This window comes from Ornithorhynchus anatinus, chromosome 1, assembly GCF_004115215.2.
Source record: "Ornithorhynchus anatinus isolate Pmale09 chromosome 1, mOrnAna1.pri.v4, whole genome shotgun sequence".
Classification (NCBI taxonomy): domain Eukaryota; kingdom Metazoa; phylum Chordata; class Mammalia; order Monotremata; family Ornithorhynchidae; genus Ornithorhynchus; species Ornithorhynchus anatinus.
The window spans coordinates 166,155,412-166,299,590 of NC_041728.1; the positions used below are offsets into that span (position 1 = coordinate 166,155,412).

Genomic DNA, 144,179 nt, shown 5'->3' on the forward strand with positions numbered 1-144,179 from the left:
GAGGCACAGAGAAGTTAAGCGACCTGCCCAAAGTCACACAGCTGGCAAGCGACGGAGCCGGGATTAGAACCCGTGACCTCTGACTCCCAAGCCCAGGTCCTTTCCACTGAGCCACGCTGCTTCTTAATCCAGTGCCTGTACATAAGAAGTGCTTATCATGCCACAAGTATTATTAATGTTATTATCATTTTTGAAAATAGAACCTAGGTCCTCTGATTCCAAGGCCTGTGCTCTTTGTACTAGGCACACTGCTTCTCTACCACCTCGATTAATTCCTCTGAGCTGTTCCTCAATCTCCAAATCTCAGGACTGGGGCGCATTTGGCGTTCCCCAGGGGAGACTCCATCCGTCTACAGGAGGGTCCCGGCTAGGCGGGTAAAAGAAAAAAAATAGATGTAATCTCACTCAGCTTGAAAATAACATTCTCAGCATTCTCAGCCAACTCTGGTGTATTCTCCCAAGCACTTAGTTCAGTGCTCTGCACACAGTAAGGGCTCAGTAAACACCACCGATTGATTCTTATCAAAAGTCTAGGGAAGCGTGGTCTCGATCGTGTTACTATTAGGAGTTCATTCAATAGTATTTATTGAGCGCTTACTATGTGCAGAGCACTGTACTAAGCGCTTGGAATGAACAAGTCGGCAACAGATAGAGACGGTCCCTGCCGTTTGACGGGCTTACGGTCCGATCGGGGGAGACGGACAGACGATAACGATGGCGATAAATAGAGTCGAGGGGAAGGACATCTCGTAAAAACCGATGGCGACTAAATAGAATCGAGGAGATGTACAATTCATTAACGAAATAAATAGGGTGACGGAAATATATACAGTCGAGCGGACGAGTACAGTGCCGAGGGGATGGGAAGGGAGAGGGGGACGAGCAGAGGGAAAGGGGGAAAAGAGGGTTTAGCTGCGGAGAGGTGAAGGGGGGGTGGTAGAGGGCGTAGAGGGAGAAGAGGAGCTCAGTCTGGGAAGGCCTCTCGGAGGAGGTGAGTTTTAAGTAGGGTTTCGAAGAGGGAAAGAGAATCAGTTTGGCGGAGGGGAGGAGGGAGGGCGTTCCGGGACCGCGGGAGGACGTGACCCAGGGGTCGACGGCGGGATAGGCGAGACCGAGGGACGGTGATGAGGTGGGCGGCGGAGGAGCGGAGCGTGCGGGGTGGGCGGTGAAAAGAGAGAAGGGAGGAGAGGTAGGAAGGGGCAAGGTGACGGAGAGCCTCGAAGCCTAGAGTGAGGAGTTTCTGTTTGGAGCGGAGGTCGATAGGCAACCACCGGAGTTGTTTAAGAAGGGGAGTGACATGCCCAGATCGTTTCTGCGGGAAGATGAGCCGGGCGGCGGAGTGAAGAATAGACCGGAGCGGGGCGAGAGAGGAGGAAGGGAGGTCAGAGAGAAGGCTGACACGGTAGTCTAGCCGGGATATAACGAGAGCCCGTAGCAGTAAGGTAGCCGTCTGGGTGGAGAGGAAAGGGCGGATCTTGGCGATATCGTAGAGGTGAGACCGGCAGGTCTCGGTAACGGATAGGATGCGTGGGGTGAACGAGAGAGACGAGTCGAGGATGACACCGAGATCGCGGGCCCGAGAGACGGGAAGGACGGTCGTGCCATCCACGGTGATAGAGAAGTCTGGGAGAGGACCGGGCTCGGGAGGGAAGATGAGGAGCTCAGTCTTGCTCATGTAGAGTTTCAGGTGGCGGGCCGACATCCAGGCGGAGAAGTCCCGGAGTCGGCAGGAGACGCGAGCCCGAAGGGAGGGGGAGAGGACAGGGGCGGAGATGTAGATCCGCATGTCATCTGCGTTGAGATGGTAGTCGAAGCCGTGAGAGCGAATGAGTTCACCGAGGGAGTGAGTGTAGATGGAGAACAGAAGAGGGCCGAGAACTGACCCTTGAGGAACTCCGACAGTTAAAGGATGGGAGGGGGAGGAGGCGCCGGCGAAGGAGACCGAGAATGACCGGCCAGAGAGGTGAGAGGAGACCCGGGAGAGGACGGAGTCCGTGAAGCCGAGGTGAGATGAGGTGTGGAGGAGGAGGGGACGGTCGACGGTGTCAAAGGCAGCAGAGAAGTCAAGGAGGATCAGAATGGAGTAGGAGCCATCGGATTTGGCAAGAAGGAGGTCACGGGTGACCTCAGAGAGAGCAGTCTCGGTAGAGCGGAGGGGACGGAAGCCAGATCGGAGGGGGTCCGGGAGAGAATGGGAGTTAAGGAATTCTAAGCATCGATCGTAGACGACTCGTTCTAGGATTTTGGAAAGGAAGGGTAGTAGGGAGATAGGGCGATAACCGGAGGGGGAGGTGGGGTCGAGAGTGGGCTTTTTTGGGATGGGGGAGACGTGGGCGTGTTTGAAGGCAGAGGGGAAGGAGCCCTTGGAGATTAAGTGGTTAAAAATAGAAGTTAAGGAAGGGAGGAGGGCAGGGGCGACGGTTTTAATAAGGTGAGAGGGAATGGGGTCCGAGGCGCAGGTGGAGGGGGTGGCACTCGCGAGGAGGGAGGAGATCGCCTCTGAGGATACTGCAGGGAAGGATGGGAAAGTAGGGGAGGGGGTCGGTGGGGGGGAGGGGAGAGGCGGAGGGGTGACTTTGGGGAGCTCAGACCTGATCGTGTTGATTTTTGTGAGGAAATAGGTGGCCAGATCATTGGGGGTGAGAGATGGGGGAGGGGGAGGAACAGGGGGCCTAAGGAGAGAGTTAAAGGTCCGGAACAGTCGGCGGGGGTGACGGGCGTGGGTGTCGATGAGGGAGGAGAAGAAGTTTTGCCTGGCGGAGGAGAGGGAGGAGTTAAGGGCGGAGTTAAGGCAGGAAAGGATAAATTTGAAGTGTGTGAGGTCGGCTCGGTGCTTGGACTTTCGCCAGCAGCGCTCGGCAGCTCGAGCGTAGGTGCGTAGGAGGCGGACGGAGGAGGTGATCCGGGGCCGTGGGTTAGTGGAGCGAGAGCGGCGGAGGGAAAGGGGGGCGAGAGAGTCGAGATGAGTAGAGAGGGTGGAGTTGAGAGCGGAGACCTGATCGTCGAGAGTGGGAAGTGAGGACAGGGAAGTGAGGAGTGGGTCGGTGCTTCTTTGGGAAGGATGCCAGACTGAGTTCCCCCCTTTTTTTCCCTCTGCTCCCTCTACCCCCCTTTACCTCTCTGCAGCTAAACCCTCTTCTCCCCCCTTTCCCTCTCCCGTCCCACCCCCTCAGCACTGTACTTGTCCGGCTCGACTGTATATATCTTTATCACCCTATTTATTTGTTTATTTTGTTTAATTTGTTTATTTTGTTTAATCATCACCCTGATTCTATTTATTTGCCACTGTTTTTACGAGATGTTCTTCCCCTTGACTCTATTTATTGCCCCTGTTCTTGTCTGTCCGTCTCCCCCGATTAGACCGTAAGCCCGTCCAACGGCAGGGACTGTCTCTATCTGTTGCCGACTTGTACATTCCAAGCGCTTAGTACAGTGCTCTGCACATAGTAAGCGCTTCATAAATACTATTGAATGAATGAATGAATGAGAGGAGCAGTGCGGCCTCGTGGAAAGAGCATCGGCTCGATAGTCAGAGGCTGGCTTTAATTTTGGTTCTGCCACTTCCCTGCTGGGTCATTTGGGAAAGTCATTTAACTTCTCTGGGCCTAGTTTGTTGTGGGCAGGAAGCATATCTACCCAATAGTAAGCACTTAATAAATACTATTGAATGAATCTACCAGTTCTGTTATATTTCACTCCCCCAAGCCCTTAGAACAGTGCTCTGCACCCAGTTGGTGCTCAGTAAATATGAATGATTGATTTCCTCTTCTGTAAAATGGGGACAATACCTGTTTTGCCTCTTTCATAATCGGTGAGCCAATGTGAGATTCATACATTCAATCATATTTATTGAGCGCTGGCTGTGTGCACACCACTGTACTAAGCGTGCCTTAGTTGAAAGAGCACGGGCTTGGGAGTCAGAGGATGTGGATTCTAATCCCGGCTCCGCCACTTGTACGCTTTGGGACTTTGGGCAAGCCACTTTAGAACTGTGCTTGGCATACAGTAAGCACTTAACAAATACTGTAATTATTACTTGCCTGTGTGACCTTACACAAGTCACTTAACTTCTCTGTGCCTCAGTTACGTCATCTGTAAAAATGGGGATTAAAAAATGTGAGCTCCACATGGGACAATCTGATTACCCTGTATCTACCCCAGCGCTTAGAACAGTGCTCTGCACATAGTAAGCGCTTAACAAATACCATAATTATTAATTATTATTATTATTGTTATTACTTAACATCTCTGTGCCTCAGTTACCTCATCTGTAAAATGGGGATTAAGACTGTGAGCCCCACGTGGGACAACCTCGAAATTAGCCCGAGGCTTAGAACAATGCTTGGCACATAGTAAGTGCTTAACGAATACCGTAATTATTATTTTTATTATTATAATACAACAGACACATTCCCTGCCCACAACTACCTCACAATCTAGTGAGAAAGGGAATGTGTTCAACCTGATTAACCTCTAGCTACCCTAGCACTTAGTACATGGCTCAGTGGAAAGAGCCCAAGCTTGGGAGTCCGAGGTCATGGGTTCGAATCCCGGATCCGCCACTTGTCAGCTGTGTGACTGTGGGCAAGTCACTTCTCTTCTCTGGGCCTAAATTCCCTCATCTGTAAAATGGGGATTAACTGTGAGCCTCATGTGGAACAACTTGATTACCCTGTATCTACCTCAGCGCTTAGAACAGTGCTCTGCACACCGTAAGCGCTTAACAAATACCAGCATTATTATTATTATTACACTGCTTGGCACATAGTAAGCATTTAACAAATACTATAAATTTTAATTATAACTGGTTTGGTGTCGGCCTGGGGGCTCTTTTACAAAGTACCTCCTAGGGATTGGTTTAAAACTGGTTTTTTCTCATATCTTTTTTGGTGACTGACATAATGAAAGAGTATTTCAATCCATAAACCAAACAATAGTCTGCCTAATATCAAGAGAATGCCCACTGAATGCAGAGGAATGTACCGGGCGATTACAGCAGAATTGGAAGACACGATTCCTGCCTTTAAGAGAGCTTAAAACCTGGATTGTAAACTCGCCGTCGGCAGGGAATGGGTCCGCTAACTCTTGTATTGTGCTCTTCCAAGTGCTTAGTACAGTGCTGTGCACATAATGCTTAATAAATGCCATTGATTGATTGACTATAATCTAGCAGGGGAGACAGGAACTAAAATAAATTACAGCTAGGGGGAAGCAGAAGAGCATAAAGATAAAGACATGAGTGCTATCGGAGGGAAGTGCTTAGGTGAAGTAAAGTGCTGAAGTCGATCGTATTGAGCATTTATTACGTACAGAGCACTGTACTAAGCGCTTGGGAGGGTACAGTGCAGTAGAATTAGCAGACACGTTCCCTGCTCATGATAAGTTTAGGGTCTAGAGGGGGAGGTAAGGATGAATACGAATAATTTGTAATATGTAATTTAAAGATATGTAAGTAAGCGCTGAGGGGTTGTGGGTGGGAAGAATATCAAATATCCAAAGGGCACAGACTGAAGTGCGCAGATGAAGCTGAAGGGTGAGTGAGCCAGGGGAAAGGGGGTTTAATCAGGGAAGGCCTCTTGGAGGAGAGGCATTTAGGAGTGGAAATAGGTAATGGGAGATGAGATCGATCAGGTCAGGTTTCCTAGAGGAGTTGGGATGGCAGAGGAAACTAATCTTGAGTCACCCAATATTTCTCAATATTTCTAATGGGGAAAGATTGGCTAGGAATCAATACAGTTGAAATACTTGGGGCAATAGATGATCAGGAAACACATCACTAAGTTAATCATATTTATTGAGCGCTTAATGTGTGCAGAGTCCTTGGGAAAGTACAATATGACAATAAACAGACACATACTCTGCCCACAGAGAGCTTACAGGAGGAGACACACATTAATATAAATAAATAAAATTATGGATATATATGTAGAGAAGTAGTATGGCTTAGTGGAAAAAGCACGGGCTTGGGAGTCAAAAGACATGGGTTCTAATTCCGGCTCTGCCACTTCTCTGCTGTGTGACCTAGGGCAAGTAATTAATAATAATAATAATGTTGGTATTTGTTAAGCGCTTACTATGTGCAGAGCACTGTTCTAAGCGCTGGGGTAGACACAGGGGAATCAGGTTGTCCCACATGGGGCTCACAGTCTTAGTCCCCATTTTACAGATGAGGTAACTGAGGCACAGGCTTCTCTGTGGGGATTAAAGTGGGGATTAAAGTGTGCGGCCCAAACAGGACAACCTGATTACCCTGAATCTATCCCAGTGCTTAGAACAGTGCTTGGCACATAGTAAGCGCTTAACAAATACCACAATAATAATAATAGTGCCGTGGAGCTGGGAGGGGAGATGAATAGAGGGAGCAAGTCAGGGCAGTGCAGGAGGGAGTTGAAGAAAAGGAAAAGAGGGCTTAGTCAGGGAAGGCCTCTGGGAGGAAATGGGCCTTCAATAAGGCTTTGAAGCGGGGGAGAGTCATTGTCTGTCGGATATGAGGAGGGAGGGTGTTTCAGGCCAGGGGCAGGATGTGGGTCAGAGGTAAGAAGTGAGACAGACAAGATGGAGGCAGACTGAGAAGGTTTGGCACTAGAGAAGTGAAATGTTGTGGGCTGGGCTCTAGTAGGAGAGTAGCGAGGTGAGGTGGGAGGGGGCAAGACGATTGAGTGCTTTAAAGTCGATGGTGAGGAGTTCCTGTATGATGCAGAGGTGGATGGGCAACCACTGGAGTTTCTTGAAAAGTGGGAAAACGTGGCCTGAATATTTTTGTCGAAAAATGATCTGGGCAGCTGGGTGAAGTGTGGACTGGAGTGGGGAGAGACAGGAGGCTGGATGATCAGTAAGGAGGCTGATAAAGGAGGGATAGGATGTGCACCAGTTCTGTTGTACTGTACTCTCCCAAGTGCTTACTACAGTGGTTTGCACACAGTAAGGGCTCAATAAATACAATCGTTTGACCTTAAAATGAATTCATTCATTCAATTCATTCAGTAGTATTTATTGAGTGCTTACTATGTGCAGAGCACTGTGCTGAGCGCTTGGAATGTACAAATCGGCAACAGATAGAGTCCCTGCCCAGCAACGTGCTGCTCTTAATAAAGAAGCCAACATGGCACTGTAGTCTATTTACTGGAATAAGACCTGCAAGCAGCGTGGCTTAATGAACGGAGCATGGGCCTGGGAGTCAGGAGGATCTGGGTCTTAATTCCGGCTCCGCCACTTGTCTGCTGTGTGACCTTGGGCGAGTCACTTCACTTTTCTGTGCCTCAATTACCTTATCTTTCAAATGGGGATAAGTCTGTGAGCCCCATGTGGGCCAGGGATTGGGTCCAATCTGATTAGCTTGGGTCTACCCCAGCACTTAGAACAGTGCCTGGCACAGAGTAAGCCCTTAACAAGTACCATAATAATAATAATGGTCATTATTAAGCAGCGTGGCCTAGTGGAAAGAGCATGGGTCTAGGCGTCAGAGGACCTGGGTTCTAATCCTGGGTCTGCCATTTGTCTGTTGTGTGACCGTGGGCAAGTCACTTGATTTCTTTAGGCCTCATTTTCCTCATCTGTAAATTCTCCTTCCTACCTAAACTGTGCGCCCCATGTGGGAGAGGGACTGTCCCCAAACTGATAACCCACTACTCAGAATGGTGGTTGGACTGTAGTAACTATTTAACAAATGCCATAATTATTATTTGTTTAAGGGGAGTTAATATAGTGTTGGGGAAAGCATATAGATCCCCAGTTTTAGTCCCAGCTCTGTCCCCGGCCTCCTGTATCACCAGAGCGAGTCGTTTAACTTTTCAGGGCCTCGATTTCATCGTCTGTCAAATGGGAATGATAACACCCGCTTCGGCCTGACGGGGTGGTGAGATCATTAAGGTGAAGGCCTTTGGAAAAATCAAAGCACTTGACAAATACAGATTCTTAAAATCAAGTTGTTAATGGGATAATGGATCAGACAAATGGTATTTACTGAGCACTTACTATTTACAGAGCACTGTACTGTTTGGGTGGGTATAATACAACAGAATTAGCGGACATGTTCCCTGCCCGTAATGAGCTTACGGTCTCGAGGGGGGCTAGGAGGGAATCTACCAACTCTGTTACATTATACTTTCCCGAGCTCTTAGCACTTGCACACGGTAAGTGCTCGATAAATACCTTTGATTATTAAATCCATTATGGATTATTATAAATGGATTATTAAATCCATTCTCCCTTTATGAATCGGTCACATCCTCGTGGATGACTTGGACATAGTTCTGTCCATCACACATTAGGAAGGATGAGGAGAAAATGGGAAGGCTTTAAGGAAAACAGACAAAAAAGATGGAAAATACGTTATGTGAGTAAAGATGAAAGGAACTGGGTTGTTTTGTTTGGGGAAGAGAAGATCAAAGTGTGATTTAATAACCGACTTTAAGTATACAAAGGGCTTTTACAAGGAGGATGCGGACAGCTGTTCTCTATGTCAACAAAGACAAGGGGAAATAAGCCGAAGCGTTCGGTTGGACATAAGAAAGAACTTGAACATCAGGGTCGTAAAAGCCCAGAAATAGGCTCCCTAGGGAGGGAAGTTGTGGTTACTCCAGCCCGCGTAATGTTTCCGAAGAGGATAAACATATGCCCTGGGTGCTGGAATGACATTACTTTCAGTCGTCCTCCAGAGACGAAGAAGATGTCGTTGGTGGCAGAGTTCATCCATAAGCGCGTGTCTGACAGAAAAGGCCAGCGAGAGACCCAGTTCCGTCCACACCGGCGACATAAAAAGGTGGCCCCTTGTTATTCATTACCTACATTCAGTATTCACCTGACGGGAGGAGAGAGAACTTCTCAGGGACTTTCCAAATCTATAATTCTCTAATCTAATCCTACCCCCCGGGGGGGGGGTTTCTTTTCTATAATACACTCTCGGACGTCCAGTGCGATTTCAAATTGTTCAGACTGATGTAACGTTATCTTTTATTTATGAACTGTAAGTGAGTTTTCCATCTTTATTCTTAACCAAGGCAATTCAAACAAATTATGCAAATGCAATTTCGTGAGATTCTCTTATCAAACGCTTCACTAAAATCCAATTATATAATATCTACTGGATTCCATCCTTTCCCTTTTGATTTCCAGAGAAGTACTCATCAGGTCTGTCTGGAACAATTTGTTCTTAATAAGTTCATGCTGTTTATTGCTTAGGTTTCATTATCCTTTATATATGATTTTTCATTCTTAATGTGTTCCAAAAGTTTCCAAAGTATTGCTATCAGGTTTAGTGGAAAATAACCTTCAAAATGACTTCTCTTTGGAGGGAGGGTTGTAGCACTCTCCCTTTCTTGCAACATGCCTGATTACCTTGTATCTACCCTAACTCTTATAACGGTGCTTGGCACATAGTAAGCGCTCAACAAATGCCGTCATTATTTATTATGATTTCTAAAGCCTGCAGCCTCGGTATTATTGATCTATCACTGAGAGAAGCAGCAAGGCTTAGTGGAAAGGGCATGGGCTTGGGAGTCAGAGGTCGTGGTTTCTAATCCCGACTCTGCCACTTGTCAGCTGGGGGACTTTGGGCAAGTCACTTCACTTCTCTGGGCCTCAGTTCCCTCATCTGTAAAATGGGGATTAAGAGTGTGAGCCCCAAGTGGGACAACCTGATAACCTTGTATCTATCCAAGTGCTTAGAACCGTGCTTGGCACACAGTAAGTGCTTAACAAAGACCATCATTATTATTATCTGTCTCTCCTCTGACATATTCATTCTGTTGTCAAATGCTGTCAGTTTTCCTCTCCATTTCCATGATTGGCTCCTATCTCTCTATCCAGGCCAGAGCTTTCTCCGCTAGACCACGCTACTCCCATCGATGGACCTTGGGGAATGTCAGGCAAGATGATTAAGCTCTTTATCATAGTAGAAGCAGCGTGGCTCAGTGAAAAGAGCATGGGCTTGGGAGTCAGAGGTCATAGGTTCGAATCCCCGCTCTGCCACTTGTCAGCTGGGTGACTGTGGGCAAGTCACTTCTCTGTGCCTCAGTTCCCTCATCTGTAAAATGGGGATTAAGACTGTGAGCCTCACGTGGGACAACCTGATGACCCTGTATCTACCCCAGCGCTTAGAACAGTGCTCTGCACATAGTAAGCGCTTAACAAATACCAACATTATTATTATTACGTCTTGAAACTGTTTTCCCGCTTCCCAACACCCTCTTTACTGTTTCTCCCAAAGGACAGGTATCGCCTCCCACGTGACAGTTGGGAATCGGCTTTTTCCACTTCTCCAAGCATCCCCAGCTGGGTCACGGTGCTTCTTTCCCTGCTGTGTTTCGGTAGAACTTCCCCTACTAGTGAACGGTCGCCTTCGGGATGGGCCACCGAGGCCTGTTCATCCATTCAATCGTATTTATTGAGCGCTATGTGCAGAGCACTGTACTAAGCGCTAGGGAGAGCACACGAATCTCTGGGCCCTGGGACAACTCCTGCCCCAGCCGCTCTTATTGTGGGACTTGGGGCTGCGCTAACCCCCAAATTTAGGACAGCGAGGTGTACCCCAAACCGCTCAGCACCCCCGTCCGCCAATTCCCATTTCATTGCCTCTCACATGAGCAGCGGCCCGCGGGTAGACAGGTGTGTCAGGTAATGTGTTCCGGAGGAGAAATCATCAGGCTGAAAGGCAGTTGTGAACCGGAGACGGTGGCCGGCCCGGCCTGAGTGGAGAGGACAGCGCAATTACCTGGATGATTGGCTCTGTTCCACGTAAGAGTCCAAACGGATCATTCGGTCCCCAAAAGACTCTGTTTTTGACCTCCCCGATCCGGCTGGGTGGTTATCTGGAACAAATCGGCTGGATAATTGCTCAATTCTCCACTTTGCTTAGGCTGTGCAAAACCCAGCGCACCTCACTGTAATTGTCCTAAATATGTATGTTCCTGAGCAGTCAAGGAAGTTTTCCCCGGTTGTTCCTTCCCTTGCTGACGGGTAGGACCTATTTTTCGGACATGGCTCAGTTCGCAGGGCTCCAAGGCTCGCTTCAGAACAATTCGGAATAGCCTGCCGATCTGACGAGTTAGGCCCAGCAGCCTGAGAGTCAAGGAATCGAGCTTTATTCAGCTGGATTGTCCGTCGGCCACTGAGGGAGACGACAGCGGCTCGTCTACCTCACTGCCGGCCTCTCGCCCACGTCCTGTCTCTGGCCTGGAATGCCCTCCCTCATGTCGGATAGGCAATGACTCTCCCCCCGACTTGCAAGTCTTATTGAAAGCACATCTCCTCCAAGAAACCTTTCCTGACTAAAGCCGTCCTCTCCTCTTCTCCCACTCCCTTCTGCCTTGCCCCTGACTTGCTCCCTTTATTCATCTCCCCTCCCAGCCCCACAACCCTCATATATCTGTCACTTATTTATTTATATTAATGTCTGCCTCCCCCTCTAGACTGAATAATAATGTTGGTATTTGTTAAGCGCTTACCATGTGCAGAGCACTGTTCTAAGCGCTGGGGTAGACACAGGGGAATCAGGTTGTCCCACGGGGGGCTCACAGTCTTAATCCCCATTTTCCAGATGAGGTAACTGAGGCCCAGAGAAGTGAAGCGACTTGCCCAAGGTCACACAGCAGACAAGTGGCAGAGCTGGGATTCGAACTCATGACCTCTGACTCCAAAGCCCGTGCTCTTTCCACTGAGCCACGCTGCTTCTCTAATGCTCATTGTGGGCAGAGAATGTGTCTGTTTATTGTTGTACTGTACTCTCCCGAGCGCTGGGGACAGCGTTCTGCACACAGCACTCAATAAAGATTGACACGGGTAAGTTTTTCGGTCACTGATTTACAGCTATTCATTTTTTAACAATGAGAATTGTTACCCAGGCATGGACCCCACACTTACACGACTGTACGGGAAACGAGAATGTAAGCTGTTTTATTCACTTCACACTTTTCTGTAAGGGATGCCTACCTTATATGGTAATCTACCTGAACGCTGGGCTGCCGAAACTCCACAAAAAGAATACTGTGACATTCACGTATCGTTGATAGATATCACGGTTAAGACATGCCTGCAAATGAATAAACTAGTCTTGTATAACAGCTTAGAATGAGTCCCAGTTTGGGGACTAGAGTCCCAAAAGGACAGCAGTGAAATAGTATACAGATTAAAGGTTCCATGCATCGAAAAGAAAAACAAATAAGAAAAATTTTGAAAAATACAAATTGACCAAAACATTAAGCATTCCAGAAAAATGTCAAGGTGTTGTCTCTTGTATTCTTCCCTCTAGACTGTATTACGGGCAGGGAACGTGTCTGCTAATTTAGTTGCACTGTACTCTCCCAAGAGTTTAGCACAATGCTCTGCACGCAGTAAGTGCTCAAATACCATTGTTTGACATCTGTCAGCAGGATCAGTGACAAAGTTATACACAGTGTTTAGCAAATCACGTCCAGCATCCAGATATGAAGGACTTTTTTATCAAGCAAATCACCTAAAAAAAAAATTGTCTTTATTGAGCACGTTCTGTATGCAGAGCACTGTAGTAGGCGATTAGAAAGTGTACAACGTAACAGTACGATAAACTAGAAAATGTGCACAAGCCACGTCACGAGAATGGAGTTTCAGGTATAAGAAACCGAATACATGGGAAGTAAAAATGTGAAGAAAATGGCATTATCTCCTTATAATAAACACTGTCCTGCCATGGAAATACAGCTGTTAAGGGATGAGAAGGTCTGAAATGATAACGGCTTAAAGACCAGATTTTATAAGAAAGATTTTCCACAAAAATCAGGCTCCTCGGAGATCAGCAGCCCCTTAGTTTCCGATTGTGGGCACATTCTCATGGAGGTACTGTAAGGCTAAGTCGGTCCACTTCATTTCTTGTTCTTTCACCGACTCCGTCGTGCCGCCGTTGTCTTGTTCCGGCTCGGGAAGCTCATTCTGAAACAAGTGAAATGAGAACCCGAAAGGTCACCGAGCCTGATTCTACCCCAAATTCGAGGAGAGGATAAGCGGTACTACTGATAATGATACTACTACTAATAACTGTAGTATTTGTTAAATGCTTACTACGTGCCAGGCACTGTACTTAGCACTGGGGTGGAGACAAGCAAATTAGTCCCTGTCCCAAGTGGGCTCACAGTCTTCCTCCCCATTTTACAGATGAGGGAAATAAGGCACAGAGTTTAGTGACCTGCCCAAGGTTACACAGCAGACAAGTTGGGGGAGACGGCATTAGAACCCAGGTCCTCTGACTCCCAGGCCTGTATTCTTTCCACTAGGTCACGCTGTTTACTACGAACCGGCAACATGGCGCAGGGGATAGAGAGCGGGCCGGGAGTCAGAAGGTCATGGGTTCTAATCCTGGTTGTGCTTGTCTGCTGTTTGGCCTTGGGCAAGTCACTTCACTTCTCTGGGCCTCAGTTGCCTCATCTGTACAATGGGGATTAAGACTGTGAGCCCCACGTGGGACAGGGACTGTTGTCCAACCCAATTTGCTTGTCTCCACCTCAGTGCTTAGTACGGTGCCCGGCATGTAATAAGCATTTAACAAATACTACAATTATTATTATTATTATTAATCAAGAACTGTGCAAGTGGGGGAATAGGGACAAGATAGGTTGGACCCAGTCCCCGTCCCACATCTCCACACAGTAAAAGCGCTCACTAAATGCGACCGATCGATGGGACTCACGGGATAAGGGGGAGGGAGCGGGTACTGAATCCCCATTTGACAGAAGGGGAAACGGAGGCACAGAGAAGTTAAGTAACTGGCTCGAGGTCACACGGCAGGCAAGTGGCAGAGCTGGGATTAGAACCCAGGTCCTCTAACTCCTAGGACTCAGCTTGTTCCACCAGGACATGCTGCTTCTTGAGTGGTAAGAAAATTCAGCCTGTGTCAGTGCGCCCTCCCTGATGTGCTTGTGGGGAAGAAAGAACTTGCTCTCCCAAAGCCCACACGCAGGGCCCGGGATAATGATAATTATGGTGTTTGTTAAACACCCGCTATGTGCCGAGCACTGTTCTAAGCGCTGGGGTAGACACAAGGTAATCAGGTTGTCCCACGTGGGGCTCACGGTTTTAATCCCCATTTTACAAAAGAGGTAACTGAGGCAAAGAGAAGTTAAGCGGCTTGCCCGAGGTCACACAAGTGGCGGAGCAGGGATTAGAACCCGCGACCCCTGACTCCCAAGCCCATGGGGTCTTTCCACTAAGCCCCGCTGCTTACTGTGTGTTGTCTCTGGCCAGACACCCTAAAAGTGGCACGGAGTGCGATTGCCCTGGCTGGTGGCACGCCAGTGCTCCTGGCCCTTTGGTTGTTAATAATAAGAATAATAATAATAATAATGTTGGCACTTGTTAAGCGCTTACTATGTGCAAAGCACGTTCTAAGCGCTGGGGGAATACAAGGTGATCAGGTTGTCCCATGTGGGGCTCACAGTTTTAACCCCTATTTGACAGATGAGGTAACTGAGGCACCGAGAAGGGAAGCGACTTGCCCAAAGTCACACAGCTGACAAGTGGCGGAGCTGGAATTCGAACCCATGACCTCTGACTCCCAAGCCCGGGCTTTTTCCACTGAGCCACGCTGCTTCTCGCAGGGATGAATAAAGGGTGCAAATCTACGTGCAAGGGAAAGGGGGAATCAGCATCTGAAGCCGGTGTGCGCTTCCTGGAGAGAAAAAGGTGGGTGAGAAGGGGATGAGAGGGAATTGGGGAGTTGGAGTGCGGGAGCTTTGGGGAAAAGATGCTGTTTTCCTATCCAAGCTGCAGTATATCACATGAGAAGCAGCGTGGCTCAGTGGAACGCGGCCGGGTTTGGGAGTCAAAGGTCATGGGTTCTAATCCCGGCTGCGCCGCCTGTCAGCTGGGTGACTTTGGGCAAGTCACTTCACTGGGCCTCAGTTCCCTCATCTGCAAAATGGGAATTAATAATAATAATAATGTTGGTATTTAAGCGCTTACTAGGTGCAGAGCACTGTTCTAAGCGCTGGGGGAGATACAGGGGAATGAGGTTGTCCCACGTGAGGCTCACGGTCTTCATCCCCATTTTACAGATGAGGGAACTGAGGCACAGAGAAGTGAAGTGACTTGCCCACAGTCACACAGCTGACAAATGGCAGAGTCGGGATCTGAACCCATGACCTCGTACTCCCAAGCCCGGGCTCTTTCCACTTAGCCTGTGAGCCCCACTTGGGACAACTTGATCTCCTTGTAGCACCCCCCCCCAAGTGCTCAGAACAGTGCTTTGCTCCTAATGGGTGCTTAACGAATGCCATCATTATTAATCTAGGAGCACCAGGGGTGTCGACAAGGCTCGATATGCTCTCCACATGCGAGGCCGTTCCAAGTGGAGAAACGTGAATGGGTTAGAACAGTGCCGGCGCTTAGAACGGGGCTTGGCACGTAGTAAGCGTTTAACAAATACCATCTCTATCCTTATTAAGATCGGAAGGCATAATTACGAACGATAGAAATGCACTGATGGGTTAGAAATATTTCAAATCTAGCTGCGAAGAGTCAGTTTCGAGAAGAGGAGACGGAACAGTAGCAGGCACGATGGGCAGAGTCGCTACGGGGCATCCATTTGCTGGGCTTTTGCTCAGATTTACGGGAACTAATATTGAATGGTTTTGTTTTTTTAAGGCCAGGAGACTCATTCATTCATTCGATGGCATTTATTGAGCGCTTACTGTGTGCAGAGCACTGTACTAAGCCCTTGGAAAGTACAATTCAGCAACAGAGACGATCCCTAACCAACAACGGGCTCACAGTCTAGAAGGGGGAGACAGACAACAAAACAAAACAACCGGGCAGGCATCAATACCATCAAAATAGATAAGTAGCATTATAGATATATACACATCATTAATAAAAAAGAGTAACAAATATGTACACGATATATATACAAGTGCTGTGGGGAGGGGAAGAGCAGAGGGAGGGAGTCGGGGCGATGGGGAGGAAGAGCAGAGGAAAAGGGGGGATCAGTCTGGGAAGGCCTCCTGGAGGAGGGCTTTGAAGAGGGGAAGAGAGTGAGTTTGGCGGAGGTGAGGAGGGAGGGCGTTCCGGGACCGCGGGAGGACGTGGGCCAGGGGTCGACGGCGGGATGGGCGAGACCGAGGGACGGCGAGGAGGTGGGCGGCGGAGGGGCGGAGCGTGCGGGGTGGGCGGTGGAAAGAGACAAGGGAGGAGGGGTAGGAGGGGGCGAGGGGATGGAGAACTTTAGAGCCAAGAGTGAGGAGTTTTTGTTTCATGCGAAGGTTGATAGGCGACCACTGGAGGTTTTTGAGAAGGGGAGTGACATGCCCAGAGCGTTTGTTTAGGAAGATGATCCGGGCAGCGGAATGAAGAATAGACTGGAGTGGACAGAGACAGGAGGTTGGGAGATCAGAAAAGATACTGATGCAGTAATCCAGTGGGGAGATGTTGAGAGATTTGGCCAGCAAGAGACCATCTGGATGGAGAGGAAAGGGCAGATCTTGGCGATGTTGTGAAGGTGAGACCGGCAGGTTTTGGTGACGGATTGGATGTGTGGGGTGAATGAGAGAGTGGAGTCAAGGATGACACCGAGGTTGCTAAGTGTTTACTATGGGTCAAGCACTGTATTAAGCACTGGGGTAGATACACAGCAGTCAGACTGGAAACATTTAATAGTAATGATAATTATGGTACGTTTTTAGGCACTTACTATGTGCCAAGCACTGTTCTAAGCCCTGGGGTAGATATAAGATAACTGGATTGTCCCAAGTGGGGCTCACAGTCTTAATCTCCATTTTACAGATGAGGTAACTGAGGCACAGAGAAGTGAAGTGACTTGCTCAAGGTCACAGAGCAGACAAATGGCGGAGCCAGGATTAGAAACCTTCGTCCTCTGACTCCCAAGACCGGGCTCTTGCCACTAGGCCATGCTGCTTCTCTTGTCCCACAAGAAGCTCACAGCCTAAGCGGGAGGGAGAACGGCTATATAATCCCCATTTTACGATGAGGAACCTAAAGCGCTGATAAATGAGGTGACGTCCCCAAGGTCACAGATCAGGCAAGGGGCAGAGCCAGGATTAAAACACAGGTCACCTGAAAACCAAGCAAGTAGTCGGGAATCGATACCACCAAAATAGATAAACAGAATCATAGATATAGACACATCATTAATAAAATAGGGTAATAAATAATATATACAAATATACACAAGGGCTGTGGGGAGGGGAAGGGGGTAGAGAAGAGGGAGGGAGTAGGGGGGATCGATTAGACTGTGAACCCGTCATTGGGCAGGGATTGTCTCTGTTGCCAAATTGTCCATTCCGAGCACTTAGTAGAGTGCTCTGCACACAGTAAGCGCTCAATAAATACTACTGAATGAACGAATGGGGAAGGAAAGGCAGAGGGAGAGGGAAACCCTTCGGAAACTCAAGCCGGGCCTCATGCCTTAGGAGATCCAAGATCTCTTCCAACCCACCTTGCTGCCCACCTTGCGGGATTAAAGTCCCATCCCTCCGCAGAGGAGGAGCAGAGACCACGAGCCAGGCCACGAAATCTGAAGCCCTGACACACCAGCATCACCGATGACATTTACTGAGCACTTACTATGTGCAGAATACTGTACTAAGCGCTTGGGAGAGTTCCTCCCTTCTCTCTTTCTCCCGCCCACCCCGCATGCTCCGCTCCTCCGCCGCCCACCTCCTCACCTTCCCCCTTTCTCGCCCATCCCGCCGTCGACCCCCGGGCCACGTCCTCCCCAGGTCCCGGAACGCCCTCCCTCCTCACCTCCGCCAAACTAACTCTCTTCCCCTCTTCAAAGCCCTCCTGAGAGCTCACCTCCTCCAAGAGGCCTTCCCACACTGAGCTCCCCTTCTCCCTCTGCTCTCTCTACCCCCCCCTTACCTCTCTGCAGCTAAACCCTCTTCTCCCCCCTTTCCCTCTGCTCCTCCCCCTCTCCCTTCCCCTCCCCTCAGCACTGTACTCGTTCGCTCAATTGTATATATTTTCATTACCCTATTTATTTTGATAATGACATGTACATCACCCTGATTCTATTTATTGCTATTGTTTTAATGAGATGTTCACCCCCTCGATCCTATTTATTGCTATTGTTCTTGTCTGTCCATCTCCCCCAATTAGACTGTATAATGGGCAGGGACTGTCTCTATCCGTTACCGATTTGTCCATTCCAAGCGCTTAGTACAGTGCTCTGCACATAGTAAGCGCTCAATAAATACTATTGAATGAATGAATACATTCCAACAGAGTTGGCAGACCCGTTCCCTGCCCAGCACACTGCCACGACCCAGCGGTCAGGTTTCTTACACCAGGCACCGTACTAGGCGCTGGGGTAGACGGAAACGAATCGGGTTGGACGCAATCCCCGTCCCACGTGGGGCTCACGGTCTCAATCCCCATTTTGCAGATGAGGGGACGGAGGCCCAGAGAAGTAAAGTGACTTGCTCAACGTCACCCCGCAGACAGGTGGTGGAGCCGGGATTAGAACCCATGACCCTCTGACTACCAGGGCACTGCTCTAGCCACTCCGCCAGGCTGCTTCTACCCTACTCTCCCAAGTGCTTTGCGCCCAGCGGGTCTTCACTCATGATACTAGTTCTTTTCTACCCCCAGCCCTTCCATCTCCACCCAAAATCCACCCCAAATCCACAACCCTTAATAATAATAATAGTATTAATAATGTTGGTATTTGTTAAGCGCTTACTATGTGCAGAGCACTGTTCTAAACGCTGGGGGAGATACAGGGTCATCAGGTTGTCCCACGTGAGGCTCACAGTTAATCCCCATTTTACAGAGGAGGGAACTGAGGCCCAGAGAAGTGAAGTGACTTGCCCACAGTCACACAGCTGCCGAGTGGCAGAGCAGGGATTCGAACTGGTGACCCCTGACTCTTTCCACTGAGCCAGGCTGCTTCTCCCCCCAAAATCCATTACTTACCAACGGTATTGCCACATCCTCATAGGGTAACTTATCTTCCCTCCACGCATCATCAATCAAATCCAGTATTCTTCCATCTCTCTGTACCTCACTGTCCATTTCTGTTCCGTTTCGGTCTCGCGAATTCTACGGCACATAAACCGCTTCCATTATTTGGTGACCGGCCAGAACGGACAGGCCAATGTGGTGGTTGCAAATCGACTCGCCGGATTGCCGCTTTGAGAATACGGGAACCTGGCCCGGGTCCGGGTTGACTCTGGCCTGGCAGGGGCCGGGATTTTAGCCCTCAGAGATTGGAAAAAAATATGCACCCCCCCCCCGCCCCCCCCCGCTCATCTCTCTGGAAATGGAAGACAGAGCAATAAAAGAAAGATTACTCCGGGAGATAAAATACATCCGGCAACCCATACCGGAAAAATTTAAAAAGCTTTCTGGCATCTGACGTTAGGTTTGGGAACAGGCCCTTGCCCAGAATAGCAGAGTGCTGATTTTCATTTCTTTTGCTGCCAGTGTAACTCAGAGGAGGTAAGGGGGCTGTCAAATTTGGCCTAAAAGGTCTTTTTTCCCCGTGTAAAAACCGGTAAATACCAGAATGGGACAGCTTCAAGCTCGTTAAGAGTTTATTCATAATGTTGGTATTTGTTAACTGCTTATTATGTGCAGAGCACTGTTCTAAGCGCTGGGGGAGATACAGGGTCATCAGGTTGTCCAACGTGAGGCTCACAGTTAATCCCCATTTGACAGATGAGGTAACTGAGGCCCAGAGAAGTGAAGTGACTTGCTCACAGTCACACAGCTGACAAGTGGCAGAGCCAGGAGTCGAACCCATGCCCTCTGACTCCGAAGCCCAGGCTCTTTCCACTGAGCCACGCTGCTTCCCCGCTTTACTATTCCCCGCTTTATTATTCCCTGCTGCTTTATTATTTTTTTTACCTGGAGAAATTGAAATCCAGTTAATTTACTCATTTTGGAAGGACAGGGCTAGGATAGGGGTGGGGAATTGTGAAGGGAGAGAAAAATGAACTAGCTGCTAGACCCAGCGGCTAGAGCTCAGGCCTAGCAGTTGGAAGAACCCGGGTTCTAATTCCGGCTACCCCATTTGGCTGCTGTGTGACTTTGGGCGAGTCACTTCTCTGAGCCTCAGTTACCTCATCTGTAAAATGGGGATTAAAATTGTGAGCCCCATGTGGGACAGGGCCAGTGTCCAACCTGATTTCCTTGATCTACCCCAGGGTTCAGGACAGTGACCGGCACAGGGTAGGCACTTAACAAATACCATCATCATTATTATTTTCAGGGCCTCAGTTCCCTCATCTGTCAAGTGGGGATGAAGACTGGGACTGAGAGAAGCAGCGTGGCTCAGTGGAAAGAGCCCGGGCTTGGGAGTCAGAGGTCATGGGTTCGAATCCCAGCTCCGCCACTTGTCAGCTGTGTGACTGTGGGCAAGTCACTTCCCTTCTCGGTGCCTCAGTGACCTCATCTGTAAAATGACGATTAACTGTGAGCCTCACAAAAGGGGCAACCTGATTACCCTGTATACCCCAGCGCTTAGAACAGTGCTCTGCACATAGTAAGCGCTTAACAAATACCAACATTATTATTATTAACAAATACTATTAAAAAAAAAGGGCTAGGAGAAGGGAGTGTGGATGGGAGCAGTTTCGATGGAGCACTATCCAATAATAGAAGTCATAATTGTGATATTTGTTAAAAATGCACCAAATAATAATAATGTTGGTATTTGTTAGGCGCTTACTATGTGCCGAGCACTGTTCTAAACGCTGGGGTAGACACAGGGGAATCAGGTTGTCCCACGTGGGGCTCACAGTCTTAATCCCCATTTTACAGATGAGGTAACTGAGGCACTGAGAAGTTAAGTGAGTTGCCCAAAGTCACACAGCTGACAAGTGGCTGAGCCGGAATTCGAACCCATGACCTCTGACTCCAAAGCCTGTGCTCTTTCACTGAGCCACGCTGCTTCTCTAATGGGTAGATAGAATCCACTCAGATTGGACAGTCATTATCCTACACTGGCCTCCCTTTCTCACAGGGAGGGAGAACGGGAATTTAGCCCCATTTTACTCCTAATAATGAATAATAAGCAGCGTGGCTCAGTGGAAAGAGCCCGGGCTTGGGAGTCAGAGGTCACGGGTTCTAATCCCGGCTCCGCCGCTTGTCAGCTGTGTGACTTTGGACAAGTCACTTCACTTCTCTGTGCTTCATCTGTAAAATAGGGATTAAGACTGTGAGCCCCAGGTGGGACAACCTGATGACCCTGTATCTACCCCAGCGCTTAGAACAGTGCTCGGCACATAGTAAGGCCTTAACAAATACCATCATCATTATTATTGTCAGGGCCTCAGTCCCCTCATCCGTCAAATGGGGATGGAGACTGTGAGCCCCTCATTGGACAGGGATGGTCTCTATCTGTTGCCAAACTGTCCATTCCAAGCGCTTAGTACAGTGCTCTGCACAGAGTAAATGCTCAATAATAAATACGATTCAATGAATGAATGGACAGGGACTGTGTCCAACCTTTCATTCATTCAATAGTATTTATTGAGCGCTTACTCTGTGCAGAGCACTGTACTAAGCGCTTGGAATGGACAAATGGGTAACAGATAGAGACAGTCCCTGCCCACTGATGGGCTTATAGTCTAATCGGGGGGAGACGGGCGGACAAGAACAATAGCAATAAATAGAATCAAGGGGATGCACATCTCATTAAAATAATAGCAATAAATAGAATCAAGGGGATGAAGACGGTGAGCCTCATGTGGGACAACCTGATGACCCTGGATCTCCCCCAGCGCTTAGAACAGTGCTCTGCACATAGTAAGCGCTTAACAAATTCGATTAGAATGCAAGCCCGTCAAAGGGCAGGGACTGTCTCTATCTGCTACCCATTTGTACATTCCAAGCGCTTAGTACAATGCTCTGCACATAGTAAGCGCTCAATAAATACCACTGAATGAATGAACATCTTATTAAAATAATAGCAATAAATAGAATGAAGGGGATGAACATCTCATTAAAATAACAGCAATAAATAGAATCAAGGGGATGAACATCTCATTAAACCAATAGCAAATAAAGAGAATCAAAGTGATGAACATCTCATTAAAACAATAGCAAATAAATAGAATCAAGGGGATGAACATCTCATTAAAACAATAGCAAATAAACAGAATGAAGGGGAAGAACATCTCATTAAAATCATAGCAAATAAATAGAATCAAGGGGATGAACATCTCATTAAAACAATAGCAAATAAATAGAATCAAGGGGATGAACATCTCATTAAAACAACAGCAAGTAAACAGAATGAAGGGGAAGAACATCTCATTAAAATAATAGCAATAAATAGAATCAAGAGGATGCACATCTCATTAAACCAATAGCAAATAAATAGAATCAAGGGGATGTAGGGCTCATTAACAAAATAAATTTCATAAAACCTGATTTGCTTGCATCCACCCCAGCGCTCAGCACAGTGCCTGGCACCTAGTAAGCGCTTCCTCCATCCCATCATTATCATTAGGATGATGCTGACCCCTCTTACCAGGGCCAGCAGGCCAGGGGCTTCAGCGCGCATGCGCCGCGCGCCCCCTCCTCCTCCCCGGCCCCCCTCCCTTCGCCGGCCGCGGCCCACCGGAAACACGTGACCCTCCCCCCCCACATCCGGGTCCTCTCTAGGCCCGCCCTGACCAGCGAGTGCCGGCAGCCGGACCGGTCCATTCTGCCCCCAGGGGGAGCAGGGTGAAGATAACGGAGAGGGAGGAGTTCGCTCCTCTCTGGGGCCGGGAAGGTGAGGGCGGCTCCGCGCTCCGGGTCGGAAAGTGAAGGGGAGAATGGCGGCGGGGGTGAGGAGCGGGTGGGAGGGAGGGGAAGGGGGAAGGGGGGGGAGGAGAAGTGGATCGCGCCGGGGAGGCGCGCATGCGCGCGGCGGGGCGCTAACGGCCGACAGGGGCGCGAGGACGCCGGAAGTCAGTCCTGGGGGGGGGCAGTTGGCCTAATAATAATAATAATAATAGTGGTATTTGTTAAAAGCTTTGCCAGCCACTGTCCTAAGGGCTGGGGTAGATGCAGCACACATAATAAGCACTTAACAAATACCATCATTGTTATCATTATTATTATTATTTCAAGTTTATTAGGCTGGACCCAGTCCCTGTCCCACGTGGGGCTCACAGTCTCCATCCCCATTGGACAGATGAGGGAACTGAGGCCCAGAAAATCAGAAAATAATAATAATAATAATGATAGCATTTGTTAAGCGCTTACTATGTGCAAAGCATTGTTCTAAGCTCTGGGGGATACAAGGTGATCAGGTTATCCCTTGTGGGGCTCACAGTCTTCATCCCTGTTTGACACATGAGGGAACTGAGGCCCAGAAAATAATAATAATAGTAATAAAAATGGTATTTGTTAACTGCTTACTAGGTGCAAAGCACTATTCTAAACGCTGGTGGGGATACAGGGTGATGAGGTCCCTTGTGGGGTTCATAGTCTTCATCCCTATTTGACAGATGAGGGAACTGAGGCCCTGAAAAAAAAAATAATGGTATTTGTTAAGCACTTACTATGTGCAAAGCACTATTCTAAATGCTGGGGGGGATACAAGGTGATCAGGTTTCCTCACGTGGGGCTCACAGTCTCCATCCCCATTGAACAGGTGAGGGAACTGAGGCCCAGAAAATCAGAAAATAATAATAACAATGATAGTATTTGTTAAGCACTTAATATGTGCAAAGCACTATTCTAAACGCTGGGGGGGATACAAGGTGATCAGGTTGTCCCTTGTGGGGTTCATAGTCTTCATCCCTTTTTGAACCACATGAGGGAACTGAGGCCCAGAAAATAATAATAATAATAATAAAAATGGTATTTAACTGCTTACTATGTGCAAAGCACTATTCTAAACGCTGGGGGAGATACAAGGTGATCAGGTTGTCCCTTGTGGGGTTCATAGTCTTCATCCCTTATTTGACAGATGAGGGAACTGAGGCCCAGAAAATAATAATAATGATGGTATTTGTTAAGAGATTACTATGTGCAAAGCACTATTCTAAGCACTGGGCCGGGGGGGGGGGTGGATACAAGATGATCAGGTTGTCCCATGTGGGGCTCACAGTCTTAATGCACATTTGACATATGAGGGAACTGAGGCACAGAGAAGTGAAGTGACTTGCCCAAGGTCACACAGCAGACAGGTGGCAGAGCAGGGATTAGAACCCATGACCTCTGACTCTCAAGCCCGGGCTCATTCCACTGAGCCTCGCTGCTTCTATAATAATAATAATTATGGTATTTGTTAAACGCTTATTCTATGCCAGACTGTCCTAAGGGCTGGGGTAGATACAGCACACGTAGTAAGCACTTAATAAACACCATTATTATTAATAATGTTGGTATTTGTTAAGTGCTTACTACGTGCAGAGCACTTTTCAAGCGCTGGGGTAGATACAGGGTGATCAGGTTGTCCCACGTGAGGCTCACAGGTTTAATCCCCATTTTACAGATGAGGTAACTGAGGCGCAGAGAAGTGAAGTGACTTTCCCACAGTCACACAGCTGACAAGTGACAGAGCCGGGAGTCGAACCCATGACCTCTGACTCCGAAGCCCAGGCTCTTTCCACTGAGCCAGGCTGCTTCCCTAAAGAAAAAAAAAATTAAGCGCTTACTATGTGCAGAGCACTGTTCTAAGCGCTGGGGTAGTAGACACAGGGGAATCAGGTTGTCCCACGTGGGGCTCACAGTCTTCATCCCATTTTCCAGATGAGGTAACTGAGGCACAGAGAAGTGAAGTGACTTGCCCACAGTCACACAGCTAACAAGTGGCAGAGCTGGGATTCGAACCCGTGACCTCTGACTCCAAAGCCCATGCTCTTCCCACTGAGTCACACTGCTTTATTATTATTATTATTGTTATTATTACAAGTTTATTAGGTTGGTCCCGGTCCCTGTCCCACGTGGGTCTCACAGTCTCCATCCCCACTGGACAGATGAGGGAACTGAGGCCCTGAAAATAATAATAATATTGGTATTTGTTAAGCACTTACTATGTGCAAAGCAGTATTCTAAGCGCTTGGGGGGGGATACAAGGTGATCAGGTTGCCTCACGTGAGGCTCACAGTCTCCATCCCCATTGGACAGATGAAGGAACTGAGGCCCAGAAAATCAGAAAATAATAGTAATAATGATAGTATTTGTTAAGCGCAGCGTGGCTCAGTGGAAAGAGCACGGGCTTGGGAGTCAGAGATCATGGGTTCGAATCCCTGCTCTGCCACTTGTCAGCTGTGTGACTGTGGGCAAGTCACTTAACTTCTCTGGGCCTCAGTTACCTCATCTGTAAAATGGGGATTAAGACTGTGAGCCCCACGTGGAACAGCCTGATTCCCTTGTGTCTACCCCAGCGACCCCAGAGGCTCAGAGAAGTGACCTGACTTGCCCAAAGTCACACAGCTTATTATTAATGCAGGTTTATCAGGTTGGACACAACCCCGTCCCACATGGGCCTCACAGTCTCCATCCCCATTGGACAGATGAGGGAACTGAGGCGTAGAGGTGTGAAATGACTTGCCCAAGGCCGCAGAGCAGACAGGTGGCGGAGTCGGAATTACATCCCATGACCTTCTGACTCCCAAATCCGTGCTCTATCCACTAGGCCATGGTACTTTTCAACTCCTCTGGGACTCCCAGGCCTGAGCTCCATCCACTGTGCCACGAGGCCCTCCGATGGGCCTCAATTTATCGTATTTATTGAGCGCTTACCGTGTGCAGAGCTCTGTAATAAGCGCTTGGAAGGTCCAATTTGGCAACAGATAGAGGCAATGCCTTCCCAACAACGGGCTCGCAGTCTAGGAGGTTGGCCCAGGCAGCCCCTTCCCCTGTTAATAATTTTTGAGGAGGATAATAATGGCATTTGTAAGGCCCTTACAATGTGCCAAGTGATAATAATAATGATGATATTTGTTAAGCACTTATTAGGTGCCAGGCACTGTACTGAGCGCTGAGATGGATACAAGCAAATGAGATTGGACGCAGTCCTTGTCCCATGTGGGGCTCACGGTCTCAATCCCCGTTTTACAGATGAGATACTGTGAGCCCGTTGTTGGGCAGGGATTATCTCTATCTGTTGCCGAACTGTACCTTCCAAGCGCTTAGTACAGTGTCCTGCACACAGTCAGCGCTCAATAAATATAACAGTGAATGAAAGAGCGGGGAAGTGATTTGCTCAGTATTGAATACTGATATTCATCTGTATTGAGTACGGATGAGGAAACTGAGGCCTCGAGAAGTTGACACACAAGGTCACAAAACTGGCAAGTGGCAGAGCCAGGATTAGAATCTAGGTTCATTCCTTCAATCGTATTTATTGAGCGCTTACTGTGTGCAAAGCACCGGACTGAGCCTTTGGGGGAGTACAATACAACGGAGCATTTTTGTCCACAACAAGTTCACGGTCTAGAGGGGAAGACAGACATTAGGATACGTAAGTAAATAAATTGCAGATATGTGGATATGTGCTGGGGGGATGGGAGGGAGGATGAATGAAGGGAACAAGTCGAAGCGACACAAGAGAGAGTGGGAGATGAGGAAAGGTGGCGCTTAGTCTAGGAAGGCTTCTTGGAGGAGATTTGAAGGCTTTGAAGGTGGGGAGAGTCATTGTTGGATATAATGTTGGTAGTTTTTAAGCACTTACTATGTGCAGAGCACCGTTCTAAGCGCTGGGGGAGATACAGGTTCATTAGGTCGTCCCATGTGAGGCTCACAGTTAATCCCCATTTTACAGATGAGGTGACTGAGGCACAGAGAAGTTAAGCGACTCGCCCACAGTCACACAGCTGACAAGTGGCAGAGCCGGGAGTCGAACCCATGACCTCTTTCCACCGAGCCACGCAGTGAGGACATGAGGAGGGAGGGAGTTCCAGGCCAGAGGCGGGACATGGGCCAGGGGTCAGCGGCGAGACAGGTGAGATGGAGGCTCAGTGAGAAGGTGAGCACTAGAAGAGCGAAGTGTGCGGGCCGGGTTGAAGTAGGAGAGTAGCGAGGTGATGTAGGAGGGGGCAAGGTGATGGAGAGCTTTAAAGCCAGTGGCGAAGATTTTTTTTGTTTTGACGCGGAGGTGGATGGGCAGCGACTGGAGTCTCCTGAGTGCGGGGTGACGTGCCCTGCGTGCTTTCGAAGGAAAATGATCCAGGCAGCGGAGTGGAATATGGACTGTAATAGGGAGAGGCAGGAGGAAGGGAGGTCGGCTATGAGGCTGATACGATAATCAAGGCGGGAAAAGATACGTGCTTGCATCGTGATAGCAGTGTGGATGGAGAGGAAGGGGTGGATTCTATTCATTCATTCATTCAATAGTATTTATTGAGCTTTTACTAGGTGCAGAGCACTGTACTAAGCGCTTGGAATGGACAAATCGGCAACAGATAGAGACAGTCCCTGCCCTTCGACGGGCTCACGGTCTAATCAGGGGAGACGGACAGACAAGAACAATGGCAATAAATAGAGTCGAGGGGAAGAGCATCTCATGAAAACAATGGCAAATAGAATCGGGGTGATGTACATCTCATTAAACAAAATAAATAGGGTGATGAAGATATATACGGTCGAGCGGAGGAGTACAGTGCTGAGGGGGTGGGACGGGAAAGAGGGAGGAGCAGAGGGAAAGGGGGGAGAAGAGGGTTTAGCTGCGGAGAGGTGAAGGGGGGGTAGAGGGAGCAGAGATGTTGGGGTGGATTTAGCCCTCTGACTCCCAGGCCTGTGCTTGTTCTACTAGGTCACATTGCTTCTCAGTATGGCTTTTGTTCTGTCCCCCTAATGGTATATGTGTTAAACATTGAAGTCAGTAATTAATAATAATGTTGCTGTTTGTTAAGCGCTTACTATGTTCAGAGCACCGTTCTAAGCGCTGGGGTAGAAACAGGGTAATCGGGTCGTCCCACGTGAGGCTCACAGTTAATCCCCATTTTACAGATGAGGTCACTGAGGCCCAGAGAAGTGAAGTGACTTGCCCACAGTCACACAGCTGACAAGTGGCGGAGCCGGGATTCGAACCCATGACCTCTGACTCCCAAGCCCGGGCTCTTTCCACTGAGCCACGCTGCATTTCCTGAGTAAACCAACTGCTCTGTAGAACTAAACAAAAGCTCCTCCCTATTGGCTTTAAAGCTGTCCATCCCCTGGCCCCCTCCTACCTCACCTCCCTTCTTTCCTTCTCCATCCCAGCCCGTGCACTCCGCTCCTGTGCCGCCGCTCACCTCCTCGCCACGCCTCGATCTCGCCTGTCCCGCCGTCGACCCCTGGCCCACGTCCTACCACTGACCTGGAATACCCTCCCTCCTCATATTCACCGAAAAATCCCTCTTGCCCCGTTCAAAGGCCTACTGGAGGCTCACCTCCTCCAAGAGGCCTTCCCAGACTAAGCCCCCTTTTCCTCAGCTCCCCCCGCTTCCGCGTCACCTCAGTTCGCTCCCTTTGCTCTTCCTCCGTCTTCCCGCCCTGCGGCACTTTCATTCATTCATTCGATCGTATTTATTGAGCGCTTACTGTGTGCAGAGCACTGTACTGAGCTGTTGGAAAGTACAGTTCAGCAATAGAGACGATCCCTGCCCACGGCAGGGCTTACAGTCTAGAAAGGGGGAGACAGACATCGAAACAAGTAAACAGGCATCAATATAAATAGAATTATAGATATATGCACATCAAAAAAGTAAGCAGGCATCAATATAAATAGAATCATAGATCTATACACATCAAAACAAGTAAACAGGCATTAATATAAATAAATAGAATTATAGATATGTACATATATACACAAGTTCTGTGTATAGAGCAAAGGGCAGGGAGATGGGGAGGGGAGAGGGAGCGTTCATGTATATACGTATATATATTTGATGCCTGTTTACTTGTTTTGATGTCTGTCTCCCCTCTTCTAGACCGAAAACCCCTTGTGGACAGGGATCGTCTCTCTTTATTGCTATATTGTACTTTCCAAGCGCTTGGTACAGTGCTCTGCACACAGTAAGTGCTCAATAAATATGACTGAAAGAATTAAATAAAATTAAGAAGGTAGATAAAAAATGTGGTGTTAGATCACCAATTTCTAATAAACTCTATTAATGAAGGGTCAGTGAAGAACAACTTGCCAACATACTGGCATTTGGATTTTCTTTTTTGCGGTTAGGAATGAAAATCCACTCATGCGTCGCTCTTAGTACAATGCTCTGCACATAGTGCGCAATTAATACCACCGATTGATTGAGAGGCATCGGTAGACCTGTCTTATTTGGGGAGGTATCAGAGCAATACTTTCTATTTGATATAGAAAGATAAAGGGGAAAGGAACAAGGGTACCTATCTGCCCGATTCTGCTCTTAACCAGTAGTTTAGTATTCGGCCTAGAAAATTAATTTGTTCAAGCGTTTAGAACAAACTAATTCATAGCAAAATAGCAGGAAGCATTAGAAACATACATCAGCAAGTTAAGTGCTTTTGTGAAATGACTGCATTCTGGAAGATCACTTTGGAAAATCTATTAGCCGGTACAGCATGCAGTCAATTCACAGGTTGATTTTACAGTTGAATGTATTTCCACCCTTGCTTACCGCCACCTCCCTCCTGCATTTTGGCCACTTTTTGCTGCTTCACAGCACCTCCATTAGGGGACAAAGGGAGCTGTGAAAAGCAAATGTCAGAACTTGTTTTTTATTGGCGACGTCTGTCAAAATTGAATGGGAAAGGACATGGAAATTAATGGACAAAATGTAATTTTTGGAACACTCTGACTTTCACTTATCTTTGAATCCTTTTCTCTCCAGACACATGGGTTGGTTGGCTAAACGAGATCAATATCTAATAATTTTCCTACCCCTTCTCATGCCTCTCATAAAATAGTGGTAAAACTTTGAATGCATTCACAGCCTTAAATGTTACACTTTTAAAATAATAATACCGATGATATTTGGTAAGCACTTAGTATGTGTCAAGCAGTGTTTCAAGCTCTGGGGTAGATACAGACTAATCAGGTTGGGCACAGTTCATGTCCCATATGGGGCTCATGGTCTTAATCTGCATTGTACAGATTAGGTAACTGAGGCACAGAGAAACTAAGTGACTTGCCCAAGGTTACACAGCAGAGGGGGATGGAGATGGGATTAGAACCCAGGTCCTTCTGACTCCCAGGCCTGTGCTCTATCCACTAGGCCATGATGCTTCTCATAATCATTCAGTCAATAGTATTTATTGAGCGCTTACTATGTGCAGAGCACTGTACTAAGCACTTGGAATGTACAATTCGGCAACAGATAGAGACAATCCCTGCCCAAATTCAGTCTTTCTCTGTCTTCTTTTTTGGCCTTTCTAGTGTTCTGTAGCGCCTGCCTGGGCCAGTTTTCAGGGCTAATATACTTCATACCACCAAATTTCATTTTCAGTAATTTCCCCTGTGCTTCAATATTTTATTTTTCTTCAAAGTATGAGTTGCTAAAACCTTTACACTTTTAACGCTTCCTTGTTGACGATTGTAAGAACTGAATTGTGGTGTTCAGGGTTATGTGCCTTTAATTTATTGGGTAAATGGCTGATTTTGGGACCTGGTAAGGGGAAGACCCAGTTTTATTGAAAATCCCAGATTGAAGCCACTCCAACAGACAATTAGATTTGAGGGCCTGGAGATTATTATTTAAGCCTCACAACACCATCCAAAAACTACCGCAGGATTCACTAAGAATAGGGGCTTAGGTGTAGTGCCTGAATACCATTTAGCCATTTTAATATTATAGGTGTTTGCCTGGAGTGTCAATTTATCAATCAGTAATATTCACTGAGCCTCTGCTGGGAGCAGAATAGCAGTTTTGTATGAAACTGTTTATTGTGTTCCTTAATTTTTTTTTTTTTTATTTTGATTTATGTTTCTTGCAAACAGCCCAAGGCAGTGAATAAAGAATGTCCAACTTTACATTAATAACCACCTATTACTCATCACAGCAAAGAAAATAGCAGCGGAGGGTGGGGACGGATGGGTAGAAAGTGGATGAATAGCGGAGGAAAAAGAGCAGGGAAAGCAAGAAATGGAAAACTAGCTGAGGGGAGGGAAGCGGAATGATCCGTGTCTCTACTCTGGCCTGGACTTGAAAACAATGTTCTGCGTTTGGTGGAGGAAATAATCAATTAAGCAATGGTATTTATGGAGCGCTTACTGTATGCTAGGCACTCGGGAGAGTACATTAATGGAGAGTTGGCAGACACGTAGTTGGCAGACACGTTCCCTGCCCACGACGGGCTGATGTATCAAAAATGTCATTCATTCATTCATTCAATAGTATTTATTCATTCATTCAATAGTATTTATTGAGTGCTTACTATGTGCAGAGCACTGTACTAAGCACTTGGAATGTACAGATCGGTAACAGAGACAGTCCCTGCCCTTTGACGGGCTTACAGTCTAATCGGGGGAGAGAGACAGACAAGAACGATAGCAATAAACAGAATCGAGGGGATCAACATCTCATTAAAACAATAGCCGTAGTTACCGAGGTCAGAGGTTCGGTTTCCAGTTGGCCCGACCCCTGTCCGGTTCTGATATAAATGGTGGTATTTGTTAAGCACTTACTAGGTACAAAGCACTGTTCTAAGCGCCGGGGGATACAAGGTGATCAGGTTGTCCCACGTGGGCTCACAGTTTTAATCCTCATTTTACAGATGAAGTAACTGAGGCATGGAGAAGTTAAGTGACTTGCCCACAGTCACATCCAGTTTTTAATTCTCGGCACGGAGCATCGATCAATCAATCGTATTTATTGAGCACTTATGTGCAGAGCACTGTATTAAGTGCTCTGGAGAGTACAATACGACAGAATAAGCAGCCGCATTCCCTGCCCATATTGAGCTTACCATCTTGAAGGGGAGACAGACATTAATATGAATGAATAAGTACTGAATCATCTTGCCAACTATGGCTCGGATGCTTCGGTACATTGCTCACTGACTCGGGCGGGGATGAAATGGATTTAGAGAAGCAGCGTGGCTCAGTGGAAAGAGCCCGGGCTTGGGAGTCAGAGGTCATGGGTTTGAATTCCGGCTCTGCCACTTGTCAGCTGTGTGACTCTGGGCAAGTCACTTTACTTCTCTGTGCCTCGGTGACCTCATCTGTAAAATGGGGATTAAGACTGTGAGCCTCACGTGGGACAACCTGATTCCCCTCTATCTACCCCAGCGCTTAGAACTGTGCTCTGCACATAGTAAGCGCTTAACAAATAGCAACATTATTATTTAGCAATTGAAGGGCTCAGGGGGTTCCCTTGAAAAACTGTCTTAATTGCATAAAATCTGCCCTTTTCTGTAAAATAGTACTTGTGACATCATCCTGTCCTTCCCCATCTGTCACTTATTATTAGTAGGAGTAATGATAATAATAATTATGGTATTTATTGAGCACTTACTATGTGCCAGGCACCGTACTGGATTGGATTGGTTGGACACAGACCTTGTCCCATGTGGGGCTCACAGTCTCAATCCCCATTTTACAGATGAGGTAACCGAGGCCCGGAGAGGCGAAGTGTGTTGCCCATGGTCACACCGCAGATTAGTGGCAGGGCTGGGATTAGATCCCTTGAGCTTCCGACCCCCAGGCCCGCGCTCTAGCCACTACACCATGCTGCTTCTAATTTAAATTTTAATTCTGTCTCCTCATCTGGACTGCAGCTCCTTGTAGTAGAGCGTTCTCTACTTCATAATGATCTGCCCACAGTAAGCTGATTGTGCCCCATGCCCGGTGAAATACCTGGGACGCCAGGTGAGTCTTGCCGTGCGGTGTATGGGAGGTCCACCGATAGCCACCCTAGCCATCAAAGCAGCGTGGCTCAGTGGAAAGAGGCCGGGCTTGTGAGTCAGAGGTCATGGGTTCTAATCCCCGCTCCGCCGCTCGTCAGCTGTGTGACTTGGGGCAAGTCACTGTAAGCCAGTCAGTGGGCAGGGACTGAATCTATCTGTTACCGATTTGTATGTTCCAAGCGCTCAGTACAGTGCCCTGCACATAGTAAGCGCTCAATGAATACTATCGAATGAATGAGGGAATGAATAATGCTGTGAGTCTCATGTGGGGCCGGAACTCTATCCAACCTGATTATCTTGTATCTGCCGCCAGGGCTTAGAACAGTGCGCGGCAAATAGTAAGCGCTAACCAAGTACCATTATTATTATCATTATCAGAGCGGTGGTCAGTCAGATATGAGGGAGGAGAGAGGAGTTCCAGGCAAGGGGAAAGACGTGAGCAAAGAGAAGTCAGCGGCAGAGAGGCACAGTGAATAGGTTCGCTTGAATGAGTTCAAGCTGGGGTGCGGTGGGAGTAGGAGAGGCTAAGTAATAATAATAATGTTGGTATTTGTTAAGCGCTTACTACGTGCAGAGCACTGTTCTAAGCGCTGGGGGAGATACAGGGGAATCAGGTTGTCCCACGTGAGGCTCAGAGTCTTCACCCCCAGTTTACAGATGAGGGAACTGAGGCACAGAGAAGTGAAGTGACTTGCCCACAGTCACACAGCTGACAAGTGGCAGAGCCGGGTGTCGAACCCATGACCTCTGACTCCGAAGCCCAGGCTCTTTCCACTGAGCCACGCTGCTTTCCCGATAGAGCACGGATAGAGCACGGATAGGGCACGGGCCCGGAAGTCAGAAGGTCACGGGTTTTATTTCCTCATCCAACACCTGTCTTCTGTGTGGCCTTGGGCAAGCTACTTCACTTCTCGATGCCTCAGCTGCCTCATCTGTAAAATGGGGATTGAGACAGTGACCCCTGTGCGGGACAGGGACCGTGTCCAACCCTACTTGCTTACATCCACCCCAGCGCTTAGTACAGTGCCTGGACATAGTAAGGGTTTAATATATAACATTATTATTATTATTTTTGAATACCAAGTTTTTCACTCACTTCTGCTATAAAGAAGTGTATTTTCTCTGAATTTTGGCTAGAATGCGGTTGGGAAATTAGGGACTGCTCTTCTGACTACGTGGGGCTGTATGAATCCAGTGCAAGGCAGTGTGAGGAGAAGCAGTCATGCCCAAGCATGTGGCTTGGGTGGGGGGTGAATACTCTCATGTGACTTTTCCTCAATATAGGATATGCAAGAATGAAATTATTATCCATTATCCCCCTGGGAAGCAGCAGGACCTAGTGGATAAAACACAGGCCTGGGATCTGCGTTCTAATTCAGATGCTGCCACTTGTCTGCTGCGTGACCATGGGCAAGTCACTTAACTTCTCTGTGCCTCAGTTACCTCTTCTGTAAAGTGGGGGTTAAAACAGTGACCCTAATGTAGGACGGGGACTGTGTCGAACCTGATTAGCTTGAATTTACCCCAGCGCTCAGTACAGTGCCCGGAACATAATAAGTGCTTAAAAAATACCATAAAAAAAAGTCCGTGTCACAGGAACTGGGTACAAATTCTAGAGTGACTTCTGGAATTTTTATCTAGCTTCGTCTGGAATAGCTCCTTTAGTTGCCTCTCTTCTTTCCCCTGTTTTTTACCCATAAACACCTTCAAATTGTATTTATTGATAAAAATAATAATTGTGGAATTTGTTAAGCACTTACTATGTGCCAGGCGCTGTACTAAGCACTGGGGTAGATGCAAGGAAATCGGGTTGGACACAGTCCCTGTCCCATGTGGGGCTCACAGTCTCAATTCCCATTTTATAGATGAGGTAACTGAGGCCCAGAGAAGTGAAGTGATTTCCCCAGGGTCACACAGCAGGCAAGTGGCAGGATTAGAACCCATGGCCTTCTGATCTCCAGACCCGTGCTCAATCCACTATGTTACACTGCCTCCCTTGTAGTCAGGAGCAACTGTTGTACATTATCCCTCCACTTTCCCATCGTTTTCCCCTGTGTTATTTCCTAGATACTGCTGCCCCTCTGACCCAAAATATTTTATTTACTGAATCTTGTATCTACCCCAGTGCTTGTACAGTGCTTGGCCTGTAGCAAGCGTTTAACAAATGTCCCTATTTTTTATTTATATTTTAATAGTGTTTGATAAGTGGTTACTATGTTCCAGGCACTATGCTAAGCACCGGGGAAGATACAAGATAATCAGGTTGAACACGGTCCATGTCCCACTTGGGGTTCATCTTATAGATGAGGTGACTGAGGCCCAGGGAAATTAAGTGAGTGGTCACACAGCAGACAAGTGGCAAAGCCAGGATTAGAACCCAGGTCCTCTAACTCCCAATTATTACCGCAGTTATTGTGTTTTGCAACCTCCTGAGATAAAGAAAGCTGATAATCGTATTAGTATTAAAAAGCAAGCAAAACCTAACATCAGTGGAATAATTGCACAGCTTGGAAAAGCAGTGTGGCTCATTGGAAAGAGCCCGGGCTTGGGAGTCAGTGATCATGGGTTTGAATCCCGGCTGTGCCACTTGTCAGCTGTGTGACCGTGGGCAAGTCACTTCACTTCTCTGTGCCTGTGACCTCATCTGTAAAATGGACATTAGCTGTGAGCCTCACGTGGGACAACCTGATGACCCTGTATCTACCCCAGCGCTTAGAACGGTGCTCTGCACATAGTAAGCGCTTAACAAATACCAACATTATTATTTCCCCCTTTCAGTTCCCTTTTCACCAGAGACTGTTGCTTAGAGTTTTGAACCCTTCCCTTTGCTCCTTATCGAAACACTTGTCCCCTCTCTTCTTCCCTCCTTAACCTCTATCTTCAACTGCTTGCTCTCCAATGGCTTTTTCCTCACCGCTTTCAAACATCCCATGTTTCTCCTATCTCAAAAAGAAACCCTCCCTTGACCCCATGGCTCCCTCCAGTTATTGCCCCATCTCTCTCCTAACCTTTCCTCTCCAGACTCTTTGAGCGAGTTGTCTACATACACTGTCCCAAGTTCCTCTCCTCCAATTCTCTCCTTGACCTCCTCCCGTCTGGCTTCTGCCCCTTCACTCCACAGAAATCGCCTCTCAGAGGTCACAGATGATCTCCAATCACCACATCCAATGGCCTCTACTTCATCTTAATCCTCAGCCGCTCAGCTGCCTTCGACACTGTCGCACCCTTTCTCGTGGAAACATCATCCAACCTCGGCTTCACTGACACTGTCCTCTCCTGGTTCTCCTCCTATCCCTCTGACCGCTCATTCCCTGTCTCTTTTGCGGTCCTCTCCTCGGCCTCCCACCCCCTAACTGTGGGAGCCCCTCAAGGTTCAGTTCTGGGGCCTCTTCTATTCTCCACTTACGCCCATTCCCTTGGAAAACTCATTCACTTCCATGGCTTCATTCATTCATTCAGTAGTATTTATTGAGTGCTTACTACATGCAGAGCACTGTACTAAGCGCTTGGAATGTACATTTTGGTGACAGATAGAGACCATCCCTGCCCAGTGACGGGCTCACAGTCTAATCGGGGGAGACAGACAAAATAGCGATAAATAGAATCAAGGGGATGTACATCTCATTAACAAAATAAATAGGGTAATAAAAATATATATAAATGAGCAGATGAGCACAGTGCTGAGGGGAGGGGAAGGGAGAGGGGGAGGAGCAGGGGGAAAGGGGGCTTAGCTGAGGGGAGGTGAAGGGGGCCAGAGAGGGAGCAGAGAGAAAAGGGGAAGCTCAGTCTGGGAAGGCCTCTTGGAGGAGGTGAGCTCTCCGTAGGGCAACCACCTTTATGCGAATGATTCCCAAATCTACATCTCCAGCCCTGACAATAATAATAATAATGATGGTATTTGTTAAGTGCTTACTATTTGCCAAGCACTGTTCTGAGCACTGGGGTAGATACAAGGTAATCAGATTGGCTCACAGTCTTAATGCCCATTTTACAGATGAAGGAACTGAGGCCCAGAGAAGTAAAGTGACTTGCCCATGGTCACACAGCAGACCAAGTGGCGGAGTTGGGATTAGAACCCACGTCCTCTGACTCCCAAGCCCATGCTCTTTCCACTAAGCCATGCTGATTTCTATCCCTCACAGCAGTTTTGCATTTCCTCCTGCCTTCAAGACATCTCTTCTTGGCGTCCTGCAGTCACCTCAAACTTAACATTTCCAAAACAGAGCTCCTCATCTTTCCCCCCCAAACCTGTCCTTCCCCTGACTTTCCCATCATCGTAGACAGCACCACCATCCTTCCTGTCTCACAAGCCCGTAACCTTGGTGTTATCCTTGACTCCTCTCTCTCATTCAACCCACATATTCGATTAAATCCTTTCACCAAATCCTGTCAGTTCAACCTTCAAACCCTTGCTAAAATTCATCCTTTCCTCTCCATCCATACTACTCTATGTTAATCCAAGCACTTGTCCTATCCCACCTTGATTACTCTATCAGTCTCCTTGCTGACCTCCCTGTCTCCTGTCTTTCCCTACTTCAGTCCATATTTCACTCTGTTGCTCGGATCATTTCTCTACAAAAATGTTCGGTCCAAGTTTCCCCTCTCAAGAAACTCAACTGGTTGTCCATCCAACTCCGCATCAAACAGAAACTCCGTACCACTGGCTTTAAAGCAATCACCTTGTCCCCTCCTACCTTACCTCATTGCTTTCCTACTGTAACCCAGTCTATACACTCTGCTCCCCTAATGCCAACGTACTCACTGTACCTCCATCTCGTCTATCTCAATGTCAACCTCTCGCCCATGTCTTGCCTCTGGCCTGGAACACCCTCCCTCTCCATATCTGACAGACAATTACTCTCACCCTCCTTCAAAGCCTTACTGAAGGCACATCTCTTCCTTGACTGAGTCCTCATTTCCTTTTCTTCCACTCCCTTCTGCATTGCCCTGACTTGCTCTCTTTATTCACCCCCTCCCACCCACACAGCACTTCTATACATACCCATAATTTATTTATATTAATGCATGTCTCTCCCTCTAGACCGAAAGCTCACTGTGGACGGGGAATGTGTCTTTCATATTGTACAGTGCTCTACACGCAGTAAGCACTCAATAAATATGACTGATTATTGACAGGGAATGTGAACTGTTGAGGAGAAACAAAAAATTCTTCTCCACAGAAATTATTTTTATGGTATTTGTTAAGTGCTTACTATATGCCAGGCCCTGGGGTAGGTTCAAGCTTATAATGTTGGTATTTGTTAAGCACTTACTATGCGCAGAGCACTCTTCTAAGCACTGGGGTAGGTACAGGGTAATCGGGTTGTCCCACGTGAGGCTCACAGTTAATCCCCATTTTACAGATGAGGTCACTGAGGCCCAGAGAAGTTAAATGACTTGCCCACAGTCACACAGCTGCCAAGTGGCAGAGCTGGGATTCAAACCCATGACCTCTGACTCCCAAGCTCCGGCTCTTTCCACTGAGCCACGCTGCTTCTCCGTCCAAGTTTATCAGTTTGGACACAGTCCCTGTCCCACGTGCGGCTCACGGTCTTATTCCTCATTTTACAGATGAGGTAACAGGCACAGAGGAAGTGAAGTGACTTACCCAAGGTCACTCAGCAGGTACGTGGCAGAGCCTGAATTAGAATCCAGGTCTTTCTGACTCCCAGGCCTGTGCTCCAGCCACTAGGCCAAGCTGCTTCTTGTGTGTCTGCCTGCATGTCTGCCAACCTTCTACCTCGGATCTAATCCCCACCACCAGAAGTGGAAGGGGCAGGAGGAAGTAAACATTCATTCAGTCATATTTATTGAGCGCTTACTATGTGCAGAGCACTGTACTCAGCGCTTGGAATATACAGTTCGGCAACAGATAGAGACAATCCCTGTCCAACAACGGTCATTAATGACCAGTGAACAACTTATTCCTGACTGGGATGCTCCTTTCATTGTTTATTTAATTGGCAGATAAGAGTGAGAAAGAGAGATATTGAGAAAAGGCAAGAAATCAACTAATCCAGTTCAACCAACCAACAGACAGACCTTTAAGGCAAACCACTTCTGATTAGTCGTAATTTGGTTTGACCAAATTTGACCAAGTTGTTGATTTAGCTAGCTGTGTGTCCTGGAGGAATAATGTGGCTCCACAGGAGTGCGGGAATGAGGAAGGACGGAGGTGTTCCAGAATTTGAAGCACATTCATGATTCCAGCAGGCCAGTAGTGACAAGGGGTAACCTCCTCTTGGCTAGAGGAAACCATTGTGTGGATTATCTGCTGTGCTGGATTAAATGACATTTTCATTCATTCATTCAATAGTATTTATTGAGCGCTTACTATGTGCAGAGCACTGTACTAAGCGCTTGGAAGGTACAAATCGGTAACAGATAGAGACAGTCCCTGCCCTTCGACAGGCTTACAGTCTAATCGGGGGAGACGGACAGACAAGAACAGTGGCAATAAATAGAATCGGGGGGATGAACATCTCATTAAAACAATAGCAAATAAATAGAGTGAAGGTGATGTACATCTCATTAACAAAATAAATAGGGTAATGAAGATATATACAGTTGAGCGGACGAGTACAGTGCTGAGGGGAGGGGAAGGGAGAGGGGGAGGACCAGAGGGAAAGGGGGAAAAAGAGGGTTTAGCTGCGGAGAGGTGAAGGGGGGGCGTAGAGGGAGCAGAGGGAAAAGGGGAGCTCAGTCTGGGAAGGCCTCTTGGAGGAGGTGAGCTCTAAGTAGGGTATTGAAGAGGGGAAGAGAATTAGTTTGGCGGAGGTGAGCAGGGAGGGCGTTCCGGGACCGAGGACGTGGCCCAGGGGTCGACGGCGGGAGAGGCGAGAACGGGGGATGGTGAGGAGGTGGGCGGCAGAGGAGCGGAGCGTGGGGGGTGGGCAGTGGAAAGAGATAAGGGAGTAGAGGTAGGAGGGGGCAAGGTGATGGAGAGCCTTGAAGCCTAGAGTGAGAAGTTTAGCCTAGAGTGAGAAGTCATCACTTAGAAATCAACCAACAACTAGTTGGGACAATTCTCAATCCACAAAATGCTGAAATAAATGGCGAACGCTCCTCGGTTGGGTGTTGACATTTCCTCCGCTTGCCAGCTTTATCGGTATCTTACCAAAGTGACCTGGACCCTGGCAGTTTTCAGCCATTTAGTCAGGCAACTTGGTTCTGACTGTTCGAATGAGAAATCTCTCTAGATTGGTAAAACCAAGTAGCATCCATTCATCACAGCAACTTAATCCCGAAAGTGAAATATAGAGCTCAGTGAGTTATCGGTTTGATGGCTTTCCCGGCTCTGAATGGAGGGAGATCCCCCTAATCCTTTGCAAAAGCAGAGTCGGAGGGAGAAGAGAAATAATTTAAAAAAAATCCAGTGAATTGCTTTGTGTAAAATGAACTTTGCTTATGCAACTGGTCTCTGGAGTTACATTGATCGTATCTGTTTCTCACTTGTTCTGATCGTATCAGTCAATCACCAATATTTATAGAGCGTCTGTGGTGTGCGGGGCACCGTACTGAACTCTTGGGAGAGTTCACCAGTGACAGAAGGCCTTGTATTTCCAAAGTGTTACTTTTCTGCTCCCCAGAGAGTCGCACTCAGCACAGAATTTGACGTGTAATAAGCACTTAATAAATGCCACGCAAAGCCGACTAGTGGGTTGAATGTTTTGGGGAATTAAATATAAGGAATGCCACGTACGCATAGAGTTCCCTACGTATGGCGGTTTCCGTGCCATATGGCGTGTGCACTTTGAACCAAGATTCGATTCCCGTCAACTATCAGATGATTGGTGAGCTATAATTCAAATCATTTTTAAATGACTCCTCTTCTCAGATGTAACCTTCCAACATTTGGCCCCCAAATGCCTTGAAACGAGAGCTCCTGCCGGCCTCCGCGTTCTTCCGAAGAAGTCTCCGTTTCCACATTCCTCTTCTATCGTCTGGATGTTTTCACACACATTCTTTAGCCGTGGCCTCTGACAGCCTAGACTTTCTGATGAATTGTGGTTTTATGACCTGTGATTTCTTTACCTTTCCAGCTGCCAGAAGAGGGGTGATTTGGTGATGGAGGCGCTGTTGGAAGGAATGCAGAGAAGAGGGCAAGGAGGGTAAGTTGACTTGGGTTGATAGCCGGCTCCAACTCCTGTCGGCATTAAGCCCGACTGTCTTCCCTCCGTCTGACTCGGGGGAGGTACGTGTGTGAGGCATTCCTGTGACCGTCTCTCTCTGTACCTCTGAAGGCTGAATGAGGCCTTGAGAGTTCCCGGAGAAAGAAACAACTGGGGGAAAAAAAAAGAGCGTTGTCGATTCAGATAGTGATATCTGTGGATGGGTTTTACCAATCTAGGGAGATTCCTCATTTGAACACTCAGAACCAAGTTGCGTCCATTCGTCACGGCTACGTCTCCCTGCCATGTGGGTGAACGCTATTAGATGCCAAATCACTCCACATTTTTCATTATGTGGTGAAAAGGCACTGTTGATTCCTTTTACCTACTTATGCAAGCGCTGTTGGGCTAGTTTAATCTCGCTTTCTGGGCTATCTGTCACAAGGCTTCAGTTTTCTTGGCTTACTCGTCGGGATCTTCCAGCCAACTCTCAATTAATTGGAGGTTTATTATTTGATTTGTGGATTATTCAGGGCCCTTTGTTGCAACCTACCCATCAGTCATTTATTAACAATAATTGTGCTATTTGCTAAGCGCTTACCGTGTGCCAGGTACTGTACGGAGCCCTGGGGTGGATACAAGCAAATCAAGCTGGACACAGACCTTGTCCCACGTGGGGCTCACAGTCTCAATCCCCATTTTACAGATGAGGTAACTGAGGCACAGAAAAGTGAAGTGACTTTCCCAAGGTCACACGGCCTTCACCGCATCGCCAAGATCCGCCCTTTCCTCTCCGTCCAAACCGCTACCACGGTAGTAGTAAGCGCTTAACTAATGCCATCATCATTATTATTATTACTATAATCACTCACCATATCTCGACTGGATTACTGCATCAGTATCCTTTCCGATCTCCCAACCTCCTGTCTCTCCCCACTTCAGTCTATACTTCACTCTGCTGCCCGGATGATCTTTCTCCAGAAACGCTCTGGGGACGTCACCCCGCTCCTCGAAAATCTCCAGGGGTTGCCCGTCAACCTTTGTATCAGGCAAAATCTCCTCACCATTGACTTCAAAGCTCTCTATCCCCTTGCCCCCTCCTACCTCACCTCCCTTCTCTCCTTCTCCAGCCCAGCCCACACGCTCCGCTCCTCTGGTGCCGCTAACCTTCTCCCTGTACCTCATTCTCGCCTGTCCCGCTGTCGACTCCTGGCCCACGTCCTACCTCTGACCCGGATGCCCTCCCTCCTCACGTCCGCCAAATTAGCACACTTCCCCCCTTCAAAGCCCTACTGAGAGCTCACCTCCTCCAGGAGGCCTTCCCAGACTGAGCCCTCCCTTTTCCTCTACTCCTTCTCCCCTCCCCATCTCCCCGACTCCCTCCCTCTTCTCTACCCCCTTCCCCGCCCCACAGCACTTCTGTATTTGTATATATGTACATATTATTCTATTTATTTTATTAAGGATGCGTATATATCTACCATTCTATTTATATTGATGCTATCGATGCCTGTCTACTTGTTTTGTTTTGTTGTCTGTCTTCCCCCTTCTAGGACCATTGTTGAGTAGGGAGTGTCTTTATCTAATAATGTTGGTATTCGTTAAGCGCTTACTATGTGCCGAGCACTGTTCTAAGCGCTGGGGTAGACATAGGGGAATCAGGTTGTCCCACGTGGGGCTCACAGTCTTAATCCCCGTTTTACAGATGAGGGAACTGAGGCCCAGAGAAGTGAAGTGACTTGCCCACAGTCACACAGCCGACAAATGGCAGAGCTGGGATTCGAACTCATGAGCCCTGACTCCAAAGCCCGTGCTCTTTCCACTGAGCCACGCTGCTTCTCCATCTGTTATCTGTTACCGAATTGTACTTTCCAAGTGCTTAGTACAGTGCTCTGCACACAGTAAGCGCTCATTAAATATGATTGAATGAAGGAATGACAAGTGGCAGAGCCAGGATTAAAACCCATGACCGTCTGACTTCCAGGCCTGTGCTCTATCCAGTACGCTACGTTGCATCTCACTACACCATGAGGGCTTACTCTCTGCAGAGTACTATACTGAGTGCTTGGAAGAATACAACAGCGAAATAGATGGGATCCCTTCTCTCAAGGAGAATCTAGCAGGGGAGACAGACATTAAAATCAAATTATAAGGAGGGGAAGCAACCTAGAATAATGATGCACACTTAAGTGCTGTATGGGTGGGCTATTAAGGATGGGAGGAGAGTACCTAAGTGCTTAGTGAATACGGACTCTAACACATAAGGGACGCAGTAGGGAGAGGAAATATGGTGGGGAGATAAAAGATTAATCAGGGAAGGCTTCTTGGAGAAGATGTGATTTTAGTCAGGCTTTGAGGAGGGGAAGGGAGTGGTCACCAGACCCCCAGTGGGGAGAATGTTTCAGTCAGAGGGAGGACGTGAACATGAGGTCAACGAGGAGAGAGACAAGAACGAGGCCTAGTGAGTAGGTTGGTATTCGAGGAGCAAAGTGTGAGGGCTGAGTTGTAGTTGGAGAGGAGCGAGGATAGTTAGGCGGCAGAATTCATTTAGGCGGCGGTCATGGGTTCGAATTCCGGCTCTGCCACTTGTCAGCTGTGTGACTGTGGGCAAGTCACTTCACTTCTCTGTGCCTCAGTTACCTCATCTGGAAAATGGAGATGAAGACTGTGAGCCTCACGTGGGACAAGCCGAATACCCTGTATCTACCTCAGCGCTTAGAACAGTGCTGTGCACGTAGTAAGCTCTTAACAAATACCAATATTAATTCTGCCGCTTCCTCCCTTGGGCCGAACAGATTCTCCTCAGCCATTCGGCCTCCCACGAGAGTCTGCTACGGTTCTCGGTGACTATCCCGGCTATCCGCAGCTGCCCTTTCTTCTCCCTTCTACACTTTCTGCCCCCTGGAATGCCAGGGCCTGCTCGGGGAGAACTTCCTCATGCCATTGGGTCTTCCATTAAACCCCTGCTTCAGCCCGGGACAGACTCAGATGTGAACAGCATGGCGCCTCCTCGGCTTTTAGAGTGGCAAGAAGCCTTTGGCGGTGGTTTGTGGCTTGAGCCTCGAGGAGCCTGAATCCCTTCTCCTCTGACCACGGTGCCTCACGGCTCTCATCGTATTGCTCATCAATCTTGTCTTTTGTTTTTATGTTTTCATCATTTTTTGTGTGTCTGTTGCCGGCTGCCTCACTCTGAGATCATGCACCCCCTCTAGACTGTAAGCTCTTTGTGGGCAAGGAACGTATCTACCGATTCTGTTATATTGTACTCTCCCTAGCACTTAGTACAGTGCTCCGCACACAGTAAGCGCTCAACAGATACCATCGACTGATCGATTGATGAACTCCTTGGCAGCTAAGGACCATGTCTATAGCTCATCAGTAAACTTTTCCTATAGTACTTAGTACCGGGCTTTTCAAGTTCTACTAGGAGAGTTTACACCTGCGGAGTGTAGAGCCAGGTACAAGATCCGGCATTTGGTGGGACTTGAAATGGGATCCAGGTCTTGCACACTTCCACTGATTAAGAAGAATTTATGTTGCTGTCTTGTAAGATCACAGTCAGTCCACAGATGACTCAAGGATGGATTTCATGACGGAGCATTGTAAATTTCTCCTTCACTCTCCCGTTAGCCAGCCAACTTGGTCCTTATGACTTTTGGCCAGACGGAGTGTCTGGAGGGCCTAGATTATCAAATCTAACAGAAACATTTTGGATCCTTTTCAAAGATAGAACTGAAACCCCTCTGTATTACTCAGCAATCTTTGATCGGTGTAACATTCATTCTGTTGAAACCTTGCTCCACGAACAAACGGTCTGAGAAATGCCTACCCCAGGGTTTGTGTTTGATTAACTAGGTGAGCAGTTGGCAAGGATTTGCTTTGCGATATTTACAGAGGAAAGTGTGGGGAGCATTCTTCCTTCCTCTCAGCCATCAACAGTATTTATTGAGAAGCAACACGGCCTAGTGGTTAGAGCATGGACCTGGGAGTCAACAGGATCTGGGTTCTAATTTTGACTCCGCCACTTGTCCGCTGTGTGACCTTGAGCATGTCACTTAACTTTTCTGTCCCTCAGTGGCCTCATCTGTAAAATGGGGTTTAAGACCGTGAGCCCCATGTGGACAGGGACTGTGTCCAACCTGATAAGCTTGTATCTACCCCCGCGCTTAGAAGAGTGCTTGCCTCACAGTAAGTGCTTAACAGATACCGTCATCATTTATTATTATTGTTGAGTGCTTATTGAATGCTTACACATATCATCCGCCTTTACCATCCATTCCAGGTACTAGTTGTGGTCATCTGTCACCCCCAGGCCCTTCCTGCAACTTTTGAAACCTTTCTAATATTCTTTTCTTTCTCCATCCCTATATTAATTCTTGGGGAGTTCATTGTCCATGTGGATGTCCCCAACAACCGTTCCACTTCCTTTCACTCCTCAACTCCAGTGACCTCCTGCTCCACCTCACCAACACTTCAACTTGGGCGCCCACTTGATCTCAACATCTCTTGTCACTATGCAATCTCTACCGTCACCAACTCTGAACTTCCACTCTCTGACCACATCCTCCTTACCTGCCTTCTCTCCCACACGGCCCCTCCCTTCAAATCCATCCTTTCCCCCCCACAGAGACCGCCGATCTTTTGGCCCCCTTGTCCAATATTCTAAAGTCATCATCCCCCCGTTGTTCTATGTACCCAAACTACCTTCTCTCGATGCACAAATTTACACTCTCAACACTGCCCTCTCCTCTGTACTCAACTCCCTCACTTCCCTGTCCCTCTGCTGACCTCGTACCACTAACCTGCAACCCCGGATCACCATCTCAGTACGCTTCCTCTGCTCCTGCTCTCGTGCTGGTGGCAGAAATCCAGACACCGGGTTGACTCAACATGAGCAAGACTGAGCTCCTCATCTTCCCTCCCAAGCCCGGTCCTCTCCCAGACTTCTCTATCACCGTGGATGGCACGACCATCCTTCCCGTCTCTCGGGCCCGCGATCTCGGTGTCATCTTTGACTCGTCTCTCTCGTTCACCCCACGCATCCTATCCTTTATCGGGACCTGCCGGTTTCACCTTTACAACATCGCCAAGATCCGCCCCCTCCTCTCCACCCAGACGGCTACCTTATTGCTACGGGCTCTCGTTATATCCCGGCTAGACTACTGTGTCAGCCTTCTCTCTGATCTCCCTTCCTCCTCTCTCGCCCCGCTCCGGTCTATCCTTCACTCCGCTGCCCGGCTCATCTTCCCGCAGAAACGATCCGGGCCTGTCACTCCCCTTCTTAAACACCTCCAGTGGTTGCCTATCGACCTCCGCTCCAAACAAAAACTCCTCACTCTAGGCTTCGAGGCTCTCCATCACCTCGCCCCTTCCTACCTCTCCTCCCTTCTCTCTTTCTACCGCCCACCCCGCACGCTCCGCTCCTCTGCCACCCACCTCCTCACCGTCCCTCGGTCTCGCCCATCCCGCCGTCGACCCCCGGGCCACGTCCTCCTGCGGTCCCGGAATGCTCTCCTTCCTCACCTCAGACAATCTAATTCTCTTCCCCTCTTCAAATCCCTACTTAAAACTCACCTCCTCCAAGAGGCCTTCCCAGACTGACCTCCCCCCTTTTTCCCTCTGCTCCCTCTACCCCCGCTTCACCTCTCCGCAGCTAAACCCTCTTCTCCCCCCTTCCCTCTCCTCCTCCCCCTCTCCCATCCCACCCCCTCAGCACTGTACTCCTCCGCTCGACTGTATATATCTTTATCACCCTATTTATTTTGTTTAATGAGATGTACATCACCCTGATTCTATTTAGTTGCCATTATTTTTACGAGCTGTTCTTCCCCTTGACTCTATTTATTGCCATCGTTCTCGTCTGCCCGTCTCCCCCGATTAGACCGTAAGCCCGTCAAACGGCAGGGACTGTCTCTATCTGTTGCCGACTTGTTCATTCCAAGCGCTTAGTACAGTGCTCTGCACATAGTAAGCGCTCAATAAATACTATTGAATGAATGAATGAACCTTATCTATTCAAATTTCATCCTCACCTACTTAAACTCTGCTCCCTTCTCTGCTCAGCAAAATTATTTCTCCATTCTTATTGACTCCCGTGTCCATTGGCTGTGCCAGCTGTGTTAGAGTTTTAACTGCCTCCTCAAAACCCTTTCCCCCGCCCCCTTAATCTGTTCCCCCAATGACCTGTCCACATAAGTTTTTGATTAAACTGAAATCATCAGGTGTGATCTCCCTAGAATCTCCACTGCTCCACTCCAGACCCTCTTTCCTCCTGCCCCCTCTTTGACTCTTCTGCCTTTCCCAGTAGTATCTCCAAAGGAAATCACTTGCCTCCTCTCAAAATATTACCTCCTCCACCTCCACCTCTGACCGATCCCTTCGTACTTTATCAAAACAATGGCTCCCTCCCCTCTTCCCCCCCGACTGTCGTCTTCAACTGTTCACTTTCCAGTGGCTTCTTCCCCACAGCTTTCAAACATACCTAGGTATCCCTAATCTAAAAAAAACTCCATTTGACCCCACGGCTACATCCAGTCATCACCTCTTCCTCCTTCTACAGAGCACGTGCTTGGGAGTCAGAAGGTCATGGACTCTAATCCCGGCTCTGCCACTTCCCTGCTGTGTGACCTTGGGCAAGTCATTGCACTTCTCTGTGCCTCAGTTACCTCATCTGTAAAATGGGGATTGAGACTGTGAGCCCCATGTGAGACAGGTCCTATGTCTTACCCAAATGGCTTGTATCCACCCCAGTGCTTAGTATAGTAGCTGGCTTAATATTAATAGTCTTGACTCTATTTATTGCCATTGTTATTTATTGCCATTGTTCTTGTCTGCCTGTCTCCCCCGATTAGACTGTAGGCCCATCAAGGGGCAGGGACTGTCTCTATCTGTTGCCTATTTGTACATTCTAAGCGCTTAGTACAGTGCTCTGCACATAGTAAGCACTCAATAAATAAATACTATTTTGTTAAGCGCTTACTATCTGCAGAACACTGTTCTAAGTGCTGGGGGAGATACAGGGTAATCGGGTTGTCCCACGTGACGCTCACAGTCTTAATCCCCATTTTACACATGAGGTAACTGAGGCACAGAGAAGTTAAGTGACTTGCCCACAGAAACACAGCTGACAAGTGGCGGAGCAGGGATTCAAACCCATGACCTCGGACTCCCAAGCCCATGCTCTTTCCACTGATCCACGCTGGCTAAAGAAATACCACAATTATTATTATTATTCCTCTCAAAACACTACGAATAAGTTGTCTACACCCGATGCCTCCACTTCTTCTCCTTGAATTTTCTCCTCGACCTCCTCCAGGCTGGTTTCTGCCCCTTCACTCCAGGGAACCTGCCCTCTCTGAGCTCACCGTTGACTATTTCTTGACAAATCCAGCGGCCTCTACGCCATCTTAATCCTCTACAACCTCTCGGCTGCCTTCAGCCCTGTAGACCACTCCCTTCTCACGGAAACGTTATCCAACCGTGGTTTCCCCGCTACTTCCCTCTCCCGGTTCTCCTCCTCTTTTTCTGCTTGCTACATCTCAGTCCATTTTACAGGCTCCTTCTCTGCCTCCCACCCTCCAGTTGTTAAAGTACCTCAGGGCTCGGGGCTGGATCCCCTACTGTTCCCCATCTACACCCACACCCTTGGAGAGCTCATTCTCTCCCATGGCTTCAGCTACTATCTTGAGTTAGATCTACATCAGATCTACATCTCCAGCCCTGATCTCTCTCTGCAGGCCTGCATTTCCTTCTGCCAACAGGATATCTCTACTTGGATGGCCCACTGACACCTCAAACTAAACAAGTCCCAAACAGAACTCCTCCTCTTCTCACCCAAACCCTATCCTCGCCCTGTCTTTCACATCATCGTGGACAACACCACTCTCCTCCCTGTCTCGCAAGCCGAAACTCTGACATTATCCTCAACTCATCTCTCTCATTCAACCCGTATATTTAATCTGTCACCGAATCCTGTCCATTCAACCTCCACAACATCTCTAAAATCCATCCTTTCCTCTCCATCCAAACTGTTGCTGCACTGATCCAATTACTTCTCCTATCCTGCCTCGACTACTGCGTCGTCCTCCTCACTGACCTCCCTACCTCCTGTCTCGCCCCGCCCTAGTTCAAACTTCACTGTGCTGCCTGGATCGTTTTTCTAAAAATGCATTCAGTCCACATCTCCCCTCTCCTCAAAAGCTTCCAAGGTTGTCCATCCACCATCCCGTCAACTTTAAAGCACTCAATCATCTCAAATAGGGATTAAGTACCTCGTCTCTGCCCCACCCCCTGAACCGTGAGGCCCTTGTGGACGGGGAATGTGTCCGACCTGATTATCTTGACTCTACCCCAGCCGTTAATATGGTGCTGGTCGTGTTGAAAATGCTACACAAGTTTACTACTACTACTACTAATAACAATTACAATAATGATAATAGTGATAGTATATTGGTAGACATGATCCCCGCCATCAAGAAGCTTAGGATGCAATGGAAGGATATTAGTTCATTCATTCATTCATTCATTCATTCATTCATTCATTCGTTAGTATTTATTGAGCGCTTAACTATGTGCAGAGCACTGTACTAAGCGCTTGGAATGGACAAATCGGTAACAGATAGAGACAGTCCCTCCCCCTTGACGGGCTCACGGTCTAATCGGGGGAGACGGGCGGACAAGAACAATGGCAATAAATAGAATCGGAGGGAAGAACATCTCATTAAAACAATAGCAAATAAAGTGAATCAGGGTGATGTACATATTAGTGGCCTGTAGGTTTTGAATAGTAATGATAATTGCATTTGTTAAGCACTTTCTATGTAAGAAGCAGCATGGCTCAGTGGAAAGAGCCTGGGCTTGGGAGTCAGAGGTCATGGGTTCTGATCCCGGCGCCGCCACTTGTCAGCTGTGTGACCTTGGGCAAATCACTTAACTACTCTGTGCCTCAGTTACCTCCTCTGTAAAATGGGGGTGAAGACTGTGAGCCCTATGTGGGACAACCTGATTACCTTGTATCTACCCCAGTGCTTAGAACAGCGCTTGGCACATAGTGCTTAGCAAATACCAGCATTATTAGTAATAATAATAATTCCGTATTTGTTAGAGAAGCAGTGTGGCTCAGTGGAAAGAGCTTGGGCTTGGGAGTCAGAGGTCATGGGTTCAAATCCCGGCTCCGCCGCTTGTCAGCTCTGTGACTTTGGGCGAGTCACTTCACTTCTCTCTGCCTCAGTTCCCTCAACTGTCAAATGGGGATTAAGACTGTGAGCTCCACGTGGGATAACCTGATCATCTTGTATCCTCCCCAGCGCTTAGAACAGTGCTTTGCACATAGTAAGTGCTTAACAAATGCCATCATGATTATTATTATTATTATTAGGCACTCACTGTGTGCCAAGCACTGTACCAAGTGCTGAGGTGAAGACAAGCAAATCAGGTTGGACACAGTCCCTGTCCCACATGGGGCTCACAGTCTCAATCCTCATTTTACAGATGAGGTAACTGAGGCACAGAGAAGTGAAGCGACTTGCCCATGATCACCCAGCGGACAGGTAGCAGAGCCGAGATTAGAACCCATGATCTTCTGACTCTCAGCCCCGAGCTCTGTCCACTACTCCAGGCTGCTTCTCTAGAGGCACCGGTTTAAAGGCACCAGCTTTGTCATTTTAATGTGTTCCTTTTTTGTGTCTGCAGGGGTTTCCTGACATCTTGTGAGGCTGAACTTCAGGAACTGATGAAACAGATCGACATAATGGTGGCTCTTAAGAGGTCTGAATGGGAAGGCCAAACCCAGGCTCTGGAAACCTGCTTGCAGCACCGAGAACAGGAGCTAGAGTCTCTCAGGGTACAGTTGGACCAGAAACGCAAAGAGGTACAGCCACGTTTTTTTTAAATAAATAGTATTTATTAAGCTCTTCCTTTGGGCCAAGCGCTCCCCTAAACAACGGGTCGATACATGACAGTTTTTCACACGGCCCCTATCCCACATGATAATAATAATTGTGGTATTTTTTAAACGTTGCCAGGCACTGTACTAAGTGCTTGGATAAATAGAAGACAATTGGGTTGGACACAGTTCGTGTTCCGCATGGGGCTCACAGTCTTAAACCCCATTTTGCAGATGAGGTCACCGAGGTCCAGAGAAGTGAAGTGACTTGCCCAAGGTCACACAGGAGATAAGTGGCAGAGAGGAAATCAGACCGCAGGTCCTTCTGACTCCCAGGCCCACCCTCTTTCCACTAGGCCACGACTGAGAGGGAAGACAAACGGGTAGTTTACCCCCCTTTTATAGATGAAGAAACTGAGGTACAGAGCAGTCACACGAAAGGAATATGGAGCAATGTCTAGAACTTGGCTGGTCCTGATTCCCAGATTCCCCAATTCTCTTTCTGCTGTCCAGCAGTATTCGCTGACCAGTCTTTAATACAGATAGAGAAGCAGCGTGGCTCAGTGGAAAGAGCCCGGGCTTGGGAGTCAGAGGTCATGGGTTCGAATGCCGGCTCGGCCACTTGTCAGCAGTGTGACTGTGGGTGAGTCACTTCACCTCTCTGCGCCTCGGTTACCCCATCTGTAAAATGGGGATTAAGACTGTGAGCCTCACGCGGGACAACCTGATGACCCTGTGTCTCCCCCAGCGCTTAGAACAGTGCTCTGCACATAGTAAGCGCTTAACAAATACCAACATTATTATTATTATTACTTCACTTCTCTGTGCCTCAGTTACCTCATCCGTCCAATGGGGATTAACTGTGAGCCTCACATGGGACAAACTGATGACCCTGTATCTCCCCCAGCGCTTAGAACGGTGCTCTGCACATAGTAAGCGCTTAATAAATGCCAACGTTATTATTATTATTACAAGTATCCCTCATTTGTCTACAGGATATTGATATCCTGTATCTATTCATTAGCTTGAATAGTATTCAATAAATACTACTGAATGAATGATATACAAATGGGCCTCTGATGTGTTCGTAGGATAAATTTCTGCCTTAGAATAATAATAATAATGATGGAATTTGTTAAGCGCTTACTGTGTGTCAAACGCTGTTTAAGGTCTGGGGTAGATACAAGCTAATCAGGTTGGACATAGTCATTCATTCAGTAGTATTTATTGAGCGCTTACTATATGCAGAGCACTGTACTAAGCGCATGGAAGGTACAAATGGGTAACAGATAGAGACAGTCCCAGCCCTTTGACGGGTTTACGGTCTAATCGGCCCTGTCCCACATGGGGCCCGCAGTCTTAATCCCCATTTTACAGGTGGGGGAACCGAGGCACAAAGAAGTTAAGGGACTTGTCCAAAGTCACACGGCAGACAAGTGGCAGAACTGGGGTTAGAACCCAGGTCCTTCTGACTCCCAGGCCCGGGCTCTCTTCACTAGGCCCGGCTGCTTCTCAAAGGTTTATAAATATGCCTTTTTTTGCTAAATATATTGACCCCAAACGAACAATGCAAGGGAATTTTTCAGGCCTCTGTCAGGTCTCCCATCAAGGCTGCAGTGAGAAGCAGCGTGGCTCAGTGGAAAGAGCCCGGGCTCTGGAGTCAGAGGTCATGGGTTCCAGTCCCGGCTCGGCCACTCGTCAGCTGCGTGACTGTGGGCAAGTCACTTCACTTCTCGGTCCCTCGGTTCCCTCATCTGGAAAATGGGGATTAAGACCGCGAGCCCCACGTGGGGCAACCCGATTGCCCTGTGTCTACCCCAGCGCTTAGAACGGTGCTCGGCACATAGCAGGCGCTTAACAAATACCAACATTATTATTATTAGCCGTCCCTTAGACCGGAATGCAATTGCAGGTGACCAGCCGTGGGCAGTTTTAAGCCTTTCCCCAGATAAACCTGGGTCCGGAAGAAACTTTTCAGCTATCTACTCTTCTGTTAGAACTTGGATTATAGTTTAGAAGTCCGTGACCTGAAGGCTGCTCGGACAATAGCCGATCTTGATGGTGTGGTGCTTTGCTGCCGTCTTTTTCTCTTTTTTCTCCCTCAGAACAGAGATTTGATCCCGGGAAATGATAGGCAAGGGTATTGGTGTTGAGAGTTGTTATCTCTGCGGGTTGGTAGCTTTTCTTGTTCCTTTCCGAAAATCTCATTTTGTAGGATAGGAAACTTGCCTTCTCTAAGGAAGGAATTCCTAGTCTTGGCTAATGAGGTACCGCGGGATTTCCTAGGAGTTTTTGCTAGCTATAGGTTGTCGATAGCATTTATTGTGATCTAGGGGCAGCGTGGCTCGGTGGAAAGAGCCCGGGCTTGGCAGTCAGAGTTCATGGGTTCGAATCCCGGCTCTGCCACTTGGCAGCTGGGTGACTGTGGGCAGGTCACTTAACTTCTCTGTGCCTCAGTTACCTCATCTGGAAAATGGGGATTAACCGTGAGCCTCACGTGGGACAACCTGAGGACCCTGCATCTCCCCCAGCGCTTAGAACAGTGCTCTGCACGTGGTAAGCGCTTAACGAATGCCATCGGTATTATTATTATTATTATTAATAAATGCTTCGTATGCGCCAGGCCCTGTGCTTGGTCCCGGGGTAGGTGGAAGATAATCAGATCCCTGTTCCGCATGGGGCTAACAGCCTAAGAGCGACGGAGAGCAGGCATTTTATCCTCAGTTTACAGGTGAGGAAACTGAGGCACAGAGGGAGTAAGTGATTTGCCCATGGTCACACGGTAGTGTGTGAAAACTGGGAAGTGGGTCTGCAACCCAGTCCTTTTGACTCTGCTTTTTGTGGTATTTTCACTATGCCACCCTGCCTTCCCTGAATTATGTCATTTAATAATGATAATAATAATAATAATAATAATCGTAATGACGGCATTTGTTAAGCGCTGATTATGTGTCAAGCACTGTTCTAAGCGCTTGGCTTAGCAGAAAGAGCCCGGGCTTGGGAGTCAGAGGTCGTGGGTTCTAATCCCCGCTCCACCGCTTGGTAGCTGTGTGACTTTGGGCAAGTCACTTCACTTCTCTGTGCCTCCGTTAGTTCTTCTGTAAAATGGGGATTAAGACCGTGAACCCTACATGGGACAACCTGGTTACCTTGTATCTACCCCAGCTCTTAGAACAGTACATGGAACATAGTAAGCGCTTAACAAATACCATTATTATGATTATTATTATGGTCATTATTATTATTACTGTGCCTGGCACACAGTAAGCGCTTAACGAGTACCGTGATCACCATATAATACGTGGGACGGGGATTGTGTCGAATACCCATCATTTTCGGTGCTTAGAACAGTGCTGGGCACATAGTAAGCGCTTAACAAATATTATCATTATTATCATTATAAGGTAATCAGGTTGTCCCACTTGGGGCTCACATTCTTAATCCCCATTTTACAGATGAGGCTCCTGGGGTCCAGAGAAGTGAAGTGACTCGCCCAGAGTCACACAACTGACAAGTGACGGAGCCGGGATTAGAACCCACGACCTCTGACTCCCAAGTCCGGGCTCATTCCATTTAGCCACGCTGCTTCTCATTTACGTGCTCAGTTCTATGAATCACAGTGCTCTCCGTATGTTACGTTTATTCAGCCCTAAATAATCCATTTTCCTTCCTTTGGGCAAAAGCTCTGAACGTTGAGAACAGGGACCAAGGTCTTATAATAATAATAATAATGTTGGTATTTGTTAAGCGCTTACTAGGTGCAGAGCACTGTTCTAAGCGCTGGGGGAGATACAGGGTCATCGGGTCGTCCCACGTGAGGCTCACAGTTAATCCCCACAATGAGCATTAGAGAAGCAGCGCGGCTCAGTGGAAAGAGCGCGGCCTTTGGAGTCAGAGGTCATGGGTTTGAATCCCGGCTCTGCCACTCATTCATTCAATAGTATTTATTGAGCGCTTACTATGTGCAGAGCACTGTACTAAGCGCTTGGGGTGAACAGGTCGGCAACAGATAGAGACAGTCCCTGCCGTTTGACGGGCTCACGGTCTAATCGGGGGAGACGGACGGACGAGAACGATGGCGATAAATAGAGTCGAGGGGAAGAACATCTCGTAAAAACCGATGGCGACTAAATAGAATCGAGGCGATGTACAATTCATTAACAAAATAAATAGGGCACTCGTCAACTGGGTGACTGTGGGCGAGTCACTTCACTTCTCTGGGCCTCAGTCACCTCATCTGTCAAACGGGGATGAAGACTGTGAGCCCCACGTGGGACAACCTGATTCCCCTGTGTCTACCCCAGCGCTTATAACAGGGCTCTGCACATAGTAAGCGCTTAACAAATACCAACATTATTATTATTATTATGATTCTGATTAGCTCGTATCTACCCCAGTGCTCAGTATAATACCTGACACGTAGTAAGAGCTTAAAAAGTACCATTTAAAAAAAAATGCTTAGGAAATACCGCTGAAGACGACCCTCAGAAAAAATCAAAGTGACTGCTCTCTGTGGCCCTATTACTGCTGGTAGAGGTGTCCACTGATTCTACATCCAACCCCATTTGTTTGTATCCACCCCAGTGCTTAGTACAGCGCTTGGCGCATAGTAAGCGCTTAACAGATACCACCATTATTGTCATTCCACGAGACGATAGCTGTTTGCAGTCTCCTTTGCCTCTTCTCGTGGCTCAGTGGAAAGAGCCCGGGCTTGGGAGTCAGAGGTCGTGGGTTCGAATGCCGACTCTGCCACCTGTCAGCTGTACGACTGTGGGCAAGTGACTTCCCTTCTCTGTGCCTCAGTCGCCTCATCTGCAAAACGGGGACGAAGACTGTGAGCCTCACGTGGGACAACCTGATGACCCTGTATCTACCCCGGCGCTTAGAACAGTGCTCCGCACGTAGTAAGCGCTTCACGAATGCCAACGTTATTATTCTGCTAGTTTCTCAGGGTACACTTGGAAAGATTGGATCAGGCGGGCCGATGATATAGAGAGCTGGCGATGATCCGGTAAGCCGGCCACGGTATCGCTACTTTCTTCCTTCCGGGTACCGTGGCTTCCCTGCCGGAGCAAGTACTAGGAAGGATAGACGTGCTCTCAACATCTCAGCCCGAGGCCTGATTCCCAAACGTCTCCCGGATTTGGGTGAAGATGGGAAGAGAAGTAAATCTATTCAGTACGCAGAAGCATCTTCTTCCAAACCCTCCGTTACACTTACTAGCTTTTTTTTTCCCGGGAAGCCAAGAGCAATTAAAACAAAGAATTGGGTTGCTTCTAAATCGCTCTTTTGAACTGCTTCTTCTGCTCTCGGAGCTAAAAGTTGTGGATTTAGTGGCGTTCGTTCACGCTGTACTCCTTAGAACGTTAATATCCACCTGACTCATTGACAACTAGCGCCTGCACAGAACCGTGTTTCCCCCGATTAGACCGTGAGCCCGTCAAAGGGCAGGGACCGTCTCTATCTGTTATCGATTTGTACATTCCAGGCGCCGAGTACAGTGCTCTGCACGTAGTAAGCGCTCGATAAATACTCTGGAATGAATGAAAACAACCCCGTACGGGCTTGATTAGGGGCACTAACCTGAGGCCTTCCCCGACTAGGCCTTTCCTCATCTCCCACTCCCTTCTGCGTCGCCCTGACTTGCTCCCTTTATTCATCCCCCCTCCCAGCACCACAGCACTTATGTCTATATCTGTCATTTATTTATATTATTGTCTATCCCGCCCCCCCCAATAATAATAACGATGTTGGTATTTGTTAAGCGCTTACTATGTGCGGAGCACTGTTTTAAGCACTGGGGGAGATCCAGGGTAATCAGGTTGTCGCACGTGAGGCTCACAGTCTTCACCCCCATTTTGCAGATGAGGGAACTGAGGCACAGAGACGCGAAGTGACTTGCCCACGGTCACGCGGAGCCGGGATTGGAACCCATGACCTGTGACTCCCAAGCCCGGGCTCTTTCCACCGAGCCACGCTGTTTCCATAAGCGCTGCTTATGGAATGCACAAGCATAAGCATTCCATTATGCTTCCATAAGCATAAGCATTCCTGGCTCAGTGGACAGAGCCCGGGCTTGGGAGTCAGAGGTCATGGGTTCGAATCCCCGCTCTGCCACTTGTCAGCTGTGTGCCTGCGGGCAAGTCACTTTACTTCTCTGGGCCTCAGTTACCTCATCTGTAAAATGGGGATGAAGACTGTGAGCCCCACGTGGGACGACCTGATTCCCTTGTGTGTACCCCAGCGCTTAGAACAGTGCTCGGCACATAGGAAGCGCTTAACAAATACCGACATTATCATTCCACTGCTGCTCTAGACCGTATGCTCGTTTTGATCGGGGAATGTTTTTGTTTATTGTTATAGCGTACTCCCCTAAGCACGTAGGACAGTGCTCTGCACACGGTAAGCACTCAATAAGTACAACTGAATGAAAGAGTGAATAGCCAAGAGCAGCATTATTATTATTATTTTTTTTAATGGTATTCGTTAAATGCTCACTATGTGCCAGACACTGTAATAATAACAATGTTGGTATTTGTTAAGCGCTTACTACGTGCAGAACGCCGTTCAAAGCGCTGGGGTAGGCGCAGGGGAATCGGGTTGTCCCACGTGGGGCTCGCAGTCTTAATCCCCATTTTACAGATGAGGGAACCGAGGCCCAGAGAAGTGAAGTGACTCGCCCACAGTCACGCAGCCGACAAGGGGCAGAGCGGGGATTGGAACCCATGACGTCTGACTCCAAAGGCCGTGCTCTTTCCACTGAGCCACGCTGCTTCTCCGACTGTACTAAGGTCGGGGGCAGATGCGTGCTAATCGGGATGGACGCGGTCGATCCCGGCCCGAAAGCAGCACCGGGTGGGTTTGGGCTCTGGGTCCCAATCGCTCCGGTGGCTCTGGAGCTTCGCCCCTTTGTCCACCCTCACCTGGGCAGATGGCTATCTCTCCCTCCTAGGGCTAGGAGAAGCAGCGTGGCCCAGTGGAAAGAGCCCGGGCTTGGGAGTCAGAGGTCATGGGTTCGGATCCCGGCTCTGCCGCTCGCCAGCTGTGTGACTTGGGGCAAGCCACTTCACTTCTCTGGGCCTCAGTTCCCTCATCTGGAAAATGGGGATGAAGACTGTGAGCCCCACGTGGGACAACCTGATCACCTTGTATCCCCCCAGCGCTTAGAACAGCGCTTTGCACATAGTGGGCGCTTAACAAATTGTGGGCAAGTCACTTCACCTCTCTGGGCCTCAGTTCCCTCATCTGGAAAATGGGGATGAAGACTGTGAGCCTCCCGTGGGACGACCTGATTCCCCTGTATCTCCCCCGGCGCTTAGAACAGTGCTCTGCACGTAGTGAGCGCTTAACAAATACCAACATTACAAATACCACCATTATTATTATCAGTAGGAGGCTTCAGGGAAGGGGGTTGGGGTGGAGGGGGTGAAGGAGCTGCTTCAGTCCAGGTTTTCACTCAGGACAAGAAGGGCAACATCCCAGCTTCTTCCTCCTCTTTCTGCTGGCAGAGAGAAGAGGTAATCGATCAGTACGTACTCAGCTTGGTCTGGTGGAAAGAGCTCGGGCCTGGGAGTCAGAGGACCCGGGTTCTAATCCCGGCTCTGCCGCCTGTCTGCTCTGTGACTGTCACTTCACTTCGCTGGGCCTCAGTTCCCTCATCTGTCCAATGGGGATGAAGACTGGGAAGCCCACGTGAGACGTGGACCGCGTCCAACCTGATTGACTTGCGTCTTGCCCGGCACTCAGCGCGGCACGTGGCATATAGTAAGCACTTAACGAATACCATTTAAAAAACAAAAAGGGTTGCGTGTGCAGAATGCTGCACTGAGCAGTTGGCAGAGTACGTTAGAATTGTCAGACATTATCCCTGCCTCCAACGAGCTCAGAATCTAGTCGGGGAGACGAACAATAAATTAATTACAGATAGTCGATTGTATTTATTGAGCGCATACTATGTGTAGAGAGCTCCATACTGAGCGCTTGGGAGACTACCGTATTAATAATAATAATAACGCTGGTATTTGTTAAGCGCTTACTATGTGCAGAGCACTGTTCCAAGCGCTGCAGGGTAATCAGGTTGTCCCACGTGCGGCTCACAGTCTTAATCCCCATTTTCCAGATGAGGGAACTGAGGCACAGAGAAGTGACTTGCCCACAGCCACACAGCTGACGAGCGGCAGAGCTGGGATTCGAACCCATGACCCCTGACTCCCAAGCCCATGCTCTTCCCACTGAGCCACGCTGCTTCTCCAATTTACACTGCCTACAGTATTCCTTGCCCAGGATGAGTTTAGAATTTAGAGGCAACCAAGAATAAAGTTACGCTCATCAGTGCTCTGGGGATGAGGTGAGTATTAAAGTGAAGCGGCGTGGCTCAGTGGAAAGAGCACGGGCTTTGGAGTCAGAGGTCATGGGTTCGAATCGACTCGATTCCATTTACTGCCATCGTTCTCGTCTGTCCGTCTCCCCCGATTAGACCGTAAGCCCGTCAGAGGGCAGGGACCGTCTCTATCTGTTACCGATTTGTCCATTCCAAGCGCTTAGTCCGGTGCTCTGCACATCGTAAGTGTTCAATAAATACTATTGAATGAATAAATGAATCCCGGCTCTGCCGCTTGTCAGCTGTGTGACTGTGGGCAAGTCGCTTCACTTCTCTGGGCCTCAGTTCCCTCGTCTGTAAAATGGGGATTAAGACCGTGAGCCCCACGTGGGACCACCTGATTCCCTTGTGTCTACCCCAGCGCTTAGAACCGTGCTCAGCACATAGTAAGCGCTTAACAAATACCAACATTGTTATTATTAAAGTGCTTAGCCGGTATGGACTCAACTGCTCAGGAGGGAGCGAAGGCTGGGGAGATGAGAGGTTAGGCGGGGGTGCGATTTTAGTAGGGCTTTGAAGACGGGGAGAGTGGTGGTCTGTCAAATAAGAAGGGGCAGCGGGAGGGAGGGAGAGATAAAGCAATTGATGGTGAGAGGTGAGATAGAGACACTGGAAGTATTCATTCATTCAAGAGTATTTACTGAGCGCTTACTATGTGCAGAGCACCGTACTAAGCGCTTGGAATGTACAAATCGGCAACAGATAGAGACGGTCCCCGCCCACCGACGGGCTCACGGTCTAATCGGGGGAGACGGACAGACGAGAACGATGGCGATAAATAGAATCGAGGGGAAGAACATCTCATTGTCCTAGTGAAGTGTGTGGGATATGTTGTAGTGGGAGAGGAGTGGGGACAGATAGGAAGATGGAGGGCCTTTCTTCTTGGTTCCACCTCTGGTTTTTTTTCGTTTTGTTATTTTTTTTTTTTTTGTATTTGTTAAGCACTCGCTATGTGGCAGGCACTGTTCATTCAATAGTATTTACTGAGCGCTTACTACGTGCAGAGCACCGTACTAAGCGCTTGGAATGTACAAATCGACAACAGATAGAGACGGTCCCCGCCCACCGACGGGCTCACGGTCTAATCGGGGGAGACGGACAGACGAGAACGATGGCGGTAAGTAGAATCGAGGGGAAGAACATCTCATTGTCCTAGTGAAGTGTGTGGGATATGTTGTAGTGGGAGAGGAGTGAGGATAGATAGGAAGATGGAGGGCCTTTCCTCTTGGTTCCACCTCTGGTTTTTTTTGTTTTGTTTTCTTTTTTGGTCTCTGTTAAGCACTTGCTTATGTGGCAGGCACTGTTCTAAGGGCTGGAGTAGACATAAGCTAATCAGGTTGGACGGAGTCCACATAATAATAATGTTGGTATTTGTTAAGGGCTTACTATGTGCCGAGCACTATTCTAAATGCTGGGGTAGATATAGCGTAATCAGGTTGTCCTACGTGAGGCTCACCGTCTTCGTCCCCATTTTACAGATGAGGTAGCTGAGGCCCAGAGAAGTGAAGTGACTTACCCACAGTCACGCAGCCGGGAGCCGGGAGTCGAACCCATGTCCCCTGACTCCGAAGCCCAGGCTCTTTCCACTGAGCCACGCTGTTTCCATATCCCACACGGGGTTCTCAGTCTTAATCCCCATTTTACAGATGAGAGAACCGAGGCATAGAGAAGCGAAGAGACTTCCCCAACGTCACATTCCCCCATTTATTTTGTTATTGAGATGTACATCATCTTGATTCTATTTATTTGCTGTGGCCTTAATGAGATGTTCTTCCCCTCGATTCTATTTATCGCCATCGTTCTCGTCCGTCCGTCTCCCCCGATTAGCCCGTGAGCCCGTCAGAGGGCAGGGACCGTCTCTATCTGTTACCGATTTGTCCATTCCAAGCGCTTAGTCCGGTGCTCTGCACATAGTAAGCGCTCAATAAATACTATCGAATGAATGAATGAAGTCACTCGACAGACGAGTGGCAGAGCCGGGGTCCTTCTGACTCCCAAGCCCGAGCTCTGTCCGCTGGCCCACACTGCTTTCCTGTTGCCTTTCCAACTCCAAGGGCCTCCTCTGAACCAAACGGACTCTACCCTTTCCATGCCGACGTAACGGGGGCCGCTGCTCTCCTTGCCCCGCTGGAGCCGGTGTCTTTATCCTCTTGAATTCTGTAATGTCTGTTGCTCATAATGGAAAATAACAGGGGCAGTTGCTGTCCTTGCCCCGCTGGAGCCAGTGTCTTTATCCTCTTGAATTCTGTAATGTCTGCGGCTTGTAATGGGAAAAAAAACAAGTCTACAACCCATCTCTCTTTAGGTTGGGATGTTGCATGAACAAATAGAAGGTCTCGACAAAGTCAAGCGAGATATGACCGTAGAGTATGAGCAGGAGTTGAAGAAGCTTCAGGAAGAAGTGAGTACTTCTTTAAGTTATTTTTGAGATATAGCCACAGCCGCTTAGCCTATGGAAACACAGTGTAAATACCAAAAAAAACCCCCCCGGTTTCTAAAGCGCTGCCATCGCCACTTAACGTTTAACGAACAACATGAAACGTAACGTGCACACATTCCTCCCCCGAAAAATGTGCATCATCCATTAAACATGTATTTGAAAAGGGTTGGGGTTTTTAAAGAAAGCTTGCCTCCAGATGGTGAGCAGCAACAGATTGCAGTTGTTGGGGGAGACTGGCTTCGTGCTCTACGTACTTTTACTGTTAAACCCATCGGGCAGAAATTAGGTCAGATTTTGTATCTGGTTCATTGCCTACGGCATGCGAGCAATTTCTGTGGGGTGGTTATATTTTTGTAATTATTATCCGGGCTTTTATGACACATTGGTAATTGGTTTTTTTTCCCTTATTTGCCTTTTTTTTTGCACCTGAATAGGTGCATTCGGTTATTCTCCCTGACGTGTTTTCACCACACATTTTGCTGTTAGGGAATTAGAGATCATTCTTCTGTCTGGATAGAACACAGAGCGCTGTCAGGAAAAGAATCGTTCTCCCGTCTGTGTCTCGTTCATCAGAGTGTCCGTACTGGAATGCGGTCAATCAGCGGTATTCATTGAGCGCATACCATGCGCAGAGCACTGTACTGAGCGCTCGGCAGAGTACCCCAGAACAGAGTTGGTCAAAACATTCGCGGCCCGCAATGAGCTGATTCCCTTACCTTGGGGTTCCTCAAGAGTGTCACCTCCACGCTTTTGAACTGTGTGAGTGTCTTGTAGTTTCTTATCTCCCCCCGCGCTTAGAACAGTGCTCGGCACATAGTAAGCGCTTAACAGAGACCAACATTATCATTATTTCTCAGCCAGTCCCTCGACGGCGTTTATTGAGCGCTTTCTGTATGCAGAGCTCTGTGCTAAGCACTTGAGAAAGTAGTAATAATTAAGGTATTCGTTCAGTGCTTATTATACGTCAAGACCTGTTTTAGTGTCCAACCTGATTATCTCGTATCTACCCCGGCGCTTAGAATAATAATGTTGGCATTCGTTAAGCGCTTACTAGGTGCAGAGCACCGTTCTAAGCGCTGGGGGAGATACAGGGTCATCAGGTCGTCCCACGTGAGGCTCACAGTTAATCCCCATTTTCCAGATGAGGTCACTGAGGCGCAGAGAAGTTAAGTGACTTGCCCACAGTCACGCAGCTGTCAAGTGGCAGAGCCCGGGAGTCGAACCCATGACCTCTGACTCCGAAGCCCAGGCTGCTTGACACATAGTAAGCGCTTAACAAATACTATTATGATGTTAATCAGGCTGGACACAGTCCCTGTCCCCATGAGGCTCTGTCTAGTACAGTAGAGTTCATTCAATAGTATTTATTGAGCGCTTACTATGTGCAGAACACTGTACTAAGCGCTTGGAATGTACAAATCGGTAACAGATAGAGACAGTCCCTGCCCTTTGACGGGCTCACGGTCTAAACGGTGTCAGCAGGACATCCAAGTAGAGATGACCTGAAGGCAGGAGTGAATGCCAGACTGCAGAGAGGGAGAGAGATCATGGTTGGAAATGTAGATTTGGGAATCATCCACATAGAAGCGGCGCTCAATACATACTCTTGAATGAGTGAATAGAGTTGGAAGACCTGATCTCTGCCCACAAGGTGCTTACAGTCTAGAGGACCAGAGGACTAGACTATTAGCGCATTATGGGCAGAGAATGTGTCCGCCGATTCTGGTATATTATACTCTCCCAGGCTCTTAGTACAGTGCTCTGCACATGATAAGCACTCAATAAATACCACTGGTTGCCTGATTGAGGAGGTGCTTTTCCCACACGTTCTCCTATCATTCATTCATTCAATAGTATTTATTGAGCGCTTACTATCTGCAGAGCACTGTACCAAGCACTTGGAATGTACAAATCGGTAACAGATAGAGACAGTCCCTGCCCTTCGACGGGCTTACGGTCTAGTCGGGGGAGACGGACAGACAAGAACGATGGCAATAAATAGAATCAATTTCCAAAATCAATAAATATCCCCGCTTCGCCTAACATTTTTCTAGCATTTCTTTCCCTGGTGCTGTTTTACCGTCGTTCTTGCCCGCCTTTAGATGATCCATTTTCTCCTCTCCGCGCCGATGCTTCTTGATTTATCCAGGTTTGCCACCGTTAGAGTCTCATACTAGCTGATGTTCTCCAACGGCATCTCCTGTTTTACAGCTAGCCAGGTTGAAGAGGAACTATGAAAAGTTGCAGAAGAAGCAGACGCGCAAGTCCAGAGAAGGAACCAGAAGTCAAAGGGAGGACTGGTGTGAAATGGAGAGGTTGACTGGAAAGCTGGAGGTAGGACCACCGAAAAATCTCGTTTGAAACGGGCGTTGGCCTTCACGGAGGCCAATATTTGCTTATGATGATGTTGGTATTTGTTATGCGCTTACTACGTGCGGAGCACCGTTCTAAGCGCTGAGGTAGATACAAGGTAATTAGGTTGTCCCACATGATAATTACAGATAATCCCCATTTTCCAGATGAGGCACCAAGAAGTGAAGTGACTTGCCCAAAGTCACACAGCTGACGAGTGGCGGATCCCGGATCAGAACCCATGACCTCTGACTCCAAAGCCCGTGCTCTTTCCACTGAGCCACGCTGCCTCTCTGATGTGGATGTCTGCCTCCCCTTCTAGACTCATTGCAGACAGGGAATGTGTCTGTCTGTCGTTACGTTGGAGTCCCCCGACCGCTCTAGGGCAGCGCTTTGCACGCGGTAAGCGCTCAGTAAATACGACCGAATGAATGGACGACTAAAGGGAGAAAACACCTCGGTAGAGTTGGTGCCTCCTGAAAACTGCGTCCTTGCCGTCAGCAGGACTTGGGCGGGAGGTGACGGAAAATAGGTCGATTCTGTACCGCGCCGCTTCCCTGCGATGGTGACTTGCAGGCAGAGGGCAGCAAATGGTCGTCTTGTGTGCCCAGCAAAGAAAAATATTACGTGGACTTGAGACTAGAGGAAAGTGGAAGCGGGGAAGGAGGGGGAAGAGATGGGAGAGACTGCAGAGGTCAAGAGGTGTGAGGAAGTCAGAAGGGCAGAGAGGAAGAGAGGCCACCAGGATGGAGTAAGAAGAGCAGCTGTGGAGAGGAGGAGATGGTCACGTCTCTGGACTTTCTCCCTCTTCCTCTTCCATCCCAGCGAGCGTTTTCCAAGTCCAGGAATGGTGTTTGAGTTGCCTATTTTACTCCCTTCCCCCCCGCCCCCCCGAACTCCCGCTATAATCCCACTTCAGGTTCAAAGTGACTCAATAATAATAATAATAATAATAATGTTGGTATTTGTTAAGCGCTTACTATGTGCAGAGCGCCGTTCTAAGCGCTGGAGTAGATACAGGGGAATCAGGTCGTCCCACGAGAGGCTCACGGTTAATCCCCCTTTTACAGATGAGGGAACTGAGGCCCAGAGAAGTGAAGTGACTTGCCCACAGTCACTCACCCATGAACTCTGACTCCCGAGCCCGGGCTCTTTCCACTGAGCGACGCTGCTTCTCTGGCAATCAGTCGACCAGTGGAATTAATTGAGCACTTGGGCACTTCTGCACTGTGTGCAGAGCACTGTGCTGAGTGCGTGGGAGAGTACACTATAACAGAGTCGGTAGGTGTGGTTCCCTGCCCACGACTCTCTCCTAAATGTCCCAGAGGTGGGTTTTTCTGAAATTCCCCAGCAAGGACTGTAGTATAGAAGCAACGCCGGGGCAGGTTGGGAAAACCAGAAGCAAAATGACAAGTTCCATCACTGAGTCGGGGAGAGAGGTTTGGTTGAAGTTGTCGGTCTGGGTGAAGTTCTAAGGCAGTCTGGTCTCCAGTGATGTGGGATTGGTCTCCTTAAAAACACTTTCATTTAGGAGAAATCACCTTATAGGACTCATGGCTGGACTATTCCACATGCGCCTGTATCTTCTAATCGCAGGCCTGGTTGTATCCAGATAGAGGCATGTTACGAAAGTCACATTCCCCAATTCTTAAAGAGCCTCCTAACCAGATTGTGTAATGCACACAAAAACGAATTAATAATTATAATAATGTTGGTATTTGTTAAGCTCTTACTATGTGCAGAGCTCTGTTCCAAGCGCTGGGGTAGATACAGCGTAATCAGGTTGTCCCACATGAGGCTCACAGTCTTAATCCCCATTTTACAGATGAGGGAACTGAGGCCCAGGGAAGTGAAGTGACTTGCCCACCGTCACCCAGCTGCCAAGAGGCAGAGCTGGGATTCGAACCCATGACCTATGACTCCCACGCCCAGGCTCTTTCCCCTGAGCCACGCTGCTTCTCGGTTTGCGGGACAGGGACTGTGTCCACCTTGATTAGCTTGTATCTGCCCCAGCACTTAGTACAGTGTCTGGCACATAATGAGCGCTTACTAAGCACCATTAAAACAAAACAAAAGTTATGGCACAACTGACTATCGGAGATGTAGCCAGTTTAACCTTCGCACATCTGGACGAGGCAAGCCATCAAAATGTCAGACAAAAGTAAAATGTTAATAAAAGAAGATATTTTATTTTTTCGACACTCTTTGGCCATCTTTATGGATAAGAAGCTTTTTTTTTTTCCCCATGGGTCACGGCGTAGCATTTGGTATCCATTATACTTCCACATTGTTGTTTATCAGTGCATGTGCTTTGGAGAAATCGTTTGGAATGATTTCAAAATACGTCTTGGTCCTTCTGTTTTAGCTTCTTAGAGGTGTTGGAATATTTTTAATGACTGTGTCTGTATGCCATATGTGTAAGAACAGTGCGTAGTTGGCAATTTTAAATTTCAGAAGAGAGTCATTAAGCAGGTATCAGTTTATTCAAGATTTGAAGCAACAATTATTCTCCATCTGACGAGCTGCCTGGTTAATGCAGTCTGGAAAAAAATAGACTGAATTAATCGGGTTGAGATTAGCCAATTAAAAATGAAACGAAACAAAAGTCATCTAATTAGCAAGGTAAGAGCGGCAGTAAGGTAATAATAATAACGTTGGTATTTGTTAAGCGCTTACTATGTGCAGAGCACCGTTCTAAGCGCTGGGGTAGACACAGGGGAATCGGGTTGTCCCACGTGAGGCTCACAGTTAATCCCCATTTTACAGATGAGGTAACTGAGGCCCAGAGAAGAGAAGCGACTTGCCCACGGTCACACAGCTGACAAGTGGCAGAGCTGGGATTCGAACTCATGACCTCTGACTCCAGAGCCTGTGCTCTTCCCACTGAGCCACGCTGCTTCTCTATATAGAAGCTATATATGCTTCTCGTATATAGCAATTATAGCTATATATGAGATATATCTATCTATGATATAACTATGATGTAAGTTTATCTATATGTATTTCTATACCTATAGATATAGATATAGTTATATCATATATATGTGAGAGAGGAATGCCATGCTGTAGCAGTAAATTCTTTATTTTTTTATGGTATTTGTTAAGTGTTTACTATGTACCAGGCACTGTACTAAGCGCTGGGGCAGATACAGATTAATCAGATCGAACCCAATCCATGTCCCACGTGGGGCTCGCGGTCTTAATCCCCATTTTGCAGATGAGGTAACTGAGACACAGAGAAGTGAAGTGACTTGCCCAAGGTCACACAGCAGACAAGAATAATCTGTATTTCACCACACGTTTTGGATAGAATACTATAATCCTAGTGAGGAATAAGAGAAGATTCTTCCCCTGAGTGACTCAGTCTGGCATCAGGAGAAAGGTACATGACATCGTTCAAGACGTGAGGACCGGAACGGGAGTTTACGTGACGGCGAGCTCCTTTAAGCTCAATTCCCCTGGTTATGGAAGTCGCGACTGTTTCTTTGAATTCAAGCTGTCTCCCTTTATTACACCTGCCTCATGAATTTTGGACTTTTTACCTTTGGAATTTTTCTTATTGTGATAAACATTTTGAAGCACATGAATAATCGGGATGAGAAACTGCTAGGCCAGGGAGGGGATGGTGGCGTAGACAGCTTAAAGCATAAAGACACCCCCCGCCCCACATCTCCCCAGGCCTGGGGATCTTGAGGAAGATGTCTTGTGAGGCTGTAAAAACATTGTCCACCTTGGTTTGGGTCACTAAGGTCACTCTCATAACTGTCAGGTGCTACCTTCCTTCCTTAATGACCCCATTTTGGTGGTTTAGTTACGCCTGACCCTCCCCGCAATTACAGTTTTCTGAACGGTTTGACTTCTGAGTCAAAAATCATTGATCGCATTAGGCGGTTTGAGTTTGAGCCTACACTTATCTCAGCAGCAACCTTGACTGAAAGCCGGCAGAAAATCACGACCGTTAACCCTTAGACGCAAGTGAATCGGTGACCCTTGTCAAGAATCCGGGAGTAGTCGGGATCGAACCCATCGGGGCCCTCAGCATCAGAGTGTTAAATTTGGAAAGACAGAAAAATCCAGAGGCACAGTATGGGAGGAGGTCTGAATTGCTCTGCAGCTACATCGGATGGCTGAGTGATGGGGTTCCCGCTGCGGAGAAGGGGGCGTCCGTGCCCGGGGACCGGGGAGAGAGATTAGAGCCGACGTGAGACTCGGAAACGGGGACGGCGAGGAGGTGAATTTGTAAGTCGGGTGTCCCGCTTGGCTTTGCAGGAGTTCCGTCAGAAATCGCTAGACTGGGAGAAGCAGCGCTTGATTTATCAGCAAAAAGTGGCGTCGCTGGAGGTACAGAGGAAGGCCCTGACTGAGGAATCTAGGCTAATGCAGGTAGAGTTGGTGCGAGAGGTGATGTGAGTTTGCCTGACGTTTGGATGAAAGTGGAATCCACACAAGGGGTGCAAGAAGACGCTCGCTCACGTGTGTCATTGGATTGCAATAAGCTCGCTGTAGAACGGGAGCGTGTGGGCGCTCTTTAAAGCATTTAGTTCAATTCCCTGCACAAAGTAAGCGCTCAATAAATACCACCGACTGAATACTTTGGGGATGGCTGGAGATCTTCCCCAATTTCCCCAGTCCCCTCTTTCCTTATCGTCCCTTATCCCACTGACCTTCAGCACCTGCAACAGCAAGTGAAGGGAGAGACGTTGATGAAGCTCCTTTGCCTTTATATCGTAGATGATGATCACCCTCCGACTCATTTATCGAATACCTACATGGGAGAGAACGTTATCTTAAGCCCTGGGTTTAATTAATCAACTAGTCCGTGGTATTTCTTGAGCGTCTACTGTATGCTGGGCGCTGGACTAAGTGTTCTGAGGGATGGGAAGACGTCGAATGGTTTCCTATTCCTAGCGACTCCCTGGACCCACTTTCTCCGGAACGGCCTACCTTCGCCTCGTTCTGGCATGTGTATCCGTAGAGTTTGCGGGGTAAAAATAAGGACGTGGTTTACCCTTGCCCCCTTCCGCAAGACATCCCTGGGAACGATTAATATGACATTAACGTGACGGATTTGCATCCCCGGGACCTGTCCCTCAGGGAAGCAGCGTGGCTTAGTGGATAAAGCACGGGCCTGGGAGCCAGAAGGACCTGGGTTCTAATCCCGGCTCCTCCACTTGTCTTCTGTGTGACCTTGGGCAAGTCATTTCACTTCTCTGGGCCTCAGTTCTCTCAACTGTAAAATGGGGGATGAGGCCGTGAGCCCCTTGTGGGAGAGGAACTGTGTCCAACATGATTAACTTGTATCGACCTCAGCATTTAGTACAGTGACTGGCACATAAGCGCTTAACAAACACCATAAAAAGCTAAAGCCCGGGGATTTCACAAACACATAAAAAACTAAAACCCAGGAAACTCCCTCCTCCTTCCACACTCACGGTCCAGTAATCAGTAGTTCACCCCAGTGCTCTAATGTTTGTGAAGGCGGCACTTTGGTTCTTTTGTCCCCTGCTTGTGGGGGTCAGTGCTTGAATACTGAAGATTGGGGGTAATTTCACCTTTGGAAGAACAGACGCTCCCTATGGGGATGCAGATTCCTTGCCAGAAAAATGGGAAGTGGAATTTTAACCCTTGGCCTCAAGAAACAGGGACTCTGGACTAAGAAATTTAGGGAAAGAATGTTTAGGAAGATCCCGCTGGGTTCCCAGCACGGGAAGAGTAACAAGGAGGGAAGGGATTTTCCCAGAATGGGAAATGTCTTTTAGCAGGAGAGCACGAAATTCAGGGAAGAGGTAGGATTTGGCTACGCAGCCCCTCTTGGCTGTGACAGGCGGACGGAGTTAGGGTGGGCTGGGGAGTAAGGCATTGTTTACTGTTTGCCGAGCACCGGAACACAATAGATGGTGTAAAAAACTTGGACCGATTTGCCTATTGGTCGTGTGCATTCAACTGGTACACAAGCCAGCCGATTCTTGACTCTATTTACCTTGATTCTATTTATTGCCATTGTTCTCGTCTGTCCGTCTCCCCCGATTAGACCGTAAGCCCGTCAAAGGGCAGGGACTGTCTATCTGTTACCGACTTGTATATTCCAAGCGCTTAATACGGTGCTCTGCACATAGTAAGCGCTCAATAAATACCCTTGAATGAATGAACAAGCCACCAACCCAGAAACTGTATTGAGGAAAAGGAAGGACATTTGAGATACTCCCTGTAGCCATTCATTTCAATCAGTCGTATTGAGTGCTTACTGTGTGCAAAGCACTGTGCTAAGGGCTTGGGAGAGTACAGTATAATGGAAGACCGCAGCTCTCCCCATCTTCTGAGGTTTCTAGGAGGCCAGGTCTTCCAGGAGGTCTCTTCTGAGTAATCTCTCCCTTTCAGCCCTCGCTCCGCCCTCTAAACCTCTCAAAGTAGTCCGATCCCCGTAGCGATTCCGTGCCGACTAATACCCTCTATTTACTTCTCATATCTAGCTGGAATTTCAGTGTCCATACCCACCCACGCCCCTAGATTATGAATTCCTTGAGGGCAGGGATTCTGCTCTGTAGCTCTTTTGTATTCCCCTAACTTCTTAGTACTATGCACTGCACGCTGTAAATGTTCACTAAATGCTAATGATTTATCGATTAGGAAATGAATAGAGAAGGGAGAGGGAAATTGGGACGTAAAAAGGAGCTAAGCAGATGTTTTCACTCTGCAGAGGAGAGACGCTTTACCGAGGAAAATCTTAAAAATTCCAGGAGGATAGTGGATGTGGAGCACAAAGAATGACGCCGTCATATCCCGATTCATCATCGAGAGTAAAATCTTTCTTTTTCAAGTAGATTTGCGTCTTGAAATTGAGAGCAACTTTTTTCTACACAATATACTTGGCTTCTAATCACAGCTCCACCTTTTTCCTGCCGGGTGACCTTGGCAAGTCGCTCAATCAACCGATCAGTCCTATTTATTGAGAGTTTACTGTATGCAGAGCACTGTACGAAGTGTTTGGGAACGTGATTTAGCGGATAGAGCACGGGTCTGGGAGTCAGAGGACCTGGGGTCTGATCCCGGCTCCGCCTCAGCCTGCCGTGTGACCTTGGGCAAGTCACTTCACTTCTTTGAGCCTCAGTTACCTCATCTGTAACATGGGGATTAAGAACGTGAGCCACATGAGGGTCAGGAACTGCGTCCAACCTGATTAACTTAATAATAATAATAATGTTGGTATTTGTTAAGCGCTTACTATGTGCAGAGCACTGTTCTAAGCGCTGGGGTAGACACAGGGGAATCAGGTTGTCCCACGTAGGGCTCACAGTCTTAATCCCCATTTTACAGATGAGGGAACTGAGGCACAGAGAAGTTAAGTGACTTGCCCACAGTCACACAGCTGACAAGTGGCAGAGCTGGGATTCGAACTCTTGAGCCCTGACTCCAAAGCCCGTGCTCTTTCCACTGCGCCACGCTGCTTCTCAACTTGTATCTGTCCCAGCTCTTAGAACAGCGCTTGGTTCATTCAGTTGGTTTAATCGTATTTATTAAGCGCTTGCTGTGTTTAGGGCACTGTTTTAAGCGCTCGGGAGAGTACAATGTAACAATAAGCAGATACGTGCCCTGCCCGTAACGAGCTAATAAGTGCTTAACAAGTACCTTATTCGTTATTATTAGTACGGCATAGCAGAGCTGGAAGACATTCCCTGCTTACAGCCTAGAGGGGGAGAAATACATGAATATAAATCAATCAATTGCGGCTGTCAGCTGTGTGACTGTGGGCAAGTCACTTCACTTCTCGGGCCCTCAGTGACCTCACCTGTAAAACTGGGGATGAAGACTGTGCGCCTCACGTGGGACAACCTGATGACCCTGTATCTACAACAGCGCTTAGAACAGTGCTCGACACATAGTAAGCGCTTAAGAAATACCAACATTATTATTATTATATAACCTCCCTGAGATTCCAGTTTTTCTTCTGCAGAATGGGAATAAGATATCTGCTGTCCCTCCCCGTAAGACTGTGCGACACCGGGGACTGCAAACAACTCTCATCTGATACTTGCTGCTGCTGACATTACCAGCAGTGTAATGACAGAAAAAGAGCAGTCATTTTCTTTCCTCGGAAAGTCATCTTCATTATATTCTTAAGCGCCTAGCGAATGGAAAGCGCCCTCCAAGTGTTTAGAAAAGATGTAGAAGAAATTAAAGAACTGATCCCTGCCCTCCGTGACCTCACAGCTTGCGGACTGATTGTGTCAATGGAAAGAAAAATGAAAGCTAAACAAATGGAAACTATATATATATATATATATATATATATAGATTTGGAATGTGTCAGATTGAAAAGTCACGCAGAGCCTCCATCGTTCACGAGGGGCTGCGTAGTCTGCCGGAACGAGTACGGGCCTAGCTGTCGGAAGACCTGGGTTCTAGTTCCTGTACTGCCCGATGCCCGCTTTGTGACTTAGGGCAAGTCACTTGACCTCTCTGGGCCTCAGTTTCCTGATCTGTAAAGTGGGAGAAAAATACCTGGTCTCCCTCTTAGCCCATGCACCCCATATGGGACAGGGGCTATGTCACATCTGATTATTTTGTATAGAGAGCAGTGCTTGGCATGGATAAGCACTTAATATAGACCAGAAGAGCAGTAATAATAATAACAATAAAAATTATAGAAAGAAAATGCTGGTTTGAAATATATATTGTTTATCAAGTGGGCCTTTAGGGTGATAAGAAGGAAAAAGGAAGCCTTTAAAAAAAAAAAAAGAAATCCAGTCTGGTCTCCCCTACTCCCTCCCCCTGCAAGAAAATGCCAATAATCCCAAATGTGAAATGACAAAAACACCCTCGAGAGAACCCAGAAAAAAATCGGTACTACTGCAGGTTTAGAAGATAGATAGTGTCGGTGCCATTATCAGAAAATGTTCAATACTCTATTTACATCCGCAATGAGAGAGATGGTTAAAAAATATCTATTCCGTTGAGCCGGCGACCGACCCAGCACCGATCATCTAGCTGGAAACTTTAGATTGACTGCTAATCGGGGACTTTTACTGAAGATAATGCCCTCCAACTAAACGGTCTTTGCCTAACTCAATTTTTTTAGGTGTTTGTCTCTAAAGGGTAATCCGCTGCTTTGAGTTAGTATAACTGCAGCGGTTAATTGAACAGACTGGGATTCCTGCAGGGAAGAAGCCCATGTTGACACAATCACAGCAGACAGCGGTAAGAGGTTCTCGCTGAGAGCTTCTCGCTTAATGGGTTGCTTCACCAGCTGTCGCTCCGCAGACCCTCCTGCAGGGAGGGATTCTGCCCTGACAGGATTGGAGCTGACACTGATGGAGCCTTCGAGAGCCACTGGAATAATAATAATAATAATGACGACGATGATGGAACGCTTACTATGTTGCCAAGCCCTGTTCTAAGCGCTGGGGGAGGTACAAGGTCATCAGATTGTCCCACGTGGGGCTCACAGTCTAAATCCCCACTTACAGATGAGGGAACTGAGGCACAGAGAAGTGAAGTGACTGCCCCAAATCACACAGCTGATAAGTGGCGGAGCCAGGATAAGAACCCACGACCTCTGACTCCCAAGCCCGTGCTTTTTCCCACAGGGAGCTTCTGAGAGGAAATCCACGAGAGGAAGCGCTCAATCAATCGATCGTATTTATTGAGCGCTTACCGGGTGCAGAGCACTGTACTAAGTGCTGGGGAGAGTACAGCAGAACGATAAACAGACGCATTCCCTGCCCGCAACGAGCTTACAGTCTAGAGGGGGAGGCGGACGGGAACAATGATAATAATTACGGTATTTGTTAAGCGCATACTGTGTGTGAATCGCCTGGGGTAGATACAATAATAATAACAACAGTGTTGGTATTTATTAAGCGCTTACAATGTGCAGAGCACTGTTCTAAGCACTGGGATATACAGGGTAATCAGGTTGTCCCACATGAGGCTCACAGTCTTAATCCCCATTTTACAGGTGAGGAAACTCAGGCACAGAAAAGTTAAGTGACTTGCCCACAGTCACACAGCTGACAAGTGGCAGAGCGGGGATTCGAACTCATGACCTCTGACCCCCCCCAAGCCCGGGCTCTTTCCACTGAGCCACACCGCTCCTGCTAATCAGGTTGTCCCACGTGGGGCTCACAGTCTTAATCCCCATTTTTACAGATGAGGGAACTGAGGCCCAGAAAAGTGAAGTGACTTGCCCGAGGTAACACAGCAGACAAGTGGCAGAGCCGGGATTAGAACCCAAGTCTTCTGACGCCCCAGGCCGTGCTCTTTCCATTCAATAGATAAATTATGGATATATACAGAATTCCTTTGGGGGTGACTACAGGGAGCAAGTCAGGGTGATGGCGAAAGGAGTGGGAGAAAAGGAAATGAGGGCTTCGTCGGGAGATGTGCCTTCAGTAAGGCTTTGAAGTTGGGGGGAGAGTAATTATCTGTCACATATGAAGAGGGAAGGAGTCCATGCAGCTGGTTTGGAAGTGCCTCTTTTAGGATATTAGGTGCTCACTATGTGTCAAGCACTGTGCTGAGCTCTGGATTAGGTATAAAGTTATCAGTTCTGACACAGATTCTATCCCACCTGGAGCTCACAGTCACCCCTATTTTACAGTTGAGTAAACTGACACACAGAGAAGTGCATCGACTTCTCCGAGGATACACAGAGGCGAGAGGCGGAGCTGGATTAGGACCCAGATCTTCTCACTCTAGAGAAGCGGCGTGGCTCGGTGGAAAGAGCCTGGGCTTCGGAGGCAGGGGTCATGGGTTCGACTCCCGGCTCTGCCACCTGTCAGCTGTGTGACGGTGGGCAGGTCGCTTCACTTCTCTGTGCCTCAGTTCCCTCATCTGTAAAATGGGGATTAACTGTGAGCCTCACGTGGCTGATTCCCCTGTATCTCCCCCAGCGCTTAGATCGGCGCTCTGCACATAGTAAGCGCTTAACAAATACCAACATTATTCTGACTCTAAGAGTCGGTGCTCTTTCCACTAGGCCACACTGCTTTCCCTAAGATTGTGTTTTCGGAGCATCTGTTAGGACTCAGAACCTCCACCTTTTGTCCATCCCTGACTACCCCACTGAGCAGACTGCTGCTTTTCTCCTATCCCCCGTGGCAAATGGGCTTCCAGGTGGGCTAGTTGCTGACTTTGTTTCTGCATCTGCTTTGGCTACAGTGCTGCCAGATTAATGCTCTTTTAAGCCTATCTCTTCCTAGGTCTAGAACTTTACAGGTCAGATGAGGGAATCTCAGCAGGAGAAAATTCTGATTTCTGGCACACTGATGGAAAATCTCTTCAGAGGGCATTTAGGAAGCATAAAGGAAACTGACAGTTTCACCCTGTTTGTCCTCCTCAAAAAAAAAAACAAAACTGTAGTAAAATAACTGGGCATTTCTCTTCAAAGAGTATTATTAGGTATATCAGCTTGTGCTGTAAAACTCTTTCTGGCCTCTCTTTTACCCAGTGATGACTAAAGTCCAATAATAATATTAATTGTGGTATTTGTTAAGTGCTTACTCTGTGCCAGGCACTGTATTCATTCAATAGTATTTGTTGAGCGCTTACTGTGTGCAGAGCACTGTACTAAGCACTTGGAATGTACAAATCGGTAACAGATAGAGACAGTCCCCGCCCACCGCCGGGCTCACGGTCTAATCGGGGGAGACGGACGGACGAGGACAATGGCAGTAAATAGAATCGAGGGGAAGAACATCTCATTAAAACAATAGCAAATAAATAGAATCGAGGTGATGTACATCTCATTAACAAAATACATAGGGTGATGAAGATATAGACAGTTGAGCGGACGCGTACACTGTACTGAGAGCCGGAGGGGATACAAGCGAATCAGGTTGGACCCAGCTGTCATTTGACAGCCGAGGTAACTGAGGCACAGAGAAGTGACTTGCCCGTGGTCACACAACAGGTGCCTCAGTTCCCTCATCCGTCAAATGGGGATTAACTGTGAGCCTCACGTGGGACGACCTGATGACCCTGTATCTCCCCCAGCGCTTAGAACGGTGCTCTGCACGTAGTAAGCGCTTAACAAACACCAACATTATTATGAGTGGCGGAGCCGGGATCAGAACCCAGGTCCTCGTGCCTCCCAGGTCTGTGCTCTGTCCCCCGGGCCGCTCTGCTTTAACACCAATCCTTTCTAATTTGTCGGACTTTAGACTGGGCTACCCAGTGAGAGAAGCTGTCCTAGGGTTCAAGGACAGTGTTGAAGAGGATGCGATTACACCCGCCCACCTGGGTGTCGCTGAGAGAGAATCTCCGGCCTATGGCACCCGGGTCATCTGGCCCCTTGCAGTGGCCGAGTGGCGTTAATAATAATAATAACGATAATACTAGTGTTGGTATTTGTCAAGTGCTCACTATGTGTCGAGCACTGGTCTAACTGCCGGGTAGATACAGGGTAATCAGGTCGTGCCGCGTGAGGCTCCCGGTCTTAATCCCCATATTCCAGATGAGGTAACTGAGGCACCGAGAAGTGAAGTGACTTGCCCGAAGTCCCACAGCTGACGGGTGGTGGAGCCGGGATTGGAACCCATGACCTCTGACTCCTCAGGCCGGGCTCTTTCCACCGAGCCACGCTGCTTCATTGCTCGGCCCCCTCCCCCCCCACCACAGAAAGAGGTCAGTTTAAGGCCAAGCATAGTGAGGAATCTTGGCCCAGCGTGTCTCTTAGCCATTGTGTTCTCACTGAGGGAAGCAGCGTGGCTCAGTGGAAAGAGTCCGGTCTTGAGAGTCAGAGGTCATGGGTTCGAATCCCCGCTCTGCCCCTTGTCAGCTGTGTGACTGTGGGCGAGTCACTTGACTTCTCTGGGCCTCAGTGACCTCATCTGTAAAATGGGGACGAAGACTGTGAGCCTCACGTGGGACGACCTGATGACCCCGTATCTCCCCCAGCGCTTAGAACGGTGCTCTGCACGTAGTAAGCGCTTAACGAATACCAACATTATTATAAAGGGAAGATACATCTAGAGGTACATATCTCTGTGTGTATGTAGATAGACTGATTATTATGATGTAGATAGACTGATTATTATCATGATTAGACTGTGCGCCCGTCAAAGGGCAGGGACTGTATCTGTCACCGATTTGTACGTTCCAAGCGCTTAGTACAGTGCTCTGCACATAGTGAGCGCTCAATAAATACTATTGAATAAATGCTATTGAATAGAGATATGCATCCCTGTAGGTAAGTATATAATAATGTTGGTATTTGTTAAGCGCTTTCTATATGCAGAGCATATAGTGAGGCTCACAGTTTGAATCCCCATTTTCCAGATGACATAACTGAGGCACTGAGAAATTCAGTGACTTGCCCAAAGTCACACAGCTGACAAGTGGCCGAGCCGGGATACGAACCCATGATCTCTGACTCCAAAGCCCGTGCTCTTTCCACCGAGCCACGCTGCTTATGGGCAAGTCACTTAACCTCTCTGTGCCTCAGTTGCCTCATCCGTCAAATGGGGATGTGAGCCTCACGTGGGACAACCTGATGACCCTGTATCTACCCCAGTGCTTAGAACGGTGCTCTGCACTTAGTTAGCGCTTAACAAATACCAACATTATTATTCTTTACAACTTTTGATTTGCCCTCCCTCCTTGCCTCCTTGCTCCTTGGGAAGCAGCGTGGCTCAGCGGAAAGAGCACGGGCTTGGGAGTCAGAAGTCATAATAATAATAATAATAATAATAATGTTGGTATTTGTTAAGCGCTTACTATCTGCAGAGCACGGTTCCGAATCCCGGCTCTGCCACTTGTCAGCTGTGTGACTGTGGGCGAGTCACTTCACCTCTCTGGGCCTCAGTTACCTCATCTGTAAAATGGGGATGAAGACTGGGAGCCTCACGTGGGACAACCTGATTACCCTGTATCTAAGCAGCATGGCTCAGTGGAAAGAGCCCGGGCTTGGGAGTCAGAGGTCATGGGTTCGAATCCCCGCTCTGCCACTTGTCAGCTGTGTGACTACGGGCAAGTCACTTCACTTCTCTGGGCCTCAGTTACCTCATCTGTAAAATGGGGATGAAGACCGTGAGCCTCGCGAGGGACAACCCGATGACCCTGTATCTCCCCCAGCGCTTAGAACAGTGCTCTGCACGTAGTAAGCGCTTAACAAATACCGACGTTATTATCATTATTACCCCCAGCCCTTAGAACAGTGCTCTGCACATAGTAAGTGCTTATTATTGTATCAGTTAATCAGTGGCATTTATTAAGCCCTTACTATGCGCAGAGCACTGTTCTAAGCGCTTGGGAGAGTACAGTACAAGAGAATTAGCAGACAGGTTCCCCGCCCATAATGAACTGACAGTCTAGAGGGGGAGACAGGCATTAATATGAATAAATAATGTGTAGTAAATCATTTAAAGATATGTACATAAGTGCCGTGGGGTGGGGGCGAGTATCGAATGTCCAAAGGTAACAGATCCAAGAGAGGCAGCGTGGCTCAGTGGAAAGAGCCTGGGCTTTGGGGTCAGAGGTCATGAGTTCGAATCCCAGCTCTGCCACTTGTCAGCTGTGTGACTGTGGGCGAGTCACTTCACTTCTCTGGGCCTCAGTTACCCCATCTGTAAAAGGGGGATGAAGACTGTGAGCCCCACGTGGGACAACCTGATTCCCCCGTGTCTCCCCCAGCGCTTAGAACAGTGCTCTGCACATAGTAAGCGCCTAACAAATACCAACATTATTATTATCATTATCCAAGTGGATAGAAGACGCAGAAGGGAGAGCCACCCGGGGAAAAGAGAGTTTAACCGGGGAAGGCCTCACGGAGAAGATGCGACCTTAATTGTGCTTTGAAGGTGGAGAGAGTGACGGTCTGGCGGACGCGGAAGGGGAGGGGGTTCTGGCTAGAGGGAGGATGCGGGGAAGGGGTCGGCGGCGAGATAGACGAGACCGGGGCACGGTGGAGCTGGCGCCAGAGGAGCGGAGTGCGCGGGCTGGATCAGTGTGGCGAGATGAGAGGGGGGCGAGCCGACTGAGTGACGGGTTCCAAAGCACCGCTGGGCAGCCGCTTTGGGGCCCAGAAGTTACTCGTGTTTTCTTCGAGTGAGGAATATCGCCACTCTGTTAGCGAGCTGACTGGATTCCACTCCCTTGTTGCCAGCTTTTTCTTTCATTCGTTCATTCAGTAGTATTTATGGAGCGCTTACTACGTGCAGAGCACTGGACTAAGCGCTTGGCATGTAGAAATCGGCAACAGATAGAGACGGTCCCTGCCCTTCGACGGGCTTACGGTCTGATCGGGGGAGTCGGACGGACGAGAACGGTGGCAGTGCCATTTGACGTCAAGTACGAGGGTAGGCCCGGAGGTCGGCCGGCCTTCCGTCATCGAGCCGGGCCTCGCGGTCAGATAGCAGTCAATCAGTCGTCGGGATCGATTGAGCGCTTATTATGTGCGGAGCACTTGGAAGAGTACAATATAGCAGATTTATTATAGACTGTATAAGCCCGTCGATGGGCAGGGACTGTATCTGTGGCCGATTTGTCCATTCCAAGCGCTTAGTACAGTGCTCTGCACATAGTAAGCGCTCAGTGAATGCTATGGAATGAATTTAGTGGACACGCTCCCCGCCCCTAATGAGCTTACAATCAATGGTGTACATCAAGTGCTTACTGTGTGCAGAGCACTGGTTAAGTGCTGGGGAGAACTTAATTCTTGATTCTATTTATTGCTATTGTTTTGGTTTTGGTCTCTCTCCCCCGATTAGACCGTAAGCCCCTCAGAGGGCAGGGACTGTCTCTACCTGTTACCGATTTGTCCATTCCAAGCGCTTAGTACAGTGCTCTGCACATAGTAAGCGCTCAATAAATACTATTGAAAGAATGAATGAGAGAACAGTGCAATAGTTGCAGTCATGATCCCTGCCCTCACGAAGCTTATAATCTAGATAAAATCTTGTGTCGGACTGCGACGTTACGGACCTTCTCGCCTGATTGTTGGGCTTTTCAATGGAAGCTAGCGCCCGCCCCCCGCCCCAGATTGTACAGTTCAGTGATTCTAATTCATTTGTCTCTTATGAACTGCTGAAAACTCTGGTTCCGTTAGCCTTTCCCCAGTCCAGCCCAGTTTGAAGACTGACTTTTCTTCGGGCCGATGTCAGCACCGGACTGACCCGGTGAAGCAGTTCGTGAGCATTTCCGGGTCTTCTTGGGTAGACTCCCCCAGCTCACAGTCGTTCACCAAACGGTAGCTCCTGGCGGAGCATCTCAGAGGCTTTCGATGATGCCCGTGGCCTGTTGAGCTGGGAGAGTTTCCCGAGGAATCGGTGACGCCTTCTGATCTCAGCTTCCCGGCGCCTCGTTGAAACTTCAAGCGATGAACGACAGAATAGCGTGAATGAGCTTGGATCAATTATTCGAGCGTGAATTAGTAGCGATTAAAGTGATACCGAACATACCCAGAGGCGGCAAAGTTTGATATTTGCGTATTGCCTTGCCTCCCTAAAAAAAGTTTACTCCTTCAGTATTTTATTGGGTTCCCATTTTAGGGGTGATGAACGGGCTTTTCAAAGTTAAAGAGGCCCACCAAAAGAAGTCTGTCAGTGGAAGAACTTGAATTGACATTTCTCTACTGAAATGATTCCATCCAGAGTTCCTAAATTAGTTCTTTTTTTTCAGAATCCCAGAGGCTGCTTTTCCAAGTAGAGATTAATGTAATACTTATATTACTCTCCTTTACTTATTTAAAACATTTTAAACAATAAAACCCGCAATCTTAAGAGAGTGACCTTTTCTGGAGTGACTTTATTCTGGGATTTTTTTCACAAAAATGTCATTTTTCATGTATAAATATTTTACATTTTGTATTTTGCTTTGGGAAGCATTGGCAAGAGCTGCAGTTATTTTTGACAACATGTAGAAAAATAGAATAGTGGAGGTTTTGATGCTTGGCTTTCATCAAGTCTTGTCAATCATAAAAGCAAGATCATTTTTGAGGTTTAGAATCGGAGAATAAAGAGAGATGGAAAGAAGCTGGAGAAAAAATCCAGTCCAGTTGAATGACACCATTTAAGTGAATGACAAAAACAACCGAGATAAATTATTTCACGTCGGAGGGCTATTTTTAGCACTCGGGAAGAAATTCAAAATTGGAATTGCGTTATGTTTCAACCGAGGGAATTCAGCAAACACTTCTGACGATGCTACAGTCGATGATGAAGGAGGTTAAGAGCTTGGAGAACCGGAAGCAACAAGAGAATCATAATATTATGCAAAGAGATCTTGCTTTCAAATTTCACATGCGGGAATTAGCTACTTCTTGGCAGATACTGAAGAATGACTTAGCCAGTCCTACCCAATAATCGTGGTATTTGCCAAGTGCGGTCAGCGTGCCAAGAGGTCACACGTAGTCCTTGTCACAGACGAGGCTTGCAACCTAAGTAGGAAGGAAAGAAAATCCCCATTTAACGTCGGGGAAGACCGAGACACAGAAAAGTGACGTGACTTGCCCAAGGTCACATCAGGCAAGTGGTGGATCTGGGATTAGAACCCAGGTCTGGTGACTCCAGGCTCGTGTTCTTCCCACTTGGCCATGCCGCTTCTCGCACTGCCCCCCGGGATCTCGATCCTGAGGTCTGGGGATCGGGCGTGAAGGTGGGGCTACGGCAGGCATGGGGAAGAGCGGTGCTGTGGCATGTGATTCATTCAATATTCATTCAGTAGTGTTTATTGAGCGCTTACTACGTGCAGAGCACTGTACTAAGCGCTTGGAATGTACACATCGGTACGCGATGTCCGTCACCACTAGCTTAAAGCAAACGAAGCGGTGGAGGGTGGGGAGGGGAGAGGCAGGAAAGGGGAGGGTCCAACTGAGGGAACGGGAGGGACACAGGGAAACTCTTGGGATCAGAGGAGGGAAGGGAATGGGAGAAGAGGAGGATGTCGACTTGCAGAGAGCGATCGGTCATTAAGTCGGGGGCGGGGTTGACGTCTTCCGGGGTATGTCAGCCCGGAGGTATGGCGCGTATCCCCGCCCCGTCCCGTGGCGTGCATTGCGGAGCGCTGTGAACGTGGAGTATGCCTGTACTCACCTCATCAGACTCTGTGTTTCCAGGCTCAGCTGACCAGTTGGACCCAGAGGCTAGAGTCCACCAAACTGTCCAATCAGTCAGAAATCCAGCACTTGACCAGTAAGCTAGAGAGGGCCAATGACACCATCTGTGCCAATGAGTTGGAGATAGAGCGACTCCACAGGAGGGTAGAGGATCTGGTTGGAACCAATAAGGCGTTACTGAAGGACCAGCAACGAATCCAAGAGGAGTTGAGACATTCTGAAACGCGGTTGGAGGTCAGTGTAAAAATAAGAACCCAGGGACTTCCGGGGGTAGAGGAGAATGGAAGTCGGCACCTTTCTTCTCGTCCGGTATCCGCGTCCACCATCGTTTTCTTTACGTTCCACATATTATACGCGATCGTTGGTTTTGTCCATTCGTTCATTCAGTCAGTCAGTCGTATTCATTGAGCGCTTACTGTGTGCAGAGCGCTGTACTGAGTGCTAGGAAAGTACAGTTCATCAACAGAGAGAGACGGTCCCTGCCCACAACGGGCCCGTTCACCCATCCAACCAAATAACCACCTGTCACATTCCTTCTGCCTCTGATTTTTTTCCATTAGCTTTAGTTCGCTTGCTGTCATCTCCCTAAAACAGAATTGTTAATTGCATCTAGAATTAAGGGCAGTAGAACGCTTTCGTTGAACGCCGCTCGTCTCAGAGCTGTGTAGTCAACTGCCCGATCGTTCGTATTCTCTTTTTTTCTTTCAAACCCTTTGGTCAGACGGTTCTAAGCGGAGGAAATGGCTCCTGTCGTTTTTCTTCAGGTGCTCCAGGAGGAAAAGATGGAGCTGAAGGCAACCCTTCGGTCCCAGGAGGATTTCATTAATGCGTCCAGAATTCAACAGGAGCAGTTACAGAATGAACTCGGCAGAGTAACGGAGACCCTGCATCACAAGGAACTCATCAGGTGCATTTCGTGGCTTGTTTCTATGAGACTTGAAGTTGACCCCGACTCCAGCTTTTTCCAGGGAGTTCAGTCTGATGCCTCCTTCGGAGCACATTCGTATAATTTTCCCGCAAGACCCGTGGGCTTGCACGACTCGACGGCGTTTGCTGCCTCGAAGGATTGTGGGCCAGGGAAGACGTCGTCTAGGCCATTTCCCTCTTGTAGTTTTCTCCCCTATATAATTTTATGTTCTCTTGGAAAAGCAACGGGGCCGATCTGGAACAGGGAGAAAGGAGTACATTTCTCCATTTCTGGAGGTATGTTACAATTTGCACGATGGATCCCAAAAGACTGCAGGCGCCATCAGAAAGAGAGTAATTTAAATACCTTGTGTTGAACTGGTCTGAAGGCAAAAAACCTCTCAAGTGAGCCTTTCTGCAGGGTATTGGAGGGGCAGTGGGGCATAATATAGTGATATTATGTTATATTATCAGGAGAAGCAGCGGTGCTCGGTGGAAAGAGCGCGAGCCTGGGAGTCGGAGGCCATGGCTTCGAATCCCGGCTCTCCCACTTGTCGGCTGGGTGACTGTGGGCAAGTCACTTCACTTCTCTGAGCCTCAGTTCCCTCATCTGTAAGATGGGGATTAAGTGTGAGCCTCACGTGGAACAACCCGATTACCCCGGATCTACCCCAGCACTTAGAACGGCGCTCTGCACATAGTAAGCGCTTAACAGATACCAACGTTATTATTATAGGGAACAGGACCCTTCGAGAAGAGACTCAGAGCTTCTCACAGTTGGATTTTGGTCACCGTAATGAAAACATTCTGCCCGGTTGTCTGGAATGGTAGACAACTATTTGAAGCGGTCTCAGGAAGTCAGCGAGAAACTGGAACCTAGTAATTCCGTTCAAAACAGTTTATTGATCCTTAAAGTAAGAACAGTTGTTCGGAGAAAGTTATTTGATTATAGCATTATACAACTTGAAAGTAGTGTTATGTATAGAATGGATATACGCGAGAAGCCGTGAACAAAAGAACCTTGGGAAACGGAAACTACGTTTACGATGATGATTCTTGCGAAGCCCAGTGTATCGCGATTCAGTTGGAGATGGGGAGGAGGTGTGAGAAGGGAGCTAGGTTAAAGATGTTGTAGAGGGAGTGAAGGTATTAATGTCTTCCATGGGCGCGTAGAATAATGACGCCCACTTCCGGGGTCGATTGATTTGCGTTCTAAGAATCTTGACAGACCGAGAAGTCAAATTCAAATTCATTCATTCAGTTCATTCAATAGTATTTATTCTCAGAATCTTGACAGACCGAGAACTCAAATTCAAATTCATTCATTCAGTTCATTCAGTGGTATTTATTGAGCGTTTACTTTGTGCAGAGCACTGGACTAAGCGCTTGGAATATACAGTCCGGCAACAGATAGAGACAATCCCTGCCCAATGAGGGGCTCACGGTCTAATCGGGGGGAGACAGACAGATAAAAGCAAGACGACGTAGTCGCGATAAATAGAATCAAATTCTCAATTCACATGGGTGCCAAGCCACTCTATAGGCAAAATATGGCAGCTCTCATATTATTATTATTATTTTTTGTATTTGTTAAGTGCTTATGTGCCAGGCACCTGAATACGTGCTGGGATAGATACAAGTTAGTCAGGTTGGACACAGTCCCTGTCATTCAGTAATTCCATTAATTCATTCATTCATTCGTTGTATTTATTGAGTGCTTACCGTGTGCAGAGCACTGTACTAAGCGCTTGGGAAGTACAGTTCGGCAACCGGTCGAGACAGTCCCTACCCAACAACGGGCTCACAGTCTAGAGAGGCAGCGTGGCTCAGTGGAAAGAACCCGGGCTTGGGAGTCAGACGTCATGAGTTCGAATGCCGGCTCCGCCACTTGTCGGCTGTGTGACCGTGGGCAGGTTACTTAACTTCTCTGGGCCTCAGTGACCTCATCTGTAAAACGGGGATTAACTGTGAGCCTCACGTGGCACAACCTGATAACCCTGTATCTCCCCCAGCGCTTAGAACGGTGCTCTGCACGTAGTAAGCGCTTAACAAATACCAACATTATTATTAGAAGGGGGATTAGACTGTAAACCCCTCAATGGGCAGGGACTGTCTCCGTCTGTTGCCGATTTGTACACGCCGAGCGCTCAGTACAGTGCTATGCACATAGTAAGGGCTCAATAAATACTATTGAATGAGACAAACAAAACAAAACGAGTAGGCGGGCATCAAAAGCCTCAAAATAGATGCGTTCAGTCGCATTTACTGAGTGCTTACTCTTGGGAGGGTACAATATGATATTAAGCAGACACATCCCCTGCCCGCAACAAGCTCACTGTGTAGGGCTCATAGTCTTCACCCCCATTTTCCGGATGAGGTAACCGAGGCCCAGAGAAGTGAAGTGACTTGCCCGAGGTTCCGCGACGGGCAAGTGATGAAGCTAGAATGCGAATCCAGGTCCTCGGACTCCCGGGCCCTTGCTCTTTCCACCAGGCCGTGCCGGACCTCCGGGGGTTGGAGAAGCAGCGTGGCGTAGGGGAGAGAGCCCGGGCCCGGGAGTCAGAAGGTCACGGGTTCTAATCCCACTTCTGCCACTCGTCTGCTGTGTAACCTGGGGCGGGTCGCTTCACTTCTCTGGGCCTCAGTTACCGTATCCGGAAAACGGGGCTCGAGACCGGGAGTCCCATGTGGGACAGGGACTGGGACAACCCGATTTGGTTGGCTCCACCCCAGAGCTCAGAACTCTGCCTGGCACACAATAAGCGCGTAACAGAGGTGCTCGAGGGTGCAGCGTGGCTTAGCGGAAAGAGCCCGAGCTTGGGAGCCAGAGGTCGTGGGTTCCAATGCCGACTCCGCCACTTCTCTGCTGCGTGACCTTGGGCGAGCCACTTAACTTTCTGGACCTCAGTTATCTCATGTGTAAAATGGGGATTAAGACTGTGAGCCCCATGTGGGACAACTTGTATCTACCCCGGTTATTAGAACAGTGCTCGGCATATATGAAGTGCTTAATAAATACCGTAATTAATTATTATTATTAAACACCACAATTATCCTTATTATTATAATTACCTCCAGTGCCTCTCTACTCCCTCCCCTTCCAATCAATCGATCGATCGATCCTAGCGCTTACCGAGATCTCGGGGCCCCCTGCTATTATCTGATGAACCTGTGGACTGATAAGAGCAGGGATGAGCCCTGACCGCGTGGCTCAGTGGAAAGAGCCCGGGCTTGGGAGTCGGAGGTCATGGGTTCGAATCCCGGCCCTGTCGCTTGTCAGCTGTGTGACTGAGGGCAAGTCACTTCACTTCTCTGGGCCTCAGTTCCCTCGTCTGTAAAATGAGGATTAAGGCTATGAGTCTCACGTGGGACAACCTGGATTACCCTGTATCCACCCCAGCGCTTAGAACAGTGCTCTGCACATAGTAAGCGCTTAACAGATACCAACATTATCATCTTCAAAGTTCTATCTAACTCCTATCTTCTCCAGGAGGCTTCCGTGATCAGCTTCTGCTCACCTGAGGTTATATTCCTCCCTGCCCCGATTCCACCCTCCCCACCCCCGGCAGTAATCTGGCCAGTTATCTTTTATGAATGCCACATTCTTCCAAATATTCCCGGTGTTATGGAAGGAAACTGGTTCAGATAGAACAGAAAGTATGGTTTAGTTATGAATTTTTTTATTTGAAGAAATGATTTAAAGATAATGTCCTCAAACTGCCTCTCGGTAAATTTACCGTTTATATTTTAACTCTGCTTTCACTTCTAATATTTCTTACTGGATTTTGGAGTGGGTTCATTCTTTTTCCATTCTCCTTTTATTTTTAATCCATTTCATGTTGGTATATTTACAGTGTCTTTTGGTTATAAATTATTTGGAGGTGACTTCTTGTTTTTTGTCATCAAAAATGAATTAAGGTAGTAATTTTAAATTCCTCTCCGAAGAACTCAGGAGCCGAAGCTTTTGCTTTTATTTATGTTAATATACTGTAAAATGTACTATTTTTGCCACCTCTTAATTAGGATCGCTGAGGTTGATTTCTTATTATTGTGGGATTTATTGAATGATTATTATAGATCGAGCCCAGTGTTCAACCCTGAGACGCTATAGTCCAGGCAGGCTCGAGGTCAATGCCTTAAGGGTTTCACAGGCTAAGAGGTAAGGGGAGCAATGTTTTATCGCACAGAGCGGTTCGGTGACTTGTCCAGGATCACACAGCAGGGCAGTGGCAGAACTGGGAGTGGGATGTGGGTCTCCTGTCGCCTTTCCACTTGGCTATTAGTACCTCTTTCTTTCTGAAGACAGCGCTGTGAAATTAGAAGGGGAGTGGGGCAAGCGAGATAATTATCTAGGGCCGGAGGTAAAACAAAGTTCAGCTTCGAAAAGTGGCTCAGTGGAAAGAGCCCGGGCTGGAGAGTCAGAGGTCATGGGTTCTAATTCTGACTCCGTCACTTGTCAGCTGTGCGACTTGTGGCAAGTTCATTCATTCATTCAGTGAATAGTATTTATTGAGCGCTTACTATGTGCAGAGCACTGTACTAAGCGCTTGGAATGAGCCAGTTGGCAACAGATAGAGACAGTCCCTGCCGTTTGACGGGCTTACGGTCTAATGGGGGGGAGACGGGCAGGCAAGAAGAGTGGCAATAAATAGAGTCAAGGGGAAGAACATCTCGTAAAAACAGTGGCAACTAAATAGAATCAGGGTGATGCACATCTCATTAAACAAAACAAACAAATAAATAGGGTGATAAAGATATATACAGTCGAGCGGACGATTACAGTGCTGAGGGAGTGGGATGGGAGAGGGGGAGGAGCAGAGGGAAAGGGGGGAGAAGAGGGTTTAGCTGCGGAGAGGTGAAGGGCAAGTCATTGAACCTCTCTGGGCCTCAGTTAGCTCATCTGTAAAATGGAGATTAAGACCGTGAGCCCCATGTGGGACAACCTGATTATCTTGTATCCCCTCCCCCAGTGCTTAGAACAGGACTTGGCACGTGGTAAGTGCTCAACAAATGCCATCATCATTATTACCGTTAGTAAGGGAATAATGGCAGCAGAGGCAGTAGGCCTTGTCAGCGCCTTGGTTTCAGGACCTCGGGAGCAATCAATCCATCGTAGTTATGGAGCACGTACCATGTGCAGAGCATTGTACTAAGCACTCGGGAGAGCCGGTACAACAGAGTCGGTGTAGCAGAACTATGGAGATGTCCTGAAGTGCTGTGGGGTTGAAGATGGGGTGAATTAAGGGTGCAAATCCAAGTTCAAAGGTGAGGCAGAGGGAGGAGGGGAAATGAGGGCTTAGTCGGGAAAGGCCTCCTGGAGGAGACCTGCTTTTCACGAGGCTTTGCAGGTGGGGAGAGTGATCATCCGTTCGATATGAAGGGGGAGGGAGTTCCAGGCCAGAGGCAGGATGTGGACGAGGGTGAGTTAGACGAGATGGAGGCACAGTGAGAAGGTTGGCATCAGAGGAGCCAAGTGTGCGGTCTGGGTTGTAGTAGGAGAGAAGAGAGGCGAGGTAGGACTGAGGGAAAGTTAGGACGGGAGCCCTTCGACGAGCAGCCCGAATTGAAGGGTCTAGTGGCAGGAAATCGTTCAGAAGAGAAAGATCGGGCAGCAGCCGCTGTCAGTCAGCCAGCGGTATTTATTGAGCGCTTACAGTGTGCAGAGGACTATTAAATGTTTGGGAGAGTACAATGCGAGAATAGAGAGACACATTCCCTGTTTGGGTGCCCCTCTTTCCACCATCTCATCCCTTGTTTCTTTTGCGTGTCCTGCCGGAGACACCCACCTCCGAGATCCTGAAGCAGGGGAACTCAGCCCCGACCAGCACAGAGAGAGAACCTGTATAATCGGGGGTGGTTTCCCAGAGGAACGCTTTGAAGATGGCGGAGACCTGTGGTCTAGTGGATTTAGAGGGGAGAGGGCGTTCCAGCCTGGAGAAATGGCATGATCCAGGAGTTGGAGGTGGGAAAGTAGGGAGCGAGGAAGTTGGAAAGTGAGCGTTGGGCCACGCAGAGGATGGGAGACGGGGAGTAGCGGCTGAACAAAGCCCAGAGAGCAGGTGGAGATCTTTGCTGCTGATTGTGAAGGATTGTGTTTGATGCAGCGGGAGATGGGTCACCATGGAAGCCGGATTTTGAACTCTTCGAGAAGACCGCCTGTGCTTCGGTGACTTTCCCATCTCGGTTGACTACGCCGCCATCCTAGGAGCCCACAACCTCGGTGTCATTCTCCACACTTGACTCTATTTCAACTTTCACATCCAGTCCACTGCCAAACCCTGTCGTTTTTTCTTGCGCAACACCTCCCGAATCTGTCCCTTCCTTTCCACGCTGCTACCAATCGGTATAAGCTATGGGCTTGCCAGTCTAGACGATAGCATCAGTCTCCCCACCAGTATCGCACTACACGCTTCTACACAGACCGTCTTCGGAGGGCGTAGACGACTAACTGAAGGAATTTGGAGAGGAATGGTGGGAGGCAGAGGAGGTGATAACTGAAGGGAGCTCTGGGGTCAGTGGAGGGTGTTTTTAGGATAGGGAAGACATGGGCGTGTTGGAAAGTAGTGGGGAAGAAGTTATTGCTTCTGAACTGTTCTGGAAAGTGAACGGTTGAAGGTGGCGGTCAGAGAGGGGAGAAAGGAGAGCACGAGTGTTTTGATAAACTGCGAAGGAACGGGGTTAGAGGCACAAGTGGAGGGTCTGAGCTTTGAGAAGAGGCAGGAGATGGCCTCTTGGGATACTTCTGGAAATGATGGGAGAGTCACATAGGGGACAGGTGGAAGGAGGGCCTGGAGAGGAGCCAGGGAAATTTTAGGGGTATCACACCTGGTGATTTCAATTTTATCAATAAAGAACCGTGGCCAAGTCACTAGGGGCTAGACCCAGATCATTTTTATATATTAAAAAAATGTTCAGCCACATCTCCCCACTGATCGAGAACCTCCAGTCACTGCCCACCACTTCCACATCAAACAGAAACTCCTCACCCTAGGCTTTAAAGCACTCCGTCTGCTCGCCCCCTCATGTTTATCCCACCAATGTCCTACTATAACTCAACCCGCACACTTCGCTCCATTAACGCCAACCTTCTCACTGTACCTCGCTGCCGTCCCCTCGCCTGCGTCCTCCCTCTGGCCCAAAACTCCCTCCCCTTTCACATTTGATAGGCCAGACTCTCCCCCCTTTCAAAACCTCACTAAATTCACATCTCCTCCAAAAGACCTTCCCCTACTAAGCCCTCATTTCCCCTACTCCTTCTCCTTTCCGCATTGCCCATTCACTAGGATCTGTACCCTTTTAAGCCCTTGGTATTCGCCCCACCCTCAGCCCCACAGCACTTATGCTAATGCTATAGTCTAGACTGGCAAGACAGAGCGCAATTTATTAAGTTTAATTTAATTTAAAAGACATTTGTTGCTCTTGTCTTATGCTGTCGAGCCGTGTCCGACCCATAGCGACGCCACGGACCCGTCTCTCCCGGAATACCCCACCTCCAACTGCAGTCGTTCTGGTAATGTAGCCGTACAGTTTTCTTGGAAAAAATCCAGAAGCGGTTTACCGTTGCCGCCTTCCGCGCGGTAAACCTGAGTCTCCGCCCTCAACTCTCTCCTACGCCCAGCTTCCCAGCACGGGTGAGTTTTGACTTGTAGCAGATTGCTTTCCACTTGCTAGCCATCGCCCAAGCTAGGAATGGAACGGATAGGCCTCTGCTTGACTCTCCCTCCCATAGTCGAGACTGGTAGAGGACTGGAAACTCTCCGGGTGTGACCCTGAGAGGTGTAAAATACATTCATTTAATTAAATCAATAAAATAATTTATTTTAATGTCATTCCCCCCCTAGACTGTTAGCTGCCTGGGGTCATGGAACATGTTTGCCAACTCTGTACTCTCCGTAGCGCTCATTAAGGTGCTCTGCACACAGTAAGCATTCAAAAAATACCATTGGTTGATTGAGTACTTACTGTGTACTCTACTAAGTAGTTCGAAGAGTACATTAGAGTTCGTAGAAATCATCCCCGCCCTCAAGGAGTTTACTGCTTACCGGGGACTACAAACACTAAAATAAATTCCAGATTGGAGAAATAATAATAATAATGTCGGTATTTGTTAAGCGCTTACTACGTGCCGAGCACCGTTCTAAGCGCTGGGGTAGATACAGGGTCATCGGGTTGTCCCACGTGAGGCTCGCAATCTTAATCCCCATTTTACAGATGGGGTAACTGAGGCACAGAGAAGTGAAGTGACTTGCCCACAGTCACACAGCTGACAAGCGGCGGAGACGGGATTAGAACCCATGACCTCTGACTCCCATGCCCGGGTTCTTTCCACTGAGCCACGCTGATACGTATGCTGTGCTCCAGGGAGTGGTGACATGAATGAATACCAATGCGCTTAGGTGACCAGGAAGTTCTGAAGTTGTATTAGGTGGGGAAATGGGATAAAGAGATGACAGAATCAGAGAAGCAGCGTGCTCAGTGGAAAGAGCACGGGCTTGGGAGTCAGAGGGCATGGATTCGAATCCCGGCTCTGCCACTTGTCAGCTGTGGGACTGTGCGCAAGTCACTTCCCTTCTCTGGGCCTCAGTTCCCTCATCTGTAAAATGGGGATGAAGACTGTGAGCCCCATGTGGCGCAAAATTGACGGATATATACGTAAATTACGGTGTCAGCCTCCCTGGGCCTCATTTTCTTCATCTGTACAATGGGGGAAAGATACTCGGTGGATGGTGAGCCTCATGTGGGATTATCTTGTATCTACCCAAGCGGTTGGCATGGACTCAGTTCTTAATGCTTGCTACTGTTATTTCTTGTACAGCATTTAGAACAGTGCTTGGCACGTGGTAAGTGCTAAACAAATACCGTAATGAATGAATGAATTGATCATACCGATCAATCTTTCGTATTTATTGAGCGCTTACGATCGAACGCATGAAGCCCTCAATAAATACCGTTGATCGATTGATTCCAGTGTGGAATTTTCACCAGGTCACCTCTTTGAGCCCGTTGAGACTGTGAACCCCACGTGGGTCCAACCCGATTTGTTTGTATCAACCCCAACCCTTAGTACAGTGCCTGGCACCTAGTAAGTGCTTAACAAATACCACAGTTATTATTATTATTATTATTGTTCCTCTTTCAGAGAACTTTAAAGGAAAGTGTTGTTGTCAGCAGGTTTGTGTTTGACTAAGAGTCACACCAACTATTATGCAAACATTCTTAAAATGGAACAATACTTTAAAAAATTAAGTTGGACAACTTTCCATTTTTTTGGGTGGCCGGCGCACATGGTGGAATGGTGCTAAATGCCTAGTCCAGTGCTCTGCACGCAGTGGGCGCTTAATAAATACCATTGGTGGAGTGATTGATGTGTCAGCGCCCACAATGAGTTTACAGTCTAGAGGACGAGCTTTCGCACCAGTGGCTGAAAATCCTCTGCAGTAAATTATGTACGGTGGTAAAAGACGACGGGGGCAAACCTGGCAGAATGCAGCCTCTAATAGCATCAGGCCCCAAGAGCAAGGAGAGCGAGAATCAACGGCTCCTCTTCCCCCTCTGGACTGAAGTTCATCATGGGCCGGGAATGTGAACGCTAATTCTGTTGGATTGCACTCTCCCGAGCGCTTAGTATAATGCTCTGCACATACTTCCCAGACGAATCCCCCCTTCTCCTCAGCTCCCCCGCATCGTCCTGACTCACCCCCTTTGCTCTACCTCCCCTCCCCGCCCCACAGCCCTTGTGTATATATTTGTACTTTATCTAAAATTCTATTTATATTAATGCCTGTTTACTTGTTTTGATGTGCATATATATCTAGAATTCTATTTACACTGATGCTATTGATGCCTGTTTGTTTGTTTTGATGTCTGTCTCTCCCTTTCTAGAATGTGAGCCCTTTGTGGGCAGGGATCGTCTCTCTTTGTTGCCGAATTGTACTTTCCAAGCACTTAGTACAGCGCTCTGCACACAGAAAGCGCTCAGTAAATAAGATCGAATGAATGAAGCCCTCAGTAAATGCCACTGATTTATTGATAGCTTGATTCCATTGTGGAATTATCACCAGGTCACATCTGTGTGCCCCGTTGAGACGCTGAACCCCATGTGGGACAGGGACTGTGTCCAACCCCATCTGTTTGTATCCACCCCAGATCTCAGTACAGTGCCTGGCACCTAGTAAGTGCTTAACAAATACCACAGTTATTATTATTATTCCTCTTTCAAAGTACTTTAAAGGAAAGTGTTGTCGTCAGCAGGTTTGTTTTCGATTAAGAGTCACACCGAGTAGTATGCAAACATTCTTAGAATGGAACGATACCTAAAAAATGAAGTTGGACAACTTTCCATTTTGGGGGGCGGCCGGCACACGTGGTGGAATGGATGTGTCGGTGCTAAATGCCTAGTCCAGTGCTCTGCACGCAGTGAGCGCTTAATAAATGCCATCGGTTGAGTGATTGCTGTGTCAGTGTGGGCGTCCGGGGTTTGGGGTATTTTCTCATTTGTGTTTCTGTTTCTGGCATCCAGCTTGGAATCGGAGAGTGCAACTTGTAAGGAACTGAGTCAAGAACTAATTGAGAAGCATGAAGAATTGAAACTGATGGAAGGATACCACGACCAATGCAAAGCTGAGATGAGAAAAGTAAAGACTTTTTACGGTAGCATTTCTGAGGGCTTACTGTGTGCAGAACACTGAACTTAGTGCTCTCTTCTAATTGTACTATATGTACGCTAGAGGTAAAGGACCCCGTTCCTATCCACAAGGAGTTTACAATCTAAAGGTCTTGGCAGAATACAAAATAATTTAAAGGTAGGGTCGGGGGGAAAGAATGGAAAGATGGATAGGTAATTGAATCCATGCTTAAATAGTGGAATGAATCAACGGAGGTATTCCCTCTAGACTGTAACCGTACAGGCCGGGGAATGTATCTACCAATTCTAGTACATTCCCTGTGCTGTCTGGGGTTCACAGTCTTCATCCCTATTTTACAGATGAGGTAACTGAGGCACAGAGAAATGAAGTGAATTGCCCGAGATCCACACAGCAGACAAGTGCCAGAGCCGGGATTAGAACCCATGTCTTAACGGATAGAGCAGGGGCCTGAGAGTCAGAAGGTCATGGGTTCTAATTCTGGGCTCCTCCACTTGTCTGCTGTGTGAATTTGGCCAAACTTCGCCATGTCTCAGTTACCTCGTCTATAAAATGAGCACTTATCGTGTGCAGAGCACTGAACTAAGCGCATAGGAGAGTGCGATATAGTTTTGTTTCTTGGCTAGTCATTCATTCATTTAATTGTATTTATTGAGGGCTTACTATGTGCAGAACACTGTACTAAGAGCTTGCCTGCCCTGGTCCCTGCCCACAGTGACCTTGCAGTCTAGAGGCGGAGACAGACATTATTATGAATAAACAAATGAATAATAGTGACCAAGAGAGATTGCCCCACGGAACCAGAAACGATAACATCCCGATCATCTTGATTGGACATTCATCCACCTACAGAGTTCAGTAAAAACAAGTGGAATCTCTAAAAGAAACCCTCAAAAAGAATGGTGCCAAAATGGAGAAATCTGTGCAGTTAGGCTACCCTAAGAATGAAGATTACCCTATGCCTAGATGTTGTTCTTCCGCTTCTTTTTTCCCCCCAGATAGTGGTGGCTTTTTGGTTTTTTTGTTTACAGATGAAAGAGCAGATGTTGCAGGCTGAACAGACATACAGCTGTGCACTAGACGGCATGAAAATGGAGGTCACCCAGCTGACCCGGGAGTTGCATCAGCGAGACGCGGCCATTGAGGGAGCCGAGAGAAAAGAAGCAGAACACAGGGTAAAATGAGGAGGGGCTCTCGCGGGCTCCAGTGCTCCAGGGCTCGTGAGGTGGTGTCTGGTGAGATCATCTCCTTGATGAGAATGTTCTCTTTTCTGCATTTTTTTAATAGTATTTTTTAATATTTAATTTAATGTCGTGTGCCAGCCACTGTACTAAGCGCTGGGTTGATACAAGCTAATCATTCATTCATTCAATAGTATTTATTGAGCGCTTACTATGTGCAGAGCACTGTACTAAGCGCTTGGAATGTACAAATCGGCAACAGAGAGAGACGGTCCCTGCCCTTTGACGGGCCTACGGTCTAATCGGGGGAGGCGGACGGACAAGAACAATAGCAATAAATCAGGTTGGACACAGTCCATGTCTCACACGAGGCTCGTGGGTTCAATCCCCATTTTATAGATAGAGGTAACTGAGTCACAGAGAAGTGAAATGACATCCCCGAGGTCACGCAGCAGACAAACGGTGGAGTCAGGATTAGAGCCCAGGTCTTTTTGACTCAAAGGCGTGTGCTCTCTCCATTGAGACCCGGGTTCTAATCCCAGCTTGTTGTGAGCAGGGAATGTGTCTGTCTGTTGTTTCATTGTACTCTCCCAAGGGCTCGGTACAGTGCTTTGCAGACGGTAAGCTCTCAATAAATATGATTGAGTGAACGAATGGATGAATGAATAAGTGAATGTCTCTTGTCTGCTGTTTGACCTCCCCTCTTTCCCTCTGCTCCTCCCCCTCTCCCTTCCCCTCCCCTCAGCACTGTGCTCATTTGTATATATTTTCATTACCCTATTTATTTTGTTAATGAGGGATACATCCCCTTGATTCTATTTATCGTGATTAAGTTGTCTTGTTTTTTGTCCGTCCGTCTCCCCCCGATTAGACCGTAAGCCCGTCAGTGGGCAGGGATTGTCTCTATGTTGCCGAATTGTACATTCCAAGCGCTGAGTACAGTGCTCTGCGCATAGTAAGCGCTCAATAAATACTATTGAATGAATGAATGAGTGTCCTCGGGCAAATCACTTAACTTCTCTGTGCCTCAGTTACCTCATCTGGAATATGGAGATGAAGACTGTGAGACCGGTTTGCTTGTATCTACTCCAGCGCTTAGTACAGCGCCTGGCCCATAGAGCCGACAGATACCACAATTATCATTGTTATTATTATTAGCTCTAATAATAATGTGATAGCATACGAAGATGTCGATTTGCATTTATCGTCATTTAAGTTCATCTCCTCCGAGAGGCCTTTCCGGACTAAGCCCTTTTATCCCACTCCCTTCTGCAACACCGGTGCACTTGGATTTTTCCCCTTTATTCACCCCTCCCTCAGCCCCACAGCACATACGTACATATCTCTAATTTATTGGAGTCAATGCCCGTCTCCCCTTCTAATCTGTGAGCTCACTGTGGGCGGGGAGGATGTCTTGTCTTATGCCGTCGGGGGGTTTCCGACCCACGGCGACACCACGGACGCGTCTCCCCCAGAACGCCCCGCTCTCCATCTACAATCGTTCTGGTAGTGGATCCATAGACTTTTCTTGGTAAAAATCCAGAAGCGGTTTACCGTTCCCTCCTTCCGCGCCGTAAACCTGAGTGTCCACCATCAACTCTCTCCCGTGCCGCTGCCGCCCGGCATAGGTGAGCTTCGACTCGTAGCCGACGGCCTTCCCCTCGCCAGCCACTGGCCAAGCTAGGAATGGAACGGACGGGCCTCTGCTTGACTCTTCCTCCCGTAGTCGAGACCGGTAGAGGACTGGAAACTCTCCAGGTGGGACCCTGAGAGAGGGGGAAGGTGTCTACCAGCTCTCCCAGGCGCTTAATGTGGTGCCCTGCACACCATAAGGGCTCAATAAATATGATTGATTGATTGATCATCAAAAGAGGAATGTGAGGACTGGCATCTTTTCTCGAGATACAGGAAAGGATAAATTAGGAAAGAATTACTTTTCAGAAGAGTTTCTCCTTAAGACTCAGCAGAGTCCTCACCTGTTTTAATGCAGCTTTGCTTAGGTCTTTTATTGGAGTTTACCTTTGTGGTTGACGAAAAATGATTTCCTCTCAGGGTAATGATCAGACCAAGCGTCCATTTGGATTTAACAACTCCTCACCTTCCCAGCCACTGATTGATCAATGATCAACGAGGTCACCAATGATCTCCTTCTTGCCAAATCCAGCAGCCTCTACTCCATCCAGATCCTCCTCAACCTCTCGGCTGCCTTCGACGCCGTGGACCAACCCCTTCTCCTGGAAATGTTATCTGACCCGGGTTTCACTGACTCTGTCCTCTCCTGGAACTTCTCTCATCTCTCTGGCCGTTCGTTCTCGGTCACCTTCATGGTCTCCTCCTCCGCCTCCCACCCCCCAGCTGTGGGGGCCCCTTAAGGTTCGGTTCTGGGTCCCCTTCTATTCTCCATCTACACCCATCCCCTTGGAGAACTCACTCACTCCCACGGCTTCAACTCCCGTTTCGACCCAAATCTCCGTCTCCGGCCCTGATCTCTCTCCCTCTCTCCAGTCTCGCGTTTCCTCCTGCCTCCAAGACATCTCTACTTGAGAAGCAGCGTGGCCTAGTGGAAAGAGCAAGGGCTTGGGAGTCAAAGGTGTGGAGTTCTAATCTCGGCTCCTCCACGTGTCGGATGTGTGACTTTGGGTGAGTCGCTTATCTGTGCCCCAGTTACCTCATCTGTAAAATGGGGATGAAGACTGTGAGCCCCACGTGGGACAACCTGATTACCTTGTATCTACCCCAGCACTTAGAACAGGGCTTGGCACATAGTAAGCGCTTAACAAATACCGTTCTTCTTCTCCTTCTTCTTCTTATTACTTGGATGTCCTCTAATCACCTCAAACTTAAAATGGCTAAAACTGAATTCAACTTCCCACCCTAACCCTGTCCTCCCTCTGACTTTCCCATCACTGTAGACGTCACTACAATCCTTCCTGTCTCACAAGCCCATTACTTTGGTGTTATCCTTGACTCCTCTCTCTCATTCAGTTCACATATTCAATCCTGTCAGGCTTATCTTCGCAACGTCGCTAAAATCTGCCCTTTCCTCTCCATCCGTACTTCTACCATTTTAATACAGTCACTCATCCTATCCTGCCTGGATTGTAATAATATAATAATAATAATGTCGGTATTTGTTAAGCGCTTGCTAGGTGCAGAGCACTGTTCTGAGCACTGGGGGAGATACGGGGTCATCAGGTTGTCCCGCGTGAGGCTCACAATCTTAATCCCCATTTTACAGATGAGGAAACTGAGGCCCAGAGAAGTGAAGTGACTTGCCCACAGTCACACAGCTGACAAGCGGCGGAGCCGAGATTCGAACCCATGACCTCTGACTCCCAAGCCCGGGCTCTTTCCGCCTGCCACGCTGCTTCTCTAACTCATTTCACGATTACTCATATCAGCCTCTTTGCTGACCTCCCAGCTTTCTGTTTTTCCCCACTCCAGTCCATACTTCACTCTGCGGCCCAGATGATTTTACTACGGAAACGTGCTGGACATGTTACCCTGCTCCTCAAATACCTGCAGTGGTTGCCCGTCCACCTCTGTGTCAGATGAAAACAGCTCTCCATTGGCTTTAAAGCAGTCCATCCCCTTGCCCCCTGCTACCTCACCTCACTTCCCTCCTACAACCCAACCTGCACACTCGGTTCCTCTGGTGCTAACCTTTCCACTGGGCCTCCGTAATAATAATAACGTTGGCATTCGTTAAGCGCTTACTATGTGCAGAGCACTGTTCTAAGCACTGGGGTAGGTATAGGGTAATCAGGTCGTCCCACGTGAGGCTCACAGTTAATCCCCATTTTCCAGATGAGGTCACTGAGGCCCAGAAAAGTGAAGTGACCTGCCCACAGTCACACAGCTGACAAGCGGCAGATCTGGGATTCGAACCCATGACCTCTGACTCCCAAGCCCGGGCTCCTTCCACTGAGCCACGCTGCTCCATCTCACCTGGCCCGCCACCGACCCCTCACCCACGTCCTACCTCTGGCCTGGAACACCCTCCCTCCTTCTAACCCGACAGACGACCACTCTCCCCTGTTTCAAAGCCTTACTGTAGGCCCGCCTCCTCCAAGAGGCCTTCCCCGACTAAGCCCCACTTTTCCTCATCTCCCACTCCCTTCTGCCTCGCCCTGACTTGCTCCCTTTGCTCTTCACCCCTCCCAGCCCTAAAGCACTTATGTACATATCTGTCATTTTATTTATTTGTATCGATGTCTGTCTCCCCACCTCGAGACTGTGAGCTCATTGTGGGCTGGGAATGTCACTGTTTGTTGTTGTACTTTCCCAAGCGCTCAGTACGGTGCTCTACACCCAGTAAGTACTCAATACATACGATTGAACTAATGAATGTATGACTGAATCAGCCCATTTCCATGTTTTAAAAGGTGCTCTTGATTTTGGTTAATGTAGATGAACAGATTCTGACGCACCAGTTCCTTTGACGTGCCCACGCTTGACCTTAGGGAAGCGGCGTGGCTCAGTGGAAAGGGCCTGGGCTTCGGAGTCAGAGGTCGTGGGTTCGACTCCCGGCCCTGCCGCTTGGCAGCTGTGTGACTGTGGGCGAGTCACTTGACTTCTCTGGGCCTCGGTTACCTCATCTGGAAAATGGGGATTGACTGCGAGCCTCACGTGGGACGACCCGATGACCCTGTATCTCCCCCAGCGCTTAGAACGGTGCTCTGCACGTAGTAAGCGCTTAACAAATACGAATATTATCATTTAAGGCTCCTCAGGAAACTTGCCTGCCTCTCAAACACTACAGTTAAACCCTCCCTTGCTGTTGGCCTACTAGTTCAACCAGCATAATTCCACCCCTGCTACACGTCATTACTCTCTGTTCAAATCTCTGTTTAAAAGTTTATCGACTCTCTCATTTGATTCACGTTAAACTTCGCTAATCTTCTTGCACTTCTTAAACATATGCCTTAGCTCTTTTTTGCAAGGTCGATAGTTGACAAGAGCCCTCCGTTTTTCTGCATTCTAATTTTGTAGCCATTTGGTTTCTACTCTTAAGTGCAAGTGTGTTTCTTAAATGATTAAAGCTTGGGGAAATGGGTCCTTTGAGGAAAGGTTAAAGGAACTGGGGTTGTTTTGCCTGGAGAAGGGAAGGCAGAGAGGTGACTTAATAACTGTGTTCAATCACTGCCCAGAAGGTAACGCGGCCTAGTGGAAAGATTCAGTTTTCTCGTCTGTAAAATGGGGATAAAAATACCCGCTGTCCCTGTCTCTTAGACTGTGCGCTCTCTGAGCGGCGGGGCTTGTTCATTCATTCGTTCAATAGTATTTATGGAGCACTTATTATGTGCAGAACACTGTACTGAGCGCTTGGAGTGGACAATTCGGCAACAGATAGAGACGACCCCTGCCCAATAATGGGCTCGTGTCTGAGCTAATTCTCTTGTAATAATACTTGTGGTATTTGTTAACTGCCTAGCGTACCGGGCGCTGTACCAAGCACTGGGGTGGATGCAAGCAAATCGGGTTGGACACAGTCCCCGTCCCATGTGGGGCTCACAATCTCAATCCCCATTTTACAGATGAGGTAACCGAGGCACAGAGAAGCGAAGTGACTTACCCAAGGTCACCCAGCAGACAAGTGGTGGACCTGAGATGAGAACCCGTGACCTTCTGACTCCTAAGCCCGTGCTCTATCCGCTCCACTATGCTGCTGCATTGAGCCCAGTGGTTAGCACATAGTAGCGCTTGATAAATACCATCGTTATCATGGTAAGGGTTTTTAAAGCGCGGAGACCAACGGTTCTCCATCATCTCCCGGGGTTTGAACGAGAGGCGTTAATTCAACCAAGAGTCAGTTGGGTTGGATGTAAAGAGGAACTTCTCGAATATCAGGGTGATAAAACACTAAAGAAAGCTACCAAGGGAAATTACAGGGTTCCCGTTCCTTGAGATATTTCAGAAAGAGACGGCAACCTCCTCTCGGGAAGCAGCTTTGGCGTAGTGGATGAAGCACGAACCTGAGAGGCAGAAGGTCGTGGGTTTTTATCCTGGTTCCGCTAAGGGTCTGTTTGTGTGAACTTGGGCAAGTCGCTGCAGCTCTCTGGGTCTCAGTTCCCTCATCTGTAACCTTCCTGTGCCTCGTTCTCGCCCGTCCCGCCGTCGATCCCTGGCCCACCTCCTACCTCTGGTCTGGAATGCCCTCCCTCCTCAAATCTGCCAAACTAGCACACTTTCCCCCCCCCTTCAAAGCCCTACGGAAAGCTCACCTCCTCCAGGAGGCCTTCCCGGACTAAGCCCCGCTTTTCGTCTGCTCCCCTCCCCATCTCCCCCAGTCGCTCCCTCTGCTCTACCCCCCTCCCCGCCCCACAGCACTTGTGTGTATATATGTACATATTTATAATTGCATGTATTTTATTAACGATGTGTATATGTCTATAATTCTATTTATGTTGATGTTATTGATGTCTACTTGTTTTGATGTCTGTCTCCCCCTTTCTAGACCGTGAGCCCGTTGTGGGCAAGGATCGTCTCTATTTGTTGCTGAATTGAGCTTTCCAAGCGCTTAGTACAGTGCTCTGCACACAGTAAGAGCTCAATAAATCCCATCCCCCTCAGCACTGTACTCGTCCGCTCAACTGTCTATATCTTCATCACCCTATTTATTTTGTTAATGAGATGTACATCACCTCGATTCTATTTATTTGCTATTGTTTTAATGAGATGTTCTTCCCCTCGATTCTATTTATCGCCATCGTTCTCGTCCGTCCGTCTCCCCGGATTAGACCGTAAGCCCGTCAGAGGGCAGGGACCGTCTCTATCTGTTTCCGATTTGTACATTCCAAGCGCTTAGTACAGTGCCTGTGCACATAGTAAGCGCTCAATAAATACTATTGAATGAATGAATAAATACGATTGAATGAATGAATGAGTATGGGGAACTGGACCCCACGATCTTCTCAGATTCCTTCTAGCTCCATGATTTTTTTTTTAACCAAGCCTTCATCATAGAATATGGCTTTTTATTTTCATTGTGTATTCACGCTTAACCCAGGCCGATACAGTCGTGGCTCAGTGGAAAGAGCACGGGCTTTGGAGTCAGAGGGCATGAGTTCGAATGCCGGCTCTGCCACTTCTCAGCTGTGTGACTGTGGGCAAGTCACTTCACTTCTCTGGGCCTCGGTTCCCTCATCTGTAAAATGGGGATTAAGACTGTGAGCCCCACGTGGGACAACCTGATTCCCCTGTGTCTACCCCGGCGCTTAGAACAGTGCTCCGCATGTAGTAAGCGCTTAACAAATACCAACATTATTAATAGTGCATTTTGGTACAACACATATTATATTGCGATGTTACAGTAAATTGCAGGTGAAGGGCAGCATACTCTCCTATGGCTTTTTACAGTCCTCTAGACTGTAAACTCCTTATGGGCAGGAAACATGTCTACCGATTCTGTTATATTGTACTCCGCTAAGTGCTCAGTTCAGTGCTCCGAACACATAAATACTTCTTAATGCCACTGGTTGATTGATTGATTTTGGTGTCCCGTGTGCTAAACCTATGGCTTGGAGCCGCTCTGGGTTTGCAGTGCCATGGGAGATCTGGGAACTGGGCTACCAATCAATCGATCGGTGCCATCTACTGAGTGCTTATGCGTGCCGGGCGCCGTACTAAGCGCTTGGGAGAGTACACTGTAACAGAGTTGGTAGACACGTTCCCCGCCCACAACGAGCTTCCAGTCTAGAGGGGGAGAGTACCGTCCGTGAGGAGCCGACCTGGCGGAAGAGACACGGACCCCACCCCCGGATCCCAACCCGAAAGTCAAACGAAAGTGACGCTGTCGGGTCTCCAGGGACTCGTGCCACGTTGGCCACTGTTCCTGTGCTCATCCTCTGGTGCTAACCTTCTCACCGGGCCTCCGTCTCGCCTGCGTCGCCGCCGACCCCTGGCCCACGTCCTACCTCTGGCCTGGAATGCCCTCCCTCCCCAATCTGCCGGACAATTATTCTCTCCCCCTGCTTCAAAGCCTTACTGAAGCAACATCTCCTCCAAGAGGCCTTCCCGGACTAAGCCCCACTTTTCCTCATCTCCCACTCCCTTCTGCGTCGCCCTGATTCGCTCCCTCTGCTCTTCCCCCGTCTCCCCACCCCATGGCACTCGTGTATGTATCTGTAATTTTATATTTTATATTTGTTTATATTGATGTCTGTCTCCCCCTCACAAGACTGTGAGCTCGTTGTGGGCAGGGATTTTCTCTCCTTATTGTTCATTCATTCATTCAATAGTATTTATTGAGCGCTTACTCTGTGCAGAGCACTGTACCGAGCGCTTGGAATGTACAATTGGGCAACAGATAGAGGCAGTCCCTGCCCAATGAGGGGCTCACGGTCTAAACAGGGGAGACAGCAGAGCAAAACAGAACAAAGCAAACCAAGACGACATCATCAAGATAAATAGAATCAAGGAGATATACACCTCATTAACAAAATAAATAGGGTAATAAATAATACATACGTAGGAGCACTTGCTGAACGGTACTTTCCCAAGCGCTCAGTACAGTGCTCTGCACACTGTAAGTATTGAAATAGGACCGAAAGAATGAACGAATCCCTTCGTTACCTGCCCTGGAGACACCGTAAGGGGAAATATGCTGGATTTCCGATTCTTCATTGGTGGTGCCCACTGGAGCCCTGCAGACACCATGTGGGACCTGGATGGCGGCCATCCCACCATGCTTCTTTCTCAGTTCCTCAAAGGTGGCAATGGCAGGGAACATTATAATAATAATAATGCTATTTGTTAAGCACTCATTGCCGTTGTTCTTGTCTGCCCGTCTCCCCCGATCAGACCGTAAGCCCGTCAAACGGCAGGGACCGTCTCTATCTGTTGCCGACTTGTTCATTCCAAGCGCTTAGTACGGTGCTCTGCACATAGTAAGCGCTCAATAAATACTATTGAATGAATGAATACGTGCCAGGCACTGTACTAAGCGTGGAGGTGGAAACGAGCTACTCATTCAATAGTATTTATTGAGCGCTTACTATGTGCAGAGCACCGTACTAAGCGCTTGGAATGAACAAGTCGGCAACAGATAGAGACGGTCCCTGCCGTTTGACGGGCTTACGGTCTACTTGGGTCGGAGAAGATCCCTGTCCCACGTGGGGCTCACAGTCTCAATCCCCATTTTACAGATGAGGGAACTGAGGAACAGGGAAGTGAAGTGACTTGCCTGAGCTCACACAGCAGACAAGTGGCGGAGCCGGAATTAGAACCCATGGCCTTCTGACTCCCAGGCCAGGGCTCTGTCTACTACACCACTGAGGGCAGGGATTGTACCAACTCGATTGTTTTATTTTCTCCCAAGTACTTAGTGCTAAGCTCTGCACAGAGCACTAGCTCAGGGATTGATTGATTGATTGGTTGATTGGGACAAGTTCCAGGGTATAAGAGTGGCTCTCTGGGTTCCCTTTTTTCTTTTTTTTTTTCATGAGAGGGAATGAAAAGACAAGGAGAGACCTTATTTTCACAATTTTCTGATTAAAACCGCAGTTAAAATGTATTAAATTATGTAAAGACAGTGTGGTGTTTGGCACATAGTAAGCGCTTAACAGGTGCCGTCATCATCATTATTATTATTATAAGAGCTCAAAGCTATTTTTTGATAAGCTGCATCTGAACTTGTTTTGTGTGCTTATGCTTTCTCTGTTTTTCCATCCTTTATTTCTTAGCTTTATTCTCCTCTCCCGCAGGTGGTTTTGGCTCAACTAGAAACCCTCAGGCAAGAAAACCATCACCTTTCCGAGACCCTGGAGAAGTTGGAGTCTGGTGTGTTTCGGGTATGAAAATCAATTTTTCCAGTTGTTTTTTTTCCCAATTGACTTTAGAATTAACAGGTAGACTTGTCTTTGGCAGCCAAGAAAAGGGGGTAAGGAATCAATAATCCCACATTCTCAAAATCGAAGGTAACCTAGGCGACGGTGCTGTAATAACGGCTGTTGTGTGGCTCTTTGGCTTCAGATCACTTAGAAAAGGGGCAGTGTGGCCTGGTGGAAAGAGCAGGGGTCTGGGGGGGGTCAGGAGCCTCAGTTTCTCGTTCTGGCTCCGTCTCTGACCTGGCGTGGGACCTTGGGCATATGACTTAATCTTTCTGAGCCCCAATTTCCTCAGCTGCAAAGCAGAAGTAGGATAATAATAATGTTGATATTTGTTAAGCGCTTACTAGGTGCAGAGCACTGTTCTAAGCGCTGGGGTAGACACGGGGGAATCAGGTTGTCCCATGCGAGGCTCACAGTCTTAATCCCCATTTTACAGATGAGGGAACTGAGGCACAGAGAAGTGAAGTGACTTGCCCACAGTCACCCAGCTGACAAGTGGCGGAGCCGGGATTCGAACCCATGACCTCTGACTCCCGAGCCCGGGCTCTCAAGTTCTCACTCCCTTTTAGGGCTTCATGTGGGACGGAGACCAATCTGATCCTCCCTCACCTCCGCTCCCTTCTACATCAAGTGCCATTGCACTTGGATTTGTACACTTTATTCACCCTACCTTCAGTCCCACAGCACCTGTGTGCAGCTCTGTAATTTAGTCAAATGTTTGCCTCCCCTTCCGTCATTCATTCATTCAATAGTATTTATTGAGCGCTAACTATGTGCAGAGCACTGTACTAAGCACTTGGAATGTACAAATCAGTAACAGATAGAGACAGTCCCTGTCCTTTGATGGGTTTACGGTCTAATCCGGGGAGACGGACAGACAGACAAGAACAGTAGCCATAAATAGAATCAAGGGGATGAACATCTCATTAAAACAATAGCAAATAAATAGAATCAAGGTGATGTATATCTCATTAACAAAATCTAACAACTCTGCTATTTGTACTCTCCCAAGCACATAACACAGTGCTCTGCATCCAGTGAAAGTGCTCAGTAAATACCATTGATTGATTGAGGAAACTGAGACACGGATAAGTTACGTGATTTGCCTACGGTCACACGGCAGGCAGGTTGTGGAGCTGGGATTAGAACTCGGGGCTTCTCACTCGCAGGCTGATGCCCTTTGCATTAGGCCACTCTGTTTCCAAAGTGTGTTTTTCATTTTGCTGTGAGAACTGAAATTTTACTCGTCAAAAAACCCGAACCAAACCACAGTATCCGAGAAGGCAGGCAAGCGGAGAATGGACAATTTCCACGGGGTTGTGTTTTTAGGAACACGCTTTTGTGTTGCACGTGGAAGTGTTCTCTTGCAAGTGTTCTCTCCATTTTGTGTGTTGCTCATCAGTCTCACCGTCGACAGTGGAGTGAATTTCTAACACATGTGAATCCGTTTGGAAAAGACTTTATGATTTATTTATTCTTCTTACTTCAGAAGATGGAGAATTCTACCCTGCCTGGCTCATTGCCCCCTCCGCCTTCTTAGACCATAGTAATAGATCACTGTAAATTTCCATTCAACCTTTATTGGGAAAAAGGTTCACGAAAGCAGCATGACCATGGGCCTGGGTGTCGGAGGACCTGGGTTCTAATCCTGGCTCCACCATTGGCCTGCTGTGTGTGTGACCTTGGGCGAGACATTTAACTTCTTGTGCCTCAGTTTCTTCACTTGTAAAATAGGGATGAAATGCCTGTCGTACCCCTGGCTTAGACTGTGAGCCTGATAATGATAATTATATGAAATGTGAGCCTCACGTAGGACAACCTGATTACCCTGTATCTACCCTAGCCCTTAGAACAGTGCTCTGCACATAGTAAGCGCTCAACAAATACCAACATTATTATTAGTGCTTGCTAAGCACCTACTATGTGCCAAGCACTGTTCTAAGTACCAGGGTAGATACAAGTTAATCAGGTTGGACACAGTCCCTGTCCCACAGAGGCTCACACTGTTAATCCTCCATTTGTAGATGGAGTAACGGAGGCCGAGAGAACGTAAGTGACTTGACCGACGTCACGTAGCAGACGTGCGGCGGAGTCAGGATTAGAACCCGGGTCTTTCTGACTTCACAGGCCCATCCTCTATCCTCTAAGCCATGCTGCTTCTCCTGTGTGTGTCTGACCTGATTAATTTTCACCTACCTCAGTGCTTTGAACAGTGTTTGACACATAGTAAGCACTTAACAAATAAAGGAACCGACTAGCATAGGAAGAGCTTAACAGATACTATAATGATGATGATGATGATGATAATGATAGTGCTTGTTAAGCGCTTACTCTGTACCAAACACTGTTCTAAGCACTGGGGGAGATGCCTGAGTCCCACATGGGACTCACTCTCTCAATCCGCATGTTACGGTGTGGAAACAGGCCCGGAGAGGTTCAGCGACTTGACCAGGGTCACACAGCAAACACGTGGCAGAGCCGGGATTAGAACCCAGGTCCTTCTGACTCTCAGTCCTGATAATAGTAATAATAATAATAACCAGCAGTGGAGGGGGCAGTTTTAACCTCAGCAGAAGCTTGGACTGTCCTTCCTGCTGGTCATGTTGATGACGACAGAGAGAAACCACTCTAAAATCTTGAAGAAATGTAGGTTTCCCATATAGGTGATATCACGATGGGGGGGCTCCGCAGAGTGTGAAACAAAGTAAGCAGCAAAATTTTGGAGCAAAAGAATTGCTAGCGAACGCCCTCTCGCCATTTTCCCCAAATTAGATGGAATTGATTTTCTCTGGCGAATTCACGGGTGCCGAGTGGCCGAATTCTAAAGGTCTTTGAGACTGCTGTGCGATGCTAACTGAGACGAAGGGGGTTAATCCGGGCGTCTCAGAAAGGAGAGTGTCTGACGGTGTGTGATTTGACCCTTTGGCTGTGGCCAGACTGTCCGTGTCCTTAAATAGTCCCGATTCTTTGGGAAAATTCCATCCTTGCAGATGAGAGAGCCCGTGGCTGGCCCAGCAGACTGGCCAGTGCCCCCCGGCGTGCGTCATTCGTCGGCGAGGCCGACGGTGACTGGTGGCTTCAGGTGGTCGCAGGGGTGACCTTTAAAGTTCACAAGCAACTCAGATCGGTGGGAGAAACGAATCCTCTCTAGCGTAGTTCATTCTGGCCGCTGCTCCGCCACTTGGAGAGGTCATTTTACTTCCCTGTGCCTCAGTTTCTTCACCTGCACAATGGGGATTCAGTACCTTCTCTCCCTCCTACATGGACCGCGAGCTCCACGTGGGACCCGATTATCTTCTTTCTACCAGTCTAGGCTGACTGATTATCTTGTTTCTACCAGTCTAGACTGTAAGCTCTCCGCCAGCTTGTTTTGGGCAGGGAACTCCTCTGCTCATTCTGCTTTCTAGTACCCTCCCAAGCACTTAGTACAGTGCTCTGCACATAGTAAGCACTCAATAAATATGATTGATTGCCGAAGTCAGGCTCCAAAGGATCACTGGGTCCAGTGGCAGTCCAGAAAGATGAGGGCAGCCCAAAGACCAGAAAAGGTGTAAAAAAAATCCTTATATTCATTCATTCATTCAATCGTATTTATTGAACACTTACTGTGTGCAGGGCACTGTACTAAGCGCATGGAAAGTACAGTTCGGCAACAGATAGAGACAATCCCTACCCAACAGTGGGCTCACGGTCTAGAAGGGGGAGACAGGCAACAAAACAAGACAAGTGGACAGGCATCAATACCTTCAAAATCGGTCAATAGAATTATAGATGTGTACACATCATTAATAAAATAGAGTAATAAATATGTACAAATATACGTAAGTGCTGTGGGGCGGGGCGCGGGTTAGAGCAGAGGGAGGGAGTCGGGGCCATGGGGAGGAGATGAGGAGGAGAGGAAAAAGGGGGGGCTCAGTCTGGGAAGGCCTCCTGGAGGAGGTGAGCTTTCAGTAGGGCTTTGAAGAGGGGAAGAGAGTTAGTTTGGTGAACGTGAGGAGGGAGGGCATTCCAGGTCAGAGGTAGGACGTGGGCCAGGGGTCGACGGCTGGACAGGCGCGAACGGGGGACCGTGAAGAGGTGAGCGGCAGAGGAGCGGAGGTTACAAAGAGGGCTGGAGAAGGAGAGAAGGGAGGTGACGTAGGTGGGGGCAAGGTGATAGAGAGCTTTGAAGCCAAGAGTGAGGAGTTTTTGCTTGATATGAAGGTTGATAGGCAACCACGGGGGGTTTTGAGGAGGGGAGTGACATGCCCAGAGTGTTTCTGAAGGAAGATGATCCGAGCAGCGGAATGAAGAACAGACTGGAGTGGGGAGAGACAGGTGGAAAGGAGATCCGAGAGGAGGCTGACACAAGAATCCAACCGGGATATGATGAGAGCTTGTACCAACGCGATAGCAGTTTGGATGGAGAGGAAAGGGCGGATCTTGGTGATATTGTGAAGGTGAGACCGGCAGGTTTTGGTGACGGATCGGATGTGTGGGGTGAGTGAGAGAGCCGAGTCAAGGATGACACCAGGGTTGCGGGCTTGAGAGACGGGAAGGATGGTTGTGCCGTCCACAGTGACGGGGAAGTCAGGGAGAGGACAGAGAACAAGCATTGTTCTGAGCGCTGCGGGAGATCATCAGTTTGTACCACGTGGGGCTCACAATTTAATACAGTTGAGCGGACGAGTACAGTGCTGTGGGGAGGGGAAGGGAGAGGTGGAGGAGCGGAGGGAAAGGGGGAAAAGAGGGTTTAGCTGCGGAGAGGTGAAGGGGGGTGTAAAGGGAGCAGAGGGAAAAGGGAAGCTCAGTCTGGGAAGGCCTCTTGGAGGAGGTGAGCTCTAAGTAGGGCATTGAAGAGGGGAAGAGAATTAGTTTGGCGGAGGTGAGGAGGGAGGGCGTTCCAGGACCTCCGGAGGACGTGGCCGGCGGGGCGAGAGAGGAGGAAGGGAGGTCAGAGAGAAGGCCGACACGGTAGTCTAGCCGGGATATAACGAGAGCCCGTAGCGGTAAGGTGGCCGTCTGGGTGGAGAGGAGAGGGCGGATCTCGGCGATATCGTAGAGGTGAGACCGGCAGGTCTCGGTAACGGATAGGATGCGTGGGGTGAACGAGAGAGACGAGTCGAGGACGACACCGAGATCGCGGGCCCGAGAGACGGGAAGGATGGTCGTGCCATCGACGGTGATAGGGAAGTCTGGGAGTGGACCGGGTTTAACGCTGTACTAGACACCTACTATGTGTGGAACACTGTATGAGATGCTTGGGAACATGAGGCATGGTGGAGACAGGCAGGCAGCATGGCTCAGTGGCAAGAGCCCGAGCTTGGGAGTCAGAGGTCGAGGGTTCTAATCCCAGCTCTACCACTTGTCAGCTGTGTGACTTGGGGCAAGTCACTTCACTTCAGTTCCCTCATCTGTAAAATGGGGAGTAAGACTGTGAGCCCCATGTGGGACAACGTGATTACCTTGTATCCCCCCCAGCACTTAGAACAGTGCTTGGCACATAGTAAGCGCTTAACAAATACCATCATAATTATTATTATTATTATTTTTACATCGTCTCTACCCCAGCACTTAGAACGGTGCCTGGCACGTAGAAAGCGCTGAACAAATACTATAAAAAAAAATAGGTCTAGAAACAGGTGCCAGTTCCTCTTCTGGTCTAAAGCACATTTTGGTGACCTGTCCCTTTTGAGCTGGCAGTTGATTTATCTTCCTAAGAGCCGTAATGAAATTTTCCATCCTTTTTTTTTTTTTTTAATAGGTCCACAGAAGGCAACTCTGCCTAGTCGCGTTAGCTCCCATGCACTATATTCAGATACTGAAAAGTACAATGCAGGAATGATAGCAGCTTATGTTCTTTCATTAGGCGCAAAACTTCCCTCCAACAGACGTCGGCGGTGGTCCTCTCAGGATGTTAGGGATGGCACCTCGGGCCATCCTGGAAGGCTCGGTGGAGGCCAGGGCTCGGCCGGAGGAGGGGGCCACCCAGACCCTCTTCAGGGAAAGAAGGGATCATCCGGTGGACCCGATGCCCAGCGGAGGTGGGCACCTCGACAATGCCGAGAGCAGGTAAGCGGGGTTTTCCGTTCCGCCCAATGATGTCCATTTCAAAAGCTTGTCTGTGCAATGTGGGAAGTTAATGCTTATTTTTGAAAAATTCAAATCTCAAATTTCCAAAACTGAACTTGCAATAACATAGCTCTGTATATTCATCTATTTATTTTTTTTAATGGTGTTTGTTAAGCAGTCACTATGTTCCGGGCACTGTACTAAGCACTGGGGTAGATATGAGGTAATCAGGCTGGATGCAGTCCACGTCCCACATGGGGCTCACGGACTTAATCGCCATCTTACAGGTGAAGGAACTGAGGCCCAGAGAAATCAAGTGACATGCCCAAGGTCACACAGCAGACAGGTTGTGGAGCTGGGATTAAAACAGATCCTTCTGACTCCTAGGTCCGTGCTCTATCAACTAGGCCATGCTGCTCTTCACCAAAGAGTACCTAACCCGCAAGCAATGTACTGTGAGCTTATCTTTCCTGTTAAATGAAAAAAAAAAAAGATCTAGCCTTCTAGTGAACTCCTGGGAAGGATTAAATGAATGCAGTTCATTTCCTTGCAGGACTGGGCGGTTTACATTTGGAGATTCAGTGGCAGAATCTGGAAAATATAAGCAAACAGGTGTGCAGTAGAGGAGCACATTCGGATGCAGAGCTGTGTTTTGTTCTGTTTTTAAATGGTATTTATTAAGAGCTTTCTAAATGCCTGACACTGTCTTACTCCCCATTTTGTAGATGAGGGAACTGAGGAACAGAGAAGTTAAGTGACTGGCCCAAGGTTCCACAGCAGACACGTCATGGAGCTGGGATTAGAACCCAGATCCTCTGACTCCCAGACTCATGCTCTTTTCACTAGCCCATTCCGCTTCTCTAGGTTTCTAGGCAGAGTGGGAAGATTCACCTTTTCCTCCCCACGTAAAGTCTTTTCTTCTCTGGTCCCATGAAGAGCAGGCTCTCCCAAGGCACTTAATTGGACTTTTTAGGCATGTGGGCAGGGAATGTGTCTATTTATTGCTATATTGGACTCTACCAAGCGCTTAGTACAGTGTTTTGCACACAGTAAGTGCTCAATAAATACAATCGAATGAATGAAGGAATGAAGCAGCAGGGCATAGTGGATAGAGCCCGGGCCCGAGTGTCAGAAGGTCATGGGTTCTATTCCCGGATCCACCATTTGTCTCCTGTGTGACTTTGGGCAAGTCACTTCACTTCTCTGGGCCTCAGTTACCTCATCCGCAAAATGGGGATTGAGACCGTGACCCCCACGTGGGACGGGGACTCTATCCAACCTGATTCGCTTCTCTCTACCCCAGTGCTTGGTACAGTGCCTGGCACGTAATAAGCACTTAACAAATACCACAATTATCATTATTATTATTCTGAATGAAGAAGATGTCTTAAGAACCCCGCCTTGTGGACGGGGAAAGTAGCTGCCAATTCTGTTCACTGTACTCTCCCAAGCATATTGCTCAGTGCTTTTGAATGCACTGAGTGCTCAGTAAATATCATCGATTGATTATAGAAACACAGACAGTTCACCTATAATGCGGGGGTTGCGATCCCAAACAACCCCATGTCGATGAAAATTCACATTGTCGCACTCATGCTGTGTCCGTGACTATTTGTGACTCCGTATCGCATTCTATTCAGACAGATCTTTGTTGTCAGAGAACGGTCCCCTCCTGCTATCATTGAGAAGCAGCGTGGCCTAGTGGATAGAACACGGGCCTGGGAGTCAGAAGGACCTGGGTTCTGATCCCGGCTCCGCCACTTGTCGGCTGTTTGGCCTTGGGCAAGTCACTTCACTTTTCTGTGTCTCAGTGACCCCATCTTTTATTATTATTAATTATTATGGTATTTATAGTATTTGTTAACTGCCTAGCATGTGCCAAGCCCTGTTCTACGCGCTGGGTTAATACAACGTAATCAGGTCGTCCCACGTGGGGCTCACAGTCTTAATCCCCATTTTACAAATGCGGTGACTGAAGCCCAGAGGAGTTAAGTGACTTGCCCAAAGTCACACAGAGGACAGGTGGCAGAGCCGGGATTAGAACCCACAACCTCCGACTCCGAAGCCCCTGCTCTTTAAAATGGGGATTAAGACCGTGAGCCCCATGTGGGACAGGGACTCTCTCCAACCTGATTACCTTGTCCCTACCCCAGTATTTGACACATAGTAAGCGCTTAACAAATACCATCATCATTATCATCACCATCATTGCATTCTACCCTAAACGGTAGTGAAAACGTCAGGGCGAAATCGTCCAGATATAGAGTCACCAAGCAATGCCACGTAATAGTTTGTTTCTGGTTGTGTGTGTTTTTTTTTTAAAAGTAGAGCCATTGCAAATTTTCTGCTCTTCCAACCAAGCAACACTGACATGCATCTGGATTCTCCTTTCTCAGGCTGACCAGGAGAAGCCATGAATATAAGGAAATTACCAAAAAGCCCCAAACCACCGACTGTGACAAGATTATTCAGCTCTACCAGGGGGAAATAGAAGCTCTGGAAAGCCGCTCTTCATCCGCTGGAAGGGAACCTGGGCCCAGCGCAGTGATGGGACCAAGCCCCCAGTTAAGCAGCAGCAGCTCCACGGTCTCTCTGTCTTCCGATTTTCTTCTAGGAGCTGAGGCTCTGCCCGCAGCACCAGATGACAACGAAGCAGATTCTTCTGATAACGGGTCTGAGGAATCTGGTTCAAATCAGCGAGGAGAATTTCTATCGCTGGTAAGGAAACTTTAATAATAATAATGTTGGCATTTGTTAAGCGCTTACTATGTGCCGAGCACTGTTCTAAGCGCTGGGGTAGACATCGGGGAATCAGGTTGTCCCACGTGGGGCTCACAGTCTTCATCCCCATTTTACAGATGAGGGAACTGAGGCACAGAGAAGTGAAGTGACTCGCCCACAGTCACACAGCCGACAAGTGGCAGAGCTGGGATTCGAACCAGCTTCCTTTGAAAGGTAGAAACTGATGTTGCCCAGGCCCAAAAGAAGATAAATACTCTTTTCTTTTGTTTTATGATGGCATTTGGTAAGCATTTACTTTGTGCCAGACACTTTACTAAGCGCTGGGGTAGGTACACAGCGTGGCTCAGTGGAAAGAGCCTGGGCTTGGGAGTCAGAGGTCATGGGTTCGACTCCTAGCTCTGCCACTTGTCAGCTATGTGACTGTGGGCAAGTCACTTAATTTCTCTGGGCCTCAGTTCCCTCGTCTGTAAAATGGGGATTAACTGTGAGCCTCACGTGGGCCGACCTGATGACCCTGTATCTCCCCCAGCGCTTAGAATCGTGCTCTGCACATAGTAAGCGCTTAACGAATACCAACGTTATTACAAGCGGATCAAGTTGGACACAGTCCATGTCCCACACGGGATTTACAGTCTTAATCCCCATTTTTGCAGATGAGGGAACTGAGTCGTAGAGAAGTTAAGGGACTTACCCAAGGTCACACAGCGGACAAGTGGCTGAGCCAAGATTAGAACGCAGGTCCTTCCAACTCTCAGGCCCGACCTTTAGGCCACGTTGCTTCTCTGAGTGAAAGCAACCGCAGTTTTCCCATTTTCTTGCGACTTCCATGAAGCAAACCCCTTGTCGTCTACTCGAAAGCAAGGGGCATTTGTTTCTGTTTTCTGCTTTATATGGTGATGATGGTATTTGTTAAGCGCTTACTGTGTGCCGAGCACTGTTCTAAGCCCTGGGGTAGATACAGAGTCATCAGGTTGTCCCACATGGGGCTCACAGTTTTAATCCCCATATTACAGGTGAGGTAACTGAGGGCCAGAGAAGTGAAATGACTTGCCCAAAGTCACCACAGCTGACAGGTGGCGGAGCCGAGAAGCAGTAGTGTGGCTTAGTGGATGGACCACAGGCCTGGGAGTCGGAAGGAATTGAGTTCGAATTCTGGCTCCGCCACTTGTCTGCTCTGTGACCTTGAGCAAGTTACTTCACTTCTCGGTGCCTCAGTTATTTTGTCTGCAAAATGAGGATTAAGACTGTGAGCCCCATGTGGGACGGGGACTGTGTCCAACCTGATTAGCTTACATCTACATCAGCCCTTTGTACAGTGCCTGGAACATAGTAAGTATTCAACAAATATGATGATGATTATTATTATTGCTATCCTCAAGGAGATTACAGTCTAGTGGGGAAGAACTCCTCTATATGAGCGTTTTAAATGCCACGTTCTGCATTTTATAAATGACATGATGCTGTCATCGCTTTTAAGTCACCGGTGTTCTTTGTGAGAGAGCAAAAAAAGGTGTGATCATCTTTTCTCGAGGGCTTAAAGGCACAAAATGGCAAGGAAATACGATCAGACTGGGAGCCCGTCACTGGGCAGGGGTCGTCTCCATCTGTTGCCGGATTGTACATTCCAAGTGCTTGGTCCAGTGCTCTGCATATAGTAAGCGCTCAATAAATACTATTGAATGAATATTGTTTTGAAAGTAGGAGAAGCAGGTGCTACATATGTACAATTCTCCATGGAAGTGGAGAACTCCAAACTCTAACCTAGTTTATCTCGTGATATCATTTCCAAACTAAGGATTTCACGATTGTAGAATACCTGCAGTTGGGGTGGAAGCTAGGAATTTGTTAGAAAAAAATTCCACCCTAGATTTTCATTTAAAATCATAATAAAGGATCCACTCTCTCAATCAAGGGTATTTGAGTGCTTACCTTGAGTGCAGGACACGGCACTAAGCACTGAAAACGTGAGGTGCAATACTTCCCTTTTAACCTATGTGATTTGGGGACTTTTTCTTTTTAGTGTCCTCTGCCAACATCCCCCATTGCTTCAATAGCAACCAGGTTTCTCAGAGAGGAGGAATGGAGGTCTCATCATATCTTGGAACGCTTAAATGCTCATGTCGAAGAATTGAAAAGGGAGAGTGAAAGAACAGTGAGACAATATTCTCAACCAAAATAACATCTTCGAACCACAAACCCCAAAATAAAATCAAACAGCAAAGTCAGCATCATCTCCAGAATAACGACTTTCTAAAAAAAATACGAGTGTTTGCAAGGGATAGAAAAAAGCTAAGGTAGCGGTAACCTGAAACCTGAAAATTATGCCTCTTTCTGACACTATCGAACGAATACAGATATAGTTTGTTTTCTATCAGAAGTACTTTTTTCAACACCTTTAGCTCACAGAGAGAGATTGCTTTTCTGTTGTCTCCTACATATTTATGATCACAGATTGTGATTTGGAATTGAAATGCAAATTTTGGTGTAAATCTCATGCAAAATAAACTTTTATAATATGACAAATAAAGCAAATGCAGGAAAATATTTTGTATGAAAAGGAAAAAAAAAATATTTGAAGTTGTTGGATAGGAAGGAAATCTGCACTTAAAAGAATGAAATAATGGGTTGCCTGTCTAAATGTTGGGGGAAAATATGTTGAAAGAGTTTTCTCTTCTCTGTGCGCTTGAAATACGATCTCTGTGGTGTTTTGCAGCATTTTTATTTACAAGGCTTGATGTGGATTTCTACTTGAGAGTTATATTATGGCTGGGCTTTGACAATCTAGAGAATGTAGAATCCCAAGGCTGCAAGGCAAGAAGTAAGCCAAGTACATTTCTCACTGAGATTGTTAGAATAGGGCAAGGAGTAGAAGGTGAATGGGAGAGTTAGGAACATAAAAACGAACATTGCTTTTTTGGCACTACTGCTTTATTATCGATCATTTCCTGGCCTAGTGGAAAGAGCACGGCCCTGGGAGTCAGAAGACCTGGGTCCTATTCTTGTCTCTGCCATTTGCCTGCTGTGTGACCTTGGGTCAGTCACTTCAGTAATTCATTCATTCATTTATTCACTCAATAGTATTTATTTGAGAGCTTAGGGTGTGCAAAGCAGTCGTATCTATTGAGCACTTACGCTGTGCGGGGCGTTCATTCAACCGTATTTATTGAGCGCTTACTGCGTGCAGAGCACTAAGCCCTTGGGAGAGTACAGTATAACAATATAACAGACCCATTCCCTGCCCACAGTGACGTCACTTCTCTGTGCCTCAGTTCCCTCATCTGAAAAATGGGAATTCAATCCCTGTTGTTCCTCTTATTTCCCAGTCACTCCATGAGGGACAGGGATTATTTTGGATCCCAGCTCTGCCACTTGTCAGCTGTGTGCCTGTGGGCAGGTCGCTTAACTTCTCTGTGCCTCAGTTACCTCATCTGTAAAATGGGGATTGAGTGTGAGCCCCACGTGGGACAATCTGATTCCCCTGTGTCTGCCCCAGCGCTTAGAACAGTGCTCTGCACATAGTAAGCGCTAAACAAATACCAACATTATTATCTACCCCAGTGCTTAGCGTGGCTGAGTGGAAAGAACCCGGACTTGGGAGTCAGAGGTCATGGGTTCGAATCCTGACTCTGCCATTTGTCAGCTGTGTGACTGTGGGCAAGTCACTTTATTTCTCTGTGCCTCAGTTCCCTCATCTGTCAAATGGCGATTAACTGCGAGCCTCACGTGGGACAAACCGATGACCCTGTATCTACCCCAGCACTTAGAACAGTGCTCTGCACATAGTAAGTGCTTAACAAATACCAACATTATCATTACTTAGTAGTTAGTAAGCGCGTAACAGATCCTACAGTTATTATCATTGTTATTATCTGGGGTCAACTGCAGTAGGGTTTGCAAAGTTGGTCACTGTGGCAGTCAGATATTTTGTTTAGTTATAGGTGGAAGTTCACATTTTAAAGAAAACTCTTCTTGGAATTTTGTATTTAACAACTCTAAGGATCACCGCCTTTGGAGCCTCTGAGTTCGACTCCCGGCTCTGCCACTCGTCAGCTGTGTGACTGTGGGCAAGTCACTTAACTTCTCTGTGCCTCAGTTACCTCATCTGTAAAATGGGGATTAACTGTGAGCCTCACGTGGCACAACCTGGTTACCCCGTATCTACCCCAGCGCTTAGAACAGTGCTCGGCACACAGTAAGCGCTTAACAGATACCAACATTATTAGCATTATTATTAAGATAGATTACAGTCAACCAGTAATGGAGTTAATAATTATTATTGTTATCATGGTATTTATTGAGGATTTACTAGGTCCCAAGACTGGTATAAGGCGAATCAGGTTGGACACAATCCCTCTCCCACCTGAAACTCACGGTCTAAGTAGGAGGGAGAACAGGTTTGACTCCCCAATTTACAGATGAGGAAAATGAGGCACAGAAAAGTGGCTTTTCCAAGGCCACCCAGTAGGCAACCAGTAGGCAAGTGGCAAAGCCCAGATTAGAACCCAGCTCCTCTGACTCCCAGCCCCATGATCTTTTCTTACTAGGCCACGCCGTTTGCCAGCACTGGAAGTTGGCATTGTCCTCTTTTAGTACTGTTTTCAGGTAAATATTTTCAAAGTTAATCTTTCAAAATATCCCAAAGCATTTGCCCCGCCAAATCAGAAGTACTTATTTGAAGGCGTATTTTGTCAGAGCTTTCTTCCTCCTAACTCCACATTCTATTCTGGGCCGAACTTGATCTTAAGTCAAGCCACTTGTTCCTCATTTTTCCCACTTATAAAAAGAACACCGTGTTATTAATTGGTTAATAATAGTTACCGATGAAGCTAATTTCCCACTGGTATTTTCCATATATTTTTGCCCTAGTAGGGAAATGAAGCAATCAGGCTATGAAGTTACACCTGACAGCATTTCGCCTCCACTCATTTAAAATGCATATAAATCAGCTCAGCCACGTGGCCTGTCATGTTAATTTTATTTGGGAACAGCTGCTGTGTTTAAAAACTGATATCCACCGAGTGTGTTTTCCTCACCTCTAACCCTATTTCAACCTGAAAAATGGCAGTTTGTCGTGGCCCTGCCTCTTACCATCTCAATGAAATATGATCGAAGGAATGTCCTCTGTTTCCCCAGGACTCTTTGACATGAGAAAAACAAAGCAGCTTCAGACCCCAAGTCTGAAATCTAGATAGTGGGGAAAAATGTTTCCAGGAAGGTTGACTTGTGCTGAACTTTCCATGGAGGTGAATGAATTTTATCAAAACATCATCTTTTACGTACAGTTGTCCATCATATTGGCAGTGTGACACACTGAATGGAACACGGGCCTGGGAATCCGAGGACCTGGGTAAAAAATAAAAATAAGTAAATTGTGGTATTTGTTAAGCGCTGTTTGCAAAGCACTGTTCTAAGCGCTGGGTGATACAAGGGGATCAGGTTGTCCCACGTGGGGCTCACAGTTTTAATCCCCATTTGACAGGTGAGGAAACTGAGGCACAGAGAAGTTAAGTGACTTGCCCAAGGTCACAGAGATGACTAGTGGCGGAGCCGGGATTAGAACCCATGACCTCTGACTCCCAAGCCCACGCTCTTTCCACTGAGTCATGGATACTTATCGTGGCTCCAATGGTTGTCTGCTGTGAGACCTTGGAAAGTCACTTCACTTCTCTGGGCCTCAGTTTCCCCATCTGTAAAATGAGGATTAAGACTGTGAGCCCCAAGGGGGACAGGGACTGTGTCCAACCTGATTATCTTGAACCTACCTCAGCGTTTAGTACAGTGCCTGGCACATAGTACGTGCTTAACAAATTCCATTAAAAGAAAAAAAAATCACCCCAGATGGTGAAGCCGGTGTGCGTGTCTGTGTGTGTGTCCAAGTCACATGGGTCACACAAAAACAGAAGCAGCAGTGGAAAGAGCCCTGGCGTGGGAGTCCGAGGTCGTGGGTTCGAATTGCGGCTCTGCCACTTGTCAGCTGTGTGACTGTGGGCAAATCACTAAACTTCTCTGTGCCTCAGTTACCTCATCTGTCAAAATGGGGATTAAGACCGTGAGCCTCACGTGGGAGGACCTGATGACCCTGTATCTCCCCCAGCGCTTAGAATAGTGCTCTGCACATAGTAAGCGCTTAACAAATACCAGCATTAAAAAGGAAGTCCCTTATTTTGTTGTTGTGCTTAATGTTTGTGGCTGTTTTCCCTTTTGCTTCCTTGTCTCTGTCTTCTCCTGTCACCCTTTTGGCCCCAAGAGTCCCTCTCTTCTTGGTGGCAGCGTACCGGACAAGTCTGTCCTCTGCAATTGACTCCCAATTTTTAGCTGGGAAGCAGCAGTGTCTGACCAGGTCCTCGGTAATTAACGTTAACAAACTTGGAGGAGAGTCTGTCATGTGATTTCTGGAAGGGTCATTGGCGGAGTCACTGATTAACTGTGTCCCAAGAATAACTAGTCACAGGTTTTACCATCTGCACGGACTTCACTTCTGGGTGCCGTCCAGGCAGGGATGATTCGTTCATTCATTCACTCATATTTATCGAGCGCTACGGGTGTAGATCACTATTCTAAGCGCTTGGGAGAGTACGATACAACAATAAACAGTCACATTCCCTGCCCACAATGAACTTACAGTCTCGGGGCGCCCGAGGGGAGACAGACATCAGTACGAATAAATCAAATTACAGATATGTTCGCAAGTGCTGTGGGGCGGGGAGAGGGGTCGGATCCCCAAGCTTCACCCATTCTGGGTTTCTGACAAGAAGGAAGAGTTTCCCATCAGCTGAAAAGCAGCATGGCCTAGGAGGATAGAGCACAGGCCTGAGAGTCAGAATGACTTGGGTTTTAATCTCACCTCCCCACTTGCCTGCTCTGTGACCTGGAAGCCCATCAACGGGCGGGGACCGTCTCTATCTGTTGCCGGTTTGTACATTCCAGGCGCTTAGTACAGTGCTCTGCACATAGTAAGCCCTCAATAAATAAATAGTATTGAATGAATGACCTTAGGAAAGTCACTTCACTTCTCTGTGCCTCAGTTCCCTCATCTGTAAAATGGGGATTAGGTTTGTGAGCCTTATGTGGGATAGGGACTGTTTCTGACCTGATTAGGTTGTATCTATCCTAGTGGTTAGTACAGTGCCTTGCCCACAGTAAGTGCTTAACAGATTCCATTTTAAAAAGCCCCAAAATGGTGGCTTTCTGGCCTGTGAGCCCTTTGTTGACTGTCCCCTCCCAGTACTCATTCCCCCCACCCCTCGAGGCCCCCGCTTCCTCTTCACCCCTCCTCTCAGATTGGCAAGTCAGAGAATCAGCATGGCATAGAGCACGGGCCTGGGAGTCAGGAGGTCATGAGTTCTAATCCTGACTCCCCCACATCTGCTGTGTGATCTTGGGCAAGTCATTTTACTTCCCTGGGCCTCTATTACTTCATCTCTGTATAGTGGAGATTGAGACTGTAAGCCCCATGTGAGACAGGGCCTGTGTGCAACCCAATTTGCTTGTATCCACCCCGGCGCTTAGTACAGTACCTAGCCCATAGTAAGCGCTGAACAGATACCAAATTATTATGATTAAAGTCAGCTTCTATGATGCCAACCTCGTCTCGAGTGCCAGGCGCCAAGCTAGCCTTCGTGGGAGAGTTGTTATGACTCCGGTCCGTGAGCCCCGGATGAAGTGATTTCTCAGGACTAGAAATCAGTGATTGTCTAAGAAAGACTGGACACCGAGGGTTGGGATTTGCTTAGTCCAGTTTGGCAAATGACCAGTCATTCTGTGGTATTGTGCCGACTCTGCAAAAACTGATTTGCTGCATATCTTTGAAAAGTTTTTTTTTTTGTTTTTTGTTACAAGACCTATTTCTCAGTTACTGTAGCCAACTCCCTAGTTTGAGAGAGACGGTATGTGGCAATTTTTTTTTTTATAGGTTTGCAGTCTATTGAGGTGGAAATGTGGAAATTGAGCTTTGGAAATGCATCCTAACACCAGCAACCACCTTCCTCATTATGTCCACAAGCATGACTGCATAAAGTAGATTGAAAAAAAAAAATTCAGCCATTACATAGCTGTGCCTCACCCCATTGATGATGGGGAATAGATCAGGCCACATCAACAGTAACTTGACTAGTCCCTGCATATGGAAATAGTCTAAACTTCCCTTCACAGCCATCTTATTAGTTAATTCCCCCTCTAGAATCTAAGCTTGTTGTGGGCAGGGAACATAACTACCAACTCTGTTTTGCAGTATATTTTTATGGTATCTGTTCAGTGCTGACTATGTGCCGGGTACTATACTAAGTGCTGGGGTAGATATAAGATAATCAGGTTGGACTCATGGGGCTCACAGTCTCAATCCCTATTTTACAGATGAAGAAACTGAGGCACAGAGAAGTAAAGTGACTTGTCCAAGGCCACACACCAGACAAGTGGTGGAAACAGGATTAGAACCCACGCTCTTCTAATACAAGTCAGTCAGTCATATTTATTGAGTGCTTACTGTGTGCAGTAAGAGCTTGGGAGAGTAAAATCTAACAACAGATGCATTCCCTGCCCACAACAACCTTACAGTCTGAGATCTATGTTCGCTCCAGTAGGCCACACTGCTTCTTGTCCTCTCCCAAGTGCTTATTATTGCTATATTAAGCTTCGCAAACAGTTAAGTGCTCAATAAATACCATCGATCGCTTGATTGATAATTGCCAGGGCCTGGATCTGATGATAATAATAATGTTGGTATTTGTTAAGCGCTTAATAATAATAATAATAATCCTGGTATTTGTTAAGCGCTTACTATGTGCAGAGCACTATTCTAAGCACTGGGGTAGATACAGGGTGATCAGGTCGTCCCACGTGAGGCTCACAGTCTTAATCTCCATTTTACAGATGATGGCATGAAAGACATGGCATATTTTTCAGACATAGTGGAGTGGTTTCCGTGCTATTTGTAGTTCAGTGGAAAGAGGATGTGACTGGAAGTCAGCCATCTGCTGTGTGGCAGTGGACAAGTGAGCTCTCTGAGCCTCAGTTTTGTGCTGAGCCCACAATGAGCTGCCTTGTTAGTGACTATTTATTATCCCACTAACAACAACAAGGAAGAGACTTTGTAAAGGCACTGACGAGCTCTACCTGGGACAGGTGATTGCTGGCCTGTGGAGCCGGAGCATGGAGGGAGGAGGGGCCTTATCTCCCTTCTCTACCCGGTAATGGGCCTGGACCCATCAGTGGCTGCTCCGGAGAGCCACAGCTGCCATGCCTAAGGCAGATAAAAGGCAGTGCTTTGAAGGTCCACCCAGGGACATGCAGTTTGGAGGAGTTGAAGCATGCAGAGCAGTAGAAGACAGCAGCACTTGGATGCAGGGAGAAGAAGCATTGGCAGAATGGGCTCTTTTGACCACAGATAGGTATTGGACCCTTGGGTGGTGGAGTGAGTGAGTATATGTACGTATCACTCCCTTGTGTATTGATAAAGCTAAGTAAAAAACTTTCTATGGCAATCTTGGTGATCAGAGGTGTAGTTTGCCTTCTATTATATGTCACTGAGGCTCCTTTTGGTTCAGGAAGTTCCTGGTTGCTACCAACTGGAGTTGGCAAGTTTCCCCATTTGTATGAGATGAGGTAGACTGTGATCCCTGTGTGGGATGGGGACTGTGTGTGATTTTATAATCTTGTATCTACTCAGCACCGGGTACAAAGTGTGTAATCTGCCATTATTAGTAGACTTGGTTGAAGCTGGAATTAACCAGGCTGGGCTCCTTTTAAAAAACCAATAGTATTTGTTAAGCACTTACTCTGCGCCAGGTAGTGGAACAAGTAACTCACATTGGACGTAGTCTGTGCCCCTTGGTCTTAAGCCCCGTTTTCAGATGAAGTAATGGGGGCCCAGAGAGGTTAAGTGACTTGTCCATGGTCACTCAACGGACAAGTGGCAAAGCTGGGATTAGAACCCAGGTCCTTCCAGACTGGTGCTCTAGGCATTAGGCCGTTCTGCTTCTTGACTCAAGTCACTGACTCATGCCCTGGTCATTTTAAGGACCAAATAATTTATAGTTTCTTTGTTTAGTTATATTATGATTATTCCATTTATTATTTCATCTGACTCCCCCATTAAAAAGTAATAAGCAGATTGAGGCCAGGGAAGATCTTGTGCTTCTTTGGAACTTTCCCTCAGGTTTTAGTATCAACCAGTGGATGCTCAATAAGTATCATTATCTCTTATGTGTACATTTATGTTCAATCTCCTTTTGATTATAAACCATTAGAGGTCAGGGGTGATGCCACCTGGAGAAAATCCCCACGATAAAGAGAAGTAATTATAACATGTATTGAATACCCACCGGGTGTGTTGCACTTAGGAAGTGCAGAATAACAAAATGGTACATTCCCCGACCATGGGCAGCTTACACTCTCACGGGGTAGAGAAAGATAAGAATTTTTACAACTAGAGTAGTCAGAATTAACAAAGTGAACATATGTGTATGAATTCATTCATTCATTCAATTGTATTGAGCAGTTACTGTGTGCAGAACACTGTACTAATTGCTTGGAAAGTACAATTTGGCAACAGACAATCCCTGCCCAGCAATGGGCTCACAGTCTAAAAGGGGAGACAGACAGCAGACAAGTAGACAGGCATCAATACCATCAAAATAGGTAAATAGAATCACAGATATATACACATTAATAAAATTGTAATAAAATATATAAATATACATAAGTACTGTGGGGAGGACTTGGGTTCTTAAGCCTGAATGCTGAGGGGGATGAAAAGTTCATTAGCTGTAGAGTGGGCTGAGGGGATATGACTGAAGGTTCTGGGAAATTAATTGGAGAAAGTTTTTTGTTGATAGAGATGGGGTTTGTGTTTGGCAGTTGATTTGTTGTACTTAAGCCCTTACTATGTGCAGGGCACTGTACTAAGTGCTGGGGTGGATACAAGCAAATCGAGTTGGACACAGTCCCTGTCCCCCGTGGGGCTCCCTGTCTCAATCTCTGTTTTACAGAAGGAGCAACTGAGACCCAGAGAATTTTAGTAACTAGCCCAAGCTCACACAGCAGACAATGGCAGAGGCTGGATTAGAACCCAGGACCTCTAGCGGCCAGTCTGCTTTGGCCTGACTTGCTCCCGTTGCTCTTCCTCCCCTGCTCTCTGCCCCACAATGCTTATACATCTGTAATTTTATTTCTTTGTACTGATGTCTATTTGTACTGATGTCTGTCTCCCTCCCCCCTCCACCGCCCACTCTAGACCGTGAGCTTGTTTTGGGCAGAGATTGTCATTCTTTATAGCTGTGTTGTACTTTCCCAAGCACGTAGTACAGTGCTCTGTGCACAATAAGTGCTCAAATATGATTGAATAAATGTGTAGAGCACTGTACTAAGCACTTGGGAAAGTACAGTATAACAGAGTTGGTTGATACTATCCCTGTCTACTAGGAGCTTTACAGTATTGAGAAAGGGAGTCAGATATTGAAATAAATACAGATGGGGAAAATGGCAGAATATAAGGATATCAATCAATTGTTCATGTTTATTAAGTGCTTACTGTTCAGTCATATTTATTGAGTCCTTACTTTGTGCAGAGCACTATTCTAGTGCTAGGACGAGTACGGTAGAGCAATGAACGACACATTCACTGCCCACAATGAGCTTACAGTCTAGAGGGGGAGATAGACATTCATATAAATAAATGGTACATGTGCAAAAGTGATGGGCTGGGAGGGGAGATGAATACAGGGAACAAGTCAGGGCAATGCAGAAAGGAGTGGGAGAAGAAAGGAGGGCTTAGTCAGCGAAGGTCTCCTGTAAGGCTTGAAGCGGCGGCAAGGGACATTGTTTAATATGAGGGAGGCATTTCAATTGATCATATTGAGCGCTTACTGTGTGCAGAACACTGTACTAAGTGCTTATTATTAAGTGCCGTTGAGTCGTTTCCAATTCATAATGACTCCATGGATATACTTTCTGCCATAATCCACAGTCTTCTAATGATTCTTCCGTTACTGTCGTTATGGTTTCTATCCATCTAACTGCCGGTCTGCCTCTTCCATGTTTTCCCTGGACTTTTCCTAGCATTAGTGTCTTCTCCAGAGAAATTTGTCCTCCTGATTATGTGTCCAAAATATGCTAATTTAAGTCCAGTCATTTTGGCCTTCCAAAGATCACTTTGGCTTAATTTGCTCCAAAATCCATTTGTTTGAATGAATCCATTTGTTTCGAAATCACCAATTTCGAAAGAATCGATGTTCTTTCTATCCTGTTTTTTCATTAAGTGCTTAAGAGGGTGAAATATAACAGTCGGTAGACATGTTCCCTGACCACAGTGAGCTTACTATTTAGAAGGGAGATCAACATTAATATGAATCAATAAATTCTGTACCAATATGTACAGAAGTGCTGCGAGACAGTTATTTCCCTGTAGTTGTCAAGTCACCAGTCCAACTGGGAATCGGAGCCAGGGAGGTGTGGGCAGAGAGGCCTTGGGTGGAGGAAATGATGTGGTATGTGCTAGAGGCAGATTTGAGTCGGAGTGTAAGCTTGTTGTGGGCAGAGAATGTCTTATGTTGTTTTAATGTACTCTCTCAAACTCTTAGTGCAGTGCTCTGCACACAGTAACTACTCAAATATAATTGACTGACCGAGATTCAGTGAGTGGCTTTCCTCTTGTTACGCAGAAATGGAACTTGGAACCCAAAGTCTGGGTTTTGTTTTCATTTTTTCCTCCAACCCCTAGGGCCTGATTCCCTGGTAATTTACTAATCACAAGGCCGGGGGCAACCCTCTCTTTGGTGAAACTCACCCCAACTACAAGACAACCCTCTCTGGTCCTAATAGGAGCCATTTCTTCTGTTCTGTAATCAGATCTGTTAAGTGGCTTAAGCTCTTTAAAATGATGAGCAATTAGCATCTCTACATTCCCGAACTCCTGAGGGAGTATGAATTTTGCATAACGAGGTCTGAGCTGCAGACCTCCCAAAATCTTGCAAATAAAAAAAAACACAAACCCAAAAAACCAGAGCTGCGTGAAGCCGAGAAAGGCCTTGAGGTAAGGGAAGTTTTTCAGGCAATCATGTCAATAAATATTTATGGGGGGCAATGGAAAAGTACATTTAAGCGGCCAATTATGCAGTAATAACTCTTCCCAGGAATAGGCAAAGAAGCCATCGTGGGCAACCTCATCTCAGAAACTGCATGCCCTAGAAAAGGAATCAATTTTTATATTAGAAAAATAGCTCTGATGTCCCCGTTTTTCTTTTAGAATGGGTGAAGTAACTCAGTAGAGAAAATTCCTTCTCTTCTAGGTAATACATTCTCCTCTGGGGCTTCTAGGAGGTGGTATTTCCTGAATATCAGTTGATTCAGTTGTCTGTAATTAAAAAAACAAAAAACAATCTCTCAGCCCATCTTTCCTGATTTCCAAAGTGTGACTGTTTGAAACCCACTCCCGACAAGTTGTATAACCAAAGTTATGTATCCTATTGCTCCTTTGCCTCTTTAATCTTATGGCTCCTCTTGGAAATCTACCCAGGGTTGGCTTTTTTTTTTCATTTGTTTCAGAATTTTACTCCTACAATATGAAAGCCATAGATTAATATTCTCTAATTTTTCCCATTTTGCCCAACTGCATTCATAGGCAAAAGACATATGGCGGAGGCACCATCTTCATAGACATTCAGTTGCTTAATACAGTGCCCTGTACACAGTAAGCATTCAGTAAATGTGATAGATTATGATTATATTTAAGTCCTTACTATGTATCAGAGCTGTGGTAAATACAAGTTAATTAGATTAGACTCATTCTCTGGCCCCCATGGGACTCCCCGCCTAATTAGGAGGGAGAACAGGTAATGATTCCCCATTCCACAGTTGAGGAAACTGAGGCACAGAGAAGTGATGGAGCCGGAATTTGAATGCAGCTCCTCTGACTCCTAGACCCGTGTTGCCTGGCGGAGTGGACGGAACACAGACCTAGGAGTTAGAAAGTCATGGCTCTGCCATGTGTCTTCCGGGTGACCTTGGGCAAGTCACTTCACTTCTCTGGGCCTCAGTTGCCTCATCTATAAGGTGGGGATTGAGACTGTGAGCCCCATGTGGGACAGGGACTGCGTCCAACTTGATTTGCTTATATCTTCCCCAGCACTTAGTAAAGTGCCTGGCACTTAGTAAGTGCTTAACAAATATCATTATTATTATTAGGCTGTGCTGGCAATCAATCCAGGCTCTTGCTACCTTTCTGGATCATGTATCTTAACACTAATGTTCATTGACATAAAGTGGGGAGTTGAGTGGGCTAGGAGTGGCGGGAAGTGGGGAGACAATGATATGGACTCCATTTTCCCCTCCTTTAGTCTTGACACAGAATGGGCCAGGTGACATCTTATTCTTTGTTTCATTTGGAGCAGCTGGCAGTTCTTCTTGCCACAAAACAAAAGCAATATACACACAGCAGGTGGGGTTTCTCTAGAGGTGAAATACCCAGGCACTCCTTAACGGATTGATCTGTGGAAGAAACACTGATTGCTTCCTAAAGGCTGTAACAGCACCACTTTCAACCAGATTGCTTTTTTTTATATATTGCACCCAGGGGCTCGAAAGAAGAGAAGGGGCCTTTTGCCTCTAAATGCCTGTATTTGGTTACTGCTCTCAAAAACAAACGGACAATTATTCAGGATGTTACTTCCCATTGGTCTTGGCTACCAGCTGAACATTGCTTTCTTAAAACATAACTCATTGATTCACTCAATCGTATTTATTGTGTGCAGAGCACAGTACTAAGCGCTTGGAAAGTACAATCAGCATGTTTGGATGTGGTTAACTTTGCAGTCCTGCCTAGAGGCAGGGGGATGAACCAGGTGAACTCTGCAGGTTTCTTTGGAGTCTGGGAGCCTATGAAGATGTTTTAAAGTGCTATTGGATTGTCCTTTGTAATAACTGGGAGGTCAGCACTATTCATTCAATTGTATTTATTGAACACTTATTGTGCAGAACACTGTACTAAGCCCTTGCAGTGTACAATTTTGCAACGGATGGACAGTTCCTGCCCAACAACAGGCTCACAGTCTAAAAGGGGGAGACAGACAACAAAACAAGTGGTCAGGCATCAATACCATCAAGATAAATAGAATCATAGATATCTACCCATTAATAAAATAGAATAATAAATATATACAAATATACACAAATGCTGTGGGAAGGGGAAGGAGGTAGAGCAGAGGGAGGGAGTAGGGGGAATGGGGAGGAGGGTCAGAGGGAAAGGGAGAGCTCAGTCTGGGAAGGCCTCCTGGAGGAGGTGAGCTCTCAGGGCTTTGAAGAGGGGAAGAGAGTTTGGCAGATGTGAAGAGGGAGGGTATTCCAGGTCAGTGGTAGGATGTGTGCCAGGGGTCGACGGCAAGACAGGTGAGTACGAGGCCCAGTGACGAGGTTAGCAGCAGAGGAGCGGAGTGTACGGGGTGGACTGTAGAAGGAGAAAAGGGAGGTGAGGTAGGAGGGGGCAAGGTGATGGAGGGCTTTGAAGCCAAGAGTGAGGAGCTTTTGTTTCGTGTGAAGGTTGATAGGCAACCACTGGAGGCTTTTGAGGAGGGGAGTGACATGCCCAGAGCATTTCTGTAGAAAGATAATCTGGTCAGCGGAATGAAGTATGGACTGGAGAGGGGAGAGACAGGAGGATGGGAGATCAGAGAGGAGGCTGATGCAATAATCCAGTTGGGTTATTATGAGAGCTTGTACGAGCAATATAGTGGTTTGGATGGAGAGGAAAGGGCAGATCTTGGTGATGTGAAAGTGAGACCGGCAGGTTTTGGTGATGGATTGGATGTGTGGGTGAATGAGAGCAGAGCCAAGGATGACACCAAGGTTGTGGGCTTGTGAGACGGGAAGGATGGTAGTCCCGTCCACAGTGACCCTGGTCCCGTAAGTTTTTATACAGATACGATGAAACTAGTTCAACTTTATGGACAGAGATCCTCACGTTTGGCAAACTCCCCAAGATCTATAGTTTGAGGCAGTTTTACAAACTTATGATTCCCTTTCTTAAACCTACTAAGGCTCGATTTCGGTGTCCCTAGGGAATCAATCAATTGTATTTATTGAGTCTGAATATGTGCAGAGTATTGTATTAAGTGCTTGGGAGAATATAAAAAAGATGGTAGACAAGTTCCCTGCCCACAATGAGCTAACAGTCTGGAGGGAGAGGAAGCCATAAATAAATTACAGATATGTACATAAGTGCTGTGAGGTTGGGATGGGGAAATGAACGAAGAGAGCAAGATGAAGCAGAAGGGATTGGGAGAAGAGAAAATGAGAGCTTAGGCAAGGCCTCTTGGAGGAAATGTGGTTTGAGTGATTTTGAAGACCAGGGTGAGGAGAGTGATTGTCAGGTAAGAGGGAGGACATTCCAGGCCAGAGGCAGGACGTGGGTCAGCGGTGAATAGATGAGATTGAGGTACAGTGAATAGGCTGGCGTTAGAAGAGCAAAATATGTGGGCTGGGTTGTCATAGGAAAGCAGCAAACTAAGATAGGAGGGGGCAAGTGCTTTAAAGGGAAAAGGGGCCAGGAGAGGAGGAGGAAGCAGGGTAGATTCAGACCCTGTCCTCTCCACCATGGCACCATTCCCTCTTATCCCAGGCCTTCCACAAACCACCCACCCACTCCCCAATTTTTCTGGGGCTGAAAGCCTGGGTCTAGAAACCTATGGTTTTTTGTTTAAGAGGATTTGCAGGGAAAAAGCAAAGAGGAGAACATCTCAAAGCCTCCTTTAACAGTTCTGCTTCCATTTCTCCCCTCCAGTGCCAGCCCTGAGAAGCAGGGAGCAGGAGACAGACTGTAGGGCTTTGCCCCACCCTCACAAGCCTCTCTCCAGCATCACTGCTGCCAATACTTCGCCATAAGACTATAAGCTTGTTACGGGCAAGGAATGTGCCTGTTCTACAGTTTCGTCGGACTCTTCCAAGCACTTAGTACCGTGCTCTCACCTTCTGCCTCACCTCGCTACTCTCCTGCTACAACCCCGTCCACACCCTTTACTTCCCTAATGCCAACCTTCTCACTGTCCCTGGATCTCGTCTATCTTGCCACTGACCTCTTTCCCACATCCTGCCTCGGGCCCGGAACATCTTCCCTTTTCAAAGGTGACAAACAATGACTCTCCCCACCGTTTCAAAGCCTTATTGAAATCGTATCTTCTCCTAGAGGCCTTCCCTGATTAAACCCTCCTTTCCTATTCTCCCATCCCTTTCTGTGTCGCCCTGACTTGCTCCCTTTGTTCATCCCCCTTCCCGACCCCACAGCATTTATGTACATATCTGTCATTTATTTATATTAATGTCTGTTTCACCCTCTAGACTATAAGCTCATTCTGGGCAGGGAATGTGTCTGCTTATTGTTGTACTCTACCAAGTGCTTAGTATAGTGCCCTGCGCACAACCAATAGATAGGATTGGTTGTTTGATTATGTAGGTTCCTTTGCAGATCCAGTTCCTTTTTCAGCTATTTCATCCTGCTCTATGGGCACCACTACCTGTTATATCCTTGGTCTCTCCCCTACTCCCGCCATTTCTAAACCATCTTGGGTATTTTAAAACTCTTTGAGGGCTGGTTGTGTGTGCCTTGCTTCGAGTTTACTCTCCCAAGGGCTTAGTTTAATATTTTGCCCTGGGTACGGGGCTCTGTCAATACCATTGGTTGGTTGATTTGAGTTCTGACCTTTCCAGGATGGAGTTGGCTCAGTCCTCTCTGGACTGTGAACTTATTTTGGGCAGGGAATGTTGTCTACCAACTCTGTTATATTGTACCCTTCCCAAGAGCTTAATACGGTGCTCTGCGCACAGTGTGTGTACAATAAATACCGTTGATTATGATTTAGTGTACTGGGAGGGAGGCAGAGGAAGAGAGGGAGACGGGGGACTGACTGGGGAGAGGATATGAAGGGGTTGATTTCAATCAATATATTGAGCACTTACTATGTGCAGAGCATTGAATTAAGTGCTTGGGAAAATACAGTGTAACAGAGTTGATAGATATGTTCCCTTTCCACAATGAGCTTACAGTCTAGAGGGAGATTTCCACCTTGAGGCTGCAGTTCTGAAGTGATACTATCATTCAGTTGTATGTATTGAGCACTCAGTATGTGAAAAGCACTCTACTAAGCACTTAGGAGAGTACAATAAAACAAGAGACACATTCCCTGCCCACAGCAAGCTCACAGGCTATAGGTGGAGACAGACGTTAATACACATACATAAATACATACATAACAGATCTGGCTAGACTACTGTGTCAGCCTTCTCTCTGATCTCCCTTCCTCCTCTCTCTCCCCGCTCCAATCTATTCTTCACTCCGCTGCCGGGCTCATCTTCCTGCAGAAACGCTCTGGGCATGTCACTCCACTTCTTAAAAACCTCCAGTGCTTGCCTATCGACCTCTGCACAAAACAAAAACTTCTCACTCTAGGCTTCAAGACTCTCCATCACCTTGCCCCTTCCTACCTCTCCTCCCTTCTCTCTTTCCACCGCCCACCTCACACGCTCCGCTCCTCTGCCGCCCACCTCCTCACCGTCCCCCGTTCTCGCCTATGCCTCCGACGACCCCCGGGCCACGCCCTCCCTCCTCACCTCCGCCAAACTGATTCTCTTCCCCTCTTCAAAACCCTACTTAAAGCTCACCTCCTCCAAGAGGCCTTCTCAGACTGAGCTCCCCCTTTCCCTCCGCTCCCTCTACCCCTCCCTTCACCTCTCTGCAGCTAAACCCTCTTCTCCCCCCTTTCTCTGCTCCTCCCCCCTCCCATCCCATCCCCTCAGCACTGTACTCGTCCGCTCGACTGTATATATCTTCATTACCCTATTTATTTTGTCAATGAGATGTACATCTCCCTGATTCTATTTATTTGCTATTGTTTTAATGAGATGTTCTTCCCCTTGATTCTATTTATTGCCATTGTTCTTGTCTGCCTGTCTCCCCCAATTAGACTGTAAGCCCGTCAGTGGGCAGGGACTGTCTCTGTTACCGATTCCAAGCGCTTAGTACAGTGCTCTGCACATAGTAAGCGCTCAATAAATGAATATACACAGATAGATATATGCACATGTACTGTAGGGGTGGGAGGGAGGATGAATGAAGGACCAAGTAAGAGCAGCAGAGGAGGGAGTGAGAGGAGAGGAGAGCTTAATCAGGGAAGGTTTCTTGGAGGACATGTGCCTTCAGTAAGGTTTTGAAGTGGAGGAGAGCGATTATCTGATAGGAGGAGGGAGGGTGTTCTAGGCCAGAGGTGGGATTTGGGCAAGAGTTCGGCGGTGAGATAGATGAGATCGAGGTACAAACAGTAAGAAGGTTAACACTGGAAGAACGAAGTGTGTGGGTTGGGTTATGGTAGGAGAGTAGCCAGGTGAAGTAGGAGGGGCAAGGTGATTGAGTGCTTTAAAGCCAATGGTGAAGAGTTGGTTTGAGAAGGTGGATGGGAAACCAATGGAGTTTCTTGAGAAGTGGGAAAACATGGTCTGAACACTTTGGAAGGAACACGATCTGGGTAGCAGAATCGAGTGTGGACCCGAAGAGGGAGAGACAAGCGGCAGGGAGGTCAGCAAAGAGGCTGATAAAGTAATCAAGGTGGCATAGGATAAGTACTTTTGTTAATGTGATAGCAGTTTGGACAGAGAGGAAGGGGTGGATTTTGGTAATGTTGTGAAGGTAGAACTGACAGGATTTATAATAGTAATGTTGGTATTTGTTAAGCGCTTACTATGTGCAGAGCACCGTTCTAAGTGCTGGATTTAGTGATGACTTGAACATGTGGGTTGAAGAGAGAGAGGAGTCAAGGATAATACCGAGCTTACAAGCTTGTGAGACAGGAAGGACTGTGGTGCCAGAAACAGAGATGGGAAAGTAAGCGGGAGGACAGGGTTTGGGTGGAAAGATAAGAAGTTCAGTTTTAGCTCTGTTAAATTTGAGGTGACAGGAGGACTTCCAAGAAGAGCTGTCTTGAAAGCAGGAGGAACTTTCTCCAACCTTGAGAGATTACCAGATCCAAGCTACATTTCATGTGAGCTCCCCCCAGACCAATTTTTCTGGATGAAAAGAGCTTTTCCATAATTTTCCATAATTTCCATAATTGTCACTTCTATTCTATTGTCACTTCTTTCAAGCACCCTAGATACTTCGTGTCCCTTTTCTTTTAATAATAATTATGGTATTTAAGCATTTACTATGTGCCAAGCACTGTACTAAGGTGAGGTGGATACAAGCAAATATTCATTCATTCATCAATAGTATTTATTGAGCGCTTACTATGTGCAGAGCACTGTACCATGCGCTTGGCATGAACAAGTCGGCAACAGATAGAGACCGTCCCTGCCCTCTGATGGGCTTACAGTCTAATCGGGGGAGACGGACAGACAAGAACAATGGCAATAAATAGAGTCAAGGGGAAGAACATCTCGTAAAAACAATGGCACCTAATGGCAAATAGTGTTGGACACATTCCCTGTCCCACATAGGGCTCACAGTCTCAATGCCCATTTTACAGATGAGGGAACTGAGGCACAGAAGTGAAGTGACTTGCCCGAGGTCACACAGCTGACAAGTGGTGAAGCTGGGATTAGAACCCATGACCTCCTGACTCCCAGGCCCTCATTCTATCCCCTACACCATGCTGCTGCCTTCATCAAGACAAACAACTGATGACCATCTATAAAATAACCATTTTGTTTACTTGAAGGCCCCCTCAGCATTGCCTCTTCTGAGTTAAATAGTCCCAATTCTTTTACCCTTTCTTTATTTTCCAAATTTTTGATCACTTTTTGCCCAAGGCTGAGTCCTCCCCAAATTCTTTACATCTCAATTATGTAGCAAAGTCTCTCAGAGGATTTTCTCTGTCTTGGGTATAGTGGGAAATTATTTTGCAGTTCTTTTTTTTAAAATGCACCCTCAATATTGTATTTATTTTTTTAACTGTAGCCCTAGAAGACGTATCACCTCACCTGTAGGATCTATTTGGTGGCATCTGTCATATCTCCTAGCACTCTATTGGCATTTTTGGTAATTCTTTTTTCCCCCACTTCTCCAGTGGCAGTTCTATTTCACAACTCTGATGTCATCGGAGAGGTTTTCATAGCCATTGCAATGAAATATCAGCATGTAGACAACACAAATCGAAACACGACTGTTCAGGAACTGGTGTTCAGGGATTTGCTCTCCTCTTTATATCGTCAGCTGTAGTTTGTTACATACATATATTTATTGGTAGAGTGATTTTGCATATGTATAATTTGCACTGTCTGCAAAGACAAAGAGTTCTTAACAGTGCTGATTAAGTGGAATATGAAGAGGTGCCGGCTGCATCTGAAAGAATCAGAACCTGGAGCGGGCGACCGCTGATTTGTTTCTCAATCGTATTTATTGAGCGCTTACTGTGTGGAAAGCACTGTACTAAGCGCTCGGGAGAGTACGATATAACAGACATTCTCTGTCCACAATGAGTTTATGGTCTAGTTGCAGTCTTCCTCCTCGTTAGCTCAAGGTTGGGCTGAAACTTAAGCCAGCCTGGGGTAACTCTGGAGGTTTTGACTGCATAGGGAATGGACTCTGGTGGTCAGCGCAGTCCGGTAAGACCCTCAGGCATTTGGAAGTCTGGACCAACCAACTGAATTTTTTGAGAACTGTGTGCAGAGCACTGTACTAAGGCCATGAGAGAGTACAGAATGATGGTAGACACACTTCTTACCCACAAGGAATTTACAATCTAGAGGTGGGAAACGGACATATTATGGATGTGGACATAGTGCTTAGTACAGTGCTCTGCACACAGTAAGTGCTCAATAAATATGATTGAATACTCTGCAGGTTTGGGGTGAGGGCCCACAGGGTGACTAAGACTCAGTGGTCTTGATTGAGTAGCTCGCTGTGGGCGGGGAATGTGTCTGTTATTGTCTTGTGCTCTCCCAAGAGCTTAGTTCAGTGCTTTGCATCCAATAAGCACTCAATAATTAGGATTGATTAAGTACTATGTGCAGAGCAAGCAAATGATCAATCCGTACCATTTATTGAATGCTTATTTAATGCAGAGCACTGTATTGACTACTTGGAACAGTGTTGCGGTCTGGGATTGTCTCTATTGCTCAATTGTACTTCAAGTGCTTAGTATAATAATGTTGGTATTTGTTAAGCGCTTACTATGTGCCGAGCACTGTTCTAAGCGCTGGGGTAGACACAGGGGAAGCAGGTTGTCCCACGTGGGGCTCACAGTCTTAATCCCCATTTTACAGATGAGGGAACTGAGGCACAGAGAAGTTAAGTGACTTGCCCACAGTCACACAGCTGACAGGTGGCAGAGCTGGGATTCGAACTCATGAGCCCTGACTCCAAAGCCCGTGCTCTTTCCACTGCGCCACGCTGCTTCTCGTGCTCTCCACACAGTATGAGCTCAATAAATACAGTTGAATGAATAATAATGTATAGTGTATATGTATATGAGAGTATAGTGCTCTCCACACAGTATGAGCTCAATAAATACAGTTGAATGAATAATAATGTTGGCATTTAAGGACTTTTCTTAGTGCTGGGGTAGATCCGAGGTTATCAGGTTGTCCCACATGGGGCTCACGGTCCTAATACCCATTTTGCAGATGAGGTCGATGAGGCCCAGAGAATTTGACTTGTCCAAAGTCACAGAGCTGACAAGTGGCAGAGCTGGGATTAGCACCCAAGACTTCTGGCTCCCAAGCCCATCCGCTTTCCACTAAGCCACGCTGCTTCTCAGATAGTGCTGGTAGACACGATCCCTGCCCTCGAGGTACTTACAGCCTAGTAGGGATGGTGATAATAACAGTGGTATTTGTTAAAATGCTTACTCTGTGCCAAGCCCATTAAAATAAATTACAGGTAGAAGAATGAATCCAGTATTCATTCATTCAATAGTATTTATTGAGCGCTTACTATGTGCAGAGCACTGTACTAAGCGCTTGGGATGAACAAGTCGGCAACAGATAGAGACAGTCCCTGCCGTTTGACGGGCTTACAGTCTAATCGGGGGAGACGGACAGACGAGAACAATGGCACTAAACAGCGTCAAGGGGAAGAACATTTCGTAAAAACAATGGCAAATATGTTCGAAAAGGCCGTGGAGATGGAGGTGGGGTGAGATCTTGGATTGTGAGCCCGCTGAGGTACAGGGTCCAATAATAACTGTGGTATTTGTTAAGCGCTATTTGTTAAGCGCTTACTATGTACCTGGCACTCTTCTAAGCACTGGGGTGGATAGAAGCAAATCGAGTCGGACACAGTCCCTGTCCCGCGTGGGACTCATAGTCTCAATCCCCATTTTCCAGAGGAGGCACAGAGAAGTGAAATGACTTTCCCAAGGCTACACAGCAGACCAACGGGGGAGCCGGGATTAGAAGCCATGACCTTCTGACTCTCAGACCGTGCTCTATCCACTACGCCATGCTGGTCGGATTTGTCACTACCCACTCTGATTATCTTGATTCTACCCCAGCGCTTACTATTTACATAGTAAGCACTTAACCTTATTGTTGTTCTCATTAATACCTAAAAGCTTAGGGGGTATGGACCCAAGTGTCACAAGAGGAAGGGAAAACGGTGGGGAGTTGAGAAGTTAGGAAGACCTTCTAGACCGTAAGCAGCGTGGTTCAGTGGCAAGATCCTGGGCTTGGGAGTCAGAGGTCATGGGTTCGAATCCCGGCTCCGCCACTTGTCAGCTGTGTGACTGTGGGCAAGTCACTTCACTTCTCTGTGCCTCAGATACCTCATCTGTAAAATGGGGATTAACTGTGAGCCTCGTGGGACAACCTGATGACCCTGTATCTACCCCAGCGCTTAGAACAGTGCTCTGCACATAGTAAGCGCTTAACAAATACCAACGTTATTATTAATCTCGTTGTGGGCAGGGAACATCGCTGTTAATTTTTTTGTACTCTACCGAGCACTTGGTACAGTGCTCTGCACATTATAAGCACTCAGTAAATATGATTGACATTGATTGGAGAAGATATTATTTCAGTAAGGCTTTGAAGATTGTGTCCAACCTGATTTGCTTGTATTGCTCCACAGCGCTTAGTACTGTGCCTGGTACATAGTAAGCACTTAACAGATACCATTATTATTATTATTTAATAATAATATGGGGAAACCAGCAAACTGTTGGATTTGAAGGGGAAGGGAGTTCCCAGTAGGAGAGGGAGCACGAGCATGGGGTTGATGACGGGAGAGATGAGATCAAGGTACCGTGAGTAGGGTAAGAGGAGTGAAATGCGTGGGCTGGGTCACAGTAGGGACAGGATGAGGATGGATAGAGGGGAGAAAGCTGGCGAGTGTCTTAAAGACGAGGGTAAGGAATTTCTGCTTGATGTGATGAGAGATGGGCAACCATTGGAGGTTGTAGGGAAGTGGAAACCTGTGTGTAGCTTTATTTCTTTTAGAAAATGATCCAGAGTGAAGTGTGGACTGGAGGGTGGAGGCTGGAGGCAGGAGGCAGAGAGGAGGCTGATGCGATTGTCGAGACAGATGACGGTGAGCGCTTGGACCAGCGTGGATGGAAAGGAAGGGGTGGATTCTGGAGATGTCGTGGAAGTAGAATCAAAAAGACTTGGCCACTGACTGAATATGCAGGTTGAAAATGGGTCAAACATAATGCCAAGGTTGAAGGTCTGAGAGACAAGGAAAACAGTGATGTGGCTGACTGGTAGGGGGGAAACGAGGGGGCTCTGCTTTGGATATATTGTGTTTGAAGTTTCAGCAGGACAACCAAGTGGAGATGTCCTGAAGAGATATCTCTTGACTCTGTAATATTTTAATCTCCCAACCAGTAAGTACAGATTACTGCACACATTAAGAGCTCAGTAAGTATGATTGATTGTTTGAAATATGAGATTAGAGAACGAGAGCAGTCAGGACTGGCGAGGTACATTTGGGAAGGAGGAGAAGAACTAGAAAAGGACAGTATCAGTGAAACTGACATCTCACTGCTAACCTCTGGTCCACCACTGGCCTGGAACGCCCTCTTTCATATTAGATAATTGCCCTCCTCCACTTTAAAACCTTATCAGAAGCCATCTCCTCCAAGAAGTCTTTCCTGACTAAGCCTTCCTCTCCTCTTCTCCCACTCTGTTCTCCACCACTCTTACTTAGAGAAGCAGCGTGGCTCAGTGGAAAGAGCACGGGCTTGGGAGTCAGAGGTCATGGGTTTGAATGCCGGCTCTGCCACTTGTCAGCTGTGTGACTGGGCAAGTTACTTAACTTCTCTGTGCCTCGGTTCCCTCATCTGTAAAATGGGGATGAAGACTGTGAGCCTCATGTGGGACAACCTGATTACTCTCTATCTACCCCAATGCTTAGAACAGTGCTCTGCACATAGTAAGCGCTTAACAAATACCAACATTTTTATTATTACTTGCTCCTGCATTCATCCTCCCTCCCATCCCCACAGCACATATGCATTTCTAAGTATATCTATCTGTAATTTAACTATATTTATATTAATGTCTGTCTCGCTTTTGAGACTGTGAGCTCACTGTGGGTAAGAATGTGTTGTTAGAGTGTACTCTCCCAAACACTTAGTACAGTGCTTTGCACACAGTAAGCTCTCAATACAATTGAATGATTGAAATCGAGGTTAGATGGTGCTTTTGGGAGAAGGGGATACTCCACAGTGCCAAATGAGGTCTAAAAGAATTAGGATGGAAGAAGAGTTGATTGGATTGGGCTAGGAGGAAGAGAGAACATCTTCATTTCCCTGAAGACCATTAGCTCCTTGTGGACAGGGAACATGTCTACCTACTCTGTTATACTATACTCTCCCAAGTGTTTACTACAGTGCTTTACACACAGTAAATGCTCAATGAATACCACTGATTTTTTTTTTTTTCAATGGAATGAAGAGGGTGGAAGCCAGGGTGCAGGTTGACCTTTGGACATTTGATATTTGCTCCATCCCCAACCCCACAACACTAATTGTGCACATCTTTAACTTATAACAATTTATATCTTTAGGCTGGTTGAGGAGATTGTGGTCGAAGAATGAAATTTTCAGAGTTGGTGAGGCTAGAGATTGGACAGTGACTAGAGATGATGAAATTAGTGCTTTATTAACAATGGGTTTTGATTTTCTACGTTATCCCCGCCATCTTTTACCACAGATGATTGGTGTGATGGAGAGACGGATACACCTTGAGGACAAGCTTTGCCATTGGCCTGGGTGTGACTTTGTTCAAGTCATTTAACCTCTTTGGGCCTCAGTTTCCTCAACTGTAAAATGGCATCAGTGAGGTGGGGGGGTTTAGGGTAGAAGATGCATGGGCATGTTTGAAAACAGAGGAGAAGGAGCCACTGGAGGCCATGAGACTAGTGAGGTGATAGATACAGTAGACTACACAGTGAGGTGACAGGAGGTTGAACCATGGTGGTGGCTATTTGGGTAGAGAGGAAAGGACAGGTATGGGAAATCTAGCAGACAGCAAGCAGTCAAAGATGAAGACCAGATTGCCAGCATCTAGAACAGGCAGGGTGGCAGGGTTGTTGACTCTGAGAATGTTAGGAGGAGGGTTCTATTACCGGCTTTGCCACCGGTCTGCTGTGTGACATGTCACATGACTTCTTGGTGCCCCAGTTACCTCAATTATTAAAAAGGGATTAAGACTGTGAGCCCCATGTGGGGCAGCGACTGTGTCCAATCTGATTAGCTTGTATTGTCCCCAGTGCTTAGTAAAGCGCCTGGTACATAGTAATCACTTAAATGCCATTAAAAAAAAAATAAGGTTCCTGGAGTGGCTTAGGTGTCATTCTGCCTCAGGAGCAGAGGGAAGGCCAAAATGACTGTGCATGATCTAGTGAATAGAGCATGGAACCAGGAGTCAGAGGACCTGGGTTCTTAGTACATTGCCTGGCACATAGCACTCTACCCCTCTAGACTGTAGGCTCGTTGTGGACAGGGAATGGCACTCTTTATTCTTGTATTGCGCTTTCCCAAGCACTTAGTACAGTGCTCCGCACACAGTAAGCACTCAAATACAATTGAAGGAATGAACAAATACCTTTTAAAAAAGAGGAGTAGTTTTAAGAAGGTATGAGTTCAGTTTTTAGCAGGTTTGTAACACTTAGGTTGAACCTCACCCTCTCCTTAAGGGGGTCTGGACCTGCTCCGTAATCCGGGAGACCCTTCCTGCTGGGATCACATCCGGACTTTTTTTTCCCCCAGTGATGATCATCAGGGATATGTGCTATGGACACAACTCCCTAACTGGAAATTAAAGATCAGTCCATTTCCTTTTGGTTCCTAGTGATGGCAATCATAGATAAAACCAAAATATAAATGCAGCACTGCTATGAATTGGAGAATTGGAGAAGCAGCGTGGCTCAGTGGAAAGAGCACGGGCTTTGGAGTCAGGGCTCATGAGTTTGAATCCCAGCTCTGCCACTTGTCGGCTGTGTGACTGTGGGCAAGTCACTTAACTTCTCTGTGCCTCAGTTCCCTCATCTGTAAAATGGGGATGAAAACTGTGAGCCCCACGTGGGACAACCTGATTCCCCTATGTCTACCCCAGTGCTTAGAACAGTGCTCGGCACATAGTAAGCGCTTAACAAATACCAACATTATTATTATTATAAATGAAGACATTCATTCATTAAGCACTTCCTATGTGATATGCAGGGGGGTAGAAAAAAAGGTATGAGATCAGAAACGCTTCCCTGTCCAATATGGGGCTCATGGTCTATTTTGTCCCCATTGTACAGTTGAGGAAACTGAGGCCCCAAAAGGTTAAATGACTCGATCAAGGTCACACTGCAGGTTAATTGCAGAACTTATACTCAAGTGTGTCTCCTGACTCTCCGTCCAGATAACAGGGCTAACGTAGATAATCAAAATCCATAGTTAAGCAATGATTTCAAATTCCACTTTCACCAATATTTGTTAGTAGACCTCACATCAATCGGTAAGATGTATTGAGTATCTACTATACACTGAGCACTGTAATAAACATTTGGAGGAGTAAGATAGAATTACTAGATGTGAAACCTGTCCTTGGTGAATTTACAATCTAGTGGGGAGGACAGACACTAAAATAAATTACAGATAGGAGCAAGAAGGGAAATGTATATTCATTCAATCATATTGAGCACATATTGTGTGCAGAGCACTGTACTAAGTGTTTGGAAAGTACAGTTTGGCAAAAGATAGAGACAATCCCTACCCAACAATGGGCTCACAGTCTAGAGGAGGGAGAAAAAAATATCCCTTAGCCCTTGAATATTAAGGCGCTTACAGTATCTAGCGGATAGAGCACGGGCCTGGGAGTCAGAAGATCATGGGTTCTAATTGCAGCTCCTCCACTTGTCTGCTGTGTGACCTGTGTATTTCAGTTACCTCATCTGTAAAATGGGATTGAGACTGTGAGCCCCACATGGGACGGACTGTCCAACCCCATTTGCTTGTATCCATCCCAGCACTTAATAATAATGTTGGTATTTGTTAAGCGCTTGCTATGTGCAGAGCACGGTTCTAAGCGCTGGAGTAGATACAGGGTCATCAGGTTGTCCCACGTGAGGCTCACAGTTAATCCCCATTTTACAGATGAGGTAATTGGGGCACAGAGAAGTTAAGTGACTTGCCCACAGTCACCCAGCTGACAAGTAGCAGAGCCGGGAATCAAACCCATGACCTCTGACTCCGAAGCCCAGGCTCTTTCCACTGAGCCACGCTGCCTGGCACATAGTAAGTGCTTAACAAATATTATTATTATTATTATTATTATGTGTTCAGACCCTCTCTCATGCTTTGAACTCCCTCCCACTTTGTATGTTAGACCACCACTCTCCCCCTCCTCAAAGCCTTACTAAAGTCACATCTCCTCTAGGAAGCATTCTCTGACTTAACTGTCATCACCCTGCCTATTCATTCATTCAGTTATATTTATTGAGTGCTTACTTTGTGTAGAGCACTGTACTAAGCACTTGGAATGTACAATTCATTGTAAATGTACTATTCTCTTTCCCTTCTGTGTCCCCTATGCACTTGAGTCCAAACCTCCTAAGCACTTTGCTGCTCATCCCACCCCCATCCCCACAGGCATTAGGTGCACATCCTTTATTGCTTCCCCAAACTATAGTTCATTTTTGTGCCTGTCTCCCTGACAAATCAATCAATCAATGGTATTTACTGGGCATTTGCTGTGTGCAGAACACTAGAAGCAGCGGGGCTTAGTGGAAAGAGCCTGGGCTTGGGAGTCAGATGTCGTGGGTTCTAATCGTGGCTCCACCACTTATCTCTGTTGTTTTGGACAAGTCAATAATAATGGTGGTATTTGTTAAGTGCTCACTATGTGCAGAGCACTGTTCTAAGCGCTGAGGTAGATTCAGGGTAATCAGGTTGTTCCACGTGAGGCTCACAGTTAATCCCCATTTTACAGATGAGGTAACTGAGGCACAGAGAAATTAAGTGACTTTCCCACAGTCCCACAGCTGCCAAGCGGCAGAGCTGGGAGTCGAACCCATGACCTCTGACTGCCAAGCCCGGGCTCTTTCTACTGAGCCATGCTGCTTAACTTCTCTATGCCTCAGTTCCCTCATCTGTAAGATGGGGATGAAGACTGTGAGTCCCACGTGGGACAACCTAATTACCTTGTATCTATCCCTGTATATACAACAGTGCTTGGCATATAGTAAATGCTTAATAAATACCATTATTATTATTCCTAAATGCTTAGAGTTCTATACAAGAGTTGGGAAAAACATTCCCTGCCCTGGAAGCCAGAGGACCTGGGTTCTAATCCCTTCTTTCCACTTGCCTGCTGTGTGTGACTTGCCCAAGGTCACTTCACTTCCCTGTGCCACAGTTCCCTCAATTGTAAAACGGGGTTAAGAGTGTGAGCCCCATGTGGGACAGGGACTGTGTCCAACCTGACTAACTTGTATCTACCCCGGTACTTGGAACAGTGCTTGACACATAGTAAGCCCTTAAGACAATAATTATTGTTACCTGTTCACTCTCGTACTTAGACTGTGAGCCTCACGTGGAGCGGGGACTGTATCCAGCTTAATTGCTTAGAACATGCTTCACACCTAGGAAGTGCTTTAACAAATACCATTAAAAAACCTCTGTTGTATTCTCCCAGTGGCTTAGCTCAGTATTCTACATCCATTAAGCACTCAATAAATTCCATCAATTGATTTAATTGATACCTGTAGGAGATAGTGAGTACTTAAGTGTTTAGATGGAGCAGAAATGCTGAAATGCCATTTATGGGGAGTTAAGGAATGAATCTGGGAAGGCCTCACAGGGGAGTTGGAGCACTTGGGGCGAATTGAATTTCATCCCCTTGATCTCTCCTGACCATCTTCTGGAGAAAGTGGCGTGGAATGGGCAGTAGGATGGATTGGGGAAATAGGAATGTTGCACAACTTAAATACGTTGAGGATTTGGTTCCTAAAGAGAAACAGCAAAGGATCTGGGTAATAGGGTAGATCATAGACGGTTGAGTGACCAGGGGAAAGGAGTGAGGGATATAGATGGGGCAGTGTCATCGAGGAAGGGTCTGTTTTTCTCCTCCTCATAGGAGCCCTCCACCGTTTCCCACTCAATCATAATAATGATACTTGTGGTATTTAAGTACTTACTATGTGCCAGGCACTGGGGTGGATACCAGCAAATCCGGCTGGACACGGTCCCTGTCCCATATGGGGCTCTTGTGGGCAAGGAGCCTGTCTACCGACCCTATCGTATTGTTACGTTTCCTCTCCGAAGCACTTAATACGGTGCTCCACACACAGTAAGCGCTCAATAAATACCGTTGATTGATCTTCTCTCACTCTCTTCTGCCTCTCCCTGACCTGTTCCCTTTATTCATCTCCCTCCCAGCCCTTCAGCACTTACATACAAATCTGTCACTTCTTAATT

At 47.5% G+C, this 144,179-nt stretch overlaps 2 protein-coding genes and 1 non-coding gene across 9 annotated transcripts; 1 reads left to right on the plus strand and 2 right to left on the minus strand.

Moving 5' to 3' along the window:
• Positions 1-11,779: 11,779 nt before the first annotated feature.
• ANAPC13 (anaphase promoting complex subunit 13) lies at positions 11,780-22,552 on the minus strand. Of its 3 annotated transcripts, none has more exons than XM_029066668.2 (3): positions 22,457-22,552; positions 18,895-19,020; positions 11,780-12,903 (listed from the first exon to the last, which is right to left on the minus strand). In XM_029066668.2, the coding sequence occupies exons 1-3, from the start codon at positions 22,487-22,489 to the stop codon at positions 12,778-12,780; spliced, it is 285 nt and encodes a 94-aa protein (XP_028922501.1). In that variant the 5' UTR covers positions 22,490-22,552; the 3' UTR covers positions 11,780-12,777. The 3 variants fall into 3 exon arrangements, with proteins under 3 accessions (XP_028922501.1, XP_039769306.1, XP_028922508.1); XM_039913372.1 differs by having other exon boundaries at positions 22,448-22,472; XM_029066675.2 differs by lacking the exon at positions 22,457-22,552 and adding an exon at positions 22,353-22,444.
• A 7-nt stretch (positions 22,553-22,559) lies between these two features.
• CEP63 (centrosomal protein 63) lies at positions 22,560-115,828 on the plus strand. 5 transcript variants are annotated; one of them, XM_029066614.2, is made up of 14 exons: positions 22,562-22,702; positions 40,776-40,844; positions 50,535-50,712; positions 61,413-61,508; positions 63,759-63,881; positions 68,169-68,282; positions 81,949-82,182; positions 82,713-82,855; positions 93,374-93,488; positions 94,529-94,672; positions 104,383-104,469; positions 110,357-110,559; positions 112,956-113,277; positions 115,322-115,828. In XM_029066614.2, the coding sequence occupies exons 2-14, from the start codon at positions 40,801-40,803 to the stop codon at positions 115,478-115,480; spliced, it is 1,962 nt and encodes a 653-aa protein (XP_028922447.1). In that variant the 5' UTR covers positions 22,562-22,702; positions 40,776-40,800; the 3' UTR covers positions 115,481-115,828. The 5 variants fall into 5 exon arrangements, with proteins under 5 accessions (XP_028922463.1, XP_028922447.1, XP_028922480.1 ...); XM_039913369.1 differs by lacking the exon at positions 22,562-22,702 and adding an exon at positions 32,607-32,695; XM_029066630.2 differs by lacking the exon at positions 61,413-61,508 and having other exon boundaries at positions 22,560-22,702.
• LOC114816091 lies at positions 90,496-90,633 on the minus strand. The gene has a single exon (XR_003763873.1). It is a non-coding gene; the product is annotated as a small nucleolar RNA SNORA7 (small nucleolar RNA).
• Positions 115,829-144,179: the final 28,351 nt, after the last annotated feature.

Excerpts from the sequence above, each read along its gene's own strand:
- ANAPC13 (XM_029066668.2), bottom strand. The coding sequence starts at position 22,489 with ATGCGCGCTGAAGCCCCTGGCCTGCTGGCCCTG. Across the intron at positions 19,021-22,456 it reads CCCCTGGCCTGCTGGCCCTG|AATTCGCGAGACCGAAACGG; the intron begins GTAAGAGGGGTC and ends TATGTGCCGTAG. Across the intron at positions 12,904-18,894 it reads AGGATGTGGCAATACCGTTG|AATGAGCTTCCCGAGCCGGA; the intron begins GTAAGTAATGGA and ends CACTTGTTTCAG.
- CEP63 (XM_029066614.2), top strand. The coding sequence starts at position 40,801 with ATGGAGGCGCTGTTGGAAGGAATGCAGAGAAGAGGGCAAGGAGG. Across the intron at positions 82,856-93,373 it reads CATCACAAGGAACTCATCAG|CTTGGAATCGGAGAGTGCAA; the intron begins GTGCATTTCGTG and ends TCTGGCATCCAG. Across the intron at positions 104,470-110,356 it reads TGGAGTCTGGTGTGTTTCGG|GCGCAAAACTTCCCTCCAAC; the intron begins GTATGAAAATCA and ends TTCTTTCATTAG.